The sequence below is a fragment of the Lepisosteus oculatus genome, chromosome 12 (genome assembly GCF_040954835.1).
Source record: "Lepisosteus oculatus isolate fLepOcu1 chromosome 12, fLepOcu1.hap2, whole genome shotgun sequence".
Lineage (NCBI taxonomy): Eukaryota > Metazoa > Chordata > Actinopteri > Semionotiformes > Lepisosteidae > Lepisosteus > Lepisosteus oculatus.
This window is the reverse complement of record NC_090707.1, coordinates 600,222-744,400: the sequence shown is the minus strand read 5'-3', so window position 1 is coordinate 744,400 and position 144,179 is coordinate 600,222. Positions and strand designations below refer to the sequence as shown.

Here is a 144,179-nt window from a genome sequence, read left to right as displayed (position 1 = left end):
CAAATTGCCCATTGGCCCTTACCTAATAATCCCCATTTATGAATTGGCTTCATTACTCTGCTGTAATAGCTGATGGGTGGTGAGCGTTCTGGTGCACTATGGCTGCCGTTGCATCATCCAGGTGGGGCTGCACATTGGTGGTTGTGCTTTGAGTGGAGTGTCCAGGAAAAGCACTATATAATTGTAAGGAATTATTATTATATTATCTCATCATCACAAATGTAGTGTAAAGCAGAAACAACAGTTTTGACTCTGCTGTGTCAATGCTATTGGAGGGTACTGTATTAGATGAGTGTTAGTATCATTTTGGGTATCATCATTAGTATCACATCTCTGTAATAAAATGTGGTCAGTAAGGTTACTTTGCACAAATGAAACAGACCAATTTCATTGTCCTTTATGTCTATTTCATATGTATTGTGTTTATTAAGTTCACCTCATGTCATCATTCTGATAGAAGCTCAGTGAATCCAATGTTTCATTTCCTTTTCAATGACCTGTGCGATTAGATACATTAAAAACAATCTCCCTGTTGGAGAATATGCACCCCAGCCATTCTACCTTTCAGGACCTTTATTCTTTAACAGCACATGAATAACCACATAAAATTATTCTTCTTTCAGGAAACACATTGATTTCAAGTCAACAATTTTTAAATCATCCACCAGGGCTCTTGGGGTTTTGATTTATTATTGCTTCTAGGCCAGATGAGAATTAGCACCTCTGTAATAAGGAGCAGCTGTATGAGCAAGTGAGATACCTCTGCGAGTAAATCAATTAGGAAGCACAGAGGTCAAATAATTACCTAGTTTTAGACTACTTCTAAAAGGTGTTTAAACAGAGTAACAGGTTTCTATGTCCTTTTATAATAATTCTAAACTAGCATTATAAATGAGCCTTTAAAAAAGTCTGTGCTACATAATGCTACGTTGAAACACACAAGAAGTCAGTTTTTTCCTGTCATTTTATTTTAATAAGTAGAGAATGCCAATCAATATTTTCTATTTTCTGGTAATCTAAACACTCAAAATACTATATGTTATGTATTTCCCATTAATTTTTAACGAGAACAAAGAATAAAAAATGTATCAAAGTGCCATATCAATCATGAAGCTGTAACTGAAAAGTGTTTAAAAAAGGAGCTAACCCTTTATCAACTGTTATTTTATCAACTGTATCAGGCTGAGAGTATCCTCACCGTTAATGATTTTCTCAATATATAGTTTTTACTTTGTTATCAATATGCATGTAATTCAATATAAAGTAAGTATATACGTATCATGTAATTTTAACAATATAATTATTCATATTCTGGTGACTGGCCTTTATTGTGTATTGACAATTGCATTGGTATAATATGAGTAAGTTCAGCAATATTAACATTTATTCAAGTCTCACTGTAAAAGGGTTTGAAATAGGCTTGTTTTCTTTATAGTTTAGTAGTGAACTGATTCTATGCATAATACCAACTATTAAAACATTTATGTTTTATTTAAATTCTTCACTTTCTGCTTTTTGTGCTTTTTCCCATTCATTGATCCCATCATTCCCAAACTGTTTAATTGGAAATACATCATAGGGATTTATACTTTTAAAGAAATCTTAATCAGAAATTTCAAAATGATATGACATATAGATTTGTTTTTTTTTCAGCAAGAAAAACTACCTCCAGTAAAAAAAAAATGTGTTCTTTTGATGTCAGTTTCCCTGAGGAAGACAAAATTGATCCGATAATAACACACTAATTGACAGGTCCAAGCTGGGCTCGTAGCAGGAGTGAAATGGATGTCGACATCTCCTGTGTCCTCTTCCATTCCCTGACCCCAAGCATCATGAACCACTGGGGGATAATTTGGAAGATAACTCCAGGCAAGCCAGCCATCATACTGCTCATTAGACCAACTGCAAACTTTTCTGAAGAAGCAGTTTGCAATACTGTGTGAGTACTGCAAACTCACTGCTGGTTAAATGCAAATATATATTGCTGCAGATATTGAAGGAAACTGACTAAAATGCTTTGCAGCTGAATATCGTGGATATACCTGAAATAAGAGCTGCTATAAACTGCTGTGCCTAATAACTGCTGTCCATCGGTTTTCAATAATCCATTAGCCCAAGTCAGGGTTGTAATGAGCCAGAGCCTAACCCAACAAACAAGGCTCTTAAGACATGCTATATTTCTATACAGAAATGATACATGAAAAAACCTTAAATTAAATGTAAGAGTACCTTATTGGGGGTCTTGGGTGGAATAATTATATACTTATCTGCATTATTATCAGATTTATCTTCTAAAAGAGTCTTCCATTAAGCTGAGAGTAGCCTGACCTATACTGAAACTGAACCTCAGATTGAACAGTGGTCATCCTAATTTCTTTTATGTCAGTGTCCTACTTTATTTTTCATCAGATGAAAGTATCCTAAGCTGTGCCTCCAGCATGCACACATTACTATTCAAGGGTGCTGGGCATCATAACTGTTCGCTACATAACATACAATGTAATTCCAAAAGGAACAATTGCCATTCTGAAAGAATGCAAAGGAACAAGTAATAGGTTTATTCCTTTCTGAAAAGAGAAGAAAGAAAACACAACGTTTCGGCCGTGGAGCCTTCTTCAGGTGTCAGAATGCCTGAAGAATGCCTACTACAGGGTGTAGATCTGGTCCTGTCAGTGTTTGCAGTCTGCTTGTTTTCCCATGTTCACATTGCATTCCTGTTCTTCTTCTGTTCTGTTTTTTTACCTCTCCTCTCACAATAAAAGATGTACCATGAGGAGCAACTCCTGTAACTCCGTCCCAGCTGCTGATCAATATTCCTCTAGCCTCCCCTCCCACTTTCCACTGCAGCTCTGCATCAGGGAGCAGATCCTCTCAAACACATTTTAGCTGCACAATTGAATAGCCTTAAATTTCTCCCAAATGATTTTTTTTACAATAATAGCAAAGATTTATAAATGCATCCCTTGTACATAGTATATTCCATAGTAAAGGAAGGAATTCATGGTAAACACATAGTAAAATGCAGAATTTCATTGAAAAGCATGACCCAAACTGTGGGCAACTGTGAAATAGTCCATTCATGTTTGAAATATGTTGATAAAATGAAATTGAAATGAAAATTCCAAAAATGTTAGGCATTTACTCTCTGGTGATATTATTTATTGTTGTGTAGTGTCATAATGAAAGCCATTCAATTTTAAATCCTTTTCATTTTTTTGAATAAGACATCATGGTTTCCCTGCTGGATTTGCTGGGGTCAGTCAAGAATTCCTGCAGCATTTAGCAGCTTCTGTTTTGTCTGTCAGCTGTGAGGTGTTTCATCTGACAGGTCTGTTTCTCCTGTATAGCAGCTCCACCAGGGTCACACATTTAGAACCATTGGATGTAATCAATAATTAAACACTAAACCAACTACTTAGCAATTCATTTTTGGAAAGAACACAACAAATCCCTAGCTATTACAATACAGTGGTTAGAGTATTAATCATTTAGCTTTGTTAATTTTAAAGATACAGTATTACCAAGGATATTGCATTCATCAAAGGCAGGTCAGGTATTTAAGTAGTAGTAAAGTCAAATGTTTTTAACACTGTAATTGCTTTTTTCATAAATAATGCATCCTGGAAATATGATGACAGTGATTGTCAAAGCCCTAGTGGTTGAAAGGAAGATTGAATTCTTCACCATTGGGGGAAAAAATAACTTGCTGCATTAGTACGAAAAATCAATATGAATACGCCAAACCGTGTATATGCTTCTGTGCTTCTTTTTCACCAGCATTCAGAACTAATGGAAAGGATTACTGAAACTCTAATCAGGAGCTAAAAAAGTTTTAGCTGTTCTGGTCAATCAAACTGTTAGTCCTCTGCAAGATCCAGGAACAAGTATTACTTAAATACAAGCACACAAAGAGATGCTTAAAAAACAAGAAATCAGCCTGCCTCAGAAACGCAAAGTTCTAAGTGGCTGTCGCAGGTGACTACGCAGCAAAACAAATTTGAATCCATATGCAAATACAAACATGCTGTATCTGTTTTATAGTAGAGAGGTCACAGTGCATTGCTCTTCATTGCTTCATGCAATAGGCACTTCATAGACTGGGAAAGAAGGACAGTCAAGGACAGGGTAAACGAAACACCTTTCAAAGACATATTTCCTAGGTTAATCGGCATATGTGAAATGCTCCCTCTGCATTGTCCGTGTGAGAAAATGTATACAGCATGTGTTCTGAACAAGCATTCTGTCCACGACATGTGTCTTCCCAATGTCCTGTGCCTGAGGTACAGGCTCTGGCTCACCACAACCCTATAAGGATGAAAGCAGTTATTTTAAATTGATAAATTAATTGACTATTATACAAATACATAATTAAACAAACTGAGCATTCATACGTTTTTCTGCTCTAGTGAGCCAAATAAAAATATTTTAGAATTGACACAGAACTGCAGAAATGTTCATTATTAAACATTTTCACTTACTTTGAGAATACTGGAGAATGTCTGAGTTTCTACCACACGTTTCCCAAGACATCTCTGTGGTCTGAAGATCACAGAGCGAAAATCATGAACAGAGTCAACGAGATCTCTCTTTGAAAAGACATACCTCCAAAAGGGTGAAATTAATTAACATCTTGCCCACTGTGAAGTTAACAGGCTCCTTCAAAGAAATGGACATGAAAACTTCATCATCTCAATTGGAAAATTATGTTATGCTTTAGTCTCAGATATTACAATCTCAATAAATTCCAGATGTTTGATAAAGTGGGTAAGCATCTAGGACTCTAAAAATCATATGAACTTATGAAAAATCTTATATTTTTTAAATCTGAGTCTTTCCATATGTCCAGGTCCACTTGCATTTATGATTTCCTCCCACCTCTCAATCGCCAAGAGAGAAATATTTCTATATTAAGTAATAACATTACATGTCTCCCTTTATTAACTTTTTTCTCCTGATGATAAGCAGCTGTTTATCACAGATTTTAGAAAGCCTTTAAGCAGAACCTGCATGTCTTTTGGGATGTCTTCTGGTGTATCAGTTTTGTGACAGGATATCCCGTGGAAGGGTTGTCATTTCCACAGTCTGCCACCAGAGGGCGCCAAGTCGGTCCACAGAGACATGGAGACCATTACCCTGGTGTGCAATGGGTTAACAAAATATACAAGTGGGTGGTGATTTGGAGTGCACATTCTCACATGGGTTTAATTAGTGGGTTTGTTTTGAGTATATAAGTGTGTGTCACTGGAAAGTAGAGAGGTGGCTATTATAAAGAGTGTGGTTTGTGGTGGTAAAGTGGGAACAGCAGCTTAGACTTCCATTTTGCAAAGGTTAAGGCTTGGTTATTAAGGAACTGATGAATAAAAGTCTGGACCTTCATGTTGCATCTGTGCTGAAGTGAAGTTTTATTTTTTTGCAAAGGTCCTAGAGGCAGGCTATCCAAGACATATCTTTGACAAAGTCCTAAATGATGTAAAATAAGCTTGACATGGATGTTTTGTTTGTTTGGATGAATTAATGTATGAGTGGACATGAATTCAGTAAAGTGAATATTTATGTATTGATTAACTATAAAATGTCTTCTACATCTTGAAGAACTGACAAAAAGGACACCTGGAAACTGTGTAGCTGTCAATAACCAGGGTTGATCATCTCTGGCATATTGACAATGTAGGAAGTTGCAGATATTAAGCAGTATATTAATCCAATCCTAAACTAAAACACTTATTCAACAAAACCAGCTGAAAGCAAGAAATACTGCAGAGTCTTATGTGGGTTATATGGAGAAAAAATAGTCACCCATCAAGCTCTTATCCCTACAGTGCATCATACACAAGCATTTATCCCAAAAAAATATCATTTTTTACATCATTAATTAAAATGAAGTTCAATAAAATATTGTATATGTTGAAAATTTACATTAAAGACTTTGTACATACTGTACATTTATGTACTCCTAATAACCAATTAACTGCCTAATTAAATAATTAGATACTAATTAACTGCCAAAGTTGCTTCATCTCCCCAAGACACTACTCTGGAGACAAGAGCAAAGCTGACTTCCAGGTCTTTTAAATGAGGTGAATGGTCTGTTTTCACCTCTGTGCTCATGGCTTTCCCCTGAGCAATAGAAAATTCACTGATAGTTTTTGGAGGTTGTTCACAGGTAGGAAGCTAATATTCAGTGAAAAATACTTCCATTTTATTGTTGTGATGTACAATGTCTTTTGGAAAACTGACAGTGAACCTCAACAAGTTTAGGCATCCATCTTAATTTAATCTAATTTACTGTATAACCCTTATTCAAATGCTCTAGATCTGTAACTGTAAAGATGAAAATGCAGTATTGACCTACTGGTAAGACATCAGTATGGGTGTGTATATAAAAAACTGAGGGATGTGTCTGTTTCTGCTTACTATAACCTTGGCACCATTTTATTTAATATTTTGATTAAGCAAGATTTCTCAGATGATTACACTATCAAATCAAATTTTTACATTTAAATTTTAAATAAATTTAAACTACACATTCTTCTACTGGAAAATATTTTTTATTCAATTTACTTTTCCTGTGAAGTTGTTAGTATCAATTTACTCTGTCAGTCAAAACTTGGATTCCATATTAATGTATTTTCACAATAATACCTAAAAACCTCATTATTGTTCTGAACGAAAGTAAACAGCTACTGTACATAACCTTTCTCTTGAAAAACATAGTCTTTGTGTCCGACAAGAAGTCTTAAATACCTGCAATATGCTTTCAGAATCTGCGGTTAAAATATAATGTGTTGGGTGGGCAGTGCACAAGAACCACAGTTTAATGTTAATGGGAATTCTCTCAGTGACTTTCAATAACAATTGAGATATGAACCTTCGTGCTGTAAACTAACCAAAGAAACTACATGAAAAAATACAGGATCAAATGTAATTTGCACTCTTTTGGACATTATGACCTGAAATTAATTGTCAAGAAAATAGCAGAGTAGTGACAGATTTAGAGTTTATATAAAGTGTAACTGCACTGCATTTGTGTTATTGATTTTTTATTTAAATATTGATACTCACAAATCTGAGTATGATCAGACTGTGTGCTGTATTAACATGCAAGACACAGAAGACACAACATTATACTGGCAGGGAACAGATCCAAAACTTTCAGCTGACTTAAGACCATCCTAATCCTAAAAAGAACATACAGTATTCCTTCTAATCCCCCTTTTCATAGAAAAGGGATAAATCCAGCTTTGTAATTTCAACTAATATTTCTCTCCTCCCCCCTCTCAGATAATATGTAAGACTAATAAACTGTACCCTGTTATTAGTTAATTCCTTAAAACATCCTGGAACATATAAAAATGTTCTACTTGACACCCAGAAATAGCATGACTAGTTGCAGCTTGTAAAACAACCTTATTGTATGAATATTTTGTCTGGCACATGCAATGGCCTCGTCTTTGTGAAGAGTGTCCTCTTTGTCGTCTTGTTCAGCACGTTGTGCTCCCTGTCCATTCAAATCTGGTGACTCACTTTGGCCCTGCAGTGGAAACGGTGGAGACTAGACAGGACAGCCGACATTCACTCCAGTGCCACTATTGTTTCTCAGATATTATTAAATGCAACAAAATAGTGGTTGATAACTACATTTAGAACTAGTCTAGGTGACATGGTGGCACAGTGGTAAGCATTGGTCCGAATCCTGGGGTGGTATCAAGATTGAATGTTCTCCCTGTGTTTGTAAGGGTTTCCTCCCAGGAGTTCGAAGACTTACTGGTAGCTTAATTGTCATTTGGGAAAACTGGCCCTGGTGTGTGCCTGTCTGTGTTTGTGTCGGAGTGTGGCTGCAATGGGCATACTACAGACATGAGCCGGAAGAACTTTAAAAACTGAGCTTCATAGTCGAAGTAAGATATAACAAAACAATTGACAAATATAATTTTTGGTCAAAGTCTTAAAAAGGTGAGAGAAAAAAGAATCTGATTATATATTACAGGAGGAATTAATTCAAAGGTGCTCTACCTATAATTATCTAAACACTTAGGTGTTTTAAATAATACATGAAATTTGATAATTTCCTTATTCTGCCGAACTGACTCATTTTTCCTGCCCTTTACAGTTCTTTTTTTATCCTCTTCACTGATGGTACTGTGAATGAGTTGGCTTGAAATGTGCTGCTTCTTTAATTTTAAAAAATGAAGGTTTTTCAATGAATTCCATATGCAGTGGAGAACCACAATTACTGTACTTACTCTTTAGCAATGCCTTTTTCTCTGCTGTCCAAACACATTACTCCTTCATACTGGAACGAAAGAATAGCCTTGACTTTTTGTAATGTAAACTACCATTAATATGTTCTTGATTCCCTCAATAACCCACTTAATGCTATTTGAGGACAGGCAGGTTATTTGCTCTCAATATTTTGTTTATACTATCTTTTGCACTACTTACAATATAGACCATATTTACATTGTTGAATATCATTGTAAATACCAATGAGAACTGACCTTAAATACTTTTCTCCTGCAGCAAAACTTCATATTTCCTCAGCTCTCTCTGTTAAGGTCATTTAGGCTTTCAAAAAAGCAATCTCTATTTGAAGGCCAATTTACAGATTTCCAATAAGACAGACACTTTAATAAACAACGCAGGTACAGTAGATCAAAGGTTACTAACATCCTAAAGTCTTTTTTTTGGGTTTCTATGTCAGATGAGGTCAGGGAAATAATGAGAATTGCTAACTGAGTGCCATGCCTCTTTCCAGAGTGCTCAGGTCAGGACAATTTATGTTTATACAAACGGACAGAATATAAACAGGTTTTGTCTATACAGGCATTTTTCCAAGGGTTTATGAGTTTGCAAGGGCACAAAAATACATTCGACAGTCAGTTTCCAATTACCAGACAGATTATTAAATAAATATAGATGCCTTCATTTCAATTAAGAAAACAACAAATCTTCTATTTTACAACATTAAAACAACTCTGTCACTTATGTTGGAAGCTTTGATATGTTATTGAGTAAATAAGGTCATCTTCAAGCCAAAGATGGAATACCTTTTTACAGAGTTGTAGTCTATTATTCCTTTGGTGAGTCCAGTGATTACTACAGAATAGTGCCTACAGTAAGTTCACTAACAGCACAGTACTATAGCTCAGTTGCAAATTTGAGATCCACTGATCACTCATATAATAAGTATTCATATAACATATAACTAAATCAATAATTTATCAGACAATAAGAACTGTACTTGAAGATCATTTGTATAAAAACAATATTCTAGGAGACAGTCAATGAGGATTTATAAAAACTTTGAAAACTTTGAACAACAGCTGTAATGAACACAATCAAAACACATTATATGATATGTTTTAAAGTTCTAGAGGGAGATTGAAAACTTTCAACATAACAGATTAATTCTCAAAATACAGGCAGAAGGGATTAAAGGGAATACATGTACAGTATTTGAAATAAGACCTTGGCAAAGGACAGGAAATAGTAAGTACAGATAAGGGGTGAGCTCTTGAATTGCTATGATGTAACCACGGGAATTTGCATCAGAGCTGTTGCTCTTCCTGATTTGTTTCAATGATCTACTGTAGATTCTGCTACAGTTAGTAAACTTGCCAAATTGTATATCATCCAAAATTAGAAGGTTTAGCAAACTTTGTTGAAGCGAGCAATTAAATTCAGGAGTTTTAATCAATTTGATGATCAATTTGATCAAGATTTAGATCAAATTCAAGAGTCAGAAAACACACTGATGACATTTAATATAGACAGGCAACAGAGTGTTACATGTAGAATTTTTATTGAAAAATAAACTGCAGCTTAGGAGCTCTATAAAGCCAGCAGTTTATTTTCTCATTAAAAAATATATATTGTGTACTTACAGACTACAAGAAATTTTCTGCCACCCCATAAGGCTTTACTGAGCAGAGAACTGACACTCCCAATGAAAAGGACTGCTTCATCAAAGCGCCCTTTCAACTCCACTAAAACCTTATTGGACAAAGATTTTTCAGAATTGGTATCTAAGGGCCCAAGAGCTGTTCTTAGTCTTGGTAGAAAGGTAACACCCAGGTTCCACAAATGCAAAACTCTTTATAATACAGCAACATTCAAATTTTATTAATTCAGTTACATAAAAAGAACATCTGTATAAAGGAAAGCTGAAAAAATGTCCATTGTGTGACAGCTTCCTGGAAAACAGCTCAGAGACCACAACAGTTCACAGTGGAGCTGATTAAGCAAACTGAACACTTAAGCCTTTGTGAGAACTGAATTCATTGTGGCAGCCTGCTCTCCTTTGTCAGGAGAAGGCACATTCGAAAAATCTCATGTGCAAAAAGAGCAAAAGGTGTCCTTAGATCCTTTAGTTTTTAAATATTTTAATGTTTTAGTTATATATAAATATTTTTTATAGGCCTTGTTTTAAGTACAAACACCAGTAAGTCAGTCTGGTATTTGACCAGGCATGCAAGCCTTACTACATGAGAAATGAAGAGTGGAAAACTGGATGGGATAATAAAGTTAGTGTGAGGTTAAAGATCCATCAACAATCTTTTAACTGTAGATAAAGACTACACAAGCGTGCCAAGCGTGATTCATGAAAGAAATGTCAAGAAGTTGTTTTTCCTGCTGCCTTGGTGTTCACCCTCCCCAGTGCTGCAGCTCATGCTGTCTCAGAGTTGGACTCCAGGTTCAATTCCAGCCAAATTTCTTTCTATGCTCAGAACAGAGACTTCCCAGCTTCCCGCAAGCGTAAACCCACATACTCTCACAATCCAAGCTATGAATACGTCAGACTGCCACTATGTTACTTAATATTCTAGAGATCCCTCCATAGTTTCCTTTGCAGAGTCAGTGGTGCACGAAGAGAGAGGCAGGAGAAGGTAACTCAGTGACTTCATCACCCTTTTCAGTTACAAAGGGTGTGCTAGTCACAGACAGGAGGGCATTTGGAGCAGAGACAGCACACAGTGATGGGAAAGAGAGCAAGAGAAGGGAAGGGTTCCCTTATTACAGAGCGAACGGGGAAAAGAGAATAAAGCTTGCTTATAAGGGGGAAAGGTCAGAGGTCAGAGGGCAACCTTGGCAGACAACAGGGGTAGAACACTGCAATATAATACATGCAAATGACACAAACAAAATCATGAGACAAAATGACTTCGATGCCTTTTTCCTACATTTAATGCCAATTTTTGTTTTTTGTCTTTCAGAGCACTAAAAATAAGTATATTAAAATGTTTTCTTCCTGATGGTGAAATAAAAAACGAGGCCTATTACCACTCATCCAAAACTGGTCTGTCAGCTGTTAAACTGTTGTTATGACAGAAAAAAAGTTTTCAAAACTGCTAAAATAATTTCTTCAGTTTTGCAAATAATGTACCATTGCAAAGGCTATGTTATATATAGTATAGCCTTTTAAAGACCTTATTTTTATTTATCTTCACATTGCTGTTGTGTAATTGTTATTCTGACATGAAGAAGGGAATCTTTTCGCAGCAACTAAATGTAAGAAGCACAATACAGGATTTATTGTGAGAGCTGTTTAGAAAGGACATGAGCTCAAACATGCCTTAAGTCTATTCAGTCATGCTTTTAAATACACAGCAACTATATGATGGCATCTACAGGTAGGCGTCAGCTATTCCATTACTGTGGGATTAAAATCAGGGCATAAAACTTTACTGCAGCATTCACGCTCATTAATCACACCATAGTTATTCCTAAAACCAAAAGAGAAGATCTCTTGTAGTTAACAAATTCACCTAGCTGTCTGGATGGAGAAGGTAATTTATTTCTTAGGATCAAATAGACAATGATTTTGTTTATTCTATTAATTATAGATTTTATATAATAAATCTGACTTTAATATGTTTAATATCCAAGTGGACACATGCAAATACTGATTAGTGGGGGGCCCAGGTTTGAGCCTTAGGCAAGACCAGACATAACGAACCCAACTTCGAAAAGAAATTCCCAAGAGAAACAAAGTGTCTGACATAAGCTTAAGAGTTTAACCATTTCAGAGCAATGTCAGAAACTCCAAACGGTCTCAAGAGGGGAGAGTAAAATGTAATGATTAACAATATCAATAGATGCACTCAGAGAAACAGAATCAGCTGCCATATGAAGATCATTAGTAACACTAACAAGGGCAGTTTCTGTGCTGTATAACTGTCTGAAACCAGTTTGGAAGGGTTTGAACATGAACACGAAAACTGTTCCAGTTGACCAGAGCCATGTTTGTTTTTTTAGACACAGGCATAACTGAAGCCATTTTGAAGGCTGTAGATACCACTCCAGTGATCAATTACTCATCATGTCGAGGATGATAGGGCAGAGGGATGAAAACAGCACTGAATAAAACAGAAGGAAGTAGGCAGGTGGTGAGCTTCATATGCAATACCAGTTTACTAAGACTTGTTTTACTATATATTATTTTCACACTCCGTTAATATTTATTTAGCAGTTCACTGCTGATGAGCCTGTGATTCACTGTCATTTTCTGACTTTAAAATGAAGATCAATGATATAATGTATCATGTACGGCAACAGCACTGCTACAGCATTATCCTAGGCCCACAGAGTTTTAAACTAAAATTCTTTATAGCTAAAAATTAATCTGGAATTCTCAGTAAGTTTTTCCTCCAAAATATTTATGTCACTTTTTCCTAAAAGGAAGCTCACTCAACAACAATCGTATAAAGGCAATAAGGTAAAGCAAAAGACAGCATAAGTGTTCATTATTCAAATTAAAATGAAAAGTGTTTTACTGTGCTTAAATCAGGGAAGTCATGCATTTACCTCTGTCCAGTTCAGTTCACTACTGTTTTGTACAAGATATTCTTTAACAGTTACAAGCTTAAAGCACAATTAGCCAGCTATTTCTACAATGTGTCTTAATTTATTGTGAGAAAATTTATTGGACAACTTCCAAGAAGGGTGGCAGAGGGGTGTGAGCTGGGTGTGATCTGGTGTAGCCGAGGACCTGAGAATGACACAAAAGCAGTGCCGCCCCTGACATTACTCCTCTGGCTACACCACGTGAGTAAGTGCACTTCCTGGCAATGTTGTCAGAGCATGAGACTTATCGCTATGTTACTGGCAGTTCCTATAGGCGGTAAATGCTTCAGAAATACAGCACGTGTTCTTTCATTCCCAGAAGTGTTCAAATCTGTCAGAGATAATAGCCAGCAACCCTATCACTCTGCAACTCACAGCTGGCAGCCCACTGAAGCTAAGCAGGTGTGAGCCTGGTCAGTACCTGGATGTGAGACCTCCTGGGGAAAAACTAAGGTTGCTGCTGGAAGAGATATTAGTGGGGCCAGCAGGGGGCGCTCACCCTGCAGTCCACGTGTGTCTTAATGCCCCAGTATAGTGACAGGGACACGATACTGTAAACAGCTGCCGTCCTTCAGATGAGACGTAAACTGAGGTCCTGACTCTCTGTGGTCATTAAAATCCCAGGGCATTTCTTGAAAAGAGCAGGGGTGTAACCCCAGCTTCCTGGCCAAATTTCCCATTGGCCCTTACCTAATGATCCCCACATATGAATTGGCTTCATTACTCTGGTCTCCTCCCCACTGATAGCTGATGTGTGGTGAGTGTTCTGGCACACTATGGCTGCCGTCGCATCATCAAGGTGGGGCTGCCCATTGGTGGTGGCAGTGGAGGGGAGTTCCCATTACCTGTAAAGTGCTTTGAGTGGAGTGTCCAGAAAAGAGCTATATAAGTGTAATCAATTATAATTATTATGAATTATTATAATTATCTTTAAAGGAAACTAGAAAGAAATAGATGTTATGTTCACATAGCGAATATGGTTGTGCCACCATATCAGCTCACAACAGGCAGGAAGTGAATACATTCTCTTGAAGGTGATGCTTGTAAATAAATTGGATTCTTTCAAGTTAACTCATATTGAGATATCTATGTGTAAGAAAGGTTGATGTGTCTGAGAATCTGGAAGTAGTACTGTATATCAGAACAGATTTATTCACTGATAAAACTAAGAGTAATACAAATAATATTTGGGAAATTAGCAAAAATCCAATTGCAAGGGAAACCACACCAACAAAAAGAAAAATCGTTCCCAAATAATCTTAAACATGAATTTTGTGTGTACCCACACGATCACTACGATGGATACATGCCACAAGTAAGAATGAACCTTTAACAAACCTGTACACCCCAATAATCTGGAACTGTACTGCTGATGATGAGCCCATTCTGCACATTTCACAGAATTCTGGGAACTCTGGGTGAGCTGATATAAAAACCATGGTTTGCCACTATATATATCCTGTTAAAGCTTCTAATATAATACATTTCTTTAAAATGTAGTGAAAAATAAACTAAACTTTTCACACATTTTCTTCTGTCAAATAAGGATCTACTTATTTTTTAATGCTGAATGTTTCTTCTTGTTAGAGACCTCAATTCTTAGAAGAGAGATGGTGTACAATGAGGTCTACATGTATACACCCCTAATTTGAGAGCTAATGTATCTGCAAATTGATAGAGGAAATGAATTTCTTGCTCTCATTTCTCAGATTTAAGAGGTCTGTAGAGATGATATGCTTGGTAACTAAACAGCATATCTGAAAATAATTTCTTACATATATTAAAACTAAATTATTTTAATTTATGAAGACACAGGAAAGGTTATGAACTGCCCTCAATATCTCTCATGGCTATAGACCTTCAAATATTAATATCATTTAGAACCTTTATATTCTCCTATATACTAACATAATACCACAAATAATAAAATAAGAAATATAATATTTTTCTTTCAGTGCAATATTCAAAAATGAGAAAAGCAATATAATATATGCACTGTGGCTATATGATAAAGAAAAACTATAAAACATTCAATTTCATGTTTCAAGGAAATTAATTTCTTTGTAGATTCAAAATTGAAAGCACATACTGGAACTTTTTTGTCATAATTTACTTCTGCTGTATCTTAAGACATAACATCATTTAACAATGTCTTTACAAGCAGGTAATGTTCTGTCTGGAAATGTAAAACAGATGTATTTGAATATTTGCAATTTTCAGCATTTACTATACGTTTGATTGTTTCATTAAGTGTAGTAAAAGAAGAAAGACTAATTGCAAGTACTTCAACATAAATTGATTGCGTGCATTCATTTAAACAACTTGCATTGAAAGATTGACAGCTCACTGTACTACATTATTAATACTTGACTGCACGATTTTATTGAGGCTCACAGCAAAAAACCCTTTATAGTATTTTATATGCTTGGGAGATTTTATTTCAATAACAGAACTCATGACATAAATTACCCTGAATATTTATGATTCCACATTTCATATGCATGGGTAAAGGTTACAGATGAAGAAAATAATTCTATCAAGGTTACATTATTGGAGATGAAGGATGCCAGAGAAAAGCATGTTAGACTAACATTTGGCCTCTATTACTGTACTATGGGACTCACAACTTTTTGTTCAGTATTTCGCTCAGATTCTAATTACAGTCAGACGAGAGAATGAATATAAAGGAATAACATATTTAATATTTTAGTGTTTGTCATTAACTTGCCTGGCTGAGGAAAATGACAGCCCTGGCTGTATGGTCAAGCCTGCAGAACCTCCTCACTTGCAAAGAATGAACCAGGGAGGCAGCAGCAAGGGTGAAGATGGGGTGGAGGGAGGTCGCTAGAAATGCTGTGTGCAGAATGAGCACGGCAGGTGAGTATTTATTAGTCAGAGAAGTGCACAATTACAATTTGACCTTCTCCGGAGCTTCTGCCTAACCATTCCAGTGCATATCTCTGATTTACTCTGATTTATCTCTGATGAGAAGCAGTCAAACAGATTTTGTAGCTGATGCGGTAGAAGACATCACTGGTACTTCCAGAACCCTCTGCACTGTTTTCTAATTCTCTTTAATTAAAGTATTAACAGTTCATTTTGGGAAGAAATATAGATTAGCCTTAGTTTAGATTTTGGTACGTTCTCATTATAAATTACAAAAAAAGCTTAAGTAAATGTGGATAAAAACAGACTTCCTATTCTGTCTTGAAATGTGTTTGAAAAGCTCTTTAACCACCAGGAATACTATCAGCAAACTGCACAAGACTAGATTTACAGGAAGGTGTGTCTGTCTTGAAAGGGAAATGGAAATGCATTTTCTTCCTAAGCATGTTGTGAATCAAACAATATGTCATTTTAATAGGGAGAAGACAAGCAGTTAGGAGTGCTTTCCCTGCCATTCTCATCCACAGGCTATCAGGCTGTCATCCATTTTTTTTTCATTTGAAGTACTTTTATGTGGATCAATAACATTAGAAGATTTTAAAAGACAGTTTATTCTTTTTTAAATGTTTAAACTTGTTTACAGCATATATTTCAATTAATTACTAAAGTCTATAGGAATATGTTAGGTAAAACTGTTCTTTACACAGAATAAATCTGACAACTGTGTACTTCTCTCTGTACCGTCTTATAAATTTAAGCCTTTGCAGCAGCAGTTGGAACTATTGCAGCCTTTCTTCCAGTTACTAAATGAATTATTCATTAGTGATCTGGAGACATCAGTTAGAAAACCAGTCAATATTATCTCCAGCTTAGCCAACAAAAGCATGTATTGCCCTTTAGTACTTCGTTTTAACGGTGGAATCCCCTGGTATAGAAAGCATTGTACTTTAAAAACTTCAAAGAGCAAACCTGTGTTAACAATGAAAAGTGCCAATAGCAGTTTCTTTTGGCTAAACCAGGAAATAGCGCTTGACTCTATGTGAAAAGTCTGTCAAAAAATCCAGTTTTAATGCCAAATCTAAATGCAATGTACCTATAAACAGTATTGATTATGTTTCTTATTTTAGTGAGTATGATACAATGTGCTAGTGTTTGTCTGAAAGGAAATGAATGGGAGGTTGTCATTTGGATACCATAGATGTGACCAGTTGACCATCAGACTACAGTCACCTCACACCCTTGACCAGATCCACAAAAACCGGAAGAAATATGGGTACCTGATGCACAATGCTCATGTATGGCTGTAGCTTTGAATTTCAATGCACTGACACTGAAAGTGCAGACAATAAACTGGCACAGAGCACTTTGAGTTTCACAGAATCATGTGATTTTGACTACTTGACACATAAACCTGAACAACTCACCAGCTCATACATGAACCCAGTAGTGGCTACATCACTTAAAAATGATACATACACCAAAAACAAAGGAAGCAGTCAAATTTGTGTTTACATCATACTGGTATACAAGCTAATTCTGAGATAAATATATTACTTGAAGAATCAAAATGAGTTGAATGCCTCCATCCCTCTCTTGTATTCATATTAAACCTGCTTTAAGACTTTTAAAGACTTTATTGGTGATCATTGGAGCATCAGTAAGACTTCTAAAGCTCAACAACAAAATATTTACCACAAGATCTTATGATGTTTCATGTCCAGTTTTGCAGAACTGTATGAGTTTTGTTTTTTATTATTTCTTTTTTTTTTCTTTTTCCTCTTAGGAGTTCTACTTCCTAATGCTAGGAAATGGATGTCCCAGGAACTTTGATATTCTTCAGAAAAATTGCATTGTTTGTCCAGACTTGAGAAGCACCTATCCATCAAACTTCCCCAAGGTGCTCCAGTAATTGTCGCCTTTCAGAGTAAATTGCAGGTATTACCTATTTACATCCAGCCAAGGGAAGCTGCAAACCTCATTATGAAACACTTTCCAACCTGTTTGTTTAAAAAACATGCAGATTAAGCCAATCTGTTAATCAGCCTCAAACAAGTTGTATTGACTCTTTTAAGTTAATCTCTTAATGTGGTCAGTGTTTCTATAAATACACTACATGAACTAAATATTTACTAAACAGTTTTGCTTTTCCTCTAGAGAAAAGAAAATGCAGATGCTACAGGCTAAACAAGAAACAGAGAATCTGTCAGAAAAATTTGATGAAAACAGCTGAAATCTGAGCAGCAGAGCTTTGCTATTCCAGAACTCCAATAAGCATTTCACACAGAGAAAAAATTACAATGTCTGAAATTACTGTAATATTTACACTGATGATTAGAATTGATCAAAAACTCCCTAAGTTTCTTTTTAAAAAATAATCGACTATAACAGAGAAGAGTTGCAAAAATTTATATTCAGTAATATACATCTGTGGAAGTAAGAAGATCTTCAGTGGGAAAGCATGGTGAAACAATCTTGCAAGCAGAGAGAGAGCTGCTCTGTCATACAGTTAAAAAGCCAGGCCTGAGGAAATTAGTCATATGACAAGACAGAAACATCAATCCATGTACTGCTATCTCTTCAAAGATAAGTGTGTCACACCTTAGTTTGGGGATTGCAAAATGATACTTTATAAATGGATAATTAAACAGCCGTTAATATAGTTCAAGCAGGGAGCTGCGTCAGCATGCACAGGATGCAAAGGAACAAGTAAAGATTTATTCCATCTTAAAAGAATAGAAACAGTAATGTGACACCTGAAGAAGGCTCCACAGCCGAAACATTGTGTTTTCTTCTCTTTTCAGCAAATAAACAAATAAACCTTTACTTGTTCCTTTGCAGCTGTTAATATGTTTATAAAGTATTATAAGTCAAATACTCAGACTTCCAAACTAATGCCGGGTTAGATTCAGGTTTAAGAGTATGGCTCAGGATAGGGTCAAGACTAAGATTGTATGAATAATATGCAATTGATACTTATACCACACTATTAATACTTGTATTCCAGTGTATCCGATTTCAGACTGACTTTTGTTGCACCAAATCTAAAGTGTTAGCTGAAGGTGTTAGGCTCACTGTTTTACATTACACTAATGAAACCTGACACTTTTACTCATTAACCTTCTTACTGCAGGCCTGTGGTGATTTCAGGAGCAGCCAGCCTGGCGCACCCCTGCCATCCACAAAAATAACCAAATTGCAAATATTAGTCATGAGTCATAGTCTTAAAAAACATACAGTTGATATATAGTCGTTGTGATGTTTTGGTCAATCCTTCATACATTATTCAATTTTAAAGGGTTTCTTTTTTTACATAGTTCTCCTCACGACAAAAATGTCTATTCATATAGATTAATCTGGGTTTTACTTACATGTTTGCTATACTTTTGATTAAAGTGTAAGCATGACTTAATATCGTCTATCTGCTTTCCAACTATTGAAAATACAGACAATAAAAAACAACACCTGGCAGAGAGCACTCTGAGTTTCACAGCATCACGATAGGTGCTCTCAGTACCCACTGACACAACAAAAAAAAGACTGAGGCGGACAATCCTATTCTCTCTGATCAACTCATTGCTTCAACAGCTGTTGTTTCCAGAGGAAAGCTCTGTCCCTGCTTTGTGCTTTCTTAAGGGGAAAAGGTTCATGAAACTTGTCGCTCCATTATATATAATTCCCTGCAGTAAGGAGGAATAACTGATGTCTAAAATGTACTCAGTAACACAAACCTTTTATTATTCAGGTTTAGTGCAAAACTCTATCCGTCCATCCTCTCACAGCACTGTTGAAAAGTTTGAAAATGCTGTGCACGGGGTCTCTAGGGAAGAGACAAGTCTTGTTCATTCTTCATCCCTGTAATCTCTGTATTCACTAGTATATTTGCATTCTAATCCAGTAGCTGTAGACATTATTAAAAGATGGATATAAACCAGGGTTAACATGCACAAACAGAGTTTTTTCTATATTGACTAAACGTTCTGTTACATGTTTTACTGTCTTCCTTTTTTAAACAAAGAGAACTAACCAACAGCCCCAGAAACAGGGACTTTTTAATAAGGCACAGTAGCAGATCTGACAGTTTGGCTACAAAGTTGAATTTATGAACCTGGAACGAGCCTCCATTATCTCCTAATTACAAAAGATACAGCAGGCTTATTCAGAGCAAGGTGGAGATCACCTGCTGATATGTATGCGCCTCAAGGCACAATGAGAAACAGCCTGAATGCTGACAGCAGGATTACTATAAAACCTTATTTTCTCACACTGTGCAGCACCTTAAAAAAGACTGCAGTTCCCACTTCCACTGAACCTTAATATCACAACTAGAACTAGAACTAGAACACAAAGCAGATTTCGCTTTTCAGAATCTGAAGAAATTTACAAGTGGAAGTTGAAAAATATTCAAAGTATATATAGGTAGAAATTGACATATTTCTCATTGCTAACATTTTTTTCTAATAATTGACTTTTTTTTCAATTGCTGATACACATTGCAGCCTAAAACCTCTTGTCTCTTATTACAACCAATTTACCCAGAACACCAGTAATGCAGCGACCTGCCCCTTTGGCATCCAGTAATGATGAATATGAGCAACTCTGGTCAACAGGGCCAGACAGATAAACACATGGCCATTAGCTGACCTACGTATCCTATGAGTTAAAATACAGGTACAGGCTAACTAAATACGACTGGCCCATTGTTTCCCGATATATTAACTGTATTACAGGCAGGTTGTAGACCTGTAAGAATCACTGTGTACACCACATTAGTACGAACGATCCCTGCAATTCCACAGACTCCTCGAGCCTGGGACACTGCTCATATAGCATCTCCATACCCTGAAATGAGGCAGTATGTATTGATGGAAACAGCTGTAGGTTTATACATACCACAATTACAGGAGTACTGAATATTAATGAAGAACAAATATAAAGCAATAATATATTCATTTGCAGGGATATTGACATTAATCAGAGATCCAGGTTGCCACAATTAAAAAGCCAAGCCTGAGGAAATTAATTTTTCAATCACAAACATATTTTTCACATGTGACTTCCATAACCAAGCACTGGTTTATGTGATGCAACAAATTACATTTTACATATGACTGACTTTTGCATCTACTCTTTAGTAATGCTCTATATTTAGGAAATTGAAGAATTGTTGTAATGATATCCAAAAGTCGCTTTTTGAACCTTGACTGGTTTACTTAATCGAATCTGTGACCAGAAAGCTGTTCATACCAAAGGGTTTAGGCAACAAATATGATGTTTTCTTCAAACATTAGGCTGGATTTGCTGAAACTGCATCGGCATTAGATGAATCTCTGAAGGTTCATCTTCAGAAGGGCATAACACATGAGAGGCTAAGATCTCACTGCAAGACAATTCTAAGATTGTCATCAGCCAGTCAGTGAATTCCTCCCTGTGTCCAGTTCAGAGAGTAGGGGTGAGAAACAGGGTTCTCTCCTGGATGTTACAGAAAAAGTGCTTGGTTGCACAATAATCCCTTAGAGGAACAAGATTGATCCTGTTAATAGATAAACTTGAAAGTTATTTTCCAGTTGCCTGAATACCAACAGGACACAGATTGTCAGACAGTTCTTATCAGCGGTGTCAATCTCTCTTCCTGGAGGGTCTAGTGTTCTAGTTGTTGTTCTGCGCAAGCTCTCACTTGCATAGTTGCTCTATTTCATTAACTGAATTACTGTAATACTTACAGTACAATCACAATCGGAGCTATTTTACACGTGACTGTACCTTGAGGTGAATGTTATGACTAAATTAATTCTAAAAGTCTGTATGAAAAATCTAAGAAAATAATTTGTTTAATTTGGTTGATTCATTGACTATTCAGATTGGAACAAATTCCAACAAACACAAGGCTCTCAGAGGACTTGAGTTTGAGAAATCTGGTTGGCAGTATAACACTGCTTAAATGAGTGCTATGTATTGTTGATGCCATCTTAATTTAATCAATCAAACTTTGAATTTGTACCTACTGTATAAGAAATGCAGTCAATTACTAAGCTGTTTCACTCCCTTGGGAGTTTTTTTAATAACTCAGATTAATTATTTTAATACATATTTATAGTTCTCTACTCAGTATATATAATATTGGGTTTTTCAATTTCCTTCTGTGAAACCACGAGGTCTAACCTGCTCCATTTAAATATATTGATTTAATCACATGCATTAGTGCATTGTTCTTGTGGTTACTCTTGACTTTGAGTATAAAATCTGCCATCTTGTGGTGACTTCAGGTAAAGCAAAAGCCCACAGAAGGTTTCTTCTGGCCCAATATAATAATAATAATAATAATAATAATAATAATAATAATAATAATAATAATAATAATTCAATAACACATCAGCAATCAGTGGGGAGGAGAGAAGAGTAATGAAGCCAATTCGTAGATGGGGATTATTAGGAGGCCATGATTGGTAAGGGCCAGTGGGAAATTGGGCCAGGACACCGGGGTAACACCACTTCTCTTTTCGAGAAACACCCTGGGATTTTTGATGACCACAGAGAGTCATGACCTCAGTTTTACATCTCGTCCGAAGGACGGCACCTGTTTACAGTTTAGTGTCCCCGTCACTATACTGGGGCATTAGGACCCACATGGACTGCAGGGTGAGCGCCCCCTGCTGGCCCCACTAACACCTCTTCCAGCAGCAACCTTAGTTTCTCCCCAGGAGGTCTCCCATCTAGGTACTGACCAGGCTCACACCTGTTTATCTTCAGTGGGTTGCCAGTTCTGAGTTGCAGAGTGATATGGCTGCCGGTAATATAATATTATTTAATATTGACAAAAATATAAATAAATAAATAAATAAATCAAGACAGCTTTGGTTGCGCCAATACCGAAAGCTGGTTTATTCCCAAAGAGCTGATTTATAAGTGCTGTGAGACAGTGTGATTGATTCTCTAAAACGATGAAGAGAAAAAGAGAAAAGCAAATTTTCTCTGAAAACAATTACATACTAAGGATGAGACAAGTTCCAGCCATCAGTTTTCAACAACTAATGAATCCAAAACAGAACTTCTCTGAGCAGGAAGCTAATTTCACAGACATTGGGAGCAAGACAGGACAAGCCTGGATCATCACAAGGGCACACACACATATGGGAGACTTTTTACAGTCACAAATTAACTTGAACAGTTAACTTAAAAGTTTCAAAAAGAATCTGGAGCAATCTTAAATGAAGCATTGAATCCTAAAATTGTTGCTACATTGGTCATCGTTATTATGAATATGTGCTATATGATCTGTATATTAAATCTGATGTGCAGTTTCCTGACAACAACTGGAAAAATGATGGAACTGAAGGATTTACTCCCTGCTAGAGCTGAAGCCCCCAATGTTTGTTGAGAAATAAAAGAAGTCACTCTTCAGGATGATCTCTGAGTCACACTGTGCATTTCTGATCTCCCAGTCCTGAATCCCATCCTTCAGACTATTAATTCCATGGTTCTCAAAAACAAATTTATTTTTAGTAATAACAGTATTTAAAAACAATTTAGTTCATAACAGAACTCCTGTAACAAGGAACATGGCAGAGGTACTGTACAAAAACTTTACTGTATCTTTTGTTTACAGGAAGAATTTTGAAGCAGTCTGTTAATCTGTTACAACAGATTGATCTAATTTATTAGAATGAATTTGGTTGCAACATAACTCAGCATCCAGGAACAGAACTATGACAGAGCCTTGCGGTGATTTCCACGCATCCATGTTCACTGGATGGATGGTCTTCAGAGGGTTGTTGTGACCCAGAACCTAAGGTATGAGTCCATAAGGGAGGGATGCCAGTCCACTGCAGGGAGCACAAACAAACAGCCATTCGCCCAATTCAGCCAATTTATATTTAAGATCACGGAGTCATCATAGAAAATTTCGGTTTGGTAATCTTTATCTGAAACTGCAATGTTGTTTTTGCTGATGTGGCAATATCAACCATCTCAGAGCTCTGAAGGGTTACTGGTGGCCATCTTTGGTACCTTTGGTACAAACAAAACCACAGGGAAACCCAGATGTGGACAGCAGTAGAAATTTGTATGGGAAAAGCATTATTTCATACCTCATGAGTGTCTCATACACGGGTACAGATGATAAAAGATGGGATTAAAAAAAACAGTTTTCTGACCTCCGAATAACAAAAAAAAGGCAGACCACCCCGTCACACGTGTAAACCAAGCACATTGAAGAAGAGTGATGCCAGGATCTGAAGGAGCAAAGGATCCCTCATGCAAAATGGGTGAACATGCACCATATTCTTGAATATTGCATATAGACATGACTGGAGCAGTTCAGTAATAATCACAGACACTAATCTGTACATATAGTACATGCATTGATTCAGTGCTTCTCATTAACCTCTAGAGCTTGTACAAATCTTTAACACAGTGTCACTAAATCCTGTACTCCAGTGGGACAAATCTTTCTCAAAGGTTGAACACATTACAGTACAGATTAAACCGAATTCATTACATCTTTTTAATGGATTGCAGATTTTTTCTGTTTTTGGCAGATAGCTAGTACTATCCAGTTTTAACTTATTAGTCAAGCCCTTCGGGCACAAAATAATTTCTAGTGTTTTTTTCATTCCTTTAGAAAGTCTTTTGGAGTTCAACATTTTAATGCTAATTCAATTTTAATAGCATCAATGAGCATCACGATGAACATTAAGCAGGGTATACATCTGCCATCACAGCTATAGGGCAGCACTTTCAACATCTGTTTACAGCTCCTGGAGTCAATCCAAAACCTTGCTTCGCTGCAAGTGGTGTGTCTTGAGGATATTCTTCTGTAAAAAACCAAAAGGTGATTGCCAGATTTTCTTGAAAGACTCTACCTTTTTCGCATAAAATACCTCTTTTTCTTCTTGTTCAAGTGTTTTCAACTGGCAAATTGAGGTTTTAGATCTATTATCACAGTTTCATAAAACTAGACTCCCTTACCTGCATCCTGGATTACTGACGTTTCTTCGCATGTCCAGAGGGACAGACCAATGCTAAGCAGAAGATACAGCATATTTCAATGTTCCAGAGGCAGGGATCTGTGTTGTACAAGAAAGGTTTCAAACAAGAGGAAGTTATGCAGCCCATCTAGTTAATTTGGCAGCCAAATGCCAAAGCATCCGGGAATCTTATGCAGCCTTTTCGTGAATGAAGCCAGGGTATCGCCTTCAACAACAGCAGGCTTGATGGCTTGTTCCATGCTCCCAACTCTGTGATTGTAAAAAGGTGCCTTCTGTTCTCAATTTTTAATGCACTTCCATTAAGTTTCTACTTATGCTCTCTGGTTCATGTTTCATTGTTCATTCTAGAAGAAGTCCACAGCACTGACTTTGTCAAAGCATTTAAAGATTTTCAATACATTGTATCACGTTGTCAGGATAAGAGAACTATGCACTTCAGGACAAACTCAGATTAAACATTGAAATAAATGTTGTTTATATTATTAATAATAACCGGTCAGTGATATGTACAATATATTTGGGTGTGTGAGGAAGGGGATGGTGTGTTGGAAAAAAACATATTTCTGTAAGTGTGCTATGTGACACAAGAGTCCGTGAAGTCATACAAATGCGAGTGACTTTTAAAAGGTCTGTTGAATTTCTTTTGAAGGACAAGCAAGTAATACCCCTACTGTATATCTTTGACCAGATACCTGCAAAAAGCAGTCAGTCAATTTGTAGTGGTAAAAGGGAAAATATTTTTTTTTATGAGAGCTGGAGCTTATTCTGGTTTGTGTCGGGTCAAATGGACTAGAGAGCACATGGCGTCATGGGATAAACTCCCAGCAATGCTGGTCACCCCTTAGACAGCTGGGTGGACAGGAGCACCTCCCTCAAGGCAGAACAGCAGTGTCTGCAGCAGGAACTGTAACTCGCAACCTCACCGACTGCGCTATGCCAGCCCCAGGGGTTCCTGAAATACATTTTAAATTTCTACCAGAAAATCTGCTGGAGCATTTTTACATCATCCACAGATTTGTGCTTCCACTGTAATATCTGTAGTTGAGTATCTTTTGGTCATCATATGTATGCAAACTAAATTTTTGACTGAACTCTTCACTCATAGACATGTCCAATGTTTGATGTCGGCCCTTTTCTAGGTGCTGACAGAAAAGCAAAATTCACCAAACAAAAAATTAGGAAAGGTTTAATGAAGCAAAGGTTTATATGAAAGCAACATTCATAAATAACAGCAGTACACAGACTAAAAGTTAATTTCACAGTTTTCACAAAGTTCAAAACACACAGTATTCAGCTGAGAATTTGCTAATGATGTGAGGTTTGAAGGCTCTGGCTTTATTGGAGCCTCAGTGAAGCTTCATCTTAATGCCTTGGAGTGTCTGTTTTCACCTTGGGTGTGTTTGTGACACCATCACAGAGCAATACTGAATCAAATCAGGAAATTTGTGTTTATTACCTACAGGCTTTTTATTGACTTCAACATTGTCAGAGAGGAATGGATAAATGGAAAGGGTAAACAAAGAAGGAAACTCTAACACTGGAGGGTTGTACATAATGGTTTTTACATCACCAAAGAGACTTAAAGGATTGGGTGAGAAAATAGGAAAAATGACCAAATAATGCATGACATATTGTGGTAAATAGGAGTGTACTAAAATATTTAAAGCCAAGAAATTTAACATCTTTCCATTTTTCTAGACAGAAATAAGCTCTTCCCACTGAAGAATATCACCACACAGTGCTGAATTTTGATGTGTTCATTAAATTAATACTTCATATCAAGATAGTGGATTTCTGCAATACAATTTATCTACTTGGGGACCAAGATAACTTAATTAAGGAAGCTGAACATCTGATCTAGGTAATTAAACAAAGCTAATTACTGTTCCTAATTAAACTGCTAATTATAGAGCCTCTGTTTAAGGACAGCAAAGATGATATTGCGTCTTAAAGTACAAACATTCCATGGAACATTTAGAATGTGGTTTTCAATATGTTTAGATACATTTATTTCCAGATGACACAAAATACTGAACAGTTCATTTTTTCAATTTTTATGTCTTGTGAGTAGCAAAAGTACAGTATGAAGAAACATCAGAAAAAAACAACATTAATGTGCATAATTCTTGTGATGCTTTGAATAGCAGCAACATATCACAAAATATATCAATTTATTGTGCTTCGGCTTTACTTAAGGGCTCAAATAGAACATAGACCTATTTATACACTGGAAAGGGATTACATTTAGGGTTCAGAGATGCTTGAAAGTAATCCGTTAAGTAATTTGTTCTCAATTTCAGTTGTTTGGTCAAATCCTAACTAATGCTACAGACAGACACAATGAATTGAAGTCTATCTGTTGTTACTCACCTGGCAGGGGAGCCGCAGCTGTCACGAAGCGTTTTTTAGGACCCTATGCAGACAGCAGAATCCAGAAGGGAGTGAACAGACGTGGGGAGGAGACGACGAGGAACTGGGGTGGTAGATGAACAGGGGAGCATGAGGAGTGTGCATAGGGGCTCGGGGGGGGCGTGGTCCAGGCAAACAAATCCGAGAGAGTCCATTGGGGAAATCTGGGGTGAAATCCAAGAGTCCAAAACCAGGAAATCCAGACGAGATAAAAACAAGACGAGGTTAAAAACCGGAACGGGATCCGGTGCAGGAATGGGGAATAAAAAAGGGGGTGATGAGGCCAGGCGCTCTGAACCCCAGACTCAGCAGGTTAAGGACGCCGATAGGATGCCTAAGCCCTCCAGCCATGGGCTTGAAGCGACTTGGTGGTAGGCAGGCCTCCGGGCGTCCGTCTTCCAATGCAGAGCCCGGAATAGAGTGAGCGTCTGGATTTTAAGGAGGGGCTGGATAGGACGCAGGTGCACAAAATCAGCTAAAATGCTAAAGAGCCGGAGCGCCCTTAAGGGGGAGGGATTACAATCGTGACAGCAGCCCTCCAGTGAAAATTAGACCAGCTACACTTCCCTCGCGTCTCGAAGAACGAACCAGGGAGCTGCTGGAAGAGTGAAGATGGGTGGAGGGATGTGAGAAATAAGCTCAAAAGGGGGGCTTGGTGAATGGTGATATATTTACAGTATGTATAGGAGAGTGTACAGTGTACATCTGGACAGACACAATGTGAGAACATCCACACAAGGAAATATAAGTTCTTTTTCAAAAACGGATAACATCTTTAAATTTCAAAGTGCCTATGGTATATTTTTAGTTGTATTTTCACCATGTGATGAGTTTTATTTTGAATGGAGTTAAAAATAAAAATAATGACACTCAAGGCAAGTTCCCAAACAGATAGGAATACATCTCTGTGTGTGAGAGAGAAATTTGCATGCTGTACCATATTCAAAAATACAAAATTTGTGGAATGATTTCTTTAATACTTTAAAATTTAAAGCTTGTACAGAGTACAAGGTAGAAATTCCCCAGTTCCCATATACTCCTGCAAGCGAAATGTGACACTCTACTTACTTTGTACTCATTTTATAATGTAAGCAACTGACCTACAAAAGCCTCCATCATATTGAAAATTTTGATATAATCCAACCTTGAGTAACTGCAATGAAAAATGGTTTAAAACATCCTCTTATGCAGACTCATCCATTTGTTACATTCAAGGGAATTTGATTGTTTTTTACAATGGCAATAAAAATCAAACTTAATTACATAAAACAATAACATGACATAACTGCCATGGCAACATATTGTTTGTTTCGTAAGTCAAAAGTATTTAAATGGTAAGTTGAAAGGCATTTCTGTACCATTTCTAAAACATTAGTGTTTTTAGTAGCACTAAGTGTTTAGCGTTTTCTTGTTGGCAATCGGTTAAAGGATATTGCACACAAACAGTTCTGTAGTAAATATTTATAACGTAGCATTTGTTGGGGAAAAGATTACCCAATCTGAGCTTCATAAGAACATTTAAAACAAAAATATATTTTTTTTCTTTCACACTCATGGCATGATGATAAACCACTGAGTGGTAAATATAAATGATTGTGCATTGCTCTTGGTCTGTGTTTAGTTTCTACTTTCTCCTTTTTTAATGGCTTAGACTGATGAATGCATTTTCTCCACAATAAACTCAAAGCTGTCAGTTTACTTCCCTTGAGAATTTGTATTGCTTTTTAGAGAGACTTAATACGTGCTTCTAATTTTTTTAATGAATATTTCCAATTGACTTACTGGAGTTAATTTATTTTTCATAAAGACTCCTACCTTCTTTTTCTGTCTCCTGTCTGCAGAGAGAACATGGCCATTCTTGGTTGCCAGGCAACAATCATGTTAAACAAGGTAAGCTTAACCCTTCATGATTTAGATTTTAGAAATGTCTTACTTAAGAGCAATTGTGTAAGATTTAAAACATAGTCTAATTAATCTTGTAGTAAATGTTTTGATTTAAAATTCAAAAACACACTAGTAAAGGAATTACGCATAAGGTATTTTTTCATTCATGTGTTCTCTAAAAATACATCAGTAGTTACAGAACCCCACACAATTCCCTTAATTCTGAATGAAAAAAGTTTTCTGTAACATCATTGTAGATGTCAAAACAAACATGAAATTGTACTTGACTGACATGTTAATAGGAACCAAAGTGTAAAGCCTGGTTGTTATTTCTGAAGGCATAATGACTGATGGGCTACATCAAATAAAATCTATACAACACTTTAGACATAACACAGAAAACACAAAATGGATTAAACCAACCCGAACCTGGGAAAGCTGGAAAAAACCAGGGCAGGTAGAAAGATTGTACTTTCATTTGGGAGTCACAAAAGGTGTTCCATGTAACGTCATCGATGTCCTCAACCAGAGCAAAACAACTCCCATAATTGTATCTGTTTGTTTTTAATTTTTTTTTAAAAGCACAAAAATTATAATACTGCTATGGACAAAATCTAGTAGAACAGAGTAATTTTGGCTTGGAATAAAGGTGACAGCAGGAGAAAATGTTTTATGTTTTCATTAAGACCTGAAAGCCTGAAAGGAGCATAAAGGCACGAACGTCCCGACTCAGAGAAAGTTTCTTCCCACAGGCTGTCAGATTATTGAACTCAACCCCTACTTCTGGCTCACACTGATGTGTTTTTTTGGGGGGAGGTTTCTCTAAGTTGTCTGTTATTTAACTTGTTGTTGTTGCTGTCACTGTTCTGTATTTTTGGTGATTCCTTAATGTCTTGTATAGGAGCATACATGCAAATAAGCATTATATAGCACTTGTTGCACTTGTGCATATGACAATAAACTGAACTCTGAACTCTGAAGTGATTGAGAAAGTCAACAAAACTGCCAGATCCAGAAAAGAACAGTTGTATATTCATTAAAGAGAAAGGGAGGCATTTCTTTGTACATGAAGTTGGAAGTTATAGATACTGATTCTCTAGGGTCATTCAGGAAATGCCTAGACAGAAGTCTTGTAATGATAAACTAAGAGATTAGAAAAATCTTCAGATTAAGGATGACCTCCCTTTGTTGTTTAAATTACCACATAACGGGATGAACTAGGGGCAAAATACAAATACACAAATAGAAAAAGAAATTAATCCTCCAATATACTGAAGGAAACGTGCAGGGTATCACTTTATCACAAGGTTGATTTTCTCTTTTTTTAACAGTATTTCCAGCTCAGGGGACAATTCACAGCATTAACAGTCTTTACTGAATCTATATTTAGGATAGGAGCCAAATGTAATAATGAACTGAGTTAACCATGGGGAACAGACAGAACCTACCAATCATAATTAGATCGAAGGTAGGAAGTTACTAGACATATAGTGTAAAAATAAAAGCTCAAAAGAAAAATGTTCATGAAATGAAGTCATTCAGCAAACTGTTTAGACTAATACAGGACATGTTTATCTTATAACACATCCTTTGTGGTACAATTTCGGGAGTACAGTGTTCAATGACAGATACAAGTATTTAAAAATGTATTTTAGATTGCACAATCTCCTCCACAACTCATGTAAAAGGCTACTACTCAATCTGATAATTACCACTTAGGAAATCTGAAGATTTAATGCTTGTACTTATGTTCTCCTACTGTACATGATATATGATGACCTTGGCAGATACACTTAGACTTATTATATAATACATCTAAATATTTATCATCTGGATCTAACAGCAGACATCCAATACCGCCAGTGTGTTGCCTGCCACTTGCAAAAAACATCCCAGTTATCAAAGATGAAAACTCATTTCTAATGGTTGCAAGACTTCAGCACAGAAATGAGAGCACGCAGCGGGATAGCTCCTAACATCTTTCAGAAATGGCACACTGTCCAAAAAGACTCCAGGATCATATAGAAAAGTTGGCTCAGAATCTTCATCAGTGTCACTCTTCAGTGAGATATGAGATTGGCGTCTCAACTAGTAAGAGATCCTTGATGTGCCTGACAGGGCAGGTAAGCAGGACTTTAAATTAGAAATGAATAAGAATTTTTTCTTTGGAAAATAGCTATAAATGGGAGATGACAAAAACAATGTACAGTAAATCCATACAAATATCTATCCCTTAATAGAAAGCCACCTATTCCTGATAATGTTTGTGGCAACTTAGCACTTATCTTTGAAGGGCACAAGGTGACACCTTTATACAAACCTGTTGCAGGCAAACCAGAGAAGATAGTTAGCAGACATGTAAAAGCATGTTTTAATTTGCAGCCATACTAATTCAAGGCAATAATTTTATAATGTGCAATACACAAGATAAAAACCTTCTTTTCCCCAAATGCTACAAAGACTGAAGGATGCCTTCCTTGTTTTGGTTAATGGAAGATTACCCTACATATAATTAGTTGAAGTTTAGGTGAGGCCAATGGGCTGATTCATAAATTTAAAAAAATATTTCCTGTGACAGAAACTCAATATGTCTGTCTGTATGCATAGATCTGTCAGTCTTGTCTGGTTTTTCTCTCTCTCCCAATGACCTCCAATACAGATTATATACATTTCCTTAAAATGTTTCACTATACAGTACCTAAAAACCACTGTTAAAGGAGACTACTTGAACAACAGCATGGTCCTTCTAATTGGATTCACTTTTGAGTTTTTCACTAAATTGCCTTTTGTTGATTTTCTTTCAGGTTCTGTTGTAATAAAAGTATATTTTTCTTCCATTCCGAAATTAATGGGCTGGGAGTCCTTTGCTGAAGGGCTTTGATAAATGAGAGTGTGCCTAGATTCAGCGCACCACTGTTCTTTGTAGTAACTGTTTCTAGAGCTTTCCAAAGATGATATCGTTGAAATCTCTCAACTTCAGAAAATTAAAACTGGTATTCTGTTTTATTACAATATCTGAATACAAACTATAATTATATAATAATAATTTAAAAACATTTTATACTTATAATACGTTATATACAGAAGATGGGTCATTGGAGCATTTGTTTCTCTTATGAATTGAAATTAAGGGCTCTCAACCGAAAATTATCTGATTATTAGCTAAAGCTGGATTTGGCTCAGTGGAATTGTTGGCATTTCTCCCTGTCTGTAGCAAATGTTAAAGTAGAGTAGGTGGCAGATTAGATAATGTATTCTCTCGAACAAAGTAAAATGCAAGGTAAATTTACAAAAAGAGTCCCGGACAGAGGGCTGACACTGTAATAATAGATTCACTGTCTATTATTAGACAAGATATGCAGTAGCACATAGCAGACATGGTTATATTGAATCTAAATTACTTCTTACATATGAATATTTAAAAGCATTTTAAGGGAATGACCAGTGCATTAATAAATACCATTGTAAAGTTTCTAAAAACTTTGATTAATTTGCATCTATGAAATATTTTGTGTTCTCCTGGAATCTTCTTTTTAGATCTGAACCTAATTTGAAACTCATGGATATGCATTTTTATCAACATCAAAATCAATTCAATATCAAATCTAGTTATTTACATAATTCTGAGTATTTGAATCTTATATTTTTCTGATTTACATCAAATTCAGCTTCAGTAAAGTGTTCTGTGACTGTCACATTAGTATATGCAATGAAGGAAGCACATTTTGTTAGAAAACCTGAATAAAATGGAATGTGAGAATTATGGAGAAATCTCAGAATGCTACAGGATATATTCAGTCTGATTGCAGAAGATGGACTAGACATTAGAAAAGAATTTAACATTATAATGGCTGATGTGGGTGTAAATTGAAGAAAGGCTTGACAAGTGACAAACTCACCTTCTGAAATACAAGACTGGGCACTGTGATGGGATTCAAATGAGAAATATTTGTGTGGGATGTGGGATGTGTTTTTGATGGACAGATTCCAGAAGTATCATTGTCCCTCATTCAAATAGACCTCTGCATGGGGCTAAATTCCACACCTAAGGGTGACCCCAGAGAGGCCTTCTCAATCTCTGTGACACTGAACTTGAAAAAACACCCTCTTTCAACTTCAAAGCTCAAGGGATTCTTTCAATTGATTCTTTGTCAGCAGTCTTGTTTCGATGTGAGAAACAGCATCTGGGATGAGATCCAGCAGGTTATGACAGAGGGCTAAAGCCTAGTCAAGTCCTGGGCATTTGAAAAAGCCTGAAAGTACATGTAAGAGATATACACCTCTCTGTGGCGTTGTTCTTACTGTGAAACTGTTAAATGTAACTCTTCCTTAAATACTTTAAATGATGTGTTTTCCAGCCCACTCCAACAGGGATTTGTCATACTGACTGGAGACAGTCTGTTTTATTTGTTCATCTTTCAGTATAAATTTGAAACATAGTCACTCTTAGGAAATATGATGCTGGTGACAGCTAAAAAATTACCTGTTTGTTTTTGCTACTTTGATTTTGTGTGTGATTTTAAAACTTGGAATAATCAGAGCTTCTCATTTTGTAAAGAATGTCTGTAAGTAGCTTTCTGCTCTGTGTTTTTATGGATTTTTGCTTGGACCTGATTAACATTTGGATCTGGACCTAAATATGTTTATGCAAAATAAACCTCCCATGATCTGATGACCACTATCTAGCTTCGGTTTCTGTGTTTCTGTGTCCCACTCAGTTTAAACATTTACCATTTCGTGTCAATGTGAATCTTATTCACTTTCTGCTTGCCCAGTTGTAAGGTTTCATGTATGTGCCATATATCTTCCTGTCTAATTATTTCGTACAATACATTATTGTCTGGCCAAATGAAAAGCCCTATACTCTATATCCTATAGCCTGAAAGTTGCCAGTTCAAAAAGACCAACACCCCTGGTGAGGGGGCAGCACACAGCTAGTCAACACCTGCCCAGGGACTAGGAGGGAAGAGGAGAGCAGGTGGACAAAGAGGGAATCCTGGCCAGTCACCAGGCCTGTCAGCAGACAGCTATTTTTGTAATTGAGATTGTAAAGAGAGGCAGAAGAAGAGTTACTTAGAAAGCAAGAAAAGGGAAAAGGATCTGGACAACTAAGCTCAAAGCAATATTTCCAAATTTGCTGATTTTCTGAAATTTGAAGTTATGGCAAAATAACAAACAAAATCAATTACATTGGGAAGATACTTCTATATGTGTCAGAAAAGTGGGTCAGGATATGGCAAAAACAATTCAATGTAGACAAATGAAAAATAGTTGACTGGGAGCAAAAAATCAAAACCAAGAATAAGTGCTGATAGCAAACGTCTTTCAGCATACTGATAAGGAGAAATGATATGGAGGTCACAGTAGGGGAAACAAAATCACTGAGGCCAACAGCTCAATGCATTACTGCAAAGGAGATGAGACATATGACAGAGCACTAGGCTATATTAGCCAAAGTGTGCCCGTCTGAGTGGGTGATGCTATTACCATCCTAGACTCCAAGGAGATTTCCTTCACATGAGAAATAAATCTTAGAAATATATTATTTCAACAAGAAGAGTGTTGCACAGGGAATCAAAGCCGCACAGGTTAAAAGAAATTATATATGTTCAATTGTCTTTTACTTTCTGAGCACAGACCACTATCTCCACAAGTGATTATCATTGGTCACTTCAAAGTAAAAGACTAAAGGAGGATGAAAGGGTGATACACTGTGCTTCAAATTAATAAAATTATAGAATAGTCCTGAAAAGACAGTAATGCCAAGGAATAATGAGATCAGAAAAACACTGGTGCCCAGTTATTCCTTTTTATTCATGGTCACAGTTCTGTGCCCATCTAAAAGCACATGTGAATAAATTCCAAGTGCTAGAAATACAGTCTGGTTATTAAAAGGTGTGAGTGTGGGGGAGGACTCTGACATCACTCCTCGCAGTGTGCGAACAAAAACAATCAATTAGAAAATTAGTGTCAGACTTGTGAAGCTACTTAAAAGATAAAAGAATGACAACAGATCTGGGATCCCAGTAGTAATGTGCAGAAAAAATAGTGATTATTTTAGTAGTAGTAGTAGTAGAACTATTACTAAAAACCTGACTAAAAGTGGAACATGGTGCTCTTTTGTAAAAAGTAATCTCCCCTCTGGCAATGACCCAAAAGACTTTTACATCTTATTGGACATTGATGCCAGACTTTCATCACTTTTCTATAGCAATCTAGTCTCCTGTTTCAACATGACATCTACAGTAATTTAAACATGTTATTATCATTATCACATGTGAAATACTGTATGTGGTTAAATTCAATTGTTTATCTTGGCATAACTTATAATGGCATAACTGCCATTAAACCAAGACAAGATCTTTGAAAGTGGAAGAACATTTTTCAAAGGTCTCAAAAATGTTCGTATGTCAGAGCTACATAACATCTCTGTAACTCTTCACAAACTCTGTCAGCGTCATAGAACTTGAGGTCTCCATTCCCCATGATTTCCTTCTCGCACTGTTATGAGAAAACAGAAATTAAAGTCTAACATTACCTTTCATATCAGGCATTTGTCAGCCTGAGCATGAAAAAGAGAACAGCCTGCCAGCATGGGGATCAATGGGAAAGTTCTCCCTTCCATTTATTCTGTGCTTTCTGCTAATTAATTTCTACACTGATGGCAGGACTCTTCTGTGTTCGAACCTGGATGTGCTCCAACACACTAACCCCTCCCCCCCATATTTTATTAGATCACTGTAAACAAGGAGAGACTTTCACAGGTTAGCTTCTTAAGTCCCTCTGTGCCCAAGCAGAGAAGCAGGAATAAAACTGCCCTCTGTTACATGGCAACCCAACCTCATCCACCTTGCAACAAATTGGCTGCCACAGAGGTCAGCCCTGATCAAACTGCTGTAAATGAAGACAGAAGTCACACAGACGGCCTGCCAATTTACTTCCAATACTGTATTACCAGCGGGTCCCTAGACCTTCAAACTCCAATCCCCACAACTATTAAACTAATCTAAATCGATATGGGGAGAAGGAAATTGTTAAATAACACCCTGTCAGGTTACAGGTTGCAAGCGTTTGCTGATATGCAAAAAATTAAGCCCCTTGCAGTGGCGAGATTGGATCTGCACATCATTTATTAAGGAAGAAAATGTTAAATGCAAAATGAAGTGGCTTGTTTATTAAAGTAGTTGTTCAGTACACCACACCTGTCACAAGAATTTCCATTTTATTTAGATTAATGTCGTTCCAGCTTCCTCCCACCTGTCTCTTCGTCAGTGTAGATTCCATTCAGACTCATTGCTGCTCGCGGGAGGAGACTGTGAACAGCCTGAGCCGCATTGGCCTGGTTTTTACACAGCTGTCCGGTGTTTCTCTGCATTGATCCCAGAGCCTACACAACAGCCCGGTCAGCACAAACTCAAGCTTTGCTGCAAAAAAACATTTCATTCAAAATATTAAGCATTAAATTAGATTACAGGATTTAATTTTAGTCTTCCTTGTCTTCTTTCGTGTCTCATACAGTGGGGAGAGATTGCAGCTACAAGATGCAATTATAATGATATAAGGCTGCTGATGTCCTCCAGAACATCACTTAAAATTAAACGACTTTGTCTCCATTTATTTTTCCTCGCAAAACACTTTGAATAAAATAAATAAAAATGATGAGTCCTGATATTAAAATGAACATGAGGGTAAATGATTTTAGAATAGTTGTCATGAATCAAAAAGGTCCTCTTAGAGAAGGTAATGACACTTGGCAATAGCAGGACTTTCATATCTGCCTGAAAATAAAACTTAGAGCTATACAAAGAAAAATAACTGATTTATAACAGATTTTTTTCCTTGGAAATATTTCACATTACAAGCAGTTATTAGTTGGCAATGTAAAAGTTGAAGAATAATTTGTTCTGTTTAAGTAGTTCAGGTTGGTAGCTGTGTCAGCATGCCTAGTCTGCAAAGGAACAAGTAACACGTTTCGGCTGTGAAGCCTTATTCAGGTGTCATCTAAACTTTCTATCTAGTTCTGTTTGTTCTATCTAAGCTTCCCACTGTCCCTTATTTCCCTTAGTGACAGCAGAATTATCATCTCACAGCCTGAGCTCAATAGATCTCAGAAGATTAAGTACAGGAGACTGGGTCTCTTCAGTACTAAATGCAAGTGCTCCCAGGAAAACCATCTTGGTGGACTGGTAGGTGGTGCTCTCAAATGGTTCAAGTCTTACCTCTCTGATCACTGTCACTTTGTCTTGGCGGATCTAGGTCTGAAATTGGACTCGTTAGGTCTGGTGTTCCTCAGGGCTCGATACTGGGCCCCCTAATTTTCAGCATTTACATGTTTCTACTTGGTCAGCTTTTAAGATCACATGGCCTCAACATACTCAAATCTACATCTAAACCAAACCTAACACTGCTGTGACTGTCTCTATTCTCTCTAATTGCATCTCTGATATAAAAACATGGATGACTCCAAATTTCCTTCATCTAACCTGTGACCAGGTATTCCTGACCATCATTCCTGTTAGCTTTCCATCTATGGATGGTACTGTATTTGAAAATCAGTCTAAATTGAAAAACCTGGGGGTGATATTTCTAAACCAGCATTTTCGTGTGCTAACCAGGGACAGTAAAAAAAGTGTCACCTTTGAGATGAGATGTTATATTGATGTCCTCACTACTCAAACTATTTGATCATTATAAAATACGTTAATAAGAGTGGGGGGTATTAATCCCAGAGTTCAGGGTAAATTTCATCCTCTGCTTGTACAATTATCTACTTAATTATTTACTAAATTGATTAAGCAAGTGGTTAGTTCTCTCCTGATCTGCAGTGCGTGTCTGGGGCTGGATGTGCTGCAACCATCGTATACATTAGCACATTATCAGCCTTTGGAATGAAAACCAATATACAAAAGCAGTTGCTTTTCTTCCTTGAATGTGTAACTATAAGATTTTACTATCTGAGGCAAACCTCAGGAAAATCTGAGGTTTTCCTGAGGATGCAACCATATATAAACAAAAATGAAAAGGGCAAGACAGAAAGGGGATGTTCTCAAAACAAAACAAGATTTTTTAAATAAAAAAAAAATAGAGCAATATATTTTGACCAGATGATTTTTTTGTCTGAGTGGTCATTTATAGTCATACTCACCTTCTGTTGGTATTGTAACGCATACGGCGGACATTGCGGGTTGTTCAAGCTGGCTTACCAGTGCGGTGACGTCACCGCCCTTCACTGTGAATAGCAGGGACCGCAGCCACTGGGCTGACGGGAGCTTTCCCTTTAGCTCAACTGGCTGGTCCCTGTTGAGTGACGCTGGAGGCCCGGGTTCGAGTCCCCGACCTTGGGGGGGCTGACCTGAGGTGGTAGAGGCAAGGGCGCATACCCATGTGAACCCGAGAGCGCTACAGTATTATTACCAGATTACCATTATTATTACAAAATTACCAATTCATAATCTAAGATTCAGGATACAGCCATAGATTTGTTCCTTTTTTGCTGCTGATCTTTAAGGAGCCTCTGAAAGCACTGCTTGCCACTGAAAATCCTCCTGCTTTCCAAAAGGCAACACTGAATATTTCCACTTGTAATGCACAGAGGTGCCACTTCCTGCACCTACAGGGTAATGCCTTTCGTGCACATGTCCTGACAGACTGTCAGCCATGTAAGATTTAATTGCAATTCACTAAATTATTTCCAGTTAATGAACTACAAACAGCCACAGTGGAAGCTGATGTTGAAAGCAACAGTGCATCCATTTTTATAGACTGTGTGAGTCTCCTCTTTCAATCTGCAGCAATCTGAATTGAGTGAATCAAGCACCATTGAGTCTTCAGTGCACAAATCACGTGTTTTTTCTTGAATACCACCAAATACCCTGAGAATATAGAAGTAATGAGTAACCTACAAACCACACTGGATGACACAAATTGTGATTTCATTTTCTTCATATGGGTTCAGTCGATTACCGCTTTGTTCTGGGTTGTTAAAAATATCTTCCAATCAATCCACAATAGACTGATTTCTGCAAAAGGCCCTGTTTTGTGATATAGCACAGTGGCAGAATAATTGCCTGAAATTGATCGTTCCAAATGGACAACAGTGACTTCTACCACACTGACCCAACTAACCTCTTGAATTATGTGCTGTCTGCAGCAAATGTTTCAGACATAGTAAATACAATGGCATTTGCAAAGGTTATTGTATTCCTTGACATTTTTAATCCATATAGGATCTATTTTCTAGCTGAAATTATGTACTTATTGCAGATACAGTATGTACTTTATGAACAGAGGATTGTGGTGATCAGACTATAGAAAAGTTCATAAGTTCCATTGAGTACAAGCTGTCAAAACCAGCAAGCTGAATAAAAAATCATCAATACACAAAATAAAAGAAATGCCAGTGCTAAAGATAATCTTGCAGATCCTTGAGTTTATTGAAAAGAAATGCATTAACTCAGCAATAGGTTGATTATGTCAGCCCCTTTGCAGCTGCTGTAAAGAGCAATCATTACAAAACATGCTATTCTTTCTGAAATACATCTCATGAGGAAAATTGTTTCTATTTTAGATGAATAAAACATCTCAGAAGAATGCCACTGTGACAGCTCAAGTAAACCCTGTTGAACCTGTCCTATCAAGATCATCATCTGGCTTTTATCGTTTTGCCTTTTCTTATGTTATTTAAGCGAGAGATTTTTTTCCATTTTTCAAGTTTATGGCAATGATCAATGAACAGTTTATATTTTTATTGACAGGTGGCTTTCTTTGCAAGAATACTTTATTGTGTCACAGTGCAGTGTTGCCTGATTTTGACAACTGCTTGGCTTGCTCCACTAGGGGGCGCCCACCACATGATCTATTTGTCTTTCCTTTAGCCCTACTATGCACCAGTGATAAATTCCCACACAAATGCAAAAGCGCCCAGATCAGTGGATTTTCTGAAGGGATTTGATTCAAGTATTCAAAAACGCTCAAATGTTAAAAATCAGGCTAAATGCTTTATGATCAACAAAAAATGGAGAATGTGTGGTCACAAGTGAAACAAGTAAGATTAGGTTCATAAATAAATGTATTTTTACACGTTTCAGGCTCTCTGCAGTCAGCTAAATGCTTAATACATAAAATGCCTGAATAACCCAAGCAGGACAGGCTGGCCAAAAGCCCTTCTCTAGTTGGTAACCATATTTGTAAGTCTATCTTGTAATATTCTTAAATACCAATTAATATTTAAGACAAGACCCTCAGCATCAGTAGATTTCTATGAAATATCAAATGCTTTTACAGTATAGCTTTTGGAATAATTAAAATAGACAACCTTGTGAATATCCTTTACCTTCCACAGAATATAATGTTCTGCTATAAGCAAACCACAAGGTCACGTGACAAGCAACTGTACAGTTTGTTCCACGTAAATCAGGAAGTATGTGTGGTTTTGTGTTCAGCAGAATCTCATACTCTTTCACCAACACATCACAGATTCAAATTCAAACTCTTCTGATGATGCTGTTTGTTCTCAGGAATGTAACACTTGTATTGTCAACTGATACATCTGATTATGTTCTGTTTTTTCTATGCAGTGTCCCATCAGTATCATAATGCAACAGTCTGAAACTCCCGTTCTGCTTAAACTCTAAGCATTAGTAATGCCTTAATAGAAAGATGCCCATATTAAGCTAAAATGTCATATCATCCAAATAAAACAAATTTTACACCAGTAAATGTATAATCACTGTATAGAAGCAAAATCTCTGAATAGGCACAACAGATATCTATTAACATAAACTCTTCAATGAGTGGGCAGTAGTAGAGTAGTAGAAGTCCTGATTCAATGTGGGAATTAACTGTATTATTAGACTGGAGTCAGTGTCACTCATCCTGATCAGTCCTGGACATACTGAAGTTAAGTACTCCAGGATTAGTGAAGACTATCTTTTTTTTAATTTCAGATTTTAAATTCCCTGTATATTCTCAAACATACATAATGTTTGGTCCACTACTGGTTTTTCAAATTATTAGCAAAGTACTCTTGTAAAAGTCTTTGAAAACATGACTATGGGTATTTGAAACACTTTCAGACCATCCCTGGACACTTAATCATCATAACAAGCTTTTATTCCTTTGGCAGCAAAATACCAGACATCAAGATATAGACATAGACAGGAATGTGTCACTTGAGTGAAAATCCTGTAATGACTCCAGGGCAGTACCATAAATGAATTAGAATCATTCCTCTTCCTGATATATGACCCAGAGATTATAGATAAAACAAGAAAGAGTCCCAACCGATCTTTTAGAAGAAATCTGACACAACATGAGGTTGAGGAGACAGGTTCTGCGAGGCTGGGAAAGCTCAATAAAACATGCAGGTGGCTTCTGATAGTCTGTACACAGAGTATCCTTTTCTCCTCTGTGTCATTCAGCACAGGGAGAAACACACTGACAATTTCCAGGCTGTCCAGACCTTAGTCAAAAGCACCTCAAGCAGATGTATTCATTTCATTTATGAAAAATAATCAGTCTTCTTTCCAAAAAAAACAGATTAGATTCTGGGAGCCAAGTTCAATTCAAGCTTTATTATCCCTTGGGGGAAATTTATTTAACAGCACAGTCCAATACAACTATACAACAAGAAGAGACAAACATTACTAACAAAGAAGACAATACAGTACAATAGTGTTACAGGAGATAAGATAGTTCCTCTAATCCTTTCATTAAAGCTGCATCATGGACACATCAGTCTTCATATTTGCTGTTGACTGTTATGTTTTCTTCATTGTGTTTTGTATAAAATGAGATAATGCAGTTCAGAAAAATTACTCTGATCCATTTTTCAGCCAAAGAGTGGTGTTTTACAACCATTTTTGCAAACTCGCTGTGATATCAAAGGCATCTCTAATAGTAACTGGAGCAGAAATAGCACTCACATATCCTGGTGAATCCTCATAGGTACAGTAGTCACTTTGATAAATGTAGTACAAACACAGTGTATATTATACATGTATCATTAGTAGTGAATAAGTATATGTACTTTTATGAAAGCATGGTTTTGCGAATGATGATAAACTAGTGCCCAGCCCAGCTTGCAGCAAAAATGTGAATCCACCAAAGACAGGACAGAAATCCAGGATTTCACAGAGAAGAGACGTGAGAAATGGCTGTGCAGGGCAGTAGTGACATCGCTCAATATTTAATTAATGAGGGAAAGTGTGCAGCACCAATTTCATGCACAAATGTGGGGCTGTAAAAAGGGGAGTTTGGATAAATTTCAAATGCACTGATTTAATGGTAGAAAAATAAAATGTATCCCCCAAAAACATTAAAATAATCAAATGACTATTTTCATATGATTCTCGGAGAGTGGTGAGCTCCACCTTGTGGCTCATTTAAATATTGTACATTTCTTCTGTGACATTACAGGGAAATAAATGTCAATTTTCTGAGCTTTGTATTCATGTAAAGAAATCTGGTTTTCTTTGGTTTTACACAGTTATGTGTGATCCCAGAAAGCTGTGAAAAAGACACAATGTCATGGGAAAGCTTACCTTAAATAATCCATTATTGAGCTCGTTCTGAGAATTCCATATGTTTTTTTATATATATATTAAGTCTAAACAAAGAAAGATGACCAACTTTCTGACTAATGACGTAAATGTTTTTCTTTATACACTCTTGAATAATTAAAAAAATGACACCCTCTTGTGCAATTAATTTATAAGTAATGCTCCACAGATCTCAGTTCTGTTCCCTGCAATGAAGCAGCTCTTTATAAGGTAATGGTGAGAATCATTGTGTACTGGAACAGTAAGGAGCTCATTTATGTTCAGGTCTTAAACATTAGCCTGTCAAACAGTCTATCTCACAGCTACTATTGTAAATGTTTTTTTTCTTCTGGAGTGTTGCCAATAACCCTTCTAACTTGCAGCCAAGCAGAGGCCACTGAGGGTTACTTTTTTTCTTTCAACAAGTCACTGAACCAAAGCAACTGACAATCAGACATGCGTTAAAGCAACCCAAGAGAGATTTTTTTCCGTTTACAAAAATTAACAAAAATAGAAACTTGTCTGTTTTAGTACGTTGAAAATCAAAAGCTTTCTGTTTCATAATTAGTTAACCTGTGCTTGTAAACTAACAGTTTTTTGAAGTGTCACACTATGTGTGAAACATGAGAACTGTTCCCCAGTGGGTGGAAGCCATTTAGCCCATCTAGCCCATTGATAATTATTGATAATTGATAATAATTGTTAGCTACGTAACCCATGGATCTTGTCCAGTCATTTCCTGAAATAAATCAGGGTATTAGCTTCAGCAACATGGCTGGTAACTTATTCCACATTCCAACAACTTTTTTAGTAAAAAAGTACCTCCTATTCTATGTTTTAAATACCTTTCCAGGCAGTTTCCACGTGTGTTCACTGTTCGTTTTGAAAAAACCCACTGAGACATAGTTTTCTCTATTCAAGACTAAAAAGTCTCAAGACCTTCAACCTTTCAATGAAGGACATTCCTTAAAACTCCAGAATGTATCTCATCGCTCCTCTCTGGATTGCTGTCAGAGCAGCAATATCTTCTGTATAAAGTGGTGACCAAAACTGAACACTCTATTCTGAACAGGGTCTTACTAGTACATCGTGTAATTTTAAAATAGCATAGAAGTAAACAATATGTTTTTAACTATATATTGTTACATTTTGTTTGCCTTTTTAATGTTTTCCCACATTGTCTAGAAGATTTAAATGATGTGTCAACACAAGCTGCTCAGTCTTTCAGAAATGGTCACCACAAGTTCAGTAGTTATATTTCATGCATATTATATTTAATGTTTTTACTACCTACATTTAATGCTCCACACTTTTTAACACTCTCCACTACATGGAATATATCTACAGACCAGTCTTGAATTTTATCTTTTTTTTTTAAATTAATTTGCTGAATGTGTGGTGTGTGATCCTTATCCTTCCGTTTTGGTATCATCTGCAATCTATGCCAGTATCTAGATTGATATAAATTGTGAAGAACAGTGCCATAGTAGAGATCTCTGTAGATCTCCACTAATTGCATCACCTCTGTTTGAGTATTTACTCCTTATCTGCAATCTCTGTTTCCTATTAACAAATTCTTAAGTTTTTAGCCTGCAACCATATCACACAGCAACTCACAACTGGCAACCCACTGAAGCCCAGCAAATATGAGCCTGGCCAGTACCTGGATGGGAGACCTCCTGGGAAAAATAGGTTGCTGCTGGAAGAGGTCTTAGTGGGGCCAGTAGGGGGCCTCACCCTGTGATCTATGTGAGTCGCTATACCCCAGTATAGTGATAGGGACACTGTACTGTAAAAAAATAAAGCTCACATCTTTCAGATGAGTTATAAAACTGAGGTCCTGACTCTGAGTTCATTTAAAATCCCAGAGAGTTTCTTGAAAAGAGTAGGGGTGTAACCCCTGCATTCTGGCCACATTTTCCCATAGGCCCTTACCAATCATGAGGTCGGCTTCATTACTCTGTTCTCCTCCCAACTAATAGCTGGTGTGTGGGGAGTGTACTGGCACACTATGGCTGCTGTCACATCATCCAGATGGGGCTGCACACTGGTGGTGGTGGAGGAGAGTCCCCATTACCTGTAAAGCATTTTGAGTGGAGTGTCCTGAAAAAGCGCTATTCAAGTGTAAGCAATTATTATTAGTAGTAGTAGTATTAAGATAAACATACATTATCCCGAAATGTCTCTTTGAGCAGGTTCTTCAACTACTAATGTCTTCTTCAGGAGTCATTTCTGAAAGGAAATCTCATGCTTCACCGAGGTCAACAACAACTTATGACATTAAATACAATGATAAAAAACCTTTAAACTGAAGTTGACCAACATTTTTCACAACTAAGGTAACCAATTTGTATTTCAGCATTTATTGGACCTTAACCTCATCCTCAGACTTGGAAGTGATAGATTGGTATTTTGGTTAAATGCAGCCTGTGCAAAAAGTGTGATATTTTATAGTATTCAAAGCAATGGATACTGACGTGTGTATTATGATATATTATTTTTTAGAAATTGTTTTTTCTTCTACACGTATTTGTGCTTGCGATGTTTGGTCAATGAAAACACTTAAAGAAAGAGAACACCGTGTACCACCAGAAATATAAATTGTGAAAAAGGAGTAATAGGAAGAACAGTGACTTAATGCAAGTATGTAGAGCAAGAGCACCTGCTAGATTATTCATGGTCTACCAGCTTCTTGATCAACGAAGTGGAAGGGTTTGATGAATAGGGGGTTATTAAAGTGAATATTTTCCTTCTGAGCTCAATTTCTCATTTAAAACATAAACCAGTTGAATCTGCATACAGAGAGAACTGTATTTACTAAAAAATGATTCATGGGAACGCAGAAATAAATGGTAGAATATTCCAATAGCTTACAAGCTATCAGTAACACATCTTCTGAACGCAGTCTAAAGGACAAATACGTAGTAGAACAAAGTCTTAGTCTACTGTAGATACTCATTCTTGCAGTTAGTGTGGTTGAAAAGTACATCACACTGTTCAGACTGTCATGATATCTTACTGTCAATTCCTTATGGTCACAGTCTGCAGGACTCCCATCATCCACACAAGCAGGAAGACATTCGTGGCACCTCTCCTTTCAAAGCCTCTGCAGGTGCCATCTGCCAGAAGTGTCACAATCCGGTTCTGCACACAAGCATTTCTGGCTTGTTTTTAACGTATTTGTGTACATGGTCAGAATGGACTGGAAATAACTCTTTTGTGAAGTAGGAAACAGGTGTTTATTAAAGTTAAGAGAGCTTTAAGCAGATGTCCCTCTAATATGTTATTTTCATGAACATCAAGTATCAAAAGGCTATTATATGTAGTTCAGGACAAAAGTGAAATACAATTTTTTGCAATGCAAAAAAATCCCTTTTTCACCTAAAAACTCTAGGGTACTGGATTATTATCATGGTGACTGATTCCAAATATATTGTGTTTAAGCTTTTCATGGCTACCCATTGTCAGGTGCATTTTCTGGGGTATTAAACATTTTAAAAAAATTGTATAAATATATTGTTTCACCTGCTGTTGTGAGGACGATTACAAAGAAATACAGTACCAGTATTACAGTACAAATTACACCTGTCCACATGACAGACATATTGACAAGAGCAAGCAAAAAAGATCAATGCAGAAATCTGGCACTGAAAAATGTTGGTTCTGCCTCTCATGAAAAGCAAATAGGGAACTGACAAGTGCCTTATGATGATGATTCACAGATCCAGAGCCCTGTTGACTGCCATGAAGCAGTAAACAATCACCTGCCAGCTCAGCTCTCTGATGTAAAACATTTTCTTTGCTCGTCACAGTCGTAGAAACAGGAAGTTTGGGGCTTTCACACAAGCCAGACAGTTAAAAACAAATCCATAGGTTCACTTGAAGTTCAGCTCAAAACTGGTTGGGGCAGCTTTAAACATTACAGATTCTGACTTGTTTGATACTACACATGTATAGTATAAGAAAGGATAACAAAAAACATCCATTTGGTTTTGTTTATCTTAATGATGCATGTATTTGGGAGGCGCAATGGCTCAGTGGCTAGCGTTGCTGCCTGGCAGCACTGTGGCTCAAAGTTCACTTGCACAGAGTTTGTATGTTCTCCCTGTATTTGCTTGTTTTTTTCTCTGGGTGCTCTGGTTTGCTCTCACATCTAAAGACAGATAGTAGGTTAATTGGCTTCAGGGAGAATTGACCCCAGTGTGTGTGTCTGTGTGTGCCCTGCGATAGATGGATGCATATCATTTCCTGGTGCTCCTTACCCTCACTCTGTCCCACACGTCTTGCTTGATGACTTCAGGATCTACATTTCTCATTGTCACCACACAGCTGCATTTCTTCCTGTCCTGTGCTCTGTTAGCCTTAACCTTTCCCCATTACTCTCTACTCACAAGGCTCCACTTGATTATTCTGATTACTATTCTATCTCCATCTCTCTGTCCCTCCCTGACTCCCATGTCTTCCTCCTCCACCTCCAACCTCCACTTTCAACTTCCTCTGTAACTCCTGCTCTCTCTGCTGTCTCCCTCGACTTTCACTTCATGCGCACTCTACCACCTCTCACCTTGCTCTGAATTTAATATGGCCTTAGTCATCTCCACTATCCTTTCAGCACTTCATCTCTTGACTCCCTTTGTGACTCATCCCACGTCCTCTTTTCTCCTCCCCTCACCACTTCTGGATCTTCTTCATTCTCCTCTCAGCCAGATTCAAGCTGAACTCAGCTGAGAATTAATGGAAAACACCTAAACACCCATCTTCCTTTGGACTCTGTTGCTGCCTTCTCCCTTCCTTTTCTTCAGATCTCACTACTGCCAAACACTCCAATTACCAATCAATCATCCAGTCTTCCATAAATGATCCTTGGAACGTCTTCTCCATATTGTCATCCCTGAACCTTCCTCCCACTTCCTCTGTCACAGCTCATGCCTTTGCTTCCTTGTTTGTCTACAAAATCATTGACACTGACACTTAACTCACACTACTTCACCACTATCTTCACCCATCCGTTGACTCCCTGTAGTTGCACACATCCATTTCAATACACTTCTTACTTCCTACCTCTGCTGTCTTATCCACTCTGCCCCATCTCTAATCCCTGATATCCCCCTCAAACCATCCCTGACCTCTCCACTCCTCATCCACCACACTGTCTGTCTTCTCTGTTCATCCACCTTATTATGGCTTCTACAGTGGTGGAGTGATCGACCCACTGAAATCAGAATTGTTCGGTCTCTGACCACCTTCCCGGCTTTCCTCAAGTCTCCCCAGTTCAGACAACACCTGTGATCTCTCTCACACTGCTACATGCTGTTTACCCATCAATTGGCATTGTTTTCGCTCTGCACAGGCATGTGTTTCACTGCACAGGCATTGCTCCTCTAACATGTGACTGTCTCACTGCTTAATTTTTCTACCTTATTTGTTTTGTGCTTTTTTTCTTTTTTACTGTATGTGAATATTTTCTACAGATTTTCATTAGGCATAATAACAATTTTCACTTGCCAAATAGTCCAAACCACTGAGTGTGGAACTCTTCTGAAAGTATAGTATCAAATCTTATTTCTGACAGTCTCACAGTTCACTATCCATTATCCATGAGTATTTTAGGATTTTGAGAGATCCTGCCAAATGGGTGCCTTTCTGTAGATAGAGCCCTAGCTTGGCAAGTTTTGGCTTTAGAGAATTTGGACCAGTGAAGTGTGGATGGAAATCTTCATCACTGATCCAGAGCTGTTTCGGTCATGAACTGGTTACTGGTAGCAAGACGTGCATTTACCACACCAAGATCTAATGCAATCAAAACTCTCTGCATTAAAAACATTCTGCGCCATAACCTCGGCTGGCAAGATAACACGTGCATAAAACCATCACTAATAATCACTGTAAATGTTGTCAAGTAGCATTCTGCTGAAGCACAACAATACAGCAGGTCACAAAGCCAGGCCTGTACAGACTGCAATTTCTTCAGGGTAGGGTTGAACTATGTCATTATAATCATCTACTTATAGAGGAGTCCCAGGTTTAGTTCCAGAAGACTTATTTCTTCAGACATCTGAAGCCTGCACTGGGTAGTACATGGTTTCAAACTGATGACTGCTTGAGTTGGCCAGTAACAGGAGGATAACGGAACAGTACGAAGAGCACTGTTATCAAGACATGGCTAGTCTGATGGACAAATCAGCTAAGCACATTGAGATAAATGATAATTTGATTAATAAATTAAATCAAGAAACTGTTAGTGTTCTCTTTCTCCACATCTAAATTGCAAAACATTTTAACTTGAGGCTTTTGGGTTCTTACCATATGCCCAAAACATTTTGTATCCCTGGTAGGGTAAATGTGCTGGGATCAATTGTGGAATTGCTGGAAATTTCGTTGATCTCCAGTATTTTGAACACATATAATTTCATCTGAGAAACTCTTTTTTTTTTCCATTTCATACCTCCCCAGATGACATGAGTTAAAAACACAACTTGGTGTTATTACTGAGCAATGATGTCAGTTTGTGAAACTTAATCATAAGACAAGTATCTGAAGAGCCTTAATCAGCAATTTTGGCGGCATCTTGGACAGTTACAAAGGAAAGCAGAAGTCATGCATTTGTTGTACTCTTGAAAAATGAAAATTCCACTATGACATAAACAGAATTTAGATCCACATTCAATTCCAACTTCAACCTAAAGCTAAATCTAATTTGTATTTACCTGTAGATTTGGAATTTTTTATTCTTGAATGGGATAAAGTTTTGATATTGCAGATATGCTCAAGTTGACAGTAAGTAACAAAATCATTAATTAGAAACAGTAAGTAAAGATGTGATTAGAGACAAGAGGTTAAATCTTAGTAAACTCACTTGTTGTGGTTTTAGTTAGAGACCACGAGTGGTAACTGTCTGGCATCATCTAGGGTGTGGACGTACAGTAATAGCTCAAGAGACTCAAGAGAGATCCAGGGACAGCTGCAAAGGTGGTGCCCTTACAAAAGGTCTCATATTCATAATCCAATTCCCCTCATTGAATCATTTCTCTGTAATAAAAATGTTCTGCCCCTCTGCAAGTTTCAGTCTGAATAGCTCATGAAACTTTGTTTTCGGCTCCCATGAAAGCATGTTGCATTCGAGAAGTGACTGTTGGAAACAGGTTTAGGTAACGTTTTTTTATTTGGTTGGTTGAGGAATGTAAAAAGTAGACCTACTTCTTTACACCATTATTGTCATTGCTGGAAGGGCAGAGTCTCTTCACCACAACAGAAATCCTTTCACACCAGACATGAGCAGACAGAGAAAAGCTTATTCAGTTAAAATTACAGCTGATGATGTTTATATGTATATTTCATCCTTTTACTTAAAGTAACTTTAGGATTTCATTTGTTTCTTAATAATCATGTATAACAATCATCAGTGTTGACAATGAAATTATATATTTTATATCTAAAAATATAGAAAATATAGAATTTTGCTTATTCTATTTTTATTTATTCAATAAATCCATAAATGTAATCTTCCTTTTAAGCTTCATTGATTTATTTAGTTATTGGGGTATGTACACTGTCTCCAAATAACTCCACACCTTACACCTATATAAGTGTTTGCAAGAAACCATTGTAATGAAAAGATTAACTTTGGAAACAATATACATGAATTGACTCCCATCACTCTTGCATATTAGCATTCAGGTGCAGATACTATATGGAGCCCTTTTACAACTGATAATACAGGAATTACAAGTATCTTTTACTGGTTATTCATATTTTACACTTTAGTATTACAACAGCTTCACATTGTTTGGCAGATGGAGAAGCCCCAGGGAAACTACACCCCTAATTCAATTATGTGGATTGAACAGAAGAAGCTTTAGTCCAGAAATTAGCAGCCAATAGACACTCTCAGAAACAAACAGAAACCCCTGCAGGCACATGGTCTGAGATGGATCAGAGATTAATTTAATTTGGAAGTGACTGTGAGATGTTGCAGATGTTCCCAGACTAAGCTTGAAAGTCAATTAACCGGTAGGTGGCTTCTTTGAGGTAAAAAGGAGACCATCACAATCTGGACAAAATTCTGTCTTCTGCACTACAGTGTGTTCAAGAGCAAACACATGTAACACAAATTACAGAAAATTTTGAACCAAACAGGTAAACGAAACCTAAAATCCTTTGATCACAGCAGGAAAGCAGAGATTAAGATGTTGTTGATAAAGGCTAGGGTTTCTGAAGAAAGATAAGAGCCAAAATACCCTTGCTTCCTGTATAATGACATACACCGTACATCAAAAATGAGTTATTCCTGGTATACACCACAACTTTCTAATCCCTCTTGAAGAGTGGAGCATCAACACATGATTCTGAGGCCTGTCATAAACTGTGGTGGGGGAGCAGAGGTGCTTTCCTTTGAGCTAGTTTATTTTACTGCAGCTGAGGCCTGTCTTCATTCTCTTCTGAATGTTCTATAAAAAAGTGAGAGTCCTCTTACCCTTTTGAAAGGTTACTCAAGTACATGTTATACTACATCTATGGTTGATTTTTAATAACATGGCACTGTATTTTCCTGCCTGCAACCATTGTCAGTCTGCCAGTGTATATTATGCATGGGACAGCATATTTTCAAGGGCAATAACCTAAAAAAGAAAATCTTGATTGAAACTTTCAAAGGAAATTTGCTGTTAGGAGTACAGCTATCAAAAAGAATCAGATAATATTTCTAAGAGCAGGTCTGTCCACCCCCAGTGGCTGGAGAAGCTGCAATGCATCAAAGCCAGCATCATTTCCACTACAGTTTCACAGTAGTCCCTGGAGAAATAGGACTGCTTAGCCAGTGCTAGCTGTTGTAGCTATGCATGAGACACAGGTTTTGGTAAATGGCATAAGAAGTGATGCTCCAAATGTTTCACTGCCAGTACTGCCTGTAAACACTTCAGGCTGTCTGAATTGACACATTATTCAGGTCTGATGTTGTCTTCAGTAAAGCACCAAGCACCAGAGTATGTTCAGCATCAAACATCCTTCTGGTGCAATTACATCAGGTTTCTTTTCTAGAGGAAAAGAATTGGTTCTGTTCTTAATTTGTAGTGCTTAAAAATAATGGTATGTATCTCTTGCTGTGCCACCCTCAACACTTTAGAGAGGATGGGTCTTTCCTGTAGGATATACCAGTTAGTAGGACAATGTAGTATCTTAAGAATGAAATGGCAACAAAATGCAATAAAAAACACTAAGGAGATTTCAATTGATAAGAATGTGACCAGTATAATATGCAGTACTGCAGATCCTTTTAAACTCCAAACAACCACTGGGAATCACAAATTTGAGGAATGTTTCCACTATTTCCACCTGCTTCAAAAAGGAATATAAACATCTGTTGAATACTCAAACGTGCCAGTGAAAAGAGGTTGGGTCTGATTTGATTGTGCAAAAGTCATTTAGCTATACAAAGAAAGAGGGGGCCCCAGGAAAATAAGGCAGATTAAGGACTCTGCACCTCACAATGCCCACAAAGACCAGAAGCTGTGCGGAATATCAAGGAAATTCTTTGGAAGGGTGTAGAATGGTGGTGTTTACTCAGTTTAAAACTCAGCAGCTTTAAATTCTCATGGGAATCATTACAGGCACCTTTTAAGAGATTTATTTCCCGTTCAAAAGACCATTTAGTGTGCTTCTCTGGAATGTGCATTTAATCCCAGAAATAAAATAGTGCGTTCTTCTTCTGGTGACTTAACACATACTTATCTTGACCTGAAACTTTAAAATATGTCCCCATGATATTAGATTTCTTTTCAGAAGAGTTAAATAAGAAAACCCTCAAATGATTAGGATTTTCCAAGGTGACATGAAATAAACCCATACATTGAGTAGCTGCCACTTCCAGTGTTTGATCATTCAGAAAGTGAGCTGCCTTTCCTTTCCACTGGCCAAGAAGAGCTCCCAGAACCACTGTTGAACTAACACACTGTTTGCTGGACATGCAAATAAAAATGCCAAGTGGAGCTAAGCAATGATTTTTGTTTATGTCAATTGTCCTTTGTAAATTAAAACAGTTATTCCAGTTATGGGTTAAACACATGTACTGCATGAAATCAAAAGTAATGATAATGTTAAATTAGAAACCTCAACTCACTGTTCTACTTTTACAAGACAAAACTTGCTTTATGTATCTCTGACTACTACAAAGCTGGGAACATTAATGCATTTTTGTATTGGATCTTACTAGATCTTATTTTAATTAAGGGGACTTGAACGTAATCCTTTCATTCATTCTGAAATGGGAAAGGGGGTCTTGTCAAACAAAAGCTCAGTGTGTGTTAATACATGGAACATACAGTCCTTCTACTGCAGTTCAACATCTGCATCTATATTACAAAACCAATTTCATTGTAAAAATCCTTTAATTATTACTTGTAGAAGTGAGTAAGTATATCAGCTAGGCAAGTTAACAGGTGTTCTTTATTTTCATTTTCAAAAGTGCTGAAAAGTAGCAATTTGTCTCTGCTTGCCTTGAGCAATCACCTCGGTGTCACCTTTCAGACTTCAAGGCCCCACACTGGTGCCAAGCTGTTTCCCTCTGGCTGATCAGATATCGATCCTTCTGTGCTGCGTTCACTTTGATCACAGTACACGTCTGAGCATTTTCTGGAGGTTACATGCTTAGCAACTGCTTTTTATTTTTTAGGATTCAAGAGTGATGTAGCAGGGGGAAAGTATTTACATGTATATCAAATCAAAAATGCTATCTGGAATCTACCAGTACTGTAGTCTTTTGCATGATAACCAACTGGATTCAATTCAATTAAATTATGTTATCTACTAGAATAAGACAACCTGATGAACTTCAAATATATGCTTTGTGTTGGCAGATAAACATCTGTTTTTCTAAGCTGTTAATAAGTCATCCTTACAGAACTAATTGGACAAAATGAAAAATATAAAGGACAAAATCAGTTTAGATTACAGTACATTAATGAAAAATTAATTTGAAAAGATGGGTCTATGTCAACTTTATTTTACAAAATTATGTATGAGTCATAAATTGGACAATCGGGCATTTGAATATTGAATTATTTAAAACTAGGATGGCACAAATTTGAGTAAAATTCATATTGACAAAAGTACTTTTAATTGAATTCAGGTCTTGTCAAAGTAAAGCAATATAACCATATATAAAATTTATTTTTTTAAAACAAACTTCGGTTAATTATAACACTGTGTGCCCAGGTACAGTATACTCATGGGTTTTCCTGTTCAAAATTCTCCCTTGAAGTAAATATAGTCTTCCTTCAAATGATATTTAGACAATTTACATATAGATTGATAGTAACATGTCTTCAATGTATTACTAAATATTGCACTGGGAAGAGGAAAGCAAGTTAAATATCTTGATATGTGAATGTGCTTTACAATTAAGCAAATCAAGATCCGACAAGCAGTGTAATACAAAATCAATCACTTTGGGAGAGATATGAATGGATATAAGAAATGTATATGAAATATAAGCAATGTTACAAAAAAATTCACAATGTAGCAAACTTGAGGTTGCCATGCTAGTCTGGGATCATAAATGATCCCTGAATCATGACCCAAATGTTTGGACTGATTCCTAGACCATCCGAGCCAAACTCAGGTTCATACAGTTCATAAAGAGAAACAAGCAGAATAATTTTGGACTTTGTTCATGACAAGGCAGACAGTGTTTGATTAGTGACAGGTTTCATGTGTGCATCATTTTTGGTGCCATCAGGATGGAGATGAAGGCTGTCATGATCATGACAACATTTAGATACAAAAAAATAATATGACCTAGACAGCCTAGTGGGACCAATAGTAGGTCAAGTAGGGAGATGCTTCAGCATGTGTGTGCTGCAAAGGACCAAGTAAAGGTTTATTCCTTCTGAAAAGAGAAGAAAAGAGACACAACGTTTCGGCAGGGGAGGCTTCTTCAGGTGTGACCCGAAGCCACACCATTAAAGGCTCCATAGTCAAAACATTGTGTTTCTTTTCTTCTCTTTGGAACATGGAATAAACCTTTACTTGTTCCTAGTGGGAACAATTCCAGGTATAACCAATTTTTGGATGAACAGTACCTGGTTCAAACAAATAGTTTTTAATCAATCACTTAGAAGAGCTTTAAAACATGACACAGCAGTTTAAGCAATAGCAACACTCCACTTTAATCTATTGAGCAAGAAGGTATGATCAACTGTATTAAAGGCAAGTCAGCAGTAAATTAGTAATACTAGCAAGCGCTGTTTCTGCACTATGTAGGGATCTGAATCAGATTGAAATATAGTTTTGTCTCCATGGTCCTGTGGCTGTTTGCATTAGTCGTTTCTCGTAGGTATCACAGAAGATACCGAACTTTCATCTTGATCTCCGTCTGTCTCAGTTTTCCAGTGTCTTTCTCATGTCAGTGCACCTGGGTGTTCCCTCATCAGCTGCTTGTATTCTGGGCTGAGCGATCCCTCTCAGAGAGCATGTGAATGTTGACCTCCCTTCAGTCTGAAGTGTGTCTGAAAGGGAGTTTAGCCATATGGGTTATTTAGATCAATGAATGATAAAAGTGAAAATCCACTGATCCCTTTCATCACCCTTCTGTTGTGGTTAGGTTTGGCCACATGGTCACTGCTTGAGTTCAGTGAGAAACTATGGATAACAGTGAGCTATACTTGCTACTACCATCTAAACGTTTTGCAGATGTGTTCATAGTGCACTAAATAAAAAACTTTTGATATGGGTACCAACCTTTTTTGTGCAGTTCAAGTAAATAGCTGCATCAGCATGCATAGGCTGCAAAGGAACAAGTTAAAGGTTTATTCCATGCTGAAAAGAGAAGGAAGGAAACACAAAGTTTTGGCTGTGGAGCCTCCTTCGGGTGTTTTTTTGTGTGCAGCCATGTAACTCAAGTAGGGAAACTATAAGGTGTGTGAAGTGGTTACAGTGGAGTGTCAGTGTGTGACTGTAAAGGAACAAGTAGAGGTCAATTATTTTCCTTATTAAGAGGTTAATTCAATTTTTTCTTCTGTTTTCTCAATGTGGAATTAACCTTTTCTTATTCATATGAGACTTAAATTATACATGTTGTTCAGGTGGGTAGCTGCGTCAGCATGCGTAGTCTGCAAAGGAACAAATAATCCATTTGTTCCATGCTGAAAAGAGAAGAGAGAAAACACAACTTTTCAGCTGTGAAGCCTTCTTCAGGTGTCAGAAGAAGGCTTCAAAGCCGAAATGTTGTGTTTTGTCTTCTCTTTTCAGCATGGAATAAACCTATTACTTGTTTCTTAAATTATACATTATGCATGTTAAAAATAACTAAATAATAATAGTGTAAAGTGACAGGACAGCAACAACCAGTTTTGTGAAAAGAAGAGTTCTCATAAATCATGTTGTTTTGAATATGCAAAGAAACAATATACTTGAATATCATGCATATTCAAAACATAAAAAACCAAACTGAAATCAGTCCTGGAATATTTTTATGAATTAATTTGATTTAAAAATTATAAAACCATTCTTAATTACTTTATTAGAGTACAAACTATTCCAGAATATGTCCAATTATACTTTTGTGTTGTACTGTATCTTTCTGACTGTTAATAATGTTTTCTAAGGAAGGAATGTTCTCCTGACTGTGAAGTTGCCGAGTGGACGATGGATACATTCACAATGTTCAGCAGCAGCTTTTAAAGGTGGTGTCTCTCAGGCCTAAAATTCTCATGTTTGCTTCTAAATGGAGTTAATAAGGCTGTGCAGCAGCCACCCACATTTTGGACGTTAGAAATTAGCAAAGAAAATAAACCACAAGACGTCTATCACACAAAGACAGAAAACACCCTTCCGTGTACATTTTGACACTGTTTCTCAACCAGTCTTGTGGCTGGTTTGGGCTACATGCCAGAAGTCATCCAAATTTCCCTAGCAGCCCAGGGGAAGTATATTGTGGCCCGCCTTTTTGTGTGGCTGAGCTCTTGTCTAGGTCACAAGGCTGCACTCGTCAGGGGTTGGGTATGTTCTAACACCAACTGTCGACTTCCTGTTTTCTTTGCCATCTGAAAACCAAAAGATGTGTTGTGCCCACACACGTACACTGTGTTCAGCATCAGTTTTGCTATTTCTGTCTCAGATGACATATTGTGGCGCGTTTTTAAGTAACCTTCCACGTTTTGTTGAAGAGAAGCACAGAACATGTAAAGTATGAAGGTATGAAAAACACAGGTCCCTGATTCTTCCTTTGAAACGGAACTGTTTGTTTCTTTTAGAGTTAAAGTTTTTACCTTCATTTCAGATTTCAAAATGCAACTGTAAAGTGCTTCATAGCAAAAAAAAATAGGTGGATAGCATCCCTGTATATACTTCCAGTTGTTTTTTACAGTTGGAGAATGGTGCCTGCAGAGATGATGTAATACTTTCTCTTATGCACCAGAGCTCCAACTTATACATTAGTTTCATGGTTTTTTTTAAATTCTTGATTTTTGACATGTTTCTCAATACAATGAAAATATAAAGATTGAATCCAAATTATTTTTTTACTGTCTTATTATTCCATTAACATCTAAGTAACTACTCCAAGCGGAGTGTTTAAAATCTATTTAATTTTTTTTCTTCCTTTGAAAGCAAAGTGAGGCAATTCCCATGTTTATAATAATGATACCTCACACTTATATAGAGCTTTTCTTGACACTCCAGTCAAACCACTTTATAGGTAACAGGGACTCCCCTCCACCACCACCAGTGTGCAGCCCCCACACCAGCCAGAGTGCACCAGTACGCTCATCACATATCAGATATCAGTGGGGAGGAGAGCAGAGTGAAGGAGCCAGTTCAGAGACGGGGATTATTAGGAGGCCATGATTGGTAAAGGCAGAGGAAAACGTGTCCTGGACACCGGCATGACACCTCTACACTTATTGAGAAACGCCCTGGGATTTTTAATGACCACAGAAGGTCAGGACCATAGTATTACGTCTCATCCAAAGGACAGCACCTTTTTACAGTAAAGTGTCCCTGTCACTATACTGGGGCATTAGGACCCACACACCCTCTACTCACCCCACTAACACCTCTTCCAGCAGCAACCTTAGCTTTCCCAGGAGGTCTCCCAGCCAGTTACTGACCACACTGCTGAGCTTCAGCAGGCTGCCAGTTTTCAGTTATAGGTTGATATAGCTGCAATTCATAACTTTTACTGCTGGATATATGGCTATATATTCAGTATATAGCTATATATATAGCTATATATATAGCTTTACAGCTGGCTATGGCTATATAGTTTATGGTGGTTTATTACAATTTGCTCAAGAGTAGGAAGGAGATCAGTAGAAATAGGTGCTTTGAAGGAGATTTATTTATTTATAGGAGATTTGTTTATAATATAAAATTCATATGCTGACTGTGCCTCTGTTTAACCACCCTGTGTACAATACAGACAAAAACAAACACGTTAGCACTCATTCTCTGTGTCTCCAGTATCAGTGGCACTACCATGTATTGTTAATTTATGTAAAGGAACAAGTAAAGGTTTATTTCATGCTGAAAAGAGAAAAGAGAAAACACAATGTTTCAGCTGAGGAGCCTTCTTCTGACACCTAAAGTGTTATCATTCCAGTGAAGGCACACACACTAACACATGCACATACACAAATGCAGGCACAACCAGAGACACACACCATAACCTACCAATGCACAATAATATTGTAAAGAAATGAGTTCCAGACCTTATATGATATAATTCCTAGGTATTATCTGCAGGCCAGCAAAGCTGTAAGATAAGTGCTTAAAGATAGCGCATTCTCACAGCAAAAAAAGGATAAAATCCCTGTATGTACAAGACAGAAATGTTGGATCACTTGTATTTCCAGTTGTAGTATGATGCCTTCAGAGATCAGAGCTCTCACTCACACATGCCTTTTTAAAATTCTTAATTCTTAACACATTTCTCAATATCAATACAATGTATATTTAATAATCTGATCCAAATGTTTTTTACTGTCCTAGCTGAACTTTTTAGAATCCAGTTAAATTAAGTTTTTTCTTCTGTTGAAAAGTGAGGCAATTCCCATAGTAGCTCATGATGGCCTATTACAAAATTGCTCAAGTGTAGCCAGAAAATCAGTGGAAAAAAATCCTTTGAAGGAGATGTGTAGGATATGTTTTTAGTTTTATAAAATATTATAAAATATCATGATTTCAGTAATCCACCCACCCAAATTAATCATTTAAACAAACCATTTAATCAGTAACTATCATTCTTCCACCTCAGAGATATCACCAGTCTATGTCTTATGTCGTCTCTAACTGTAGTTGAAAAGCTGGTCAACCCTTTTGTCTTCTCTCAAATTGATTACCATAACACCCTAATCACTGGGTTATCTAAATCAGCACCTCACCAAGTCTAGTGCAAGTGGTCACATTACTCCTCTCCTGGTGTCCTTAGACTGGCGTCCTACCAGGTTTTGTGTCGACTTCATAAACCTCTTGCTGACCTATAACTAAGCCTCTGAATGGCTTGGCACCTCAGTACCTGTCTGAGTTACTACTGTCCTATTCCCACCTTGTAACCTTCATTTCTTGAATTCTGGTCTCCTGTCTGTCCGCCAAGCCCCTCCACACTCTATGGGTGCTTTCCCCCCAAAGCTCTATCCCCACTATATCGGAGAGTCACCTTCCCTGAGCTCTTTCAGATCTAAACTCAAAACCTCAAAGAATTTTTAGAAAGGTGACTTTGGATAAAAGCACAAGCCGCATGATGATGATGATGATGATGATAATAGCACTACAGTCTTTCACGATACTACATTTATAAGAATTGTAATGCGATTTAGTCATTTCAAATAGGTTTACAGCATTTCAAATTTCCTAGTCTTTTCTCGAGTGATTGATGCTGTCACCATAACTGTTGGAAAAGAAAAGGCTTTCATCCAGCTCCTCAGAGGAAGGTCTCAGAAGGTGCCTTTTCAAGATAAGGCAAACCTTTGTCCTTGTGTGGCCCATTGTTCAAATCCCTTGGCTTTCTTTAAACATGGTTTCCATTAAAGTTTTTACACTTCTATTCCAGCGGCTTGCAGCACTGAGAATTGCACAGGAAGAATTGTGTTGAAGAACACATTGCCCTTCAGGTCAGATTTATCATGGGCAGAGACATTTTTTCTATCTTGATGTTAGAGCGGCCCAGCCTGGGTTTAAATTACAGATCTCTTATCTTTATTGCTCAGAATGCCACAGCTGCCAAATATCTTTTATTAAAGAAAAAGAAATATCCTTACTTTGTTAAGTCTTCCTTCTCCTCTCCCGGTTCCTAAAAGAATATAAAACCATTTGTTTGTTTTCCACTTTTTCTTTTCCCACAGAAGTATTTCTTCAATTTTTCAGAAATTTTATTTTTACTTCCTTACTCCTCACCCCAGTATCAGTACAGATTCCGTATCTTACACTGGTGATAATAACTTACTATCATCTGCAAAAGTAGAGGCTTAACGAACTGTCCCTTCAGAATGAATGGGCCACCAAAGTGATTTGGATCTGTTCTGGTAAGCTGCATGTTGACAAGGCTTAGGAGTTTACACTGGCTGGAGGTGTGGGATCAAAACTTCACCCACTGTTGCATGTTCTTAAAGCAATGCGCACTGAATCTCACACTGCCTGCCTTGAACAATGGTTCACCAAAACATACTACAATTTCCCAACTAAGACACAGAGTGTGAAACATACAATGAGAGACTAGCTTCAAGCCTACACAATTAATAAAACAGAAAAACACAAGAAAGTTTAAAGATAAGAGGCCACTCAGTCCAGTTTTAGCTGTGTGCTTGTTATTAGTTAATTGATCCATAGATCTCATCTAGTCATTTCTTGAAAGAAGCCCGGGCGTCAGCTTCAACAGCATAAGAAAGTAGCCCTCAACTGTTTGTCTAAAAAAGGCTTTTTCCTGTCCTCAATTTTAAATGTGATTTCTTCATAGTGTCCACTTGTGTTCTCTTGGTCATGTTTCACTGTTGTTTCAGGAAGAGTCCACTGGTTTGACTTTGTCAATGCCCTTGGTGATGTTAATTCCTGAACCAGGTGCTCTTGTTGTTTTCTCTGTCAATGACTAAAAATATTGTTATTTTATTAAAAATATTGTTATTTTATCTCTGCCAGTATAGGATATTTCCTTAGTACCAGTAAGCTACCTAAATGTATGGGCTTACTGGTAAAATACATTTCAATAGAATAAATAAAAAATTAGGTGCTTTCCAGATCAGCATATCTCAGGTCCTTTCATTTTAAGTTTTAACTTTCATTTACAAAAACACTTGTTGAAGTATGTCATTTTCTAAATCTACAGTTTCTTTCAATATAAATGCTATGTGGTAAAAATACTCTTATACCGTGTACTGTAGTCATTTATCTATTCACTATTATTTTATTAATTCTAACATTCCATATTTAAATATTAGAAATATAATGTCTTTGTTTCTTTTTAATTCAAATTAAGCTTAAACAAGCCATTTATGTTGTCATGATTTTCTTCTGTTAAAAAACAGTTGATTAATTACTATGTGTGGCACAGTAGTAAATATTGCCATTTCACAACCCTTGGGCCCTGGGTTCAGTTCCAGACCTGAGGTGCTGTCTGTGTGGAGTTAGTTTTCTCCCCATGTTCGTGTGGGTTTTCACTGGGTGCTCCCATTTCCTTTCACAGTCCAGAAACATACTGGTCGGTAAATTGGCTTCTAGGGAAATTGTGTGCTTGTCGGTGTGTCAGCCATGCAATGGACTGGTGTCCCATCCAGTGTATACCCTGCCTTGCGCCTGTTGCTTGATGGGATAGTCTCAGGCTCCCGCACAATCCTGTAATGGATGAAGCATTTTAGAAAATGGATGGATGGAAATTTCTACTTGAAAATTTGAGGGCAGTATAGCACTATGGGTACGTCTCCTGGGTTCAAGCTGACTCTTCTGTTTTACACTTGAGCAAGGTGCTTTGGGTACAGTCCACCCAGCTGTATAAACAGTGAGCAGCACTGCTGATGTAATCCCTGACGAAGACTGGGGTGTCATGTGCTCTCTAGACTTAACAGCACAGAAAAAAAGGTTGAACTCTGCTCTGAGTTGCTCTTTTAAGCTCTATTAAGGACATTACTTTTCATGTATTTTATAGCCAACCAATTCTGAAGTAAGAGCATCTCCCTTTTCTTTTAACACTCTCTTTATTCTTTTGCAGAAATATACAGCTACAGAGTTTGGTTCCTCTCACTTTATAGAAAAAAAGTTGTCAAGAGAGAGACTAGGACTCTTTTTTATCCGGAAGGTCTGAGGGAGTCAGTTGTTGCAGAAAACCATTATCCTGGCTTCCTTCAAGAAATGCCTGGATGACATTCCCAAGTTAATTAGTTATTAAATTCAAACAAGTTGTGCTGGGTTGCGTTCTCCTGTTTATATCTACTTGTTTCTAACACTGGCATACAGGCTGAAGCTCCTGGCTTATACATATTGACAAGGGTGTAAAAACACCTGTCCATTGCAGATATGTTTTCAGCTGTTTTATGGGGGAAAAAACAGTCACTGGCAATTTCCACTGTTTGTGCTGACACGTACAATGGGTTATATTTGCAAAATACATCAAGGAATAATCTTCTGAAAGCAACGTTGGAGAAATTGAACTATTTCTGATTGAAACCTTACAGTTTACGCACACACCAGGGGGTGTAGGTACATTTTCTGCTTTATCTGAAGCTCATGTTAATACCAATTCTTCTCCTTGAGTACTCCATAGCTACAAAGCCCTACAACCAGTTCCTTTTGCACTTTTGATCTGTATTCTAAATTATTCACACTTCTATTGTATTCAGATTGAAATGGCTAGATTAGAGTTTTAGGTGTTCTTAATCCTTCAAAGTCTTTTAGAAGTCTTTTAAAAGTAGGTGTAAAACCAACATCTTATTTTTATACAACAAAATCTCAGCTCTTAAGATGGACTGTTTGCCAATGATAGCTAATAGATTATTTTTTCCAGTGCATAATAAAATGGGCTTGTTGGTATGTATGACCCAGCAAACACATTCAAAATCAATGAGAAAGAGTACATGCTTGTCATTGTTCGAGTTATCCATTTACTTATCTGCATTTTTAAAGGCTAACTGGTAATGCCAAAAATGTTATCTGGTGGTCAATAAATCTATGGTTAGACATGGAGACTACAGTTATTTGGTATCTAATGCTGGACATTAAAAGCAAAACATAGATTAAGACCTGTAACAACACTGGAGTGATGAAGGATCTTATTAAAATAACTCTTCCTTTTTTATTTTAATTGGAGCAAAAAAGCAGATGAGAATTCTAATGGAGAATCCGATTTCTAATAATATTTAATTGTGGTTCAATGAAGAAGCACAATAAAAAAGTCTAAGTTCAAATAAATTCCTTCCAATTTCTAAGGTATCATAAGGTATTACATAAACTCAAAGCCTTTCAGAATATTAATATATTGCTGGCCATCATTAAGCAGTGTACAGTGATCTGATGATCACTGAAGTCTATTGGGTGCTGTGGACCTGCGTGTTAAGTGCCTGGTTGGGGTTCCACTGTCATACCCTAGCTTCAATCTGATTGTCTCTGCAGAAATCGGCTGTTTCAGGTAATAATAATAATAATAATAATAAGCATAATAATAATAACAATAACAATCACTAGGGGTTGTTTGACTTTTCTTTTGTTGAGCTGACACCCACTCCTTCCTTCTTTTGGAAACTTTCCACTGTGAGTCACTTTCTGTCTGGAACAAAAATATGATACATAGCTTATTATTTATACGTGCTTTGTTTTTTAAAAACAAATATTTGAGAAGGAAATAGTGTTGTTAAATAAGTTACTGTTGTAGATAATGAGAGTATAGAAAGCAACCAATAATGCCCTCCAGAACAGCAGAGTGTGAAATGCTTTCTGAGATTCTAACTTTATTTTAGTTATGTAGAAATTGGAATTATGCATCAACTAAACAACATTTGTTTAAAACAAACAAGTTTCAAGTTCTACAAGTTACTTACTGAAGTAATCAAGGCAGAAGACAGATTTCTGGTCTGTTTTGGGGCCGACAGTGAACTTTACCTTCAGATAGCCTTGTTTCATATGACTCCACATCTCACAGCCCACAGACACCCTCTCCAGCAGCAGGCACCTCTCCTCCCCTGGCTCCACAGTCCTGCCCTGCATGCCTTCAAAGCACAAGGAGTAGAATTACATGAGCAAAGAATAAGTCCATATGTTTTAGTGTCTGCTCTTTACACATGGAGCCCTGTTGGGTATTCCCTTGAGATTCTGGTGCATATGAAAACACTTTGTACTGCCCGCATGCTTACACAAACAAGAGAGAAGGGAGGGTGTGTTAAACTAAACTACCATTCCATGACTCTTTGGCTAATACTAAAGTATTAATACTGCTAGGAAGATTAAGAAGGTTTTAACCTTCTTAATGCTTCACATAATGCTCTATCACCGTGTGGTTCAAAATTTGAGTGACTCCCGAATGAGCATGCACAAAGATAATTAAACTCCACAAGAGGAAGTTGTTAGGGCTGCAGAAGTAGAAAGAAGTCTTTAGCAGGTAAAGGCTCACAAGTTGGTGCAAAGATTCCAGGAGGAGATTCTGCACAGGAGCAGGAATACATTACTACAGACCTCAAACCATCCCTACCACTTAGACAAGACTAGATAAGTAGTGTCTTGTTTAAATTTTCATAAAAAATATAAAACTTGTTAGCTTTTCTAATTACCAATTAAAACATGAAAACATAAGAAAGAAATATTACAAGAGATGGCCAATAGGCCCATCTAGCTTGTGTGTGGTGAGAGTACTGGTGCACTATGGCTGCCACTGCATCATCCAGGTGGGGCTACACACTGGTGAAGGCATCCCCATTACCTGTAAAGCAATTTGAGTGGAGCATCCAGAAAAGCACTATATAAGTGTAAGGAATAATTATTATCATTGCTGCTTGAAATAAATCAAGAATTCATCTATAAAAATATATTCAGTAGTTTGTTCCAGACTCCCACAACCTTTAGCGTGAAAAATAACCCCCTGTTCTCAGTTTTACGTGTGATTTTTCCTTCATTCCACTTGTGTCTTCTAGTTCCTGAAGTCCACTGGGCCAAATGTGTTTGTTTGTTCATAGTGCATTACAAAGAAAATTCTAAATTCTTTCAACTATATTTGAGAAAGAGCTTTTTTGTGAGTTTTTGTTGTCCCAGTCTTTTCCTTCATTTTGTGAATCGTTTAGTTCTATTTCAGTGATCCTCCTTAATATTGAGAACACTTTGTTCAATAAAGCAGTTTTACAGATGTATATGTGGCTTTGAGGAGAGCGCTAGAGAACAGGAGTGAAGCAGCTAAGAAGACCAGTGGCTAAACTGGTAAGGAAAAAGGTGCACGTGGAGGAACAGCCTCAACAGATTACTGGGCACCACCTATTGCACTGAATTGCACAGGAGAGGGTAAACCAAGTCGCTGCACTTCAGGCTGTTAGCTGGGGAATTTGCATTGAATCCTTTAGGGCATTCATTGCCAGTGGAGCGTAAACAACATAGGGGTATTGTGATGACAATGAAAGTCACAATCCAGGGTGGAGGTTTTGGGCTTTGGGAAATAAAATACTTCCACAGAAACCGATATAAATAATAAAGTTACCCCGGAGAAAACAGGTGACAGGCATTAATTCTAAAATGACAGAATAAAGTCTAGTCATGACTCAGAGCTCGCCTTGGAGTCAAATTGAACATATCACCGTTCTTGTGATCATGCCAGTTCAAGAAACTCGTGAAAAGCAATTGGAATTTATAATATCACCCAGATACAAACGGATTTTTAAACCCGAATCTGTTGGTGTGGTTCTTTAAACAAAATAATCGAATAAAGGACGCATCAACGTGATTGCTAATTAATATACAATTTTTTCAGTGACTATCGGGAGACGTGCTCCCAGAGCTTAAGAGAAATGCGGTAACACGATGAACCGGTGAAGTAGACTATCCCTCTGCGAGTTCACTCTGTTCCACTTTTCACTCGTGAATACTGATTAAATAGCGAATATTCAGCACAAATACAAATTTATATCATTGTTGTGAAGTGCTTTTTAAGTTTGCTGCAGACTTTGAAGACTGACGACTGCGTGCTATTTTGGCTGTAACGTAAATTAGGCTATTAGGCTTTTTCCCCATAACACAACAAAAACAAACTGACTACAATGCTCTCGTAGATATTAACAAGCAACAGTCAACACTGGTTTTATTGTAAAACGGGAAGAAAGAAACTATTTTTGGAAAGTAGCCCAGGTCACACGTGTTAAGGCAAGCTGCTGGGTGGTGAAGAGGGACGTCACTGTCACACAGCCCCGCCTGGGGGCGGCCCGAGTTTGGTGAAGGTACATATGGCACCAAGGTTTAAAAGAGGCTCAATCGACTTGTTGATCATCCAGATGCTGGAGGGTTTATGACAGATTTGAAGTGATCCTTACAGTGGGAACCATGTCTTCTTACACCAATGTAAGTATCACTCATTGTATCGCAGATTCGGCAGTTTTTAGCAATATCCATAACAGAGAACGGCTTTGAATTAATTCTCATTATTACATTATTCTCATTATTATTCTCATTATTATCTATTCTCAATAGATTATTCTCGATATCTATTGATTTTTCATCAGGTGAATTTAATAGGGCGTTTTGCTATTTTGGGATATTTGCAAAGTGAAGATGTAGGTTTGTTATCAGCTGTTCTTTGATATTAAGATTTACTGATCAAGATTTAACTTATTTACTGATAAGTTAAATAAATCAGTAAAAATGTGGGTATCAGCCTTTTACGGGTTGTTTTGAGGAGTCTGTTCTCTAATGCGCTGCAGCGTTTTCAGAGCGCCTCGGTCCAGCAGCACTGATTTTAATGCTCGCTGTTAAAAACTACCCCAGCATGTATTACTGTACTTTCGACGCGTCTTCATAGATTGGTACTATGCTTAAGATTATATAGGGTTAAATGCTATCTATTAATAAATTAGTGTAAAACAGAATACCGCTTTTTGGCAGTAGTTATGTGCACAACCGAATCAGAATATAAACGTGTACTTGGTATACTGACGTCGATTTGTGTTTTTGCCTTTTTCAGACTGATGTGTTTGTGGTTGATTTCGGCGATGACACGAACACTTCAGACGACTTTGGTTCAGGATACAATGACTTCGTGGAGCCCTGTGACCTAGCCCTGAGCAACAACCTGAAGAAGTTCTTCCTGCCGACAGTGTATGGACTCATCTTCCTCATGGGCATTGTTGGCAATGGACTGGTGGTCGTTGTGATGGGCTTCCAGAGGAAGTCCAGAACCATGACGGACAAATACAGGCTGCACCTCTCGATTGCTGATCTGCTGTTTGTGCTCACACTGCCCTTCTGGGCTGTCGATGCTGCCAGCAGCTGGTACTTCGGTGGTTTTCTCTGCACTGCAGTCCACGTCATCTACACCGTCAACCTGTACAGCAGCGTCCTCATTCTGGCGTTCATTAGCCTGGACCGGTACCTGGCCGTCGTACGAGCAACTAACAGCCAGGGTCCACGAAAACTGCTGGCAGAGAAGGTCATATATGTTGGCGTCTGGCTGCCTGCAGCCCTCCTCACTGTGCCCGATTTGGTTTTCGCCAAAGTCCATAATGCGGGCTCCAGAGTGAACTGTCAGCGCATTTACCCGGGAAACTCCCTCATCTGGATGACCGTTTTCCGGTTTCAGCACGTCTTTGTGGGATTGGTGCTTCCGGGCCTGATCATTCTGACCTGCTACTGCATCATCATCTCCAGGCTCTCCCAAGGCTCTAAGGTCCAACAGAAGCGCAAAGCGCTGAAAACCACCGTCATCCTCATACTCACGTTCTTCAGCTGCTGGCTGCCTTACTGCATCGCCATCTTCGTGGACACCTTGATGATGCTCGACGTGATCCAGCACAGCTGCATTTTGGAGCAAGCGCTGGAGAAGTGGATTTTGATCACGGAGGCGCTGGCCTACTTCCACTGCTGCCTGAATCCGATCCTGTATGCTTTCCTGGGGGTGAAGTTCAAGAAGTCTGCCAGGACTGCGCTCTCGGTCAGCAGAGGCTCAAGCTTGAAGATCCTGTCCAAGAGCAAAAGAGGAGGACTTTCATCAGTTTCCACTGAGTCAGAGTCTTCAAGTTTCCAATCAAGCTAACAAAGACACTGTTACTTTTCAAGAGACTTCAGTTTAAATAAGGGACTTTTACTACATTTTGTTATTTGCTATTCTGTACAGTTTTTTTCTTGTTTGTTTTTTTAGAACATTGCTATTTAAGTGTGTTATATTCTTATTATTTGTTAAGTAAGATACCTTGTCCAGGCAGAGCCTGGAGCACATTAATTGGCCAGGTGTCAGTAAATGCTAATATTCTTGTTCTCTCAGCTGTATTAAATTTGATATTTGTTTACCATAAAATAAAACTTGCATAAAGTATTCCACAGGTGTGACGTCTGGCACATCATATTTCTCAGAGGCTGTTAAAAATACTTGAGGTTCATATTATAGGATTTGTATATAGAAATTACCTTTCAGCTTGTGGTAGCACTTAAACGTTGTTATTCTCAGATGCTATTTATTTAAGGTATGTGTTTTATACTGAATGTTTGTAAAGTGTTTGCTAAAGTTCAAATCATTTTAAATTGCTGCTTTCACTCTTCCAGATTATTAATAATAAAGTCAAAATTGTTTCTGAAATATCTTGCATCGTCTCTTCTTAACATTGATGTAGAAGATTAGATTGAAGTACTCAGGTTGGGATGGAGCACTTGAATCATTACAAGAGCAAAAGAAAATTCCTTCTCAAAATTAGGCTGAATGCTGAAGCAAAGTTCCTGTTTCAGAAGTGGCTCTCCTTCTGAACATCTGACTATTGAAGTCTTCAATTACATAGCTTAAATGAGCTTTTACATATCAAAAGTCTTTTCAACTATGGTATATTCGCATATCCTATTCAATTCAGAAACACTGGAGAAAAAGGTTTGTTGTTCCATATAGTGTATTTGATTTACTACTAAGGAGAAATATATACAAATATTACTGCACAAACCTGATGAGACTTATTTACAGTTAATGTCTCATGTACCTAAGTGATACTTGAACTGAAGCCCAAACTATTTCAGATTCTCTCACCTCTTGGCCATTCCTTACACTTATATAGGCTTTTCTGGATTCTACTCAGCCTCCAGAGAGCTAAATACTTTGGGGAAAAGGATTATGCAAGATTTTTTCAAGACACAAGATTTTTTTAGGACATTTAAAAAAACCCCGCAGGCAGCAATTTGACCTTCTTTATGGAATTTGAATTGGGAATTTTCCCCCATCTGTTTAAAACATTTCTAGTGTGTTTGGGGGGGGTCTGTTACCTTCCACATGCAAATAACCCCGGCCTGTATTCTTTTGTTTCCTCTGCTGCTGTGTGCCTCTTGTATGGGCCCTTGCTGTAAATGGGAACCTGCTGTCTATTGACTTTTCTGGTCAAGTAAAGAATTGATTGATACAAATGAAAATGGGAGTTTTTCGAAAAGAAGGGAATGCCTGATGGGCTTCCCCATTGCTGGAACATGTGTGCTGCTGACGTCTGTCACCTTCATTCAGAGCACAATGACACAAAGCCCTGCTGTGACGGGTGATCCCTGGAGATCTGACTTATCTGATCTGAAACTCAACAGTTGGTGCAGAAACAATGTGCAAGTGTTGACTCTTCAGAGTGCAAAAAAGAAAAGCAGTACCAGTCCAGGCTAAATTCCAGCCATTCAGGACCAGAAAATTTAGCTAAAAATATCAAATATTATCTGTGTTATCTCTGGAAGTCCCTTATGCCAGAAGGTGGCTTGTCAGATAAAAATAAGACTGTTCCTTGTTACTGTCTCGGAATTATCATTATATAATGCCACAGCTGTCCAGACTCAAAATCCATTCCTGATTGTAACAGTCCTAGACACCATACTGATGGATCAATAAGAATTACAGAACAATGTTATTCAGAAATGGCACTGTGGATTAAGGATGTCTGATTACTCAAGGATCCTCATCAATGTCCCCTTCTTTGTGACCACTCTGTCTTGTGTTTTTATTCTAAGATCTCTCTGTAAGCTAATTAAAGTCATACTTATACTACAGGAATATTCTTCATCAGGGTTCATTAACTTATTATTTTTATTAAGAGCTTAGTTAAGTGGTCCAGAGTCACCCAGGTCAGGAGCAAGAAGATTTCAGGTCTGAAGTGGGAATTTTGTTCTGATTTTGGTTCATATCCATAGTGCAGCTGAGGCTCACTGGTAGAGTTAAAAGGTAGAAATTAAAGGAAATGTACATATATTAAAATTCATGTATACAGTGCATAGGAATAAGTTAAGGTTTATTTCATGCTGAAAAGAGAAGAAAAGAAGGCTGTGGAGCCTTCTTCGAGTGTCGTGTATATGTATCAGATACATTATCAGGGTAATACTAAAATGAAAAAAAATATTAATAAAGTTACACATTTATGATTCATTACATATTTTCACTGTTTCTCAGAAATTAACTGAAAGTCACATCCAAGTTAGAACTAAACATTTTTACCAGAAGAACTGAAACATTTGGAAATCTTCCATATTCACATTACAGATAATATGTTAATATGTGAATTGGAACAAAAGTTAATTATTACAGATGGTATTAGCTCTTTACTGCAGTAGGCCTCTTAAAACTGCACTATATTTCTACTGCTTTGACCTAGGTGAAAATTAGGATATAGCACATGAGTCTGTAGAAATAAAACAGAAGCACACTGTCAGATTCATGTTCCAGATTCTTCAGGTAATAAACACATCTACCAAATGTATGCTATTGCATTTCCAAACCAAAGAGTGCATTCATACTACCTAGCTTACAACACAAAATGGCCTGTTCCCAAGCCATTTTCCACTCAGCTGCCTCCAACTGTCAGGTAGTTAAAAAACAATTAGAGATGTTTTCACTTGGAGATGCTTTGGATTGGTCCTCTTATTAGCATAAGACTGGCGCTGACTTTCTCTCCGAATGCTCTATAGTGCTAATAACAATCACTTGAGCTCTGCTGTCACATCTTAGGTAAAGGATACTTGAGATTCCTTAAAGCAAAGGCCCATAGTTTACAGCTGCTAACACAGATACCCTCATGTCCAAAGCACTTTTCTATCAGTAATTGAGTCCCAAGACAAAATATACAGGTATGGAAAAATTCCCAACCAGTGCTTTCATTTTTAACATTATGATCAAGGCTGCTATTAATGTTTTACCAATTGGACAATCAGTTACTGAATAATATCAACTAATGAGAGAAATTGACCCATTTCCATTTTGTTGGTCTCTGTGTTAGAAAGTTATAAAAATGGGATGATTATTTGCAATAATTTATTGTTTTCCGCTCTACAGACTTCTACAGACCCTGGTTTGTCATGCTGTTTGTAATTCTATTTATAACAGTTTTCATATAGTGAATAGCCACAATAAGAAAAGCTCTACTCAAGCTAGTGTGGCATGTCATATTAATCAAATATGACGTAACGCATTCTTAAAAAGAGTGTGTTGTATGATAAGGTAAAAATGTTTTTGAAACATTTTAAATATTTACTTTCTAACATGTACTTGAATCAACTATTCTTGATTCAAAGTTGCTAGGAACATCAAAAGAGACTAGGATTTTCACAGAAAAACATTTTGGAAATGACTGCTGGCTAAAATGAGTATACCATTTTCATCCAAAAATATTATTGGTGTGCGGTAACTCATATTTTATAACGCAACATCCAAGAAAGACTGAAAAAACCCTGTTCCATGTTCATGATAAACTAAGTAAATTAACCATGAGCTATACTAGTATTTTAACATTACACTACATATACTGTATGTATTCTAATATTTTACTGCATATTTCTATGCTTTGTTCTTCTCCAGCTCTTTTGTATGCAGGTAGTCAGTCACATAGCAAGCCTTTCTCTTTCCGCTGTTCCCAAAATCCCAAAATCCAATAATTTAAATTGAAGATTATTTGATTACATCAAAGATGAAGCTGTATTTCTAAAGGACCTGTGGTCTTATTTAAATTTGCACTGCAACTACTTAGAAAAAACAGGGGCTTTAAAGGGTAAAAGGGTAAAGCCATTGACAAAAGCAGACAGGAAATAACTCTTGTTTACAGGATCCATTAGCAGTCACTGCTTTAGAAGGTGAAGCTCTGATAACTCGACCTCAGAAGAATAGAATGGGATTGTTACAGGACTTGCTGCTCAGTTCATTATTATCAGGATGTTTATTTAAGTTGGGCTTTCAGAAAAGGGTCTCACAATATAGATCATGTTCAATTAACTTTATGGTGGCATTGTGAGATATAGACCAAGCAACACAAACAGCCAGGTCCTTGTGTTTCCTTTGAGCTCTGGCCCTATTATTATTTTTCTATATTGTTTTGGCTGGGAAGTGACCACCAGGAAGTCATTTCCTGCATTTGAAACTCCTGAGAGAAGAAAGCTGGACAAACATTCAATGGCATTGATTCAGATTGGACGTCACATCATTTAAAAGTGCCCTACATGCTGTTTTACATGTGCTATTCACAGGCAAAATATTGGTTGCTACTTATATGATGGTGACTTATTATGTTTCAGACATTATTTTAAATGCTACAGCAAAACATTTTTTTTCTAATTTGTTTTTCTTTATGCGTTTGAGACTAGATATTCTTTACTGAAAGAGAGAATATCAGTCATTTCAAAGGTCAGTTCCAGTCATATTGCATCGCCATGTTCAGTCTAAAAAAAACATCTGTTAGTGCATGTCTGTGCTGTGTTCTAAAAGGGTAAAAATTCCTGCAGAGTTCAGAAGAACCTTATTACCTGTTCAATAGTGCTCTGTAATCCTGATAATAACACAACCTTCATGGGACTTTGTTCCAGTGAAAATTATTTTTTTTTCTTAAACAAGTAAGCAGAAATTTGAAAATTTGAAAAAGTTATTCCACTCTTATTTTTAAATGTTTTGCAACATTAAGTTTTGGAAATTACACTAACTTTTTATTATTTATTTGAATTATTTTGCGATCTTTTAACATAAGAACCTTTCTATTTTTTAATAGTTAATGCTGAAGATATTTAACTTGAATGAGTCTGATGTTTTATTTTAGATTTCAGAAAACATTAATTGCTCTATATTTTACCTTTCTTTCTGTGTTTCTGTCTCATTTACCTGCCAAAGCCTAAATTATCCTTTTTCTGTTCTGGAGTATTTATTGGTGAAGACAGAATTTACTGGGTGCCAAGAGACTAAATTCTTTGTTTAGAGGATGCTAAACAGCCTTGAAAGTGTACCTACCATAAAATATTTGCACTTATCTGTGGATAAAGATATCTAGAGTATGAACCCTTTTAAGGTCAGACAAAGAGAGAACACAAACTCTGTATAAACATACTAAATAGTTTTATGACTGTTCAATCTTTCAGCACCTGCAAAAAGCCAGCACCCTTCTTTTTTTTTTATCTTCCAGGGCTGGGTTTTCAAAAGGCCTTTTGTTAACAGCCCAAAATTCATTATCCTTTTAATAAGAGCTTTGCAACTCAAAGAGTTTCCAAGAAAAGCCCACATTTTAATGTGGGAAAAATTTGTATCCAGAAACGAAGAAAAAAGTAAAACGATTAACACACAAAGTGAAGCTCCCATTTAATGTCCTTCACAAAACTAGATGTCTTTTGAAGTGACACAATTCCAGCTGCTTGTCATTATGGATACTTAGAGAAAGAACTGGCCATGATGAAATGCACTCCTTACCTGTAGACTCTGACTGGAACAATCCAGTTAGAAACTGGTTTCTACAGACACATGACACATCAGGAAACTTAGAGATAACAGATCATCTTATGGAATCCCTAAATGTGTCACAAAGTCTTAATTTCACATGTTCCAGCAGGAAGTACTGGACAGTAATACTCCAGCTTGGAGCTGCTCAAAAGCCACCCATCCAATACCACCACTCTGTCACTCCTGACCACATCTCTAGCCACCTGCTTTATGTTGCCAAAGCATCCCTGACAAACAACACAAGAACAAGAATCAGGGGTGAATTAGGCAGCAGCATGAGACCAACAGAGGGAACACAAGCACAGAACTACAAACATTTCTGCAAGACTTGAAGTGTGGCAAGGCAGCACGATACAACAACATCATGCCAGAGTTGATAAAACACTTGGGGTCTCTTGCCTTGTTGACTCAGTTCCACACACTGGTCTTGAACTCCAACACCATCACAAACACATGGTGGAGAGCAAAGGTCATCGCCGTACCTAAATTTGAACACCTAAGTTTGACACTTTGGACCAGATCCTAAATGAGGACATAACCAAACTTGAACAGCAGCAGAATTCGTGTTGACGCACACCAAGCCCCCAAAATCAGCATCCAGAATATTCCACCTCCACAATGTAAAAGTTACAAAAAAAGCTCAAAAGCTCATGAACAGTCAGAAATTCCAGCACCATGCTATTCCAGCATACCCTGGTGTGATCCCGAATAGGACACTGAGCTTCCAAGAGCACTTAAAGACAACAGAAGCCAAGGTCAAAACAAGGAACTTCTGATCTCCACACTGCTGGTTCAACATGGAAAGCTGCTACTACCACCCTCCAGACATCAGCCTCTGCACTGTCATTCTCAAAAGCAGAATACTATGCCCCTGTGTGGTCAAGATCTTCACATACTCCCAGAGCACACACCCAGCTGAATACCACCATGCACACCATCACTGGAAACCGCAGCTCCCCTCTACCCTCAAACATCAAGCCTCCACACATCTCATTACTTCCAACCACCCACAAAATGCTCCAAAATGATCATCATCAGCCCCTACATGAGGATATATTTAATCCACCAAATCACACATCTTTTCAAGAAACTCAGTCTCTCTACAAATTCCCCCCAGCAAGATATCTATGAAGACTCCACTTATGCTCAAGAATGTGAATCACCGTACTTTAAAAAAGAAGCACTTCATCAACCTCTTCAGCAACGTCCTGGCTTTCAGCTTCCAAGTCCACTCTAAACCACTTCGGTACTGTTCAGTGTCCATGTCCTGCCAGACTCTATAGACAGGAGATCAGTGCAGCCCTATGTGTGACCGTGGGATGGAGGAAACAATGCAGCACATCCTAGAGATCTGCCCAATCCACAGATTTAGTGGAGGACTACTCACCCTCAACCTAGCAAGACCAAAAGCTCTCAAAACCAGCTTCCCAATGATCAGAACTGGTTCAGCACTTCACATCTAATACCAATATGTAATCCACTGCTGTCAGCCTTCTAACACATGCTGGGTTAATAAGCTCTACTTATGTGAGTCTTCCACGCATTTAGACTGGGCAGCATCATTAGCCTTGGAACAAGTAATAGGTTTATTCCATGCTGAAAAAAAGAAGAAAGAGAACACAACGTTTTGGCCGTGGAGCCTTCTTCAGGCGTGGAAATAAAAGCAAGCCTACCTATCAGAAGCCCAATTCAATTTTGACCTTTAGGAATTGAGGTGTTACTTCTGTTATCTTGACACCTGAAGAAGGCTCCACGGCCGAAACGTTGTGTTCTCTTTCTTCTTTTTTTCAGCATGGAATAAACCTATTACTTGTTCCTTTGCAGCCTTCGCATGCTGACGCAGCTACCCACCTGAATCATTAGCCTTGACCTTGCATTGTGCTATGACACAGAGCAGTCACAATATTACACATGGTTAACCATCATTTGAGTCAACTGCTACTACCTGAATGCCAAAGGTACACCTCTGGCTGGAAATTGTCTTTATTGTTCATATCCTACATTAGTCATCTTTTAAAACCAAAGCATTAAAAATCTAATGTTTATGCATGGTAGATACAATTTGTAATAAAGCTTTCAATGATTTTTGGAGACTGACACGATAGCAAGTCAAATTGTCTTAACTTTTATTTGGCCACATCCAAAAATAAGAGAAAACAATTAAAACGTCTGAATCATGAATTCTCTTGTTTAAGATCTAGATCAGTGAGATATAAGTTTTGCTGCATCTAAAGATAACAGAAGTAACACCTCAATTCCTAAAGGTCAAAATTGAATTGGGCTTCTGATAGGTAGGCTTGCTTTTATTTCCAACGGTTTACAAAGAGCATGTGTTCAAACACCCCACTGTTGTTTTTATCAAACTGTAATGCTGAATATTACAAACATTTCTGTGGGGACAGCAGATCTTCAATTCTTTTCTTCTTGGCTGTGCTGGGCATCTCTGCTTTCATCACTGGTTCTGGTAGGATCTTAGGTCAACACGTCTGGTTTGGAACTTCAGATGCACACTTCTTGGATTGAATAACCTCTTGTGGAACAAAGAGGAGTTTGAACCTGTTGAATAGTATGTATAGAATAAGTAGAACTATAGTATAGAAAGTTAAAGAACAAAGATATTTTTCCATGCATAAAAGTAAAAAAAGGAAGAATCATTTATTTTTCCCATTTATTCTCTTTTGGCCTCCTATTCCTCTTCTCCCTCTTTCCCCCACTCTGCTGAAGATGCACCACATTGAAATGTTGGGTTTTCCTTTTTTCAGTTTTACGTTTCAGTGCAGAATTAAGCTTGACTTGTTCCTTCACTGTTTTGATAGTTTTGTTTCTTTGCAACCCTATATAGACAGTTTTGTAAGAGTTAAGGTTAATCAGGATTGATATTATTGAGTGATATTGTCACGATGATGGTATTGTGTTTGTTGCTTTAAGCAGCAGACACGGTAATGATGGACATTTAAAAGTATACAATTGCATGAATTTGTAGTAATGTTTATATCCTTAGGATTGCAAATGATGTATAAGGAGATCTGATTACATAAGACATGCATATGGATTTTCATCACATTGTGCAAAGCTTCCTCTTTGCTGGGCGTTGAACACCACTGAAGATCACAAACAGGCCTGTATTGGTTCTTGCTGGGAGACTTCCTGAGAGATAGCATCGTAAAGACCACATTGCACGAATTAGATGGGTGACCTTGTCGATTTACTCCATTGCACACCGGAGAAAATGGAAAATAATCAGATGTTTCTCTACAGTATTCTGAACGAGGTGTTGTAATGTAATATAATTTTCTTCGGAAAATAATAGACCTACAATGCTCAGTTATCTTACGAAAACACTAACGTAATAAAACAGATTATAGTCAGGTGCGAAATGTTGAAACTATTACAAAAACGTAACCTTAAACGTTTAGAGCAATTACAGTTTGAGGACAGTGCTTCAGATTTCCTAACGCGTGCATTTTCCCAATAACTTATACATTGCATCTCAAATAATCATCAGGCAGCCTCAACAGTTTGGTCATATTTCTCGTGAGAACAATGTACACTTAAATATACGACACTAAAGAAATCAAACAAAAAATCAAACCAAAATGCGAAACCGAGAGGATATTACACCAGAAACAGACATTAAGTCCGTTACTTTTTTCAGCGTTGCTAGGAACTGAGAGTTTCTGCTAGTTTGTTTCAGTCGGACATACAGGAAGTGTTTTAGCAGACCGTGCTCTTTAAAACAAGTCTTTCCTCTCCATGCTTCCTCAGTGAGTGCTATAGTATTGTCTCCTAATTAATCTAACCAAAAAGGATTTTATCGTTATAATTTTACAGCAAAGAACGCCAGAAATGACTAAAGAAGATATCAAAGGGTAAGGTCTGAATGACAAAAAGCGCACGATGTACTAATAATTACATTTGTACGGCTCCATAATGTCTTGCAGGCTATTGCATCATTAGTGCACGGTAGATAAAGACTGATTTATAAACTGGTTACTTCGTTAAAATGTAACTATTGTAATCGGTAACACTTGTTATTGAGTTTCCTGTGCTAACATTACTCCTCCGTGCACACACAAGGAGAAGGACGCCGTACAGATGGCCGAGGTGCTGTGTCAGCAGTGTAGCGGGGTGGCTGGTGTAGGTCCTGAGTGCTCACTGTACTCGCCACCCGGCAGGGAAAACTCATTGTAAAGGAATTCATTTTCACATGAAAAGGCAACCCCCAAATTCAGTTTGAAACAGGCTTTAAAAACTTCTCAAAGGTTCTTATTAGTGTGTCTTGACACATATGTGGGCTTTATGAGGTCTGTTTTTTTTCCCGTAGTGTCTTAACACAGCAGTTATTTCAGAATAGACAAGTTTCTGCAGTTTTTACTAGTTTACTAATTATTCTGAAATCTATTTTCAGAATAGATAATTGATATACATTATTAGATCTCCCCTATTTGACTGTTCACTCCTTATTTATAAATTCTTTCTATTTCTTAACCTATTATTCTCAATCCAAAAAATCACATTTTCCCTAATGTATACTGCCTTTAGTTTGAGAAATTAATATTTTATTAGGAACTGCATCCAAAGCCTCTTAAAAATTAAAATACACCGTATCATATCCATAACTTTTGTTGCTCGTTCAAAGAAATCTAACAAATTGGTTATACAGGACCTGGCTTTTCTAGATCTGTGTTGTCTGTTTCATGGTTTCTGAATTCCATATTGATGATCCTTTAGTTATAATGAAAAGGAACAAGTAATAGGTTTATTCCATGCTGAAAAAAAGAAAGAAAGGAAAACACAACCTTTCGGCTGTGGAGCCTTCTCCACGGCCGAAACGTTGTGTTTTCTTTCTTCTTTTTTTCAGCATGGAATAAACTTATTGTTCCTTTGCAGCCTACGCATACTGACGCAGCTATCCACCTGAACTACTTTAGTTATAATAATTGTTTCCATAACATGATACATATATACTTATTGGCCTAGAATTACTTGTATCTGTATTCACTCCAAAGTGCATTATAGTGAGAAAAGTGAGTTATTGGTATTATATCCAAACTTCTCTGGGTGTGTTCAGAGATGGCTTAGACTAGAGCATTAACTTAACAGTTTGACAGCTTTTGGGGATGGGTGATGGTTACACATCTAAAAAGCTTTGAGATCCTATGTAAGAAATTCTAATGTGTCTATACTATATATAATGATATACTTTGTGATATCTCAAGGCCCTTTTGAATAAGATGAGGACTGCAAAGAGCTGAGACACAGTGTATAAACTGACTTGCAAGATCTGAAATGGGCTGGGAGGTCTTGGAGCAACAGAGCAGAAGGCATGGTCACACTGGAAACTGAAAGAAGACCAAAGTTCAAAGAGCTCTGATGACGTGTAGGGTGTTAACAGTTCACTGATGTTGTTAGGAATGTCAGGCCCTTAAAGGTGTCCAGCTGCACTTTGAATCTCATTGTGAAATTCACAGGGAGCCAGTGCAAGGACACTTAAACAGGAGCTAATGGTTGACATGTAAGTAGCAAAGCTGGGACACCTATGCAGTAGGAAGAAATAAACAATTTCCTGGACTTCTTGGATGTTTGCTGCTGAATTTCTGAGCCTGTTATGCAGGAGATGTATTGCCGGAATGTGTGAACACTGTGTTGTGTCCATCCAGAAACACACTACTGCATTTGTTAATGTAATTTGCATGATATAAAAGTCCCAACATTCAGGTAGAGCAGCGCCATGGCCTGCTGGAGCTGCATCTGAGATGCCACTGCTAAGAGATAGTGACTGGCCTTGCAAAATGAGACACAGTACAGGTAGCTGTCAGCAGGTCTCTATTACACATGAACCACAACAGTTGAATGTAGGTGATGTTTTATGGGCCAAAATGTGAGTCAATGTAGATAAAACATCTTGTAAAAGTTACAAAGCCACTTGTTCACTTTCCTCAATGGTTTGAAACAGATAACTACAAAATTCTACTTGTTGCAAAATTAATGGTACAGGAGCTCTAAAGGACTATTGAATAAATGTAAAAAAGATGTGTACTTGAGGTGAGTTGTTGGGTATAACTTGAAAGTACTGGCTGATTTGCAGTGTTTGACATGGGCTGGAAGATTGGAGCAACAGCACAGAAAGCACAGTCTTTCAGTGTCTGACGTCTTGTATTGGAAATTGAAAGAAGACCAGAAACCAAAAAGTGCTGATCAGGTGTAGGGTTAACAGCTCACTGTTCTAGTCAGGGGCTAAACCCTTCAAGCATGTAAAGGTCAACCAGTGCAAGGACACTAAAGCAGGTGAATATCACCCTGCAATTCACAACTGGCATCCCTCTGAAGCTAAGCAGGTGTGAGCCTGGTCAGTACCTGGATGGGAGACCTCCTGGGAAAAACTAAGGTTGCTGCTGGAAGAGGTGTTAGTGGGGCCAGCAGGGGGCGCTCACCCTGCGGTCTGTGTGGGTCCTAATGCCCCAGTATAGTGACGGGGACACTATACTGTAAACAGGCACCGTCCTTCGGATGAGACGTAAAACCGAGGTCCTGTGGTCATTAAAAATCCCAGGGCATTTCTCGAAAAGAGTAGGGGTGTAACCCCGGTGTCCTGGCCAAATTTCCCATTGGCCCTTACTAATCATGGCCTCATAATAATCCCCATCTATGAATTGGCTTCATCACTCTGCTCTCCTCCCCACTGATGGCTGATGTGTGGTGAGTGTTCTGGTGGACTATGGCAGCCGTCGCATCATCCAGGTGGATGCATTGGTGGTGGTGGAGGGGAGTCCCCATTACCTGTAAAGCGCTTTGAGTGGAGTGTCCAGAAAAGGGCTATATAAGTGTAAGCAATTATTATTATATGTGCTCATGTGTTTTAGTTCACGTCTGAACAGCTGAGCTGTGATCTTGCTACAGCTTAAGAACATGTTCAGAAACACTAGTAAGCGCAAACAAGCATTACAGTAATCAAAGGAACATGTAACAGGTTTATTCCATGCTGAAAAGAAAGGAAACACAACGTTTGACACACCTGAAGAAGGCTCCACAGCTGTGTGTTTCCTTTCTTCTCTTTTCAGCATGGAATAAACCTGTTGCCTGTTCCTTTGCAGCCTACGCCCTGCTGATGCAGCTCCCTACTTGAACTATTGCAATAATCAAGCCTGGAAAAGACAAAGGCAGGCAACTGATACTGGCAGTGTTAAGCAGATTTAAAAAAATACACTTTCACAAAATGTTAGCATGAGCTTCAAATGTAAGGTTCAGATTGCAGTGACAGACACGATGCTTCTTGGTCTCAGTAATAATAATAATTGCTTACACTTATATAGCGCTTTTCGGGACACTCCACTCAAAGCGCTTTACAGGTAATGGGGACTCCCCTCCATCACCACCAGTGTGCAGCCCCACCTGTATGATGCGACGGCAGCCATAGTGCGCAAGAACGCTCACCACACATCAGCTATCAGTGGGGAGGAGAGCAGAGTAATGAAGCCAATTCATAGAGGGGGATTATTAGGAGGCCATGATTGATAAGGCCCAATGGGACGTTTGGCCAGGACGCCGGGGTTACACCCCTACTCTTTTCGAGAAACGCCCTGGGATTTTTAATGACCACAGGACCTCGGTTTTACTTCTCATCCGAAGGACGGTGCCTGTTTACAGTATAGTGTCCCCGTCACTATACTGGGGCATTAGGACCCACATGGGCCGCAGGGTGAGCACCCCCTGATTGCCCCACTAACACCTCGTCAGCAGCAATCTTAGTTTTTCCCAGGAGGTCTCTCATCCAGGTACTGACCAGGCTCACCTGCTTAGCTTCAGTGGGTTGCCAGTTGTGAGTTGCAGAGTGATATGGCTGCTGGCGTAGTCAAACTAAGGTTAACATAACTCCAGAGTTGATAGGGAGATCAAATCTGCATAACCTGAGTGTTTGAGTTCTAACCTAAAAGGTTTTGTTATTTCTAAAGAGTGTCAAGAGGCAGATAGTGCTTAATTAACTTCAGGTTTTGTGCGAACATAGAAAGGAAGCTGATACCATACCCACTAAAGGCAAATATTTATTTTTAGTGTTTTTATTGTTTAAATGTATGATGCCGTTAATTAACAGATGTATATTTTAAGCCTTATTGCTCAGAATAGATTGTGAGCATGTGAATGCCTTTAGTTCTTAGGAAAGCAGCATTTTCTGTCTCTCATTTAAAAATGTAATAGTACTTTTTTAATTAGCTGATATCATTGAACTCTTGAGGAGTAAATCCCTTTAGCATTTGAACTGGGAAATGAGAAAAATGTGAACTATGTGGAAAAGACCTCAGGGTCCAGCGTGGATGGAATTTGATATCAGGGTGTCAGTTTCATGTGGTGACAGCTGTGCTGCATGAGAGCAGAGGCTGATTGACAGGATTTGAAAAGTTTCTTGGTGCTGAAAAACCTGCAGGCCAAAGGGGCTTTTTCTGTGCCTTCTGAATAGGTGACCTTACTGCACTGCTTTGATTGTGTTCTGATGAGGGATGTAAGGGAGCTGTTCCCTCCAAGGTTTTGCAACAAATTAATGGCCCAGAAAAGGAAAGAGTATCAATTTCCTGAGGTCTGAAAAATCATGTAGTGGACATCAGATCACCTTTTTGCTGTTCAAAGGAAATTGCCTTCATCATCAAGTCTTTCATCTGGGATGATGCTATGAAAACAGTCATCCTTAAAGGCAATAAATTGACATTAATTAAATTACACCCTGGTCACTGAAATAGTCCATTTCCTCTTCCTTATACATTGTGTGTTAATCTGCTAGGGGTGTTAACACTGCATCACTAATACAGTAGCTGCTGCTAAAACAAGCACTCTTTGTGATTTAATACAATAGAAAGTCATGTTTGCTTTAAGATTAGGAGATGTTTATGAAAGAATTCAGAAGTCAGAGAGATATACCTGGGAGCCCAGATGTTTACAATTCAAGGCAGAAACAGAACTTCAGAGACCTTGCAACATTCTTGATCTTTATCAGACTTGACAGTTAGTTTGTGAAATACCACGGAGGATCTAGCTAAGATGAGGCTTCTGGGCCTGAGCTTGTGTGTTCATCATTATTTAATAGTATAAGAAGTCTACACTTTACTAGGAGTAAGAGGAGCTGTCAAAATATTTGGTTTAGTGTGGATTTTTTTGTGTGCTAAATCTGTGTTATATTTTAATCTTGCACCGGCAGCTCCTGTACCTGAATTGAAAACTTGTTACAGTTGTTCAGCTCTTTGCTTGACTGCAAGGAGACAATCTCCTTCAGCCTGAGAGTTACGTTTTTTTGGTTACAGTCCTACTGTATTATTTAAGGCCTACATTTAAATCAAATTTAATTCTGTTTATATATAGATTCTTATGTAGTTGATATTCATATTTAGTATGTGCTTGTACAAAATATCACACTAAAATCTCATTCATGTGCTAAGGTATAGGTGAAAATTAGGTGTTTCCTTTGATTTAAGAAAAGGACATAAATTTAAGACCAAGAATGCAAAATAATTTCTTTACCTTGCCAGTAAGCTCCATTAACTGCCTCTATCTTAATGCAGTATAACTTGATATGTCACCAGGTGACTCCTGTTGTTAAAAGAGAAAAATGTTTTGGTCTTGTGAATTTGACAGCATTACAGTAGCAATGCAGTTGTAAACATCGCATGATATGATATTGTCAGTGTAAGGACAGATGTAATCTAACAACCCATACTCTGGTGCCCTGCTGTGACCACCTCTTTAACACAACAACAGACTGAGAAAATGTTCTTAGAACAGTGTTGTTCTTGTCTGTCCAATTCATGCTCTTACTTTGGTTCATCAATCTAGCTGTGATGTGCTCAGAAATTGATACAAATCTGTTAATATCTTTTGACCTATAAGAGACATACATTGTGACCAGTACTAAAAAGGTCCATTTGTTTTCTGTGTGGTTGTATCCACACTATTAATTGCAGGGCGTTGGGCACTCTGTGGACCATCAGCTTAGTTGTTTTGGGCCGTGCGTGTAGCACATATGAAGATCACACACTACAGTTTTCGCAGCAGGAGCTCTGTCACAGGCATTTGAATGTGTTAGAGAGCATGTTGTCTGTCGTTGGTCTCTCCAGGCACACAGGGTAGGAAGGAGAATTAACAGCTCCAAGCAGGTGCTTCTGCAAGTTCTCTTGAAAACAGACTTGCCAAGTGGCACCTGTTACCGTGATTGTGCTGTCGGCTTCCTTGCACCTGGGACTTGTGTCCCTCGTCGTTCTCATGCCATTGTTATTTCCTTCAGGAATCGTGCTGTCAATGCGGACTAAAGTTAGAAACCCAGCGTGTTTGTCTTCCTGCAGCAGGGAGGGCCGTGATGCCAATTAGGCTGTAGCCTTTTGTGCTGCTCTTGATGAGGCATGTCCGGGTCAGCGAGCTCAGGGGCTGCAGCTTCGCACCCAGTGGAGAAGTCGGAGACCTGCATCCAGTACGACTTCTTATTCATCTGATTGAGCCACATCGAAAGTGTCAGATTGCGCTGCTTTCCATTTCAAGGTGCTGAGGCACTATGCTCAGGTTATAAGTGTGGAAAAACACAATCGGTTGTCGTCATTCGGGAAATGTTTTTTTGTTCGATTATGGCTGTGAAATTTAAGGAATTACTTGTAAGACTTCAGGGTAAGAAACACAACAATAAAGTATAATTATAATGTAAGAATAATTAATATTCATAATAATGTAAGAACACATGATATTATGAAAAAAACCTGTTGTGTGTAAGTAATGCACAATGATATAAGACTGTATTTAAAAAAAACAGTAAATGCCTTTGGAAGATGCCTCAGTTTTTATTTCACTGAATGTTGAGTTTAAAGAAGCATTTAAGAATGTTTTTTGCAAATGTTTTATGCAGTTTCCATCAAATAATAATAAGTACTCTTCAATCAGAATTGGGCATTATTTGACACATTCACAATGCATTACAATGCAATGCAAGCTGCTTCATTCCACATTTAAATAAATCAAAGTCTAGACTTTGGGATTAACAATCAATTCAGAAAAATATAAGTAGAAAGAAAGTACTTTATAAAAAAACATTTAGAAGCACAATGTTCAGTTAAAGAAATAGATTGAGATTAATTGCAGGCTAAAAAAAAAGTATAGAGCAGTGATAGAAATGAATATAGCAAGGGAGGCTAGAATGAATTTTATTCAGTTCTTCAAAGCAAAGGTATAGCCAAGAATGAAATAAGCAATAAAATAAGAAAAAGATGAAAAGGAAATGGCTGATTTCGTCAGGGAAGAAATCTGAAACGTGTCTCATGCTGAGGAAGGACAAAGTTTTATATAAAATAATACCGAACAGAAGAGGCGGATGTGTTACAGCTACTGCAAGCACTCGAGATAAATCTCCGGAGCGTGATGGTAATTTCCCAATTGTACTTGGGGGAACAAGACATGTTATTAATTCCATTGGCTCTCAACACAGCTCCTCCAGCGGTCACTCAGGACAGGGGTAACACTCCCTGACTGGAAAATTGCACGCCCACCCATTACAAGAATGTCACAACCGTGTGAGTGATTATAGACCAATGGTTCATTATTGTGTTACGCACCATTTTATAATGAAAAGTAAACCAGGTGATGGTTTGACCTCATTTAGAATAGTGTGTACAGGTTTGGTTACCAGGTTACACAAAAAGATATTGCTGCACAGGAGTCAGTCCAGAGAAGTGACCAGATTCTCTTCTCAGAGGACAGCATTGGAAACAACAGGAATGTATGTTTAAAAATGAAACCATGATGTAATTTTTATACAAAGGGTTGTGGGAGTATGGAACAAGCTGTTACCCTGGGTGCTGTCAAGAAATGTGTGGATCCTTAGACGAATTATCGACTAGCAACCTAACAAGGTAGATAGGACTAAATAGTCTCTCCTGTTTGCAACTTTTCAACACCAACAGTGGTAATAACTTTCTGTTATGCGAGACCCATGGATTTGGTTTTGTTTTTTATTCTTATCAACATATCAACAGCGAAGCCGAAGAATAAAACTGTTTTTATCTCCTGGCTTAAACTTCTGCCTTCTCTTCATAAACGTGTTTAGTTTGTTTTTGAAATTCAGCCATGGAGTCGACAATTGAATTGTGTTTGTGGAGGCTTAGGGAAACAATAGCTTTAAAGGCAACTTCAGTGCTTGTGAATGGATGTGCAAGAAGGTGGGTGAGGGGTGGAATTAATTTTCCCAGAGTTTAAAAACTTCCTTCAGGAGGTAAAAGAAATAGACCTGGAAGTTTACATTTCTATTTTTTCCGCTTTCCTGCTATAGGTCTGCAGAGGAACCCCTAGCACAATCAAAGAAGGCCCTCAAGAAACAGCAGAAGGAAGCTGAGAAAGCTGCTAAGAAAGCGGACAAGCAGGCGAAGCTGGTCAGTGCGCAGGAGCCCCGTGCCCTGAGCAGCTGTGATGTGGCACTGGCACGTAAAGGAAAATGCCTCGTGTTTATTCCTAAAGGATGTTTATTGTTCCCCAATTCCTGTGCTTTCAGGCCTGCTTGTTTTTCAACACAGCCCAGCTTAGCTGAAAATGTAATATCGATATATGACACTTTGTTTTTGTCAGTGTTCTGAAACAATGTCTGTTTCTTTGTTGACCTGTTACAAGGGCCCTTCTTTACTACACTGTACATGATACAAGAGAATATAGTTGGTCATTTGGGCTGTGAGTAATGAAGTTCCCTTAATTTTTAAATGGCAACTTTGTATATCATGCCAAGTGTGTTACAGTCTATTCTGTCAGTGTTACCTTGGCAAGAGGTGACGTATTTAGGCAATTGAGAACACAGGCTAGTTGCAGTGAATATTTTGGACATAAAGATTTTATTTTTCCAGCTGGTCATAAGTTTTAAAAGTGTACAGCACAGTGCAAGATCTGTGTGAATGCAAGCAGTGGAGTTCACATTCATGGGCTGAAGCTAAAATTCAAACCCCCAGGGTAGGGCTTGGTAGGCACATCTTAGTTAAGCATCTTAAGATGTATAAGTAAACTTTGACTTAATTACAAACCATTCAAAAACAAAGTAGCTCACTGCATGAAATGCGAATGCGTAATTGGTGCCGTTGTCATTGGCACTGTAAAGAGGAACTGAATAAAGAAAGACCATTGCCTCTTGCTGTTTGTTTTTAAAGACAAAGGCAAGAGGCAACGACCTCTTCCTTTTGTCTTTTATACTGCTGGTGCCGGCAGTCACAAGCATCCAGATAGCTGAACATCTTTACTGAAAGTGTTCCAAGGCTGTAAATGCAATGGAAATTATTTGAAATTATAGATTGAAGAGTCCCATGTTATGAGAGTTATATATTACCACATAAAAGAGAATTGTTTCTTGTGTACTTCCTGTAGTTATTTAGAAGCCCAAGGTTATTGAGAAATAAATAGTTTTGTATCGTTATTGTTTTAAATTTTAGATGTATTCTATCAGAGAAGCAGAAAATGTTGCTATTAAAGCTCTAAGATTTTATGGCTTGAGATGGATTTTGTGTTACAGTAGTTCTATGAACATGTAAAGGTGTAAAGTTCTTGGGCTGAAGATCAGGAGGTTCTGCTACTTCTATACTGCAGTTAACAGAGGGTCAAATTCTTTTTCCTGACATGGAATTAAATTGTGTTCAGGTTCATGGACAGTCAGGGTAGGTTTCGGTGATGAATCAGGAAATGTCTGCATTATTGGAACTTTAGACAGTTGCTGAAGAAAATCTGTAGTTCCATTTTTCATACTGAAAGTTAATAAGCGTTGCAAACTCATCACTGAATTGTATTTTCCTGACCTATTTTTTCTTTTAATTGTCCCCAGGCAGCAGAGCAGCAAACCACTGATGAGGAGGTAAGACCTGGTGATAAAGAGTCTTTTCAGAAAAAGATTTTGCATTAATAATAATAATAATAATAAACTTTATTTTATATAGCGCCTTTAAAGGTGGCTTCTCAAAGCGCTTTTCAGGATGACAAATTTCAGTTGACAGTTTCAGTTTTTTTTGGTGGGGGGGGGTTGGTATGCCAAATGTGGTGGAAATTCAGTAAAATTATTTTAGTACAATATCTCATGAATGAAGACGCTGTAGAAAGCAAGACAAACTATAACAAAAATGAGGAGGCAACTGACCTGTTGTGCTCATTTGGTTGCTAGTTGCTAACCTGATATTGAATAATTCTGAATATCAGTCTTCTAATGTACAAATTACCTGGTAAGGACTGTTCAGTTTTTTTTTTTAAATATTGTGATTTGCAGTATTACGGTCAAAATGTTTTATTTTTTTAAAACACACCTGAAGATGTGTTCTTTTTTGTTTTTACTTTTAGACTTAATCTCGCCTTTTCCTTTTTCACTTAGTGCTGACAGGGGCTACTTTTTCATTTGAGCTTACTCTGAGTTTTTAGAACTTTTGTATAATTAGCAATCGTTCGATATGGCGCAGCTCCTCTCCCACTTCCCGAAGGAAAGCCCTTCTTGAGCGGCCCTGCCTGTTCAGTCAGACAGCAGGTCCTTCAGCTATCGGGGCTGAGGTTTCAGAAGGGCTTCCTGAGCACCTCTGATGGAGGAAATGTGAAAATCTGTCTATGTTTAGTGTCCTCCAGATATGTTCATACTCCCTAGTTCCTAAGATCACAGGAACACAATAGGAATTAAAGCGATCATTGAATAAGATGCAGATTGTATAGTGTTATTAAATTGCACAGATCAAAGTTATAGTTGTCAAAAATAAGTACATTCCCCAAAACACAAATGTTACACTTTTTACAACTCGTAAGTATACTTTCAAGTAAAATCCAACAGAAAAAAAAAAGTATTTGTAAGTGCAGTGCAATGGATATCTCTGGATCTATATAGAAGACTGTACATAAGTTTCCCGTTTTCCAAGGGTATCTAAGGAGGTAACACACAGAGGACGTTCAGTAGTAGCAGCATCATCATAGTTAAGGCCAGAGAGCTCTTTAAAGGTAGCAAGGAAACAGTCACTGATCTCTTAAAGTTAAGGGGATGGCTATAAAATAATCCACAAAAGGCAGAATCTTTCCACTCTAAATACTTTCAACTCTAATAAGGGTTTGGGATACAGAAGGAAAGCAAAGGGCCAGACTCAGAACCAGTTAAATAAAAGCTCTTCTGAAGGAGAAGGTTTTGAGTCTAGATTTGAAAGAGCTCAGGGAAGGTCTCTGATATCCTTAGGGATAGAGTTCCAGAGCTTTGGGGCGCTGCAGGAGAAGGCCCTGTCAGCCCTCAAGTGTAGACGGTTTTGGGTATCGGATAGGAGACCAGAAATAGCATCAAATTAGAATAGAATTAGAACAAAGGTTGTGAGGTGGGAAGCAGGACGATAGTAGCCCAGAAGGATACTGAGATGCCAAGCCATGCAGAGTCTTATAGGTGAGCAGAAGGATTTTGAAGTCGTCTCAAAGGCAGGAGGAAGCCAGTGCGAAGACTCCAGGATAGGAGTAATGTGATCATTTTCACTAGACCTGGTCAGGATTCTGGCTGCTGAATTCTGAACATTCTAAAGTTTGTTCCGCAAGGATTTAGATACCCTAAATCCTAGGGCATTTAGGTTATCAATTTTAGAGAAAACGAAAATGTTATCTGGCTTTTTAGCAGCAGTTAACAACAACAACCTAGGATGTAGTCTGGTGATATTTCAGTGGTAGAAAAATGATGTTTTTACACTGTGTTGCACATGTGAGTCAGATGTCAAGACTGAATCAAATATTACCCCCAAGATGTTCAATGTAAATTGAAATTGATCTTGTCTTGTATCTTTACACGCCGGCCTGTGAGACAAGTGGTTCAGAAGGTAACAAAAGCCAACATCAATACAAACTGACTCTCCCACTTCACGTCACCCACATGAATGTAGCAAGGTGGGGTTGCAAGGCACTAATATTGTGAGTGGGGTCTTCTGTGCTTTGCAGTTGTTTTCTATCTGCAGGTCCGTGAACTTGGCTAAGACAGGGATGATTGTGATATATCACATCACATATCAGGACATTTTGGCCAAACAGCTGATTCCCTCTCCTCAAGGAAGGTCAAGCTTGTCTGAAAATGGACGTTCCAGCATGACACGGTCCAAATAGACATAGAAATGGTTAACTGCAAAAAGTAAATGTTATCAACTAACCATCTCAGTCTCCAGACCTCAAACCAATAAAATAATTGTGGTTTGAAATCAAGGAGGCCATTTACAAATAGAGACCAAAGGGTGTGAAGGACTTGGAGCAGTGCAGCCTGGAGGAATGGTCAGAGAATCTTTCTCAGAGGTGCCAGAACCTTACAGCGCTCTCCAGGAGGAGTCTTTGTCGATCAGTTTAAACTGTTGTATAGCATCCTTCACAATAAGTTGTCGCAGAGCGTCTTGTCAGTGTAATTCATATCAGAGGAAGATTTACAAAATACTCATTACTTAAGTGTGAATTAATGTGACCCTCGTGCTTTCAGTATGACATTTATGTTTGCAGTGCTATTAAAACTGTAGTATAACATTTTGGAATTTTATCATCAGGACACATGATCTGAACAGAATATTTCTCTGTTTTATGATTTTTTAATAAATAATAGAGGTTGCAGTATATCACCACACATGTGTATAGATATTTTTAAACCTGAAGAATATAATTATCAATTATGGGAATGAAGGATGCACACAATGTATAAAATCTTGAAAAACAAGCCTCTGCAGTACTCAGTGTTAATGTTTTTACTTGTGTGTGGTTTTAACTTTATTTTTCATCCATGCAGGACTTTGCGAAGGATCGGTATGGACTTTCTCCCATGCTCCAGTCACAGCAGAAACTGGGTTAGTAATTCATTACTTAAGCCTCAGATGTGTAGATTCTTACAATTAAGCTGCTTTCCAAAATACATTTTAATTTTGTTGCTGTCTGAAAAATATCAGTGCTAAACTGCTGTTAAGTGAATTCACAAATATTTCCAGTTTTGGGTATTTGTCTTGAGCTTAACAATAAGAACCCTTGACACACGTAAATCCTCTCATCAGTTCAATGATTTCTGTTTGTGAGCTGTCAGCATCTTCCATCTTGCAATTTTAAATGTTTGTATTCCATGGTTACGTGTAAAATCAGTTTCCTCAAAGCCTATTTGTAGCATGTGTTCACAAGGGGCTTTACTACATAGTTTAGCACCACAGATTGATGTGATGATTAAAAGTGTGATAGATTTCGACAGAATCCTGCTTCCTCTTCTGTCGTCCGTCTGTCTGTCTGCCTTTTAGCATAGATGCTAAAGAACAAAGTCTATTTTGTCACGCCTGTGCTCTCCAGCCTTGCACATCTGATCCTCTGATGGAGCCTGGAGTTGGCTGTGGGTGATGACGCATTAAACGAGAGTGGGATTAGTATTGATCAGTCTACATCAACAACAAAGCTTACCACGACTGAATACAAAGTGAATTTCAGGAAATGTAAAAACAGTGTTTGAAATGCATCTTACCACTCCACTTTGCAATGTGGTTTAGCACTGTAGTAAATACAGTAAGATCTCAGTTGGACGTGTACCGCAGGAGGAGTTTCAGTAACTTTTGTAAGGTAGCACAGTTAGTCAGCTTGGGCTTTTTCCAGGAACCTCCTGATAGTCATCTTCCCTTTTTTTTCTATACCATGTAATATTAATTAGACCAGTATTCTTAAGCACTTTCTCACTAGACACTCTCTTTCAGGCGAAAAGAAACACAACATTGTGTACATTTCAACGTTGTGTTTCTTTTCTTCTCTTTTCAGCATGGAATCAACCTTTACTTTTTCCATTGCAGCCTATGCATGCTTGAACTCTTTCAGGCTAGCTTTTTTTTTAATTGTCAAAATGCAAGGTGGTGTCTTTTCTTCCCTCTTTGCCTCATTCTTTCATGTGTCTGTGATCCAGATCGAGTGCTGGTGCGTGTACAGGATCTCACACCCAAGAAGGCTGACCAGCTGGTGTGGGTGCGAGCCAGAATTCACACCAGCAGAGCCAAAGGTGAGGCACTCCCATTAACCCAACTGGGCAGGTCTAGCAGAATTCAGCTTTCCTGTGAGCTGTGGGTGTTTCTCTTCCAGAACAATAACACACATATCTATTGTGTTTTTTTTATTCAGTTTTTATGGATGGGATAGACTCATGCTAACCACATCCCCGATACAATGATTGTTGGTGAATTTCCTCCCCCTTCTGCACTCTCTGAATGCTTCAAGCAAGGCCACAAGGAGTATTCTCTCATCTAGGCAGACAACATCATAACTCTTGTGTTGCTAAACAGAATGACCTTTTGATGTGAAGAACTAGAGATATGGGAGTCCCTATTTTCAAGATCTATTTTTTCACAGTTCTGTCAGCTGAGGGGGAAATAAATTGTGAATTCCACTGTTTGGGGAGTTGCTGTCAGGGTATGTCTGCCTGGTTAGTGTTCATGTTATTGTTTTTAAGAAAAGACTTAGATTTAGGATGTCTGGCTTAACAACATAAGACTGAAGGATGGCAGGTCTGGTTGTATGAGGGCACAGGAAACGTTTTGCCAAGTAATTGAATTGGGTGATTTTAGATACGGTATGTGTGAAGTGCTTTTAGAATCGCTGATTAAAGGCACATGCATAAATATAATTTAAATACATAAAAAAGCCTTTTCTAAATCTAGTGAGATAGGCTGTGGTTTGTTTTAGGATTTCTTCTCTTTACTTGAGCTGACATACTGTATTATCATGGTGAGAGATTAGAAATCAGATTGCTTTCTTGAAAAAACATTAATATTGTTTTTAAAGATTTAATTAAATTGAAATACCTTGCCTGCAGGCTTGTTTTAATAATGGCTTTGGAGACCTGCTATATTATAATAGAAATAATTGTCGAGGGTCTTTGTAGCATCTTAAGGCTTCCATTCTGTAAGCCAGAAATAAAAGTAAAGATCACCTAGTACATATTAAAGTATTTACCTCTTTTTTTAATGTTTTGGTGCCAATGTTTAATATATTTTTCTTTGTCCTGCTCACAATTCACAACAAAAGGGTGAAAATTGAATGAATTCACATGAACACAAAGAAAAGATAAAAACTTCACTCTGCAGAGGAAGTTAAAGCACAGTGTATTTCCTCTGCAGCTCAAGCGCCAAACCCTCACGTCAGTTTTTTTCAGCTGTTGCCCTTACTTGCTGCCGATAGTCTTTTATTTTTCTGTTTCTGCTACAGTCCTTGTATTGTGAGACAAAGTAAGCTTTCATACAAGGTAGTTATACTCTGGTGTAAATGTGTGTAGTAGGGCCTCATACTATAGGTTCACTCTTGCCTCTCTTGCGATTTAGTATTGCCAGATCGATGTTTTTCTCTCATCTTAAAAACAGACTGTCTAAATTAGAGGTGAGGACAGCCAAGTAAGCTCAGCTAAAAATACTGTTAGGACAAAAGGAAGGATTTTATCTCTCAGGATGGCTTCCTTCCAGCACCACTTCTATTTCAAAGGTTTTCAATGCTCATTTGTACATTTGCTGATTAAGGTTTAAAAAATCTTTGAGGGTGAATAACACATCCTGGTTTACACTTAAATGAAGCAGTTTGTGCTGTTGATCTGCAACCCCTGGCTTTGTAGCGCCAAGCAGATCGTCAGTCTTTGGATTAGCATTGACAGGTTGCAGGAATTTCTGTGATGAAGGCTTAGAGCCCGACACACACATGTGGTAGCTAATGGTGTTGCACAGAAGGCACCAGCTCTCTGGTCAGCACTTGTTTGGTGTTAACAGAAAACAGTTACTCCATTGCCCCACCTAAAAAATCAATGTCAAAGTGACAAAGCTCTATAGATTTAATTTTCTATGTTCATGTTAGAAAGCGCCTTTGCTTACTAAATTTAGTGTATTATGTGCATGTTTTTTTTCGGGACATTAAATAACATTATACAAAAGGTAATGTGTGTATATATATCCTAATTTACTGACCTACAAGATGCTGTTTATTATATGTATTTGGTTTGGATATTTATCTGATAACCAGCACACAGAGCACCTCAGTGGGGACAAACTTGTCTTTTCATGAGGCATCATGGAGGTAATAATAAGGGCTTTATGTTGAAAATTTATATTTTTACCACATCTGTCCTTTCTAATTTAATGCATGTGATTTTTTCACATTTAATTGAAGCTTGAAGAAGGTATCAATAAGAATCATGTACCTCTGACAAGCCTGATTCTGGTAGCAAGTGCAGAAAGCGCTCCAGGTCGGGGAATGTCTTGGTGTCATGAGGGTGTGGAGGGAAAGGTGCTTTGTTTCTGCCACGTACTGTGGCTGCAGGTGGAGCTGAGCAAGGAGAGGTTGCCTGACAGCTGCGACGTGTCTGCCGATGTTTTTCAGGAAAGCAGTGTTTCTTGGTTCTGCGTCAGCAGCAGTTCAACGTGCAGGCCCTGGTGGCGGTGGGAGACTGTACAAGCAAGCAGATGGTAAAGTTCGCTGCCAAGTGAGTAAGACGCTGCGTCCTGTTGTCCCAGTAAACAATGGTGGGAAACACAGACTTCTGCTGGTTAGAACCCATTTTCACACATAGAGATTCATACACACAGGCGAGTTCATCTTTCCTGCAGCACAGAGCAGTGAAGTGTTGCAGACTTTTGCTTAAGATAACCTGCAAATGAGTCAGAAGGGGTGCATGCAGGAAGATGTTTAATCAGTAATTAGTTTTTCACACTAATGAGCTTTCAGACTCATTCAGGTATACATCTGCAAGGGAGAAAAATGATATGGCCCCTGGAGTTCTCATGTTGTCTATATTAATCTTAATTAGAGAGTAGTTTATAAACATTATGACTTTCTTCATAACTTCAGTATTTTTTTAGTAATTTTCAAGGTATTTAATTTTCACTATAAACACATTAAACTAATGTGACAGAGCAGGCAAACTGAGACTCTAAAAGCTAGATTTGTAGCATTAGCTACAACATTTACCATAATCTGAAGTCATTTATACTTTTGCAATATTTGCCAGATTTCACGCATGTCCTGTGCATTATAATCTCAGCTGGTTCAGCGGTCAGCTTGCTTTGTATTTGGCAGTTTCCAGGGTTGGTGTTCCATGTACGAAGGCTGGTGGGTGTGTGGAGCAGGCTGCCAGCCATGTGCTGACTCTAATGCACATATTTCCAGTAGTGGGTAGATGAGAGTCTCGGGTCAATTAACTGCTTGTAACCAAGTGAACAAGACTGGTCAGATGGCCTCCTCTCTTTTGTAACCTTTCCTGAGTTAGACTCTTGTGTCCTTAGAATAACCTCTGTCAAGTTTAAACTTGAAAATGAAGTATATTTTCCATTGCTGATATGAAGTGTTTATGTGGGAGACAACATTACTTTTCCATGGAGTAATAATTTTTTTATGATTCAATTTTATGAACAAATTCTAAAATGTTTTAGCAATTTGATGCATTGTGCTTTGACATTATATTGCTTGGTAGAATATTTTTACATGAATAACTAGTTTCATTGTTTTTGCTGTGCACACATGTTTCCACACTCTGTCTGAGCCCATTCTTTACTGTCATTTCAAAATTGTTATTTCTTAGCACTAGAACAGAATAAGTCCTCAGTGGTGCAGATGGGTTACGAATAAATTAAAACCGTTCAGCCTGTAAGGATCTCTGAGTCAGGGGCTGGGGGCTGCTCTGTTTCTTTGACTGTCCTTTATGACAATAGACACACAGAGGACTCAGCAGACACGGAGGATAATAGCCAGGCCTGTGCGTGTCATAGTTAACACGATAGTTAACTCCTTTTATGTAGCAGTAACCTTCTAGTATGTTGAAATGGGAGTTTACTTTTTTTTTTTCTTTTCATAGGATTTCTTCACATGAGAACTTTACTGTGAACACTTTAATGTGGTAGAAGATAAAGTTTAAAAATGATAAAAGTGCTGTCAGTTGTAATGCTGTCAGCAGCCCGCAGCTATAATTATGATGTTCTCCGGTAGGGTCTGCAAAACCTGTGATTCTTTCATCTGTGCTGTTGGAGCCCTGATATACCTCTCTGCACTTTCTCTACAGCAAGCTAGTGAAGACGCTTTTGTCAAGTGCCATCCTTAGGACTGTAAAACTGGCGTCCACGGGATGGGAAATGAAGTTCTCTGTAAAAGTTACAACTTTTATACATAATTGTTCTGGTATAGTATTAGAGAATTAAATAATCTCATTGTTCCATTATGCAACCTATTTTTTAGATGAATTATAGTGTAAAATTATGTATTTAAGCAGGGATTTTAGTTAAATGCATATTGCATTATTAATAATGGGTTTCTAAATGATGAGGTAACATTTTTGTAGAAGTTGAAGTGGCATAATACTGTAAACAGATGTGTTCTCCTTTTGTGATCTTGCAAAACTTCTTGTGGTCAAACTGACAGTTGGGTTTCTTGCACGCAACCTTCTGATTTCCATGGCAGAATGAGGTATGAAATATGAAGAAACTGGCTTCTTGCAAGTTTGGAGATGTTTGTCAAAAACTGGGAATCTGGCGAAAAAAGTATGTACTCTGACATTAAATCAGATGGTTTCAGGCAAGTTGTGACTTACAATTCGATTTTCTCTGGAGATAAATAGATAATTTCACAAGAGAAAATGCTGCATTAAACTCTTTTAAGAAACTGATGTCACATTTAATCTCCCAGATAGTGTTTTAACTTGTCCATGAATGACTAGTGTTGTAAATATAAAACATGAATGTCCTTCAGGTACCTTTCTTTTTAGAGAACTTTATCTTGCTGATCGAAGTTTAGTGACCTTCACTAAGAAGGCCTGGCTGTACGACACGTCCCTCAGCCCTCAGTGACTTGTCATATTGAGAGCGTCAAGCCTAAAATTCTTGGTAAGGTCTCTGTTTTAAGTTACAGAGATTGCTTTTATGCTTTTTTTATTGCTTTTTTCCAGGCAGATTCAAATCTGCCTTTTCTTTCTTGAAATGAACTTATCAAGTGGAGTTCGAATGTTCATTTGGGTTTCTTCCCGCAGTCCAGAGACATGCTGATAAGTTAATTCTGTAAACTTGGCCCTGGTGTGAGTGTCTGCCATGGATTAGCGTCCTGTCCAAGGAGGACCATGTGTTGCCCCTGTTGGTTGCCAGATTAGACTGTGGCTCCCCCCTACAACCCTGTACTGGATAAAGAGATTTAGGAAATGGATGGATGGAAAATAGGAAGTGTCAGAGCTTTTGATTCTTATCCTAGTTCCTTGCCTACGTGAAGCATGGCTTGAGTCAAGAGTGAAATCAGGAATGAAACTGCATGTGACTTGGAGGATTCTGGCCTATAGGTCACCCTGTAGTAGAACTGAAACTGGTCAGAATAACTGTAGTGAATATTCATGGTGTACAGAAAATGTGTTATTCCCCACTGGAAATGTCAGTCTCTGCAACCGTGGTCAATAAAAAACCTAACTCAATTTAATAATGTTCCTTTTTTATTTACTAATTGCAGAGTTTTAGATATAAACAAAATTACATCTCTTCAGGTTGTTCGACTGTGCAATAACAAGTCTTGCACTAGTTCAATTGTGGTAGTGTTTATTCTTCTCTAAAATCCTGTATGGTTATCTTAGATTTATTTGCGTATTTTAATCCCATTTACCAGATATGTTTACATTCTACAACAGCTTGGATATGTGACTGCTTTGATACCTGGTTCCCTATTAGTCCTTGTTTGATGAGAACAGTTTAAGGATTATTGTAGGATCTGCCATTTCATTTAGTAATGGAATTAAGATACTTGTAAAAAATCTGAGCAGCATTAACTTTCAGTGGACATTCATTCTTCCTTATTGGATGCTGGAGCACGTTTGTTTGTTCTGGTTTTCATAGAATTAATGAAGTCAGATCTAACTGATTGCATTAAATTACAATGTTTAGTCTTGTTTTCTCTAATAGTGAAAGTAAGAGGGAATATATATTTAGAAATGGTGAAAGTTTGTGGTATGTCTGTGTAATCATACATCATTTATACAGCAGACCAAATGAGGAACCTAAGGAATCATTAAAAAACATTGTAAGCGTGTTCCTCTTACACAATATTGCAGCCACAAATTATGAAAATAGTGACTTTATATTAATTTAGTAGTAGTAGTCTTGTAGTAGTTTCCTGTTCAAGCACCGTTCATGTGTTCCTGAAGCACTTTAGTTTCTTGTTTTTGTGGAGCTCTTTCTATTTCAAAGGTTCCCAAAGCATTTAATCTGTATGATTGGACTCACTTCAGCCACCAATTAAGTTTACCCTCAGTTCACAAATAGAGTGACTAATTGAAAAATTGCTTAAGCTGTTGAATTATAGGGGATATAAGGAGGCCGGATGTTCAAGCCCAGGGTGGGATTGAGGGCCATCACTCTCATGGACTCTCATGCCATGGTCACTCTAACAGTCTAGTCATCTGGACTTTGCTTTAACATCTCATCCTAAGGAAGAACGTCGCCACCCTGTCGTCCAGCACCTCTGATGGCAGAACTCTGATTTCCTTGGAGATCTGTGTTGATTTGTTTTATAGGAACAAGTAAGGTTTAATTCCTCGCTGAAAAATAGAAAGGAGAAATGCAACATTTTGTCTGACTTCTTCAGGTGTGGTTTATTTTAGATGTGTTATACTTGTCAAGAAAATGATTTTTTTTAGGAATCCTAAAATTATTTTTCAGTTGCGTTTGAAGGGACTGCAACCATACACTAAACTTTTCATGGACTGACTTCATTAATAATTGATAAGAGAGCAGTACTAAACATTACAGTAGCATTATGGTTAGTTTACACATTAATGCCTATGACTCCTGCAACAACTTCTGCTTTGACTGGCCCTTCTGCTTGCAAAGTAGAAGATATTTTGGAGAATTGGGAGTCAGGTTCAATTAAGGTCAGTGTTAGTCTGTACTCTATTTGTATATCTGTCATAATATGTTTACATATCGTGCATTGCAGGAGTTACTGTTGTTATTGTGTTAACTGCAATAATAAACACCAAGAACACTTTGTTGTAGAAGCAAATCCTCAGAGGGAGGTTGCACAAGACAGGCTAGGTGCAATTTGCAGGGCTTCACTTCAAAAACAACAACAAAAAAGAAATGGTCACATTTGCATAACACTATGACAAGAAATACAGAACCTTCTAGCTTGGAGATTATTTCACTGATTAGGTGTTCAACTGATTAAAGGATAAAACTTTCTTAGTTGTAGGTTCCTGGTTCAAACCTCTGCACAGCCACTGAATGTCTGCATGCCAAACACACTAAAGCTACTTGTATTGACCTCAAGTCAACCTTTCATCTATAATTGGTAAAGTTTACCACTTAGTTCCTCTAATTTGGTTTGGGCAAAAGGTTTGGTTTACTAGTGGTAAATGAAATGAACAATCTGTCTCAGATAAAAGAAAATGACTGTATCAGTATCAGCTGATACTGTTCTGTCCTCTGAGACTCAGGGAAGTCAGGCACAGCAGAGATGTGTATATTGCTGTGGCACTAGTGTGTTTGTGATAGGGAAGCTGTTTTCATAGATCATGCTCATGAGTGTGTGTGGAGGGTTGTCAGAGCACAGGAGACTCCCAGCCTTGAAGAAGCTTGGAGCGAGGTATCTCCAGCTTTGCCATGCCTTGCTTGCCTGGCAGCTTTTCTGGTGTGTATTATTTCGGACTGTTAGATTGTTGTTTGAGTACCAGCCTCAGTAGTCTTCATACATCCACACTTTCACCCAAACGAAGTTCTGAGAGAAATATCCGCTTTGGAACTGTAGGAATGTAGCTGGTCACCCATCACTGTAAAAAGACCATAAATCTTTGAGGTTAATTTCTTTCTTTCATAATGGCCACTTTGTTATGCCAACCGCAAGAAACAAGCTCCAGTCGGATGGCCATCTTGCTAGCATGTGCCTTTTCCATTCATTTTCTGGCTGCTAATCCCTCTCCTTCTTTTGTTGCCACAGCATCAGTAAGGAGAGCATTGTGGATGTGGAGGGAGTTGTAAGGAATGTGGATCAGAAGATTGAGAGTTGCTCCCAGCAGGATGTTGAGCTGCACCTACAGAGAGTAAGCTCGACGAAACAGGTCGCCAGTCTACCGACCTAGATGGGCTGAAAAGTCACCTCTCATCAACCTTTCTTATGTCCTTTAATCTTATCATGATAAGTCAAAACAACTTCACCACAATTCTTCTTGTTTTTTATAAGAATTTAGTTCTTGCTAATATGTTTTATGAGGCTGTTTATGCGTATGCTCTAATTGTAGAGTAATGTTTGAGATGTTTAAGATAAATGGCAGTAAATGAGCATTACAGTTTAACTTAAACCACTGCCATCTCCCAGGAGGAATACAAGCACCAGGGACAATTTCTAGCACACCCAAACTTTTAAGATTTTTTTTGCTTTATAATTGCTTAAGCAAAACCTAAAAAAAGTGGTTATCTAAGTGTGTGTAAGAGACGTTATGTTTTTATGGTACCCATGCAAAAACCTCAGTTTCGCTCTCAGTCAGAGAGGCATTGTGTTGGCTGTATCTGGTACCCGGCTCACTCGTGCCTATTTTGACACTTTCTCGCTTTCAGATCTTTGTGATCAGCCAAGCTGAGCCGCGCCTCCCCCTTCAGCTGGAGGACGCAGTGCGCCCCGAGGTCGAGGGCGATGAGGTGAGGGGTCGGCCAGGCGTGGAGCACCATGTACCCACGTCCTGCAATAAGATTCCAGGGTCGTGCTGAGGGACGTGTCATCGCTAAGGATTTCTCCTTCTACCAGCAGCGGGCTCAGTCCCTCGCACATCCATTATAGGACCTTTCATGTCTTGTAATATTTTTCTTTAGAACACCATTCAACCAGGACACTGAAACAGTTTAGAATCAGCACTGTTAATAATAACCTATAAAAAGAATACGTTCACCCTACTCTATGAAACAATATGATATACCTCATAAAAACTGACTATATATTTCCCTGAAACAGTTGCAGATTTGTTGAGCAAATTAAAATAATGAATAAACAGTTGTGAAACAGTCTCACGATCCTCCCAGATGTTTGCTGCAAGGATGTTTCCTGTGTTTCAGTTGCAACACGTGCAGGTGGAGAAAACTGCATTGGTGAACCGGGCCTCAGTAAACACAGACAGTCCCAGTTTGTGTCTGTGCAGGGGGGTCACGTTGTTCAGCATTTGGCGAGACTGAGTTTCCCTGAATAGAAACAGGCTTGAATGTTTGCCATTTTTTTTAATAATATATTGACACCAAGTAATAATTACCAAGAGTATACTATTTCATGAGTTATGTTTGTTCAATATTGAGCATGATCTCTCACTTCATATGTATTATGTAGTATTGCTGAAGACGGCCTTTTATGTTGATCAATACTGTAATAAAATGGATTATTTGGTAAAGTACCACGGAGATCAGTGCACTGAGCAATGCAGCTCACTTGAAGAATGACCCTGTACCGTTGTAGGCAAAACTGAACATGATAAATTACCTGTAGTAACAGACAGATCACTACTGTGCATTACACAGAAAAGACGTTAAAGCTTCAAACACCTTAAATTTCAGACACATTTTAATTATGATAAACCCTCATGTTCCTTTCAATAAAGGCTTATTTGAAAGTGAACTTTTCATTCAGTGCACCTCAAACAACTACCTAAATTAAAATGGAAGGGAGTTGCAGGTTTGAGGTGCACTGAATGAAAAGGTCTATTAACCCAAACCAGTTGATGTAGCAAAGCTTCTGGCTTGATTCAGTTTTGGGGAGAAGCTGAATCCTGCCGTGACTGTGCATCCAATAATAGAAACAATTATTGATTAAAGATTTAAATAAAACGGCCAAGTACGTATACCAACTAAATGTTCACCCTGTTTTCCCAAACTGCAGTGGATCTATTTCTATATCACGTTATTCTGTTTGGTAATTAAAATCTATTTATTCTAAAGTTAAGTTGCTATTGTGCAACTGTGTGGTAAACAACTGACCCATGTTCCAATATGGACCACAAAGTCCTGAGAGCAGTAGAATTAAAAGTGAACTTCTTTATTCTGTTAGACAGTGGTATCAACTAAAACTCTCAAGTTACAGGCCTCTTTTGTATGCTGGATTGCATATGAAATAATGTTGAGACATGTGTTTTGTTTCCTTGAGTGGTTACATTTAGTATAGCTTATACTGGAAAGATTAAGCAGCAATGTTTTATTTTCTGCTTTGTTTACTGTCAACTCTTTAATCTACGCAGGAAGGAAGAGCCACTGTCAATCAAGACACCAGGTTGGACAATAGGGTTATAGATCTCAGGGTAAGTCTCTTCTGCTTTCTGTCTTTTTTTTGTCTAGGCCTTTCTTGCCTTTCAGAAGCTGAGGTGGGTACATCCTAGGTACTGTTAACAAACAGCAGACAGTACAAACAGTAGGACAGATCTGAAAGGTATGTTCAGGCTATACAGGTGATATCCCAAATTAACTTTAACAACCACAGTACATCCCTTGGATGCCTAAATAGTTAGATTGAAAAGGATTTTAAAATGCATGCACATGAAAAGGAAGTGATTGGGTTCAGATCACGTCTGCATGTCATGGAAGGCCTAAGCCGGCACTGTATAAAATACTCATTGTTCAGCAGTTCCTAATTCCTACTGTAGGACCAGGAAAACAACAGGTTTGCTGTCAGAAATCTGTGTCTTTGTTGTGACACCTGTTTTTAAACAATGTCTCAGCTGAAGCTTAAACTAGTTCAACCATGACCATTGGGCCTGTTGCTCAGTTTCATTCCAGCAGCAGAGTGCTAATGCGAGGATCTCATCCAGCTGTTTCTTGAAAGAAGCATCACTGACAGAGATCCTAATTGCAGTTTCCCACAGCCGTTTGTGTAAAGAAATGCCTCTTGTTCCCAGTTTTTATGCCATTTCCCAATAGTTTCCATTTGTGCCCTGTGGTTCATGTTTCACTTTTGATTTGGAAGAGGACAGTTGGGTTAAGTCAGTCAATGCTTTTGAGAATTTTGAATGCTTGAATCAGATTCTGTCATGGTCTTCTCTGTTCAAAGCTTAATAAATTCAGTCCTTTGGTCTGTCAGTGTAACACAGGCTTAAAAGACATTTTTTGTTTAAATATATTCTGAAATTAATACATGTTTTTACAAGCATGTGCAATCTCATACAGAAGAATTAACATTTCCACAGAGATCAATTTTGCAATTGGGAGAAAAAAAGCTTAATATTAAAAATCATAGCACTCAGACGTCAGTGTTAACTACATGAATAATGCAGCTGCAATCCTTTCTGGATGTAGGTCCGATGAGCTGAAAGGGTGGAAGCAACGATTTTGTGTGAAACTTGTTTATTAACTTGGGTACCGAAAGGGTTACATTGCTTTCACTGCACTGAAAAATACATTTAACCAGAACTGCATGGCTTAGTGACCCTTCTTTATTGATCCCATCAGTTTGTTTTTTGTTATAAAATGTAACTCACGAAATGTGTATAAACTCTCTTGTATTCCAAGTGCTAAGAGAGCTGAGGACTTGGTCTCCTGTCTCAGTGCTGTACAGAGTAGGAGGCCTTCAGTTTTTCATGTCAGCATGTTCCTGTCTTGAGGCTTCTGCAGTTGAAAGAAGGTTTTTAGGTATAAGTACCCCTTTATCATCATAATAAGTTCTCTTTTTTTGAAAGGTGTTAAAATTCAAATCAGCACTTCAGCTTCTTCTAAGAGGTTTGAGGTTACTTTGTTTTTTAAAGGAACCCTAATAGTTCAGGCAATAGGCAAAAGAATGAGATATTAACATACAATTATCAGCTTTTACTTTGTTGTATTCATCTGTGTGGTTAGAATTGAGTATGCATGGAGACGTTTTCTGTAGTAAGTCAATTGATCTAATGCTGATAAAGAGAAAGTTAACTCCTGACACAGGAAATGTGTAGGAATTGGGAAGCAAGTATGGTGTTGCATCAATTACTGCTAGCTCATACATATTTTTTGCTATATATCTTTGAGAAATATGTTTTTCTCTGATTCTCAAACTAATTTTTTGTATGAAGTTCACCTCTTTATTGTTAAAGTGGGCATTCTAATGAGTTCAGTATTTATGTATACTGTGTGACACTGTGGCTTTCTCCATTTTAAACACAAACAGAATCCTGACCTTTCAGAATGAACTAGTAGAAACTCACAGGTTTCTTGGATGCCCTTTGGTTTGCTCGTTGTGTCTGCAGCGAAAGTTATGATTTTGTGACGTGGAACCAAGTGACAAAACCACAGTTTATCAAATGATGGTATGGTTAAAAACAGAAGTAAACAGACTGACATTGACGCAAATCACACACGCTATATGTTCCTCAGAATGCAGCAAAACATAAAAAATGTTCAGATCTGACTTTGTCAGATCTTTGCGTGTGGGGAAATTTTACCTTGTGGCCTAGTACCAGGCACGAACCTTGACAGTTGACTCCTTACAGTGAGTGACAAACCCATTGAAAAGCTTTTGGATAGCTATGTGGTAATTTCTTTCAAATGTCTTATTGTTCCAAATAAGTGTGATTTTGCAACACATTTACAGTTCATTATAGTAGAAACCTACAATTATATTTGTCCTGGCCACTGAATTGTGTGCAAGTTACTTTTATGGTTTAATTTAAGACATGAGTAGAACTCCTTCATTGTTCTAAAACAACTGAAGTTGTTAAAGTTGTTTTCCCTAACGATTGTATAACAAAAGAACAGGGTCTGAGTATTATCATTTTTTGAAATGGGATTTAAAAATACGAGTACCCCTTCTTTAAAGCCTTCTTCTTTCAAGTACCATTATAGCTTACTGTTTACAGTTATAGATTTTAAGTCTTAAATCTTATTTTTTCTTATGTCTGGAAAATTCTCCTACATTATGGGGTATGAACAAATACGGAGTGAACCCTGTTAGATTTGCAGGCATTACCACTCAGATCTCAGCAGGATATTTTGTTTTGTCTCCTTAACACTTTGATGTTTACTGTACTTAGCTGCACAGTTCAAGTGCCTATTGCTGAGACTCAGAAATACTGACAGCTATATAAGAGCAGGTTAAGTCTCCTTATATATTGTCTTTCCAAAATGTATTCAGACGTGTACATAAAACTAAGCACTTTAAATAAATAATAAATAAATGGAAATTAATATTGGACATCATTCTGAGCAACTATCAAAGATGTGTCTCCCAGTGTGCTTTTATGTATCTGTATTTTGTACAATAGTTTCATCAGAACATCCAAGTGATCTCTCTCAATAGAAAAAATCAAGTCATCCTGTGTAGCTGCACATCCTCACAAAGCAACATGAACCATCTGATCTGATTCTGCTATATGGATTTCAGTGCATTTTAATCCGCTTCCTTTAGCTCGGTTGGCCCAGACCTGAATAACAAACTGCAATTTAGTTTAACAGTATTCTGAGTATACATTGTTAGACTTTAAAATATTTTCTGGCAGAACTATTAACTTCTAACAATAAGCCATATACACACTGAAGATACAGATTATGCATTGAACTGAGATGAAAAGTGTCTAATATAAAGATATTATCCATTTTAATGTGTTTTTCAAACAATTCATTGTGCTTTATGTTCCACATTTTACTTTTTAACTTTGTTCCTATATAGTATATTATCTCCTACCTTTTTGTATGAAAAAAAACAATGTGGCTTTAGTTTTTTAACTTCGGCAGTGAGATTTTTTTTACGGCCACGTGTCTCTTTAAGTAAGTATGAATCCTGCTTAAGCATGTCTGCAGTTAGCTTTTCTTACATTTGAACAGGGGCTGCTGTATACGATTTCCAGTGGCGTTCCACACAGTACAATCTGTTTCAATGAGGTGCCTTAGCAGCACTCCAGGGAATGAGATTCAAATCTTCAGTCAGTCTGTCTGAATAGGAATGTATGTTTCAGAGACAAATGCAAAAGATAGTAGGGCTTAAAATCTCCATCTCCTGGGCAGAGGAGAAAGGCTGGAGAAGATGCGTCATGAAATACTGGACCACATTATAAGGAATGAGATGCGAGATGGTGTTTGAATGAAGAGCTGAGTACATGAAATCAGATGTCTCGTGTTCAGCCACGCTGCGTTGGGACTTTTGCACGTGAGAAGTGTTTCTGGCTGGATTTATTTTGTTCTTGCCCCCCGGCTTGTATAGGGTGTGTTGTGCTGTCATGACCTTGGCTCATGGAACCCACCACAGCTCCTGGGTCTGTTCCTTACCAGCGGGTGGCTGGCCAGTGTCTCTGGAAGGGGAGCCTGGCAGGCAGGGGGTTGCTGGGAAAACCCGTCTGACTCGTGCCTCCTGAGCTGCTTGTGCAAGAGTGACAAACGCATTCCTTGGCTGTAGCACAGATTTTCAGTGTTTCAGCCTGTGAAGCTCAACTTGAGGCTTCTTTGTGCTTTCTCAGTAGACTGTATTATCTTTTTTTGACAAGACTGAGCTGTTGCCAGATCAGACAATTGCACTTTTCTTAAATGTTCCACTGTAATTCAATCTGAATTAAAATCAGAGATAAACCTCAAGTCATTATTCTTGATGGGTGAGGGGAAGGGGAGATGTGATGATGGTTTCATATCATTCTGTATTTCCATTTTATGTTTTGTTTTTCCTGTGGTATTTCTTTTGCACCCTTTATTTGAGGTTTTCAGTGTCATGTGTGTATGGATGAAGTTAAAGCCTTTTCGATTTGTCATGAAGGAACATGCTCTGTATAATTCAGTCAGACATGGGATTAGGTTTGTGATCAGTGCTTACTTACACCTGGATGCAAGCAAAAAGAAAGGCTTGAATCTTAAGCAAAAATGCCTTTCTCATTCAAATTAAAAATCTTATGAAATTCAAGTTCTTATATTCAAACAAGTCTAGACAGAAGTAATTAATAGACTAATTGTTGCTGTAGCCCTCTCTGTTTTCATGTGGGCATCACTGTGAGTGAGGTAATCTCGGGGATGATTCAGCTAGAGGCCCAGTCACGGGTGTTTACTTGTTTTCTTCTCCACAGACTACGACCAGCCAGGCCATCTTCCGCCTGCAGTCCGGCGTCTGCCAGCTCTTCCGGGACACACTCATCAACAAGGGCTTTGTGGAAATTCAGACTCCCAAAATTATATCTGGTACTTCGCTCTCATGCTTCTCTGTGTCCTATAAATTGTCGTGTGAAGAAGCCATGCTGTCGTGAAAGTGTTTATTCTCTCATATTTCTTCTATGACTTCATCTGTCTCTGCAGGGTGCTGAGAGAAAGGTAGTGTGATGAGACATTAACGTGCAGCTGGGCCATGATCCGCTACTCTACTGTTCTGTACTTATTCCATGTCCTTTCTCTTGGACACAGACATCACGAAATCACATTCACAGATCTCTGATCTGTGTTTTTGAATTGCAACAGGAATATATATAAATTAAATGTTTTTATTTAACAGTCTGAGGCGAACAGGAAACAAATTCTCATTTTGCTTGCTACATAAATCTCATTGTCCCGTGGATCATGGCTTTTACGCTAGTGGAGCAGTTTCACTTTTCAGAAGAAGATTCTGTTCTGCTGGTGTTCTCCAGATGTCTGTTGCAATACACCAGGCAGCCAGACAAGCAGGCAGTGTTATTTTTTTTCCTTCCTGCCTGAGCCCCTGGGATTGTAAACCCTATTTTATCACCAGCATATTGACCTTTTCTGGTGCCTGGGACCCCTCTCAAGGACATTTTGCTTTCTGCTTGAAAGGTAAAAACTTGATGAGAGGTGAACTTGTGTGCACTTGCAGTTTGTTGTAAAGAGATGCCACAGGCTGCTGATAAAGCCCCAGAGACAGGCTGGGCAGCCTTTTCCAAGTGTTTTATTGCAGGTTAATGGCACAGCTGTCTCAGAGAGAGGTCAGGGCTGTTTCCTCCAGACAGCTGACATGTACACCTTGAACTGCTGAGTTCCATCCTGGGTTATTTCTTTCCCAGCTCAGAATAACTTTGATACCTTGTTTGCTGCTGGCATTGAACGTTATAATAGATTCTGTTTGATTGCTATAGGTAAGACTGCATCTCAAGGCCCTCCTACACTCCGTGATTCTTGTAATAAAGCGCAGGTTTTGTGAATCATGCTTCACCGCTTTTTTTTAGGAACTGAAGCATTTCAGTACCTTATATATTTAACCAGTTCTGAACATGCAGTTCCTATTTACACCATTATACCATGAACTATTCTCCTTATACTTGAAGGAATAACTTCTCATTACAAGGTGAAGTAGAACTATTAAAATATTCAATAGAGTAAACTCGCCGACTTGTATTTTGGGAAAGAGGACTCCAATGAACTGAGCTGGAGTGGCCAACCTGGTCCTGGAGACCCATAGTCCTACAGTTTTTTTTTTTAGGTCAGCCTTAAATTGTACATTTTCTGAACACTTGGAACAGTTTCATTTTGACTACAGGATATATTTTCACGTGTGTTTTAGAGATCATTTGAAATAAAAAATATCAAAGACCTATAGATTTTAAGGTACCTGAACTGGTTAACTTACTAAAATGATTGAAACTCATTGTGTTCTGAATCTTTGCTGACCTATGAGAGACCTGGGGGATTATGACTCTGTGACGAAACAATAGAAAGACTTTCTGTGGCTGGGCAATTCCTGGTCCACTTTGAGAGTAGGGGAGAATTTTATTGCCTTCCCCAGCCAGAACGATTACCAACTCTCTGTCCTGCTGGAAACTGCTGCAAGCTGTACAGTTCCCTCCCCAGTGCTGTGATACCTAATCACAGTCTCAGATGAAGACAATCCAGCTGGTAGAATTGGCCTTGTGCAGAAGGAATGTGCGTGTGACTGCACAATTTTTAAAACCTTGCATGATTCTTTCCACATGCTATTCTTGTTACAAGATCATGAACACATTATTTAGTGGAGGTTCCTAGTATTTTGGATAGTAAGCATGGGAAAAAATGTTAGCAGTCTGCAAGCAACACAGGCATGGTGGTTACCTTGTGCTGGAGATAACTTGCTTCCTTTCTCTTTTTGCTTTCTGATTCTGTCTAGCCAATCAGACATCAGGCTAATGAACTTTTGAATTTTGAAATGACACGTGCAGTTTCTCAGCATCTTTGAAATGATTTTCTAATGCAATGTAGCAGACCGTCTTCTGATTTGGGTAGTTTCAAAATTTTTAAAACAATTTGATTACCACTAGGTCATGTATTATGAAAAATTGTAATTCACTTATGTCTTTTATTTTATTATTATTTTTAATAATTATATAACAATGAAATCAGATTATTTTATTACAATCATAGAATATTTAACATTGTTGAAACAACTTTTTTTTCTTTTATATTTTATAATTATTTTTATAAATCACTTTGTGTTTTCAGCTGCCAGTGAAGGAGGGGCCAATGTTTTCACCGTTTCCTACTTTAAGACTAGTGCTTACCTGGCTCAGTCACCACAGCTGTACAAGCAGATGTGCATCTGTGCTGACTTTGATCAAGTGTTCTGTATTGGTCCTGGTAAGAACCTTCCTAAACCTTTCAGTTCCTTCTGCAACCAAATGCTGAACTATTTGCTGTCTGCAGAATGTCTGCCTTCAGGGTCTATTTTAGCTGTATAGACCAAGACTCTTAGACTTTTACCTCATACTGCTAAATGTTGAAATGCTGAAGATACTAGGTCCTCCAAAAGCTGAGTGGAACACCCCTGGTATAGAGACAGCAATGAAAGGTCTATTTGTTTTTTCAGTTAATATATCTTGTGGCAGTTCTTTTAGCTGCTTGATGATTGAAAATACATTTTACATACATACAAAAAGCCTATTAAGACCAGATATCAGATGACAGTGTCACCAAGGTTTTAAAGATGGAAACTCCCCAAAAGTTTTCAGTGTGAAGTAAAAACCCTGCAGCATTTTTATTGACATGTGGCTCTTCAGACTTCACAGATATGACTCTCTAGGGACCTCTTGTGGGCAGTCAAGTAAAAACTGCTGCAGTGGTTTTTCACACCTACCAACCTCACCTAGATTCTGGTAAACACTGAACTGTAACTTACAGTGTCCTTCTGGTATTTAAAATATTTTTTTTCACAATTATTACTTATGTAATAGTAGTATTTTGTAAATTAACTTTTGTGATGTATGTGTTCAATTCAGTTCCAAGGTTACAGGCTCTGCTAGGGCAGAGTTAAGCCCATAAGTATGACGCGAGTTTTACCAAGTTATTGTATCATTTATTTTCTTTTTAACATAGGAGTTATCAGGTTTGAAAGCCAGTCATATATTTTAATAATTTAGAAAATTCCGTTCAAAATTTGCATCTCCTGTTTTTAATTACATTTTCATAACACTTTCTCTTTTCTAACAAGTGTTCCGAGCAGAGGACTCCAACACCCACCGCCATCTGACTGAGTTCGTAGGCTTGGATATCGAAATGGCTTTTAACTACCACTATCACGAGGTGGTGGACCAGATCACAGACACCTTGGTTCAGATTTTTAAGGGACTGAGAGACAGGTAAAGGGGGTTAGCCTGATTTGACTTTTCTGAGATGTTCTATTCATGAGCTTTTATTTCCTCGAGTTGGTGTCTGTCAGAACTCGAAGGGATTTTACAAGTTACTGCTGCCATCTTGTGGTGAAAAAGTGTATTGCAAGTGTGGCCTAGAGCTGTACGTGGATATCGCAGGTTCCAGACGGAGATCCAGACGGTGAATAAACAGTACCCCAGCGAGCCCTTCAAGTTCCTGGAGCCCACCCTGCGGCTGGAGTACAAGGAGGCGGTGGCCATGCTGAAGGAAGCAGGGGTGGAGATGGGGGACGAGGAGGATCTCAGGTTAGAGAAAAATGGGCTCTAACTCTTCTTTCCCAAAAACATCACTTTAGACTTTAAGATAAGAGATGAGATAAGATCACTTTATTGGCCATTTACAATTTCTTGTATTAGGAATTTATCTTTTTGCTTACCACAACTTGCTCTCCATGAGACACACAGACAGGGAGAGAAGCTTCGGGGCACAGTTTGTGCTGCACAGGAATCAGTAACTTGCAACTCTAAATCACAGCATGTCGAGGTCTTTCCTGGACTAGACTGAACCGGAATTCTAGCGGTCTTGAACCACTGTCCTGGCTGGGCATGGGAAGGGTACAGTCCCATGAGCCCAGGGGAAGTGACCTTATTGTTCAGGCTTAGTGCTTCGTCATCCACAGCACACTCCCAGTATTCACTGTGTTCAGCATTTTTACACACATAGAATTTTGTGCTGTGTATGTGTTGACCTGAAATGCAAGGTATTTGCTATATTTGATTTATTTTTTCAAAAAGGCTTCATTATTTATGAAGCTATCATTATGTTATGCATTATCCAGGACTGATATTCAGGTTACAGGAGCCAGCAAGGTTCAGATCTAAACGTCTTGACTTGGCTTTCCGATTTTCTTTCAGTTATGGCAGAGTTTATTTAAAAAAATATTCTGATCAAAACTAGTTGTTTTTTGTGTTAACATTTTTTTTCTTTTTCCTTTAGCACACCAAATGAAAAGCTTCTTGGTCGTCTTGTGAAAGAAAAGGTATGATAAATTCACCAGATTAAAGTTAGTTTTAAAACATATGATGATGATGGTGTATAGCAGTATTAACACTTAACAGCAGTTACAGCAAAACCACCCAGAATATGATACTTGTGATACTTGTGATTTATTGATGCATACATCATGTGTGATGGATATTCTTTAAGATTATTAAAGACCTGGAGCGAGATACTCCTTTCCAAAAGAGTGGTGGAAGTCTGGAACACGCTGCCAGTCATGCTGTTGAAGGGTTGGATGAGATGCTTGGATCAATGGGCCAAATGGCCTCCTGTCGTTTGACACGTTTCCTGGGTGAATTCTGCATATGTGTCTGTGTGATGAGGCTGAGGACTGCTCTCTTCCCTCCTGCAGTATGACACTGACTTCTATGTGCTGGACAAGTACCCGCTGGCTGTCAGGCCCTTCTACACCATGCCAGACCCCAACAACCCTGTGAGTGTCGGAGTTCGTGCTCTACACACTGGCCTCTTTCATTACAGCTGCATACAAATATTTCAGCGATGGTAAAAAATAAATAAATAAATAAATAAATAATGAGTAAAACTCTCTTTCAGAAATACTCAAACTCCTATGACATGTTCATGAGGGGAGAAGAAATTCTGTCCGGAGCTCAGAGAATCCACGATCCTCAGCTGCTCAGCGAGAGAGCCCTGCATCACAATATTGGTAAAAGAACAGTCCACAAATTTAATTAGAAATCTTTGTTTAGATTATGAAACTAAAATCAAATAGAACTCTTTGTTACAAAAGAGAATCTACTGGCAACTTTTATCCTTTGCACAGACTGCCCAGTGTGAGGCCTTTAATAACTTACACCCACCTGGTAGTGTGATCTGGCAGAGTAGACCATGTTCCAAATGACTAGTTGGCAATATCCAATCAGCACACTGATACATTTGATTATCATTTGACTGCTCGCTGAATGATAAAGCTGACAATGGAGATAACAGAGACCACAGTTGCCTAGATTCAATATTATGTAGGATAGTCCAGTCATTGCTTATCCTAAATATTTAATTGTACAAATGTACAAAATCCTAAAACATTTAATTGAATGCTTTCATAAAACTGTTATTTTTTATAATGGAAGTTTCTTTTCTATTCACCTTGTATATTAACCTACACATAATTATAACAACTTGCTAACAAAAAGAGAACACTGCTTTTCCTCCAGCAATTTTACTTAAGACACTGTTCACAAAACATGTGATGAGATGCTGCTCAGATTACTGGCAGTTTGTATTCGATATGAGCTGTCAGGCTGCTGGAACTGGACAGAAGTCCCATGATGACCGCAGAGACTAGATTGCTGTGGTTTATGAGTTACTAGCACATGAACAGAAATGATAAGCAAAGTGATTCTTGGGGTAAGGTTTCATTTCATTAACTTCAGAGATTTGACAATTAATAATTTACATAATCAGAAATCCCAAAGTTTTTGCTGTTAAAACTTGATGTACCTGTATAACATTGTGTTCACTTCAAAATGACGGGAAAGCCCTGTGTCTGTTGCAGACCTTGAAAAAATCAAAGCGTACATCGATTCCTTCCGCTACGGCGCTCCTCCTCACGCAGGCGGTGGCATAGGTGAAGTATCCACTTCAAACTTGGTTATCTCTCTTTTGCAAACAGGAATTTGTGTAGAGAAAAAAAAAAAGTCCAATTCTGATTATTTTTCATTATTTTCTGACTATGAAAACAATCAACCACTTGGTGGCACTCTGTCAAGTTTAAGACTTAGTTGAAAGTGAGTTACTTTTACTCACCTGATCTTACTGTGATTATGTTAATAGTGATCTTAAAGCATATCGTGTCCTGCATTACAAGAAACTATCTCAAAATGCAAAATATGGCTTATGAATTCAGAAGTAAAAAATATACAGATATTGCATTTATCTAGTCATGGAAAGAATATACCAATGCCTTAGACTTTTCAAAACATCCTTTTAATGAATAATCTTGTTTGAAAAATCAGTGGTGAATTAAGTTTAAAATCTTTTTAATCTTTGCATTGTCTACATTGCGTATATTTCAGTGCTTAAAGCCTACATTACATTTCAACAGTGAAGAAACTTTTAATTTAACTGTTAAGGCTCAATAGCGAGAGATCTGCATGCCATCTGTTCTGGAACACGAGGTCTTGTTTTGCACTGACTGTGTGGGTCCTGTGTTGCAGGCCTGGAGCGAGTCACCATGTTGTACCTGGGGCTCCACAATGTCCGCCAGACCTCCATGTTCCCCCGCGACCCCAAGCGCCTGACCCCCTGAGGAAGAAACATGGCTGGACTCTCCACTCCCATCGTCTGCTGTCAGACCTGTCAGACTGTTCTACACACAAGCTGTGTACAAACCAGTGCCACTGATTCAATAAATCAAGCCGTTTTTAATCATACTAATTAGTAATTAAAGTATATCTTAGGGGATTTGAACTTTAACAATGAAATTCTACACCAGTTAACACTGACTTGAAACAACTCTAAAGCATTTATACAGCAGTTATTTTTATTAATGTACTGTTCTAAACATTTTTATAGATTTCACTCAATTGCAGTAGTAAGGTCACACTTGTACGATTCTTCATTTATGATTGTGCACACTGGAAGGCTGTTTAATTATGGAAATGGAGTAGCAGATGAAGAGATTTTCAATTTTAACAGTAAATGTAATTACAAATATGAATTAAAGCAATAGAAAACTACACATGGTGTGTTAATTTATTTCTAATGTAAGAGCTCCTGAAAGGCCCCTAGAGAAAATACCACCTTCTTAATCCACATAATGGATTAAAACAGGTTTTATGAAACAGGTTTATGAAATTAAGGGCATGATGCCCTCCCAGTCTACAGATCTTCTAAGCAGCCTGTTCATAGTTTCTTTTACTGTTGCAGACCCGAAAACGGGTATTCACAGTCTCCAAGTGACGTCTGTGAGCCAAGTACTGATTGGATAGCATCTTTTATTTGATAGATGCAATAAATCTAGTTACCTGAATCGAGTCTTAGCCTTGTACTTGATTCGACCGCTACCTGAGCCCTAGCTTTTCCATTGACATTCCCTCCATACCAGAGTTTTCTGAATTAAGCTTAGTTAATTCAGATTAACTTTTAAAAAATCTTAGCAGCTGTAAAACAAGCTCTTGTTGCCTAGATCCCACCCCTCCTCTTTGCTGAAAGTTTGCCTGCCAGGAATCTGTCCTTTGCTTGTCAATTATCATCAATGGCATCTATCAAATAAAAGATGCTATCCAATCAGTACTTGGCTCACAGACGTCACTTGGAGACTGTGAATACCCGTTTTCAGGTCTGCAACAGTAAAAGAAACTATGAACAGGCTGCTTAGAAGATCTGTAGACTGGGAGGGCATCATGCCCTTAATTTCATAAACCTGTTTCAATCCATTATGTGGATTAAGAAGGTAGTTAATTCAGGTAACTAGACTGGGAGGGCATCATGCCCTTATGGGCGGAGCGGTGGCTCTGTGGCTAAGGATCTGCGCCTGTGACTGGAAGGTTGCCGGTTCAAATCCCACGGCCGGCAGAGGAATCCTACTCTGTTGGGCCCCTGAGCAAGGCCCTTAACCCTAACTGCTCCAGGGGCGCCGTACAATGGCAGACCCTGTGCTCTGACCCCAAGCTTCTCTCCCTGTCTCTGTGTCTGTGTCTCCATGGAGAAAAGCTGGGGTATGTGAAAAGATGCATTCCTAATGCAAGAAATTGTATAGGGCTAATAAAGAAACATTATTATTATTATTATTATTATTATTATTATTAACAATGGGTATATTCTGTACTACTTTAAAGACTCCATCAATCATTCCTATATGAAAGAAACCTGTCTTGGATTCCGATTCTATTACAACTACAGACCAATTTCTAATTTACCACTTCTGTCTGTGAGGTTTAAGAAAATGTGGTTGCAGATCAGTTACAGGCTCACATAATAGCTAATGGTTTGTTTAAATCATTCTAGTCGTGTTTGCCCTAATCATGGCAGTGAGACTGCACTTATCAGGGTTGTGAATGATTTACCCATTGGTCCAACTCCTAGGCTAAAAGTTTTCTTGTGCTCCTTGATCTTAGTATGGCTTTTGATGCAGTAAATCATTATTGCTTGCGAACCTTCAGGTCTATCAATTGACTGTTTTTAACTGGTTCCACTGATATCTGACTGGCAGTTTTGTTTTCCTTTGTCCTTATAAATCCCATCACCCCAGTCAATCACAGTGTGCCACAGTCTGGGGCCCATGGCTTCATATTAACATATTATATATGTTACTTTATTACATAAAGTATATTGGATTTTATTACATATGCAAAGATGGCATTCAGTTTCAGTTATGCAGATGATGCTCAGATTTATGTGAAAACTTCTTCCTCCTTTGGTCTCACCCTCTGTCACTTATCTCGTCTGCATGACACCATGAATTTGGTTTCTACAACTCCTTGGTCTATAGGATCCCCAACACTCTTCTCAGAAAGTTGCAATATGGCCTACTGAGTAATATATTCATTATTAGATCTTGTAACTGACTTTTAAGGCTCTAAATAATTTGGGTCCACCTTACATTTCTGAACTCCTCCGTGTTTACACTCCCTCCTGTAGCTCCAGTTGGTCGAGGCTGGTCCTCTGCTTCCTGTACCCAGCACTGAATCTACCTGTTGGTGCCTTTTCTGTCGCTGCTTCTTTGTTCTGGAATGCCTTTCCTATTAGACAAATTCTCTGACTCACTTCTGAACTTTCTAAATAAAAGTATAAATAATAATAGTAACACCTGTGACCGCATCTGAGCCTCTCGGGAGATCGGGGCTTTATTATTATTATTATTATTATTTCTACGTCATCATACATCCCTAATCACGTTTCTAACGGATTGTTTGCTTCAGTGCTTAACCCGAGTAACTATGAAATTCCTGTGTAACGCAACGGGGGCTCAGGCGGGCGCCCTTGCCGCATCAGGTCGGCCCCTGCACCGTCCGGGGCTCGAACCCGGGACTTCCGCGTCTCTCTGCAGCGACCTAGCCCCGTGAGCCAAAGAGAGATCTCTCCACAGCCCAGTAGCTGTGGTCCTGCTATCACAGGGAAGGGCGGTGACGTCACCCGCTCTGGTACGCCGGCTCTTACACAGCGCCTGTCGGCCGTAAGCGTTACACCTGTATCTTTACATTTTAACGCAGTTTTACTAGTCGTGCGCTTATTAAGAACGCTGTTGTATACGAGCCTATAATTATGTCTTACCACTGAGTCAGTAATCCGTTTCGGTACACTCTCAGTAAGAAACTTCATCCTAAATATTTCTGTTCGGTTTTAAATTATGATTATTCAGTTTTTGTTCGGATGATCTGTAGTAAAACTGAAATTACGTTGCCCTACATGCTTGAATTTCGGAGTTCACGTCTGTATAATCATCCGTTTCCGAATAGTAAAGTAATTTCTGCATTGTAACGATTATTTAGTTGTTGAGCAAGAACAGAAATCGAACACCACAACATAAAAACTTGCAAACCCTCTCCATTTTGTTTCTTGTCCGGATGTTGTACCCTCCTCATGTCTCATACAGGTTTTCATTGTAAGACACACCCACTCCACATCGGGACGCTGATTGGCCCAAAACTCGCGGGAAGGCGTCGATGTAAAAAAGCAATAGCTATGATTGGTTCCTGGTGGCGGGAACGCTAACACGTGGGAAATTGCTCTGGCGCGAAACTTTCTCGGAGCACTGGAAGTGTGGGGCTGCGTGCCTGTGTCTGAGTTTTTTATTCTTTTACTGGGCTTATAAGGGTTTTAAAGAAACATGGATCTCGCAGAACCTGCAGCGGGTGCTCCTGGACAGCAAATCAAAGACGATTTAGCAGAGAAGTGTCAGAAATTATTCCAGGATTTCTTGGAGGAGTAAGTGGTTAAGATTGAAACGCGACTTTGAAAGTGTGCTGCAGCTCCTGTAGTCTGCTAAGTATCCAGAAAAGCCTATACGGTTGTGCATTATTAACGAATACAGGACGAGTAGGAATTGGTGGGATCTTTAATCTTTCTCAAGAATAACTTTATTGATTTTTCGTGCGTTCATTAAAATCAATTTGAAATATTATTCACCCTTAATGTTGGGTTTGGGTAGTTTATCTTGCCGACATGTTTTTCCATTGTGCGTCCTGTTGTGGATCAACAGCAGTGAAGTCATATTGACTATAATTGTTAATCCAATAGTTTTGTATACAAAGAAGTTCCGTGTTGGTTAAAAGTGCCTGAGGCTTTTTGCAGTGTATTTAAATCCGTTTATGTCACGAAACCTTTAATTAAAAAGAGAAGCCAATTTCAGCCACTTCAACTCAAGGCCAGTCTGTGAAGGGGTTAAAACGCATCGCTGTAGCGTTGCTTTGTGCTGATCACTGTTCGCTGTAAGAAAGTGCGAGTTTGCGAGAGCTGTTTTTAACGTTGCACTTGTAAAGCTTTGTGTAGCGACGGTGGAGTTGCTGCCCGGCAGTGACAGGATTCCTCTACTCGTGTCGCAGGTTTCAGAACAGCGACGGCGAGGTGAAGTACCTGCGGGACGCGGAGGAGCTGATCCGGCCCGAGAGAAACACGCTGCTCGTCAGCTTTGCTGACCTGGAGCAGTTCAACCAGCAGCTGGCCACCACCGTGCAGGAAGAGTTTTACAGGTAGCCCATGAGCTGCATCGGAACTAGCACGCCGCTGCCCTGTGAGGTGTTGATTGCTGTCCGCTTCGCTTGTTTTCTCATTTTCCCTAAAATCATGTATTTTGATCTTTCAGAGTGTATCCCTATGTGTGCCGAGCTGTGAAAAATTTCGCCCGAGATCATGGAAATGTTCCAGCCAGCAAGGAGTTCTATGTGGCGATCCAGGATGTTCCCACCAGACACAAGTAAGAGGCCATGACAGCAGTGTTCTCCACGCAGGAGTGAAGGAGAAGCTGTTGGATGTCTGTGATTGGCCCAGTGCAATATGATCGCAGCTGTTACAGCTCACATAGTTTAAAGCTCACAATCCCAGTGCTGGGTTTGTTAGTTCTTTTGGTGAAATTAGTTTCAAGCCCGTGCTGTGTGTGAATTTAAGCCTTTGCCTTTGTAATGGATGTTAAGTCTGAGTGATGTTTCAGTGGTAGGCTAAAGAGGGCAAGTGGTGTGCCTGTACTGTGATGTCTGTCCTGTGCCCAGGATCCGGGAGCTGACCTCAGTGCAGATCGGGTCGCTGGTGAGGATCAGTGGACAGGTGGTGCGCACTCACCCCGTTCACCCGGAGCTGGTCAGCGGCACCTTCCTGTGCCTGGACTGCCAGACCGTGGTGAAGGATGTGGAGCAGCAGTTCAAGTACACCCAGCCCAACATCTGCCGCAACCCTGTCTGCAACAACCGGCGCCGGTTCATGCTGGACACCAACAAGTCCCGGTTCATCGACTTCCAGAAGGTGGGTTGCGGGCCTGGGACTGGGAGCTCTTCAGTTTCTATCCTGAAATGCTCATCCGCACTGTTGCTTCATGCCCCTTGGAGTTCCAGATAGGAAGCCATTGCTACCCATCACAAGTCTGTCTGTAACCTTGGTGCTGTTGTGCCTTGATAAAGGCGCCCTTGGATCAGAGGATGCAGTCCTTCCTGCTGTGCAGGAGTGAATGTTGCTCCATTTGTAACCCTGACAGTTTCTCGCTCCAGGTGCGAATCCAGGAGACACAGGCGGAGCTGCCGCGTGGAAGCATCCCTCGCAGCATGGAGGTCATCCTGCGCTCTGAGGCCGTGGAGTCGGCGCAGGCGGGGGACAAGTGCGACTTTGTGGGCACCCTGATTGTCGTCCCAGATGTGTCCCAGCTAGCCACACCAGGTACCCGGCCTCTTCTGACACTGAACGCGACCTCATGAAACACTGGGATCTTGGGTGGCATGGTTGATTTCTTTTTCGTTTCAAGTTGCTTTTAAGTTAGTGACATTGTTAAGTCATTACACTAAATGAAACCCCTGATGTTCCCCCGCTGCTATTGCAGGTGTGCGGGCGGAGACGGGTGCTCGCCCCTCTGGCTCGCAGGGCTACGAGAACGAGGGCCTGCGGGGCCTTCGAGCTCTGGGTGTGAGAGACCTGTCCTATAAGCTAGCCTTCCTGGCCTGTCACGTGGCTCCAACTAACCCCAGGGTGAGAGCGACACTTCATGGTTCTATGGTTGTTTTCTGCAGTTAGCTTGTCTTTGAAAGACAGTGTTAAGAGATTCTCTTCGTTCCAGTTTGGAGGAAAGGAGCTACGAGATGAAGAGCAGACAGCCGAGAGTATAAAGAACCAGATGTCTGTTAAGGAGTGGGAGAAAGTGTTTGAGATGAGCCAGGACAAGAACCTCTATCACAATCTCTGCACCAGCCTGTTCCCCACTATACATGGTGAGTCTTGAGGAATATATTGGGAAAAAGTAACCTTTAGAAATGTCTAAATTAAAAAACTAATTTAACCTTGTGTTAAATTAGTGCTCCACAAACCTGAGTGCTAAAAATGCATTTTGATCAGTTTTAACTTTAGCCACTCCATGCTGGCATTTGAGGTGGTGTAATTTTCTACGTGTTGAAAACGTTTATTTTGATCTGTTTGTGTTGTCAGGCAATGATGAAGTGAAGAGGGGCATCCTGTTGATGCTGTTTGGAGGAGTTCCCAAGACTACAATGGAGGGCACCTCGCTGCGAGGGGACATCAACGTGTGCGTCGTGGGCGACCCCAGTACGGCCAAGAGCCAGTTCCTCAAGTGAGTGTGGATCCCGGGGAGCCTTGTGTGGCAGGTCTGGAGTTGGAGTTGGAGGTTGGAGTGTGCCGAGCACGAAGCTCTGCCCCCTTTGGTTGTAGTTGCATAGAGCCTTGGTGCTGCCTGTGTGAAAGGAGAGCCATCTGTCAAGCGTGAGCTCTTAGCGGCTCTGTGCGTCCTCTTGCAGACACGTGGAGGAGTTCTGCCCCCGCGCGGTCTACACCAGTGGAAAGGCGTCCAGCGCAGCAGGTCTGACCGCGGCTGTGGTCCGGGACGAGGAGTCCCACGAGTTCGTCATCGAGGCGGGAGCGCTGATGCTGGCTGACAACGTAGGTTTCGGCAGCTTCCGTCTGTTTGCAGCGTATAAACACGCGTCATTAGGAATTCTGTTTTCTATAATTGGCTCACCCGATGTCAAGTGTCTGTGGTTTATGGAATAATAACACCCTTATTTGTGGGTCATGCACTTTGGCTGTGCCTGACATTTTAGAAATAACATGATGCAACATACGCCTTTATATTCTGTATTCTTATTCGTACTGGATTTGCTTTTAAATGAATTTAATTGCTGGTAAACAGCTTAAAACTCTATAAAATAATGGACATCACACCTGCCAGCTTTGGAGCTGTGATATCTGAACCCTCACACCTGTACTGTGCCAGGTGGTAATGTTCCACACCTGCTGAAACTGCAGCAGTTATGTCAATGCCAGAATAACATCATGGGAGTTACAGGAGGAGGCAAGTATATTCTCATTGTTGTAACAGAGATCTGGACAGGATTTGAACCTAGAATGGGCGGAGTGTTCTTCCTGCAAATAGCAGCCAAGTGTTCAGCCTGTGTGTGATCCTCAGGGTGTGTGCTGCATTGATGAGTTTGACAAGATGGACATGAAGGACCAGGTGGCCATCCATGAAGCCATGGAGCAGCAGACCATCTCCATTACTAAAGCTGGTGTTAAGGTGAGCAATTGCCAAAGAGATACGCAGAACAATTATTGGTTGCATTGCTGAACTCTTTCTAGTTTTATGGATTTGTAGTTTTTTCATCCCAAGAGATCCCCAAGCGCTCTACACCTAGGCCTTTTTTAGCTGTGAGATCTGATTAGATCTGGCTGCAGGTTGGAAGTACTGCTGACCCCATTATGCCTTTTCAGATGTAATTGAAGCCATTAAATCTGAAGAATGCAGCACAAATGTACTATTTTCTTGTGGCCAGCAGTATTTTCTGGCCCAGACTCAGCATATTGCACCAGTTTGTGTTCTTTTCACAGATTTCTTAAATGAAGTGTTGTTTAAGGTAATAGTATTGTAACTAAAAGTAATCTAATATTAAGTGTACAAATGGGGTCATTTTTATTTTTCTTACACAGGCCACCCTAAATGCTCGGACCTCCATCTTGGCAGCAGCAAACCCCATTGGGGGGCGCTATGACAGGTCAAAGTCCCTGAAGCAGAATGTCAATCTCACAGCACCCATCATGTCCAGATTTGACCTCTTCTTCATCCTGGTGGACGACTGCAACGAGGTGAGCAGCTGCGCTTTCCCGCCGCCATGGCAGCTGTGCACAGCGAGCTCCTGAAGAACAACAGTTGGCTGTAGGACTGGCAGTACAAGGGCTTACCTCCCCCAGTCTCTACTAGAAAACTGATTGGTGTCTGTGATGGGCTTTGTTCTGCTGAACGGCTTTCTGACTTGCTCAGGCTTTGTGCATTTCCCCAGGTCACAGATTACGCCATAGCCAGACGTATAGTGGACCTCCACTCCAGAGTGCAGGAGTCTATTGACCGCCTCTACACCTTGGAAGAGATCCGCAGATACCTGTTGTTTGCCAGGCAGTTTAAACCAAAGGTGAGTAAAAATTGCTTTTCTCCAAATTAAAAATAAACCTTAATAGTGTTATATTGAAGGACTGGTGATAAACCAGGGTTTCCCTTGCTTTTCTGCCAGATCTCTAAGGAATCGGAGGACTTCATTGTTGAGCAGTACAAGCGCCTGAGGCAGCGGGATGGTTCAGGCGTCGCCAAATCGGCCTGGAGGATCACGGTCCGGCAGCTGGAGAGCATGATCCGCCTGTCGGAGGCCATGGCCAGGATGCACTGCTGTGACGAGGTGCGTTTCCCCGAGAGCCGGGCGTCCCTCTAGGCCCCTGGGCATAGACTCGTTCAGCTCACGCAGAGAATGCCTTTCCCAGCGCGGACATGGCATGAAGAGAGCAGGCAGGCCACTACAGCAGTTATCGGCACACTTTTCCAGAGCAGGTTGCATGTTGTGTGCCTCTGCGCTGGCTCTTCTTACTGGCTGTACTGCCCTGTGCTCTGATGGGGAAACTGCAGCTGTGTTTTTTTTTCTGCCTCACAGGTGCAGCCAAAGCATGTTAAAGAAGCCTTTAGGTTGCTGAACAAGTCCGTCATCCGGGTGGAAACACCGGATGTCAATTTACAGCAGGAGGAGGAGCCTGAAGAGGAGGAGGAGGAGGTGGCCGGTGGAGTGGATGGTATGGCTCAAATGGCTAGAACACCGGCAGGCAGTTTCGCTCTTGGATTTCCGTTCAGATGAAGTTTACCGAATCAAATAATAAACTCAACCTGTGTTTTAATTTATGCCCTATTGCTTTTTAATAACTGAAGTAGTTGAACTGAGACCAGACTGTGCACACCGCAGAAACTGAAGCCCCACTGATGTTGTGGCTCAGCCAGCCAGACTAGGATGTGTTGGTTTCCCCAGGTCACGCTGTGCTGGCGGGTGTTAACGGTGAAGTGAACGGAGTCGCTGGCCATGCTGACGATGGAATGGACACTGCTGCCGGGAAGCCCCATTTGCGACTGTCTTTCACAGAGTACCGTCGAATTTCCAACCTCATCGTCCTCCATCTGAGAAAGGCAGAGGAAGGTCAGCACTGCTCCGCTGTTAAAACCCTTCATTTCTTTTTAAATACTGCTTCCTTCCTTAACGAGGAGGGAGGAGGCAAATTGTTTAATAGGCAACATCTGATTTTTTTTCCCTCCGTTTTATTGCAGATGATGACGAATCTGGGCTGAAGAAAAGTGCAGTTATTAACTGGTACTTGAAGGAGATAGAATCTGAAATTGATTCTGAAGAAGAGCTTATTAATAAGAAGAAAATAATTGAAAAAGTCATTCACAGGCTTGTTCATTATGTAAGTTTATTTTTTTAGTGCTTTTGCAATTGGGTTAGGATTTGTTTAACTCGATCTTAAATTAATGGTCGGCTTGTCTGATCATTTCTGATGAGGAAGCTGGTTCTTCGTCTTTGGCATTTTGTTAGCAGAGATTTTTTTTTTCTCCAGTGAAATTCCACCATGACGTTCTTATGATTTAGACCTGCTCCTTGTTCAGGGCAGTGACTTGTTTTAAATTCAATCACTTGCTTTTGCAGGACCATATTCTCATCGAGTTATCGCAGAGCGCACTGAAGGGCTCCCAGACAGCGTCAGAACCTGAGGAGGCGTTTTTGGTTGTTAACCCCAACTATACACTGGAGGACTAAACTGGAGAGAATACGTCAGTCTCAGTATTGTCAGACATTAGAGAGAACATGAAAGTGCTGAAGAAACAGTTTAAATTCAGATGATTTTTGGTTGGAGTTTAAAATTCTTGTTGAAAGTGATGGGTAGAGTTGTGGTTTTTGTTTTTTGCTTTGATTTCTGCAAAGCATTGCTGTTAATAATGCATTCAACACAGTCTTTTCCCATTTAAAAGTATTTATCCTTACTTGAGGATCTTGGCTTATTGTTTTGTAGAGCAGATTACACCTGAAACTGCTTTAAATTTAGTGACAGGTTAATGTCATTCCAGTGTCTCATTTTACCTGTTTTATGCACATTGTATATAACCTATCATTCAATCTGTACTTTTTTATTGTTTTTTTATATTTTTAGATTTCTGTTAAAGACTGCAAATCTATAACAGTTGTGTCTAACAGTGCAAAATAGCTTTACATTTTGTTTAGTTCTTTTAGATAATTTAAAAACTTGGCTGTTTCTTGTGTGTGACATAATTTTTAATGAATTGTCTTCTCGTATCTGAAGTGTAATGTCCTGTTTTTTTCCGCCATTTAGTTTCAATGGACAGAAAACTGTATTTGAATGTGCAGTTTCCCAACTTGTAAGTGTTCAACCCTAAACACTGCTGCCCTGTGCTTACTGAACTTATAGGCATATATCAGATTTATTTTCAGGAAAAGTATTGATCAATTGATGCATGCAGTCGGTAGCTTCGTTGAGTTGAAATTTAAATACAGCATTCATATGGCACAAGGCTGAGCAGATCTGCTCATACTGCATCTGTATGTCTAGTGTACCCTGTAATTGTCATGATGTCGCTATAATTTTGTTTCCTGGTTAAAACGCTGAAGACTAGTGTTTACAGAAGGCCCGAGCTACTTTTCACTAGTCCTTAAGGGTTTATAGGTGACGCTGATCGATCGTTAAAGCACATTGTCGTCCTGCGGTTTACTCATGTATATGTGGGTACGTTTTTTTCAGTCGATTGTTAAAGCAGACTTCCAACTCGTTTAGCAGTCCACGTATATTCTGGGCAGCATGTTAATATTTTTATATTCATTTTTTATTTATTTAAAGCAATTATGCTAAGTAGTGACAATACAATTCTATCATTGTATACCGAGTGCATTGACCATGCACAACCTAGTGAAGACTCGGAACAGCTGTTTTAAATGATCGGGAGTTTTCGGTAACAGCGCAGCTCCCGGTAACACCTGCCCCATTTATTGACACAGCTTTGCACTCACACCTGTGTTTTTGTTCTCTTTTCAGCAGGGAATAAACCTATTGTTCCTTTGCAGCCTACGCATGCTGACGCAGCTCCCCACCTGAACTAGTTCTAGACTAGCTTGATAATCTTTCATTTTAAGGAGCTTTACAGACTAAATTGCAGAGAAGTAAGACTGTACAGCTGCCCCAGAAAAATATAGATGTGAATTATTGGCTTCTTTTAAGTAGCCTAAACTTAACCTAGAACAGCAGCAGGTTCAGGTACGGGTTTGTTTGAGGCAAAACTTGAGCGAAGCTGACGGGCGACACGTTCAGCACTTGCGCCTGCGTGCTGCGATCAGGACTCAGTCCCGGAAGACAGGCGGAGTGCGGAAGAGCGGTGCTTTCTGGGAAGTTATACATTAAAGATGGCGGCGACCATTGGACGGATGAGTATTCGCCTCAGAGCTGCTGGAGGTTAGTTGGAAGGTCTATTGCAACATGAAGTTTTCAAAAGAAGGGGTCATTCGGTACATTTTGTTTGGTTGCTGGCATCTAAGTGATACAAGGGTCTTATCCAGACGTTTTTAGAAGCCAGGATTTAGCTTGGGCAGCATAGTCAGCTTAAAGAGTCAATGAACTTACTTTGCCATGAAATTCACACACGAATAATTTAACTGTTTTTTTAACATAAGGTAGTCTTGAGTTTAAGTCATTAGCAACCCAAAGGAAGGAGTTTCCACTTCTGCACTGGCAAGAGTTATCTTGAAAGGAAACAGCGGTCCTAACTTCTCCGACCTGTTATTAAATCTCGGAAACAAAATTAATTTACGGGATCGCAAACATTTTATAATTTACAAATCAAGCACAAAATCGTAAAGCGTGTGAAAGTACTTTACGGTCTCCATTTTTTTTCAAACCACTAGTCTCGCCACGGACGAAAACAAGAGCTCATGCAAGTTGCTATTTGAAGCGGTGAATCCTGCTCATTAACTTGAACTTGAACTTTATTGCTATATGTAACCGGTACATATAACTGGTACAATGGAATTCCTTCAGAAAGTCTCTCGATTGTTAAAGTGTAAAAACTCAAAGTGCAGACTGCATCAAGACAATATACAAACAGTAGGCAATGTACAAGTAAACATTACAGACGTGTAAACGATGACTCGAGATGTGCAATACACAAGAAATTATAATAAGGTAGATGGTGTAGGTGTGGTCCGAGGGGCATTGCTAAATGTGTTCGCTAGTCGCACTGCTTGTGGGTAGAAGCTATTGAAGAATCTGGTGGTAAGTGTCTGTATGCTCATGTGTCTCTTGCCTGAGGGCAGTGGGGTGAAGAGCTCATGGCCAGGATGGTGACTATCATCTGTAATGGCCAGAATTCTACCACGGCAGCGGTCCTCATAGAGCTGTTTAATCTTGGTGAGACCACAGCTGGTGATCTTCTGGGCCACATTCACCATTCTCTGCAGTGCCTTTCTCTCTCGAGAAGAGGTGTTGCCATACCACATGGTGATCCCGTTGGTGAGGACTCTCTCGATGGTGCAGCGGTAGAAGTTCACCAACACAGGTACTGGCATCCCCCATCGCTTGAGGTACCTCAGGAAATAAAGGTGCTGCTGAGTCTTCTTCAAGATAATGTCCACGCTCACTGTCCAGGTTAGGTAATTAGAAATGTGAATTCTCAAAAACCTAAAGCTGGTGACTTTTTCCACTTCCATCCCATCAATACTGAGTGGGCTGTGAGTGTGCAGCCTGTGTCTCCGAAAGTCCACTATTAGCTATTGTGTTTTATTCACATTCAGGTCCAGGATATTGCTATGACACCACCTCAGCAGCTGTACCACCTCACCCCTGTAAGTGGTCTCGTCATCATCAATGATCAGGCCTATTACAGTGGTGTCATCTGCAAACCTAATGATGTGGTTGCTGCTGTGTCTTGCTGTGCACTCGTGAGTGAACAGGGAGTACAACCTTGGACTCAGCAGCCTTATGGCATGTACAGCTCAATAAGCACATGTAGATGCCTTTCATTTTATTTTCAGGCGCATGTAAACTCTTCACAAAGAAGATTCTCCAGAGACCTCTGCTCTCGGCACCAGCTGTTTCCATGCCGAGTCCCGCTCTCGTCCTGCAGACCTGGAAGCACTTCCATTGTCATCATGGAAGTACGCTGAGGTGTTCCAGAACAGATCCCGGAATGCCAGTGCACGGCCAGCCGGAGTACATTCCCAAACGCAAGGCCAAGAACCCCATGATGAAAGTTGGGCTCGCCTGGTAATAACTTGCATTATTGTGGAAGCTCTGCAAAGCTTTTTGAGACAACTCTTGTTTTTCTTCTACATGTACATGTGGTGTAGCGGATAAGCTTTGTCAAAATCGTTATTAGGTTTGACGTGTCCCTGTTTGTTTTTAATTTATGTGCAAACGGTTTGGAGTTTCCTCCTTTGGCAATTTGCACTTCATATATAAATAGCATGAAGTGCAGTGAAGCTGTGCTTATAGACTATTGCTGTGTGGTCTGATGGCTTCCTTTCATTTGTAAGCTTTTTACGTTCTGAAGTTTGATCTTTCAAACTACTGGTTATTTAATATAATCAATTTCATATATTGTGCATGCTTTGAATCATACATTGATTTCTTTCATTGTTGTGTTGATAATTTCAATCTTAATTATATGACGAAGCTTTCAGCAGTGCCTTGCCCCTTTAGACTAGTGCTACAAAACAGTTAAACAACAAATGCATTATTGTTTTTCTACTTAAGGAAAATTGCAGATCTTTTAAATCTGTCATTCTATAAAATGAGATGGAGATCTTTAATAAAAGCAGATAATGAGGAAAGATGGAATGTTTTCAGTTTCTGAAATGCATTGGCATTTACACACATTTCTCTTTGCTTTATTTTTAGGATCATTGGCTTGCCATCGGGTATAATCACATTTCTCCTTGCAAAGAGAGAAGTAGATAAGAACCGCTTAAAACAACTGAAAATTCGGCAGAGGATGAAGGCTGCAAACGAAGGAGACTATGACAGTGAAAGATACAAAACAGCCCAGAAAACTCAATAACCACCAACACAGTTTGAACACTGTTACAAGTGTTATAGCCCCTTCCTCCTCAATACATACTGAACTTGTTTTCAAAAAGCTAATTTCTTACTGTTCAAAAACCTTTACAATAACCACACTACCACTATTGTAGAACCCTGTCTATGAGAGCTAATTAATCACACCTCAAAAATGGACAAAGTATTAAACTTTCCTAATGTGACTACTATATCAAACCTTTAGTAACCACCCTTCAAACTACCTGTGAAGGACAGGTGTTTTCCCAGACATGACACACAATGCAGTTAATGCTGTGTTGAAGTGTAAGCGTTTTTGGTTACAGAAACTAAAAAAGAAATGTGGAGTTTCTTTTCACAGTATGAAACAGATATCATTGAATTTCTAAACTCTGAAAACTTATCTGATGGGAATAGTATGTGTGAGATGCAGAGGTTAAGGTAATGTGCTTGTGACAGTATCAAGGGTTCATGGTTCAGATGCTGGTTGTGCCACAGACTGTTCCGAGCAAGTTACTGAACCTCAGTGGGGTCTACTCTTTGGTGAGGCGTTAAAAACAGGGTTGCCTTATTGTATACAGGTCTGTAGAGTTTGTTGCTGCCTAATTTTTCACACAGTCTCTGCACTGCTTTGAATAAATGTCTGTTAAATATCTTGGTATTATATATTTTTCTTGGGGAAAAAAATGGGATGGAAAAATCAATAATGCATTTTTACAAATATTTATTAAAATGATAGGGTTTAAGAATTCATTACGATTTCTTATATATAATTGTTTCTATTTTAATTAGGACAAGCTAAGAACAAAAACATGAATACAAGACAGTAAAGCTTCAGTAGCACATAAAATATAAAACATATAGATGGTTTTCTTAAATGCATTTTATATGGATGAGATCAACACATAGCATGTAGAACAGAAGCACAAACAGTAAAACACCAAAATCAAACCTTAATTATTAGCCCCTACTAAAAATACTGGATAAACATAATGTACAGTATGTCTTAATACTAAACTCGGGTAAAATATTTATTGAGTACCCCTCTATATAGAAGCAATTGTAGTATGTAAACTCTGTGGTGCATTTATACCTCGTATAACAAAATAACTCTTCCACTGCTGTTTAAATTTAGCCATCATTGTTGGCTTCTTTTGTTAAATTCCCTTTTAAGAGCAAATGTGATCAATTTTTATAGAAAAGACCCCTGACCTTTCAACCACATTAGATGTCCAATTAAAATAAGCATTCAAAAGATGGCATCAAATCAAAATGCAAACATTCTATTTTATGTAACATAATGCTGCAGTAAATTGACTAACAAATCTCAACGGAAAAAACAACAGACCTAGCATAATTCTTCTGAAAAAATAACTATAAAATGACATTTTAAGTTATAATTGAATAGAATATCTACAAAGTTCTAATAACCAATATTAACCTATACAAATTCACACTTGGTATAAATGTAAATTACCAGATGACCTTTGAACAGGCGATTTAGAAAAACAGCTTAGGTATACATCTAGCAAAAGTAAACACGTCTGCTTTGTTATGGCTGCGTTGCAGCCCACAGCTGGATGGGCCTGCTGTTCTCATCGCGAGGACCCGATCAGCTGCAGCAGGAACAGGAAGATCTGGACGATGTCGATGTAGAGTGACAGAGCCCCGAACACGTACTCCTCAGGGCTGATGGAGTGCTTTCGGTTCCCTATGAGGAGCTGGGTGTGGTAGGCTAAGAACTACAGTTAAAAAGATTTTTTAAAAAGTCACCATCTGCAGAATGAATCAAAGATACGCCTCACCCTATTTTACTGCTTCTAGACAAAAGAAGTAATGCATTTTGGTGACTCTGATGGGACTTGATTCGAGTATTCAAATCCTCAAAGGCATAGACAAAGTTAAACTGAGTTCAGAATCACCTGAACTTAAAACACACATCAGAGGACACAAGGGGAAAGTGAGCAGAAGTGCATTTAAAGCTGAGAACAGGAGACACTTTTTTTATACACAGGATTGTGGAACAGGTTACCTAGACAGACTGCTGAAGCCGATACCCTGGTTTCTGTCAAGCAAAGGCTGGGTCAGATCAATTAGCTGCAACCATATGGGCTAAACAGACTGAATAGATAGTCTGCACTAATTTCTCATGTTTTATAAATATTTTTCTGTACTATCGTGATGTATTTCAGGAGAAACAAAACAGTCCCTTACCAAGGTGTAGGCGATTGCTCCGATCGCTGCATACAGCATGTGTAGCCATGGAATCTGAGGAATCGGATACAACAAGGGTCAAACTAGGGTTCAAGATGTACACATCACCAAAAAAGGCATATGGCACAGGAGGGTAAGCAGAATTCATAAAGCAAAAAATACAGTTCTTGTAATGGTAGAAATATTCTTTGCTCTTGACAGGGAAGTCTAGCACAGACAGAATTTGCTTGAGTTGTACAGGATACTGCCATCGTTGTATTTTGCTGTAAAACAGCACTCACATATTTATAGGAAAGCACGATTGTGGTGATGATCCCTGTAACGAAGACAACAATCCCCAGCACACAGAACAGGCCTCCGCAGGAAGTGAAATCAACCTGACAGACAACACAGGAGTCTGTTAATCAGAGAGGCAACACTCCCCTGTGCATTTGCTCAGTCTCCTGAAGTCACCTTTGAACTGACCAGTCTGCTTTAAATCGGTTTGGTTGAATACCTGAGTATTCCCTACATATAAAAAAAAAAAAATGTTAACGACTGTCATTTTTTTAGAGGACATCTACTTGTAAAACTTTCTATATCGATCAGAACCACTCCTGAATAAGGAAATGACAAATAATTGTGAGCCAAAACTAGTTATTCTCTAATTATTTCCCAGAAATATAAGTCAATAGCTTTTTCCCCAGTCTCTCAAAGTAACTAATTTTCATTTTTCTTTATATAGGCACTACATCCACCTTGGGGGAAAAAAAAGCTGTTTTGACATGCAATACAGGCCTTAGATATGACATTAATAACATTAGAGTGAACCTGTGATGAAACGTGATGAGAACCCATCTGCTACTGAGGACAAAGGAATATTCATGTGAAGCAGATTGGCAAGCGCTACCGTTTCCCAATACTGCCCACAGCAGGACAGCAGGAACGACTGTTCTCTGTGCCAAAGTTGGCACAAGACACCACAGCATGAAGCAGACAGGGTGGTCGTTTGACACAAAAAAAACCTCTGTTCTTCCACAGTGCATAAAATATTATTTATTTTGGACAGTATCTGAACATTTTGACTATTTAACTCAGGGTTTTGTTGTGGATGGGGGAGGGGTGCACTCTAAACCTAATGTGATGGACATGTAAAAATGTATTTTACACCCTACATTTGCAAAAGGAAAACTGATCCTGACAGAAAAGGAAAAACCTCTACTTGCTACCAAAAAAAGAAAGTAACTGTCACTCAGGACAACTGAAATAAAATTAGACAACACTCCAGAGAGTGGTACTTGGAATTTAATTGATTAAGCTACATCTTATATGTTAAATTTCTAACAGATAGTCCTTTGTGTTCTGATCAAATATCCTTTTACCTTTGTCTGGAAACAGAACACAGTGACGATGATGCAAACAATCGCAGTTATTCCAAGAGCAAGAAACACGGCTTTTGTGTTGTAGTAACTGCAAAGGAACAACACGCAGAGGTGAAGGTGAAGCACTGAAGAGTCTGTACCTCTTCCTACACAGGCCTGAAACATCCTCCGATTTCAACAGGCAGGTTATTTCACGCCAAATAGTTTCAAACTGGACTGGCAGCTGTGGTTCAAAAATATCAGCCTGGCAAACTGAAGATGTTTGCCTGCTTTCTAAAAATAACACAGCTGACCTGGCAACATTGTTTCATCTCATAAGAGCACAAATGTTGAGATGAAAACTGATTTTTTTAAAATAAGTTAAAAAATCATCACTGGACAAATATGCAATATATAATAAAAATATTTTGCTTCATGAGAATTTATTCCTAAAAATAAATACATTTTTAAAATGACAAATGTTATTGAGAAACACGAGTCTTTTCTCTTAAATCGGGTACAATCATAACGTATATTCTGAAACATTTTTGCTATAATAATACATAAAAGATCTTCAAGGCTAAAAGTGTTTATTATGCAAAATCTAATATTGCTATAAGCACATTATTTTAATAATACTAGCTATTCTTACAAACCTTGAAATTGTTCCAGTCATGTAAGACAAAGCAAGTGTCTGTAAAACAACAAAATAGAACTCATTTGAATACCTTAAGTGCTTCATTGTGTATTTCATTAAACATGACTGTTCTGTTAAACAGTAATTACATTCAAAACTAATGAAATGTATAACCCTGAACTTGAACACTCTAATACACACAGGAACAAGAACAGGTTAATGGCATCATATTCCTACTCTCCCCCTCACTTCCCCTTATACCTTCTTTCTACAAGGGTGGAATTAACCTCTACTTGTTCCTTTGCAACTAGCATGCTGACGGGACCCAACTCTAACCTCCATGGAAATATCTGTATATATTTATGCTAGATAAATTAATAAATGGATTAAAATGTGGGGAATTGGATTCAGTATCTTATTAGGTGCCACTATTTTTAATTTAGAATAAATCAGGAATGAGTTAACAAAACCATCACAAATAATTTCTTTTTAAAAGAATGTGTATCCCTGGGATATTAGTGAAGTTCAAGTAGGCAGCTATGTCAGCATGCATAGGCTGCAAAGGACCAGGTAAAGGTTTATTCCTGCTGAAAAGAAAAGAGACGCAACACTTCCACTGTGGAGTCTTTCTCGGGTGTGAAGAAGGCTCCACCTCTTTTCTTTTCCGCATAGAATAAATTAATATGTTAGGACACATTTGGAAACTTCTCTGCATCTCCACGTTACATACTGTATATGCAGTGGTATGTAAAGTTCCTTCCTAAAATTTTGCAAAGGAGACATTGTTTTTCACACCTTTCAATAAAGGTTAGAAACAAAGTCTAAACTGTGATTGCTCAGCGGAGCTGCTCACTTTCTCACTAGGAGAAGGTTCTGAATTCCAGATATTCTCTCACTGTTCTACATCACAATAACTTCATGAGGTGGTGCTTGGGTTTGGCAGCCATGTGTCCCTGCACTTACAGCTGCGGCATGACACTTCCCAGCGAGCTTAACACATTCAGCTACACCTCCTGTTTCTCCAGCTGCGGGTACTTACAAACACAACCAGCAGGATTATATTCCAAGGGAAGCGTCTCCTGGAAAGCAGAAAAGTCTATCAGTACAACACAGCCGATTTAATTATGCGCAATGAAACTCCAGTACTGTCATGTTCATGGATAACACTTTCTTACCTGGGTCCCTTACAGCAAGCCAGGACAAGATATGTCACCATGAAAACCGCGCTAGAAAAAAACATGCGAGCTTAGTTATAATTAAGGCCACTGACAGAATGAATCACGCTTTAAAAACAGTTCTTTTGTTAGGAGCAGGCAAGAGACAGAATGTTTTGAGAAAAGCAAACTAGTTAAAATATTAAGTGGCAGTAATAAGCAATATCCACCGGTGCGCAAAACCGCTGTGTGCGCAAGGCTAGAATGAGCAGTGCATTTTTTCTGTGAACTAATTTTACTTCTATTAACATTTTCCAGAAACATAACATACAATACATAATTTAAACACCCGATCTTAAAACGTAATCATATTTGGACCTTCTGAAAATGAGTAGGAAGGTGTCCATAGTTCCCAATGGACACCGGAGTGGTGGCACTGTGGCTCAGGATTTGCACCTGTGGCTGGAAGGTTGCCGGTTCAAATCCTGTGGCCGGCAGAGGAATCCTACTACCTTGGGCCTCTGAACAAGGCCCTTCACCCCAGCTGCTCCAGGGGCGCCATATAAATGGCTGACCCTGGGCTCTGACCCCCAGCTTCTCCCCGTCTGTGTGTCTCATGGAGAGAAGCTGGGGTATGCGAAAAGACAAATTCCTAATACAAGATTGTATATTACTAATAAAGTGATCTTATATAAGGAACTGGGGATAAGTTTCATACAAGAACAACATCTATGATGGGTCAAGTATGGTCCAAAAAAGTAATAAATGAATAATTTGATGATTAAGACCAGTAGTATTCCAAGATTTACAGTTCATTAGTCATCATTTTTTCTGAACTTGTTGATCAAGTTAAGACTGTGCGAATTTTAAAATGTTTTTTTTCAAACTATGTTTTCAATAAATGATAAACAGTATGGTCAAGTCATTAATAACACAAAACAAGAATGCTTACTAGGATACCCAGTATAAAGCTGAATTGTTGACAACAAACTGACGAACTGGAATACTGTAAAACAAAAATGTGAGAGAAAGAATCAGAATTCGGGTAGTAAGAAAGTTAATCAAATACATTGATTTAAATTTTCTCTGTTGTTGATTTATGTAAATTCTAATAACACACTTTATTTTAGAGGAAACAGCAAGCTTCAGATCCTATAAAGCACATAATGGGTTTTGTTTACTTAAACCAAGAATCACAGGCATTGAGGTTTCTTAGAAAAGCAGACACACCCACCAAGCCAGAGAGGTAAACTCCCTAATTAAACAAGTGATCCTACTTTCTTTGGTTGCATTAAAAAAGTACATATTTGTATAACTGCAGAAGAACGAGGCGCGCCCATTTTTAGAGGAGAAGAGTGAAGATCTTGGCACCGAGATCCCAGCTTGTCCACTTGCAGGGTTTGCTGAGGATGCCAGAGCTTGTCCCCTTTCTCACAGCTGCGCTCGCTGCAGGCCCTGCACACACCCAAAGCCCCGCAGGAGCTTGTGAACTGAACGAGCTTAGTTTCCATGTCACATGGCAACACAGCAGACTGCACTGGCACACCCTGTTCTGTGGCTCATGACACAGTCTGAATTAACGGAAGTGCAGCAATGAACAGCCAGAGACTTTTCAGGGACCAGCCACCCAGTGTTTAGCATCACATGAAAATTAATTTAAATTGTTGATTTTCTTACTTTGAATAACCATGACATTTTTCCTATTTTCAGTATTTTACAGAATTCTTCTTTCATAAGAAGGGCTGCAGCAGTAGCTGGCGTGTTCAGTTCCACGTGTTTTGTGACCATGAAAGAGATCTGGAACAAAGTCACAAACCCTCAAAGGCCACAGCTGCATTTTCTCACTGGCGTCTTTACATACGCATCAGCGTAAACCCTGTACCTCCGGGGCTTAAAATCTTTCACTCTCTGCACTGCTCTGTGGGCTTTATCTGAATACTAACAAACATCATCTGTAGATAGTGTAGTGTAATGTCAAGACTGTTTTATAATGGTTAGAATTAGCAGACATATTTTCTGGACTCACCAAAACGTAAAGACAGCAACAAATGCAACTGTGACAAGGAGCTGGGCTGCCAGTATGAGGTACACCTGGTGAATGCATACACACCATGAAAAATGTTGGTTATTGAAGACAACACTTATCATTAGTACCTTCATTTTTAAAATTACATTTTTCATATTTAAAATTACATTGAGTTTAATAAAAATAGCAGCTTACTGTTTGAGAAATAGCTACAAGACTAATTATTAAGAAATGATTATGAAAATTAATAAACAAACTGAATATAAGAATGACAGTTAATGGAACAAACAGGTAATAAGAAATGTAGCCAAATAAAAGCATATATAAAAGACGCTATGCATGTATACAGAACCACAGAAACAGGAATGTATTATCCTCTTTTACATGCACTCATGAATCTCCCGTCTCTTCATACTCCAGAGCAACAATCCAAGTATAATAGTTTCACTTGAGTTTAACCCTAATGATTTGTTCTTACTTTTCGGATAAAAGCATGTCGAACGGTTTTGTCATCCCAGTCAGCGGATGTGAATCCCTCAGGGTCTCCTACAGAAGTAGTGCCATATTTATTATTATCACCTACTGTACATGAGCAATTACACATTAGTTATCTCCTGCACTCTTTTAAAACGTTTTAAACGTTTAGGAAGTGGATCAGGGTTATAAAAACAAGTACACCACCCAGCTTCTATGACAGAAAACATTTATAATGCATTAATGGAAGCTGCCATCCAATATTTAATGGAAAAACAAATTTGTTGGAATTGATGCCATGGTCTGACCAGACGTCTTTCATGTTCTCATGTGATTAATTCAAACAGAAGTGGGTATTTTAAATATCTTGTACTATCTAGAAAATGTGACAATGGCATCCTATCACTGGAAACTCCTGGATGAATATCTACTTTGAACGTTGCCCACAGTGCCTGGCACATGCATCTTTAAAATACAGATGGTTGAGATCTGTATTATATCTTGTATCATTTATCTTTTGAATCTGACATTTCAATACAAAATTTTGAGAGTCACTGAATTTCAATGTATTATGCTTCATTCTAGATTAAGCTGACAATTAAAATTTTAAATTCAATAATTATGAAAAGTATGAAAATCTGTTGTGAAGATCCTCCATGCCCTTGTATTAAGTCGCTGACTGCTTACAGAAAATATCCATGTGAAAAAAACATAATATCAGTTGGGCTGAAAAGACCCCTCACTGTTGCATTTGTTTAAACAAACATTAAAAAGGCTACATGTGACTGGGACATTCAGAACTGAAAAGTTTTTTTCTGCACGTTCCTTTGCTGTTTGTCTAACATTGTGTTACCATAAATCTAATCAATGTAAGAAAACAAATCTAATAAAAATCAATTATGAAGCATTATTTCAACTAAGACAAAGCATTCTCAGCATCTATAAAACAATCTTTGAAGTTTCTGATTATGGAGGACTTAGAGTGCAGTGAGATTCAGTATTCTGGGTTGAGCCACGTTTTGCTTCTTAACAGAAGCTAATATTTAAGTTTGAGCTGGACTGAATACAGTGTCTCCGGGGTACACTTCTAAACAAAACATGATTTCTATACTTGTTCTTTAACAAATTCATATCTGGAAATAAAAGCAATAATAATTGTTACACAATATGGCAATTTATCCCCCTTTTTGTTGCACTATCTTCACAGGGGAGCTTGTTGAAAACTCAGTGAAATATGACGGGATGGATTCGGAGTCGGATCCTGAGATCCCGAGCAGTGTGCCGCCCTTACCTGGGTTCATTGCGGAAGATGGCATCATTGGAGGAATTATTGGAGGCATTGGTGGGGGCATGCCGTGATGTGGGTGACCAGGTCCATACTGAGAGGCTGGCTGCCCGGGGTACATGCCAGGCTGCCCGGGGTACATGCCAGGCTGCCCGGGGTACATGCCAGGCTGCCCGGGGTACATGCCAGGCTGGGCTGGACCTGCAGGCCCATGGAAGCCGTATGCTGGGGGCTGAGGATATTCTCCAGCCTGAGGCGGGTAGAGAGGATTCCGCGACTCTTCGTAGCTCGGAGGAATATCAGGCTTCGACATTGTGACAGGCTTTGAGCTTCTAGTTTAATTCTGCAAGTAAAGTAAAACACTACTTTCAAAGGGTTGCAATCGTTGTTTAAAATAATGTAAAAATACACAGCACAGCAGAATTTCAGTTAGCCTGAATGGGTTCTTGCAAAGTGACTTTGGAGACAAAAATTCTTTCAATTGTTCCATTTTAATTTCAGATTTTTTGGGAACCAAACAGAATGTCATCCCAATTCTAAGTGCTTGAGAAACAACAAGGCTGTCTGAGAGACACTACTTAACCAAGACAGAGAGCGATCTTCTGGTTTATAGCAATGAGCTGCTGTGGGTTCTGAAATATGGAAACTAAATGATCACGTGTCTTTTCTCCACTGCTGTTATATGTCCCCACAGACCATCCGCTGACACAGCAGGGGGCTGGTGCCCCGCCTGTGAGCATGCTGATACACAGGACAGGCACGTGGTGAGCAGGATCTGCGTTCCACCATTTTAAATGTTCACACAATATGATCATACCAGCTTCTCTCTAAAGTCTTCATTGTTAGGAGAGACATGCGACGACTCAAATCAAGTCATTTTATTCTGTTTCCAAAAAATACACCTTGTAAGAGTTTGATTTTTAATAGTGCACTTTATATTATGAAATGTGTTTATGAAAAAACCTCAATGCCCTTTATAATAAAAGAGGAAGTAAATATGAAATAAAAACCATTCATATATAATAGGGGACAGGTTCACAATTTTAGTTCAAGAACAGAATCCTAAACTAGGATCAAAACATCAGCTTATGCATTTTTCTATAAAACTGTTAGAGCATCAATAGCCTTGCTTAATCTGTTGTTTCTCGGCTGATGCTGAGAACACAGTGATCTGAACATCACCTTTCAGTGGCAAAAAATTTAAAAACTCAGTCCTACTTCCCAACATACAATTCTGAAGCAGGGTTCAGGCTTAACTGGTTACATCACCAGAGCTGCAGTACAAAGCTGTGGGAAAATCCTGATGCAGGGCTGAGACTTTCTGCTCAATCAGAGTGCTCACAATGGCCATTCATCAACCATCGCTGACTAGCTTCTGCTGTCCCTACAACAGCACAACAACCACCTGGGAACAACCAGGTTGCAAGTTTGCGGACCACAATTGAAGACACCTCTAGAACAAAGAGCACAAGAACTATGAGCTCCAGGTGTTAGGAGAAAAGGAGAAATGTTCAATGGCAGAGATCTCCAACCCTGGTCCCGGAGGGCTAGTGTGACTACAGGTTTTTAGTCCACGTGAGCTCATGGCCTAAATCACCTCATCATTTCCTAAACATCTCCCATCTCTACAGGTGCTGCTGTTTAAAGAGACCTGGGCATCTTCAGAGACACCTGCTCTCCACAACATGAACTGAGAGACAACTACACTCATAGACCTGAAAACAAAGCAAGGAGATGTACACCCTTCAAATTCAAGTTTCTTCAATCTAAACTATTTAAAATGTTATCTACCTCTTACAGGTACATCTGGGTAGGGTCCAGGAGGTTATAACTTCTTAACATCACAAAATAATATTTCAACACAGTATAGTTTTATTTCATGTTTTTCAATGCATTGCTCATTGTGTTTTCTTGACATTTTACTGCATTTTTTTACTGTAAACCATTATTGACACTTTCCATTTGCATACTCTGAAACGATCAGTTATGGCTTGTGTCTTAGAAACAGCACTGGTGCAGGGAGACTGCACATATTGCAGAACGTTGTTTGTACATTATAAGACATTTCTAATATAATGTTTAAGATGATAAAAATAGCTTCTTTGTAGCTCCAGTTACATGCTTTGACCTCATTAAATCATTAGTGATGAAGGTACCCAGGAACTTGAAGCTGTTACACATCTCTACAGCCACACCAATGATGTGAATAGGGATGCGGTCCCCACCCGGCCTTCTAAAATCAATGACCAGCTCTTTGGTTTTGCCGACGGTGACGCAGAGATTATTGTCAAGACACCACTCCACCAGGTCCCTGACCTCATCCCTGTAGGCCGTCTCACCGTTACTGGTGATCTGGCCTATGATGGTAGTGTCATCAGCATATTTGTAGATGGAGTTGGAGCTGTGTCCGGATTAAAATCTCAGTAACAAAATAAATTCATTGATGGTATCACAAAATTCCAGATTAAGCACAAAATCCTACACTTTGTAAAAGTACTGTAAGGCCCCCATGTTCCCACAGGCGAGAGTGAGAGTTTACACAAATCACGATGTGAAGCAGCACTTTCTGCTCACTAGTCCCTGTCCTGACTTATGTACTGTGATGTACAAGCGAATAAGTACAGGTTGTGCAGCAGACATTTCACCACAGAAATGTTCCAACATGATCTGCATACAGAGTTAACAAGTAGTATTTGTCTGCAAAACCATCTCAAAGTCAAGAGCAATATTTGGATTCATTTGTGATGTAAATTGGAGGTTTTACTCATCACTATGGACATTTTAAACATCGTTATATGTATACAGCATAAAGTCCTCCGAATTACACAAATTGCCCATAATAATCAAACTTTTAAGCTTTACTTCTGTGGAAAGTATTTTTTATATTATGTAGAATAGGCTGTTTTCTTATAGTTTTATTTCAAACAAAGTTAATTAACTCTATTGCATCATATTTCCTCTACATCTGGTAAACAACAGTGAAAAAAAATGGAAAGTTTAAATTCCGGCTTGTACTCCATGCCAGGAAGACAACCCATTTTTAATCATGCACTGAACAAAAAAAAAAGAAACAGCACTGAAGCCCTCCTGAACTCCACTCTGTAATGCCACATTCTCCATTATTCAAGTTCTACTGTTAATGTGCTTGTTTTAAAGGTAAAAGGGGCACTGGGTATATCCACCTTTGAAGGTGCTGTATTAAGCTGCATGGTCCCAAGGCTGAAACCCTTATTGTAGCCACTGAAGAGAGGCTGATTCTTAGAAAACGTACAAACTGAGGGCTGTGTTCTCCATCATCTGCAGTAAATGTGGCTGCTGCAGCTGTATAAGAGCCACTGTGAGCTCATCTTGCTCAGTCCAAACACTCAAAATGGCCTTTTCTTCACTCTCATCACCTGAACCAAGAGAGGCAGAAAGTGCAACTAACACAGAGTTGAATTATTAAATATGGGTAGTAACATATTATACACAATATATACAGAGCAATAAGCTCCTCCGTGATCAAGGCAGATGGCAAACATCTTTATGTCCTTTCTCTACATGTTACATGGACATGTTGTCTTCCACAGTAGAAGGACACGGTCTCAGTTTCCTCTTACGTGTTCTGCTTTTTAGCTTTTAATGGCTTCAGTCTTTTGGGGTGAACTTGTCAGAGACTCCCTCATAAAACACAACAGAAGAGTGTCTAAGACTTTTTTTGCTATGTGTAATAGATTTAGGAATGTTACAGATTATGTACTGCAACCCTAGGTACTAGATCAAGGGTCACCAACATCGTGTTAAGGATGTCCTCTCAAGCAGTCAAGAACCAGAATTCCCTCAGATGAACACATTACTTGCTTAGCGGAAACAGATCAAGCATGTCCAGTCTTTAGAAGCAGGTGATCTAGGGTGACCTATTAATTTCTACTGGGGCTCTCCAGGACCAGGGGCAAACAGCCTTGAACTAGATGGGGAAAAAGGGGGTATTTCCACATAGCTTAGCCAACCACATTAACAGAACACAGCAATATCTTTACATACGGTGATACATTATCTTTATGTAGAGTTTAGCTTTAATAATCATCCAGGTGGATGCTGCACATTGGTGGAGGGGAGTCCCCATTACCTGTAAAGCGCTTTGAGTGGAGTGTCCAGAAAAGAGCTATATAAGTGTAAGCAATTATTATTATTATTAATAATAATAATGTGTATCAAAATGTCTCACACATCTATGCGCTTAATTCACGTCTTCCCCTAATTACATACTGCTGTTCTGAACACTTATCTCAGCAGTGTCAGACTTATTTCCTGAAGGGCCTCCTGTCCATTGGCTTTTCTTCCGACCCTGGTCGTCAATTAAACAAACCCAATTATTTAAAAATGTCATTGACACATAACGGATTTTACTTAAGGTGAATCAAAACACCCACTTTGTTTATAGTAGTTATAAAACATCTCAGAGCCAGGTTACAAGTATTACACTCATGCAGTTGATTAATAAGACCCACAGTGTAACTGAGAGCTCAGGCTGTACCAAAGACTGAGAACACGAGATCTTCAAGGTGGGGCAGCCCTGAGGTGTCTTTGCGAGTGTCACAGGCCTCTTGGTAACTCTTCTAAAATCGTGCGGTGCCAATAAAGATATTCGAAACTTAATCACGAGACTGAACACGACTTCCAGACGCGTGACCACGTCTAAAAATGCCTCGGAAACGCCTAAATGAACCAAGACAACTGTTGCGCTACAGTTACTCTTAACCCAGTTTTAAAACCGAAGCAGTTATTCAGCATTTTTTCATGCTTCATTGTATGGTAAATATTTAGAGAAGCCCAGCCTCACTAGCAGATGACGAAATTAAAAAAAAAAACAACCACTACAATACTACATCTATTCTGCTTTTATCTGCTAGCTCGATGCTTCCGCAGCGATTCTAAAACACATATTAAAAAACGAATTATTTTCGCATTATCAGTCACCGCTTTCCAGCTGAAATGTTAAAGCCCCCCAGAGGTGACCAAACAATGGAACTCAAGTTGGAAAACAGAACAGCAGGGGCGATTGCAGCCACAGCTCAGCCTTCTGCCCAAAACCCTTGACCACACTGTAAACTTACAGGATGCACACCTACAGCAGCGGGACCCGAACTCAAGATGCCCTCGCATCTGGCTACACGACCCACACCCACTCTCGGCAAGGCGTCCACGGGAGCACCCAAACAAAACTTATTGTTTGTGCCTCCAAGTGGCACCGCTCCGCCGAGTGAAGTCAGATCACAGCGGCAAAGGACACAAACTCGGCGTCCGCTCACCTCTGGCCCAGGAGGCACGCAAACACAAGCGCCTTTCCCCCGCGGAGAAGTTCGTGCGGGACGGCAAACTCCGGCCCGGCCAGGTAATGGCTTCTCCGCAGCTGCAGTTCCAACCCCGTCCGGGCGCACGGCTCGCCAAGCTTCCTGCAGCGCCGCTGGGAGTGTCCGCCGGGCCGGGCCGGGCCGGGCTGGGGCGGGACTTCTCGCTGGAGCTCCCGACACGGCGCTTTCTGCGCAATGGTGTGCAATTTCCCAGAGCATCGCTCACTCGCCTGCCCTTTCTCCAAGACACCTCCTCGCACTGAAAGGAACACCAGGACCAAAGATAGTGGTGGGCGGTGGTGGAGAAATGATGTTTCTGCGGGTCACACAGCAATTAAAAAAACATTGTGGATAAAGCTTATGTGTACAGAAGCGCAATGCTGCCACCAAGGGAAAAACAAATCACCCCCCTTATCTCGTAATTACGAGGTGCCAATGAGTGTTTCAGTGCATGTACTACCTGTTACGTTGTGCACTGAACGCATCTAGAAGCTGCTGTGAACTTGGCTGGCACTTTCGGTTTAATGATCGTGTAAATGTCCAGCACTGCAGAACGGATTTACTTTCAACTGGGGTTCAGTCATAATGAAATCTTGCAATTTTTAGTTAATATTAACAGAATCATTATTAGCGTGAGGACCAGTTTTGTGGGATTTATAGATCAAAGCAATGATTGTTCCGTTCCACCAGTTCCACTGTCTAAAACTGTATAATAAGTCCGCACGTAGCGATATAGGTATTGTATGACAACTGTGCGTTGTGTGATCACATAAAGTACGCGATAATTACTATCTCGTAATTACGACATAATTTTCTCGTAATTACGAGATAAGGGCGAGGATTTTGTTTTTCCTTGGTAGCAGCGATCCGCTTCCGTATACATGACAATGTAGGTCATATACGATACTTTATCTTTATGATAAAATAATCGTGTATTCATTGAAGTATACGTGCCAAGCAGATAGTAAATGCCTCATTTATCGATATGGAATTTAGTTCAAAATATAAACAATAAAATGTAATTTCGTTAAAGAGCCCAAAACGAGTTCTATAGAGATCCGAAAAGCTGCGCGTCGTCTCGGATTTCAAAAGCACGTGAGCGAGCTCAAAACATGTTTCATAGCTCTCTAAACTGTCCTCTGTTGCCGCCAGGTGGCGTCACACTACAGATTTTATGTGATCAGTTTTTAGAGCATAAAAAAATAGGCTACAGACATCTTGTTCGTTTGGTTGTTGTATACTGTACACTAGATCAAGACCTGGACTTCTGTTAACCATTTTCTTAAGGAATCCAAAGGAGTCCGTTTCAGCCACATGCAATTCTCTGTGACATTTCTCCTGTTTTTTGGCCTCAGTTCATTTTCACTTGTCCTCCTGTTACTACTGATTTCGAACGAGTTCATGGATCCCATGATCATGATGAGGCCAAATAATACATTAAAGGCTAGATTTAAAAACGCAGAATAAAAACTAGTATTTAAGCAAGGCTGAAGAAGTCATCATTAGAGAGCCTTTAATGGACTGGGTCAGTGATCTCCACAGACAGAGCACTGCACACAAGAAGGCTCTGTCCCCAATTAAAACAACCTGGAGCTGAACCCCTTACAGATGAGCAGGAGACTGACAGTCCACTCTTAATCTCAATGGGTGTCAGTGCACTTTTCATTACTTTTTTTAAATTACTTTCAGGGTGATATAGCTTTTTTCATCATCTATATCACCCTGCAGCTCACAGCTGGCAGCCCACTGAAGCTCAGCAGGTGTGAGTCTGGATCGGAGACTCCTGGGAAAAAGGTCTTAGTGGGACCAGTAGGGGGTGCTCACCCTGCAGTCTGTGTGGGTCCTAATTGCCCAGTATAATGATGGGGACACCATACTGTAAAAAGGCACTGTCCTTCAGATCAGATGTAAACCAAGGTCCCGACTCTCTGTGGTCATTAAAAATCCTGGGGCACTTCTCGATAGAAATTGAGGTGTTACCCTGGTGTCCTGGCCAAGTTTCCCACTGGCTATCACCAGTCATGACCTCCTAATATTCCCTATCTCTGAACTGGCTATATCACTCTACTCTCCTCCCCACTGAGAGCTGGTGTGTGGTGAGTGTACTGGCGCACTATGGCTGCCATCGCATCATCCAGGTGGGGCTGCACACTGGTGGGGGTGTCAACATTACTAGTCTTAATTAACTAAAACCATGTATCAATATTGCAGCTTTAGAATAGACGTTCAAGGTTAAGTTAGACAAAATTGTGCTTAAGAAACATGTCATGATCTT

The 144,179-nt window shown here is 38.8% G+C and overlaps 5 protein-coding genes and 2 long non-coding RNA genes across 7 annotated transcripts; 4 read left to right on the top strand and 3 right to left on the bottom strand.

Moving 5' to 3' along the window:
• Window positions 1–23,184: 23,184 nt before the first annotated feature.
• On the bottom strand, window positions 23,185–27,942 carry LOC107078734 (uncharacterized). Its single transcript, XR_001479700.2, has 3 exons — window positions 27,084–27,942; window positions 24,694–24,791; window positions 23,185–24,539 (listed from the first exon to the last, which is right to left on the bottom strand). It is a non-coding gene; the product is annotated as an uncharacterized lncRNA (long non-coding RNA).
• Window positions 27,943–53,721: 25,779 nt separating this feature from the next.
• LOC138242020 (uncharacterized) lies at window positions 53,722–59,825 on the bottom strand. The gene is made up of 3 exons (XR_011191295.1): window positions 59,794–59,825; window positions 55,277–55,321; window positions 53,722–55,044 (listed from the first exon to the last, which is right to left on the bottom strand). It is a non-coding gene; the product is annotated as an uncharacterized lncRNA (long non-coding RNA).
• Window positions 59,826–65,944: 6,119 nt separating this feature from the next.
• Window positions 65,945–68,276, top strand: LOC102684223 (C-X-C chemokine receptor type 4). Its single transcript, XM_006636313.3, has 2 exons — window positions 65,945–66,049; window positions 66,669–68,276. The coding sequence occupies exons 1-2, from the start codon at window positions 66,032–66,034 to the stop codon at window positions 67,734–67,736; spliced, it is 1,086 nt and encodes a 361-aa protein (XP_006636376.2). The 5' UTR covers window positions 65,945–66,031; the 3' UTR covers window positions 67,737–68,276.
• Window positions 68,277–77,102: 8,826 nt separating this feature from the next.
• On the top strand, window positions 77,103–113,607 carry dars1 (aspartyl-tRNA synthetase 1). The gene is made up of 18 exons (XM_015358606.2): window positions 77,103–77,263; window positions 85,687–85,786; window positions 87,211–87,240; window positions 90,145–90,202; window positions 91,285–91,377; window positions 93,735–93,837; window positions 99,312–99,414; window positions 99,929–100,009; window positions 101,587–101,646; window positions 106,354–106,465; window positions 108,704–108,838; window positions 109,689–109,836; window positions 110,008–110,154; window positions 110,846–110,888; window positions 111,261–111,341; window positions 111,464–111,575; window positions 112,425–112,496; window positions 113,086–113,607. The coding sequence occupies exons 1-18, from the start codon at window positions 77,241–77,243 to the stop codon at window positions 113,175–113,177; spliced, it is 1,593 nt and encodes a 530-aa protein (XP_015214092.1). The 5' UTR covers window positions 77,103–77,240; the 3' UTR covers window positions 113,178–113,607.
• A 2,980-nt stretch (window positions 113,608–116,587) lies between these two features.
• Window positions 116,588–123,678, top strand: mcm6 (minichromosome maintenance complex component 6). The gene is made up of 17 exons (XM_015358524.2): window positions 116,588–116,797; window positions 117,415–117,561; window positions 117,675–117,785; window positions 118,078–118,327; window positions 118,570–118,735; window positions 118,896–119,041; window positions 119,130–119,280; window positions 119,495–119,636; window positions 119,821–119,962; window positions 120,489–120,596; window positions 121,007–121,162; window positions 121,357–121,485; window positions 121,585–121,746; window positions 121,996–122,131; window positions 122,362–122,526; window positions 122,655–122,794; window positions 123,034–123,678. Exons 1-17 carry the CDS (start codon window positions 116,700–116,702, stop codon window positions 123,142–123,144), a joined length of 2,460 nt encoding a protein of 819 aa, XP_015214010.1. The 5' UTR covers window positions 116,588–116,699; the 3' UTR covers window positions 123,145–123,678.
• Window positions 123,679–124,517: 839 nt separating this feature from the next.
• LOC138241993 (uncharacterized) lies at window positions 124,518–128,094 on the top strand. Its single transcript, XM_069196534.1, has 3 exons — window positions 124,518–124,846; window positions 126,421–126,652; window positions 127,286–128,094. The coding sequence occupies exons 1-3, from the start codon at window positions 124,798–124,800 to the stop codon at window positions 127,443–127,445; spliced, it is 441 nt and encodes a 146-aa protein (XP_069052635.1). The 5' UTR covers window positions 124,518–124,797; the 3' UTR covers window positions 127,446–128,094.
• Window positions 128,095–128,309: 215 nt separating this feature from the next.
• tmbim1a (transmembrane BAX inhibitor motif containing 1a) lies at window positions 128,310–142,241 on the bottom strand. The gene is made up of 12 exons (XM_015358525.2): window positions 141,863–142,241; window positions 136,578–136,914; window positions 135,291–135,358; window positions 134,813–134,877; window positions 133,739–133,792; window positions 132,808–132,858; window positions 132,672–132,711; window positions 131,652–131,689; window positions 131,017–131,104; window positions 129,937–130,032; window positions 129,656–129,709; window positions 128,310–129,183 (listed from the first exon to the last, which is right to left on the bottom strand). Exons 2-12 carry the CDS (start codon window positions 136,882–136,884, stop codon window positions 129,037–129,039), a joined length of 1,008 nt encoding a protein of 335 aa, XP_015214011.2. The 5' UTR covers window positions 136,885–136,914; window positions 141,863–142,241; the 3' UTR covers window positions 128,310–129,036.
• Between the last annotated feature and the right edge of the window lie 1,938 nt (window positions 142,242–144,179).

Excerpts from the sequence above, each read along its gene's own strand:
- tmbim1a (XM_015358525.2), bottom strand. The coding sequence starts at position 136,884 with ATGTCGAAGCCTGATATTCCTCCGAGCTACGAAGAGTCGCGGAATCCT. Across the intron at positions 135,359-136,577 it reads ATCTTCCGCAATGAACCCAG|GAGACCCTGAGGGATTCACA; the intron begins GTAAGGGCGGCA and ends CTACTTCTGTAG. Across the intron at positions 132,859-133,738 it reads GCTTTATACTGGGTATCCTA|CGCGGTTTTCATGGTGACAT; the intron begins GTAAGCATTCTT and ends GTTTTTTTCTAG.
- LOC138241993 (XM_069196534.1), top strand. The coding sequence starts at position 124,798 with ATGGCGGCGACCATTGGACGGATGAGTATTCGCCTCAGAGCTGCTGGA. Across the intron at positions 124,847-126,420 it reads TCGCCTCAGAGCTGCTGGAG|GCGCATGTAAACTCTTCACA; the intron begins GTTAGTTGGAAG and ends TTTTATTTTCAG. Across the intron at positions 126,653-127,285 it reads ATGAAAGTTGGGCTCGCCTG|GATCATTGGCTTGCCATCGG; the intron begins GTAATAACTTGC and ends CTTTATTTTTAG.
- dars1 (XM_015358606.2), top strand. The coding sequence starts at position 77,241 with ATGACTAAAGAAGATATCAAAGG. Across the intron at positions 93,838-99,311 it reads ATGGTAAAGTTCGCTGCCAA|CATCAGTAAGGAGAGCATTG; the intron begins GTGAGTAAGACG and ends TTGTTGCCACAG. Across the intron at positions 101,647-106,353 it reads ATAGGGTTATAGATCTCAGG|ACTACGACCAGCCAGGCCAT; the intron begins GTAAGTCTCTTC and ends TCTTCTCCACAG.
- mcm6 (XM_015358524.2), top strand. The coding sequence starts at position 116,700 with ATGGATCTCGCAGAACCTGCAGCGGGTGCTCCTGGACAGCAAATCAAA. Across the intron at positions 117,562-117,674 it reads GTGCAGGAAGAGTTTTACAG|AGTGTATCCCTATGTGTGCC; the intron begins GTAGCCCATGAG and ends TTGATCTTTCAG. Across the intron at positions 121,163-121,356 it reads TGGTGGACGACTGCAACGAG|GTCACAGATTACGCCATAGC; the intron begins GTGAGCAGCTGC and ends GCATTTCCCCAG.